Here is a 123286-nt window from a genome sequence, read left to right on the forward strand (position 1 = left end):
ACCTGTGCCCGTTTCCTGCGAGCATCTTTCATTCATGAAGTCAGTCGTAGGAAGCAATGCCACAGAATTCAATAGGATTTACGCCCAGCTAATGGTGTGTATATATGTATGCAGGCCGAGGACCTTTTCCAATCGAATGAAGTTTACTTCTCTAAGCCACACTTAAAAGTTATAATCGCACATTCTTCTTTTCCTTCTGCCTATTTATATAGACGGGGAGAAGGCCCTCTACCCGTAACAGCCATTTTTTCCTTCTGATTGGCTACTCCGTCAAGTAGCTTGTCGCGGATTGGTCTGCGCCTTCCTGTTTGAGCTTTGCTACTTCCTTTTTAAAGATATTTTCGCTTTAGCAGAAAGCAAGCAGGCTGGGGAGAGTGTGACATCTCCGGTTCTTTTGAAGGTTCTGGGCGCGCCAGGTAGGTCTGCGTTAAGTCGGGATTCTTCTCGCAAGGGGGCTCTGCACGCCTCCCTCCAAGACCTTTCACGGGTTGCATCTTATAAAACCTGGAAATCCCGCTACTCGATCGCCGGGCGATCGTTTCTTTTCCTGCCAGGATCGCTAAGCTCGTTATTTGTCAGATGGGCTGTTGCAAGTGAGGGGCCAGGGTGCAGACGGTTGTGCGGTGGTCGACACTGTGCGGGTGTTTTGCCCTGGATTTGTAGCCTGGGCTGAAAAAAAAAATGCTGGCTGTGGAGAAGAAGTCTCTTTTCCACGCTCGAGTTGAGACGCCTCCCTGTGCCAAGCAAGACAGAAGGGGATCCCTTTGCCGGGATTTTTCCGCTCTTGGTTGAGAAGTCGCCAGGTTGTGTCCGATTCTTCTTGCATGGATCATACCCTGCCCTCCTCCACTGTCGCCTGAAATTTGCCCAAATGTATGTCCATTGCTTTGATGAGATCTGACGCATTCTTTACCAGCCCCTTCTCCTGTTGCCTTCAACCTCAGAGTCTTCCAGTGAGCCTCTCCTGTCATTTAAGTGGCCAAAGTATTTGAGCTTCAGCTTCAGTATTTAATTCTTCCAAAGGATAGCGAAGGTTGATTTCCTTTAGGATTGACTGATTTCATCTTCTTGGAGTCCAAAGGAAACTGGAGACTCTTCTCCAACCCCGTAATTTACTTCTTTGGCGTTCATCCTTTTTGGTACAAATCTCATAGCGGTACATTACTACTGGGAAAAACCATAGCTTTGATTATAGGTACCTTTGTCAACAAAGTGATATCTGTTTTTTAAAAGGCTGTTTGACATAGCTTTTCTCCCAAGGAGCAAGCTATTTTTTTTAATTTCATGGCTGTAGTCGCAGTCAGAATGATCTTGGAACCCAAGAAAATAAAACAATTTTTACTTGCGTATTTGAAATACCGTATTTATCGGCGTATAACACGCACTTTTTCCCCCTGAAAATAGGGGGCAAATGATGTATGCGTGTTATACGCCGATGTCCAGGGAGCGGAATCCTCTTTAAGGGATCCCGTTCCCAATAGTGCCTAGCGGCGGCGCAGCGTCGTGACGTGATGTCAGCGCTGCGCCCGCCGCATATTTTTTTCCTGAAATTTCCCTCTTAAAGGGAATGCGTGTTATAAGCCTGTGCGTGTTATACGCCGATAAATACGGTAACTGGGTCAAATCAAAATTTGGGTGGTGATTATGGTTGCAGCATCTTTGGGGTCATGTGATTATTTGTGACCTTTCTGGCCAGCAGTGTCAATAGAGGAAGCCGGATTTGCTTAAAGAATGCATGGTTCACTTAACAACCAGGACAGAAAAATTCATAAAATTAAGCTGGACTCAGCTTAAGTCCAGCTTAATTTTAGCAATTGTCCCACTTACTGTCATGAGAGGAAAGTCTGTAACTTGGTCCTTATGGCAGAGACTAATATCATATGGTATTCATTGCAGGAACAAGCCTTACATCAACATCTGAGACAATGCTCCGTTCAAAGTGGCCACACCATTTTGGAGTTGCTGCACATGTGCAGGGGGAGGGGGGTGCATGGGGTCACAGATGGGTGTTGGGTGATGGGATTCATGCTGAAAGAGGAGCCAGGAAGGCAAGCCAGCTGCAGTCAGTTCAGAAGCCATCCAGGCCTGAAGAGTACTTGCTGGAGCCAGCCAGGAGCAACCAGGCACAGAAGGGGTGTGTGTGCCGAGTCTGTATAGCCAGCTGGCTAGCAGAAGCCAGTATTGCTGGCTAGAAACCATTTAACTTGTTCACCACGGGCCAAGTTGAGACCAGTACAGACACTCATTCTGCTCACAGTGTGGCCTCTTTTTCTGGCTTGGTTTGGAACTGTGACATCTGTATACAAGCAACAGTGCATTCCACTGTTTAAATGTGTAGTATATATTAAATTAATTTAAATTAAATTAAAAATTGAAAAGGTTTGTATAGTACATGAAGCAAACTTCCTGGCTGGATCAATATGACATAAGTATAACACAGTTTTGCTTCTGTATGATTGTTGAGAAGCCAGCCTTCTTGAATCCTTTCCTCTAGTACTGATGTGTAAAACCAAACATTTTGATGAACTACAGTTTATATAAACCCTGAATCAAGCATAGTCTGGGCTACAGTTGTGTTCTTGGGATGTATTCGAAGTTGCATATAAACCTGAAACTCACAGAGCATGCTTTAATTTATTCGACTTTCATTAACACAGCATGTAGCTTACGACCATGTTCTTATAACTTTGATTTGGATACATCTTTACCTCATGGTAAGTAAGGTTTGCCCTTGGTCAGCTGAGAATAACATTAAATTGATTGGATTTTTAATAGTTATTTTTCCTGTATCTTTACTTCTCTTATATTAATAAGAATTTTCAGGGTTGATTTGCTACCGAGTCCTTCGTCTTATTTCCAAATAGGCCAATTCTGGGAACAAATGGTGAGTAGTGGTAACATATGCCGATACACACACAACAGTGGTTAACAATGAAAGAGAAGGAGGATTTTTATATGGATTTGTATTAGTGTGGTGTGGCATTATAGGAAAGGAGGAAATGTGCTTTCAGATAATCTGAGTAATTTGCATTTAGATAATGCAGTTTCTTAACTAATTGAAAATTTTACTGATTGCATAGAAGAATAAATAAGACCTGCAGTTAATACATAATTGGGCATTTGATTCCACAGGATGAGTCAGTGGTGCAAACTGCAACAGCTGGATTCTAAATTCTTGGAACATGTGCATCAGCTCTATGATGATAACTTTCCCATGGAGATCAGGCAATACTTGGCACAGTGGCTAGAAAACCAAGATTGGTAAGGGGCTTAATTTGTGTGAGCTATCCAAAAAAAATAAAAATAAAGGCTTTGATTCCAAGCAGGAGTAGGATGCAGTCAGCAGTCATGAGAAGTTAAATTATTTCTCTGAAAACTAATGGAACTTTGCTGAGGAAGTAAATTCCATTGGATTAGGTAGCCTCATACTGTATTTTGTATTCTTAAACCAAATATTGTAAATGAAGAAATGGGAAGCTACGTCCTCAGTCTCATAACAGCACATAACAAATATTCTGAACCATGTGCATGTTGAGGAAAGTGCTTAGCATAAGCAACTGATATAAAGTATAAATCTGCATTTTGTTTCACTCTAGAACTCTGATGTATAGAGCAGCATATTTAAAATAAATCATATTTAATCACATTGCAATTCCACCTTAACCCTTGGACTCTTTTATGGCGTGTCAGGTACTTTAGAGTTTGACTTGAGTTACAGTTTGTGCATGTAATTCCTATTCAGAGGCAAATCTCCAAATTCATAACTTGACAATGCATATACAATACAATATGCAATATAGCCAGGGGTGGGATTCAAATTTTGTAACAACTGGTTGTGTGGGCGTAGCTAAGTTGGTGGACGTGGCTTGGTCATGTTATTGTCTGGGCGTGGCCAGCTCAATATCATTCACATCAAGACACGCATCTCCTCACTTGGCCTCTCATGACTGTGGGGATGCTGCAACAGTTGTAAGTGTGAAAAATGGTCATAAGCCACTTTTTTCAGTGCCATTGTAACTTTGAATGGTCACTCCACACAAGCAAAGTACCGGTAAAGGAGGGGAAAATAACTCCAGAGACATTCCTGAGACAGGAAGTCTGGTCCTGCCAAGAATGTAATAAGGGTTAACGGAGAAGAAATTTCTGTAAGCAACACCAGAATGTTTCCTTCCTGCCTTCCTTACAGGATTAGGCCAGTAATTTCTTCTAACAACCGGTTCTCCCAACTGCTTAGGATGTTAACCGTTCTAGGGAATAGGTGCAAACTGGTAGAATCCCACTCCTGAATATAGCGATAATAATAGCAAAAAAGGACATGCAACTGAATTGGAAATACTGCCCTTGTCCATCATGCTACTCTATTGCTGTTCAATCAGCTGGGTTCTATTATTAGCAGAGCAGTCTGTATTGTTCAGGTGTATTTGCTATGGGTTCCCCTGCCAGATGTAGGGTACTTTAGGGACTATTGGAAAGTTGGGTCGGTTTTTGACTGCTAATCTAAGCAGAAGGGGAAAGAAAAATAAATTGGGGTTTGTGCAATGTAAAGAGATAGAAGATATGTTAATGCTATTTGCATGCTTCATCTTCTAGGGACCATGCCGCTGAAGATTTTTCAATGGCTACGTTGCTCTTCCAGAATCTTCTGTCACAGCTGGATGATCAATATAGCCGTTTTACCCAGGAGAACAATTTTTTATTGCAACACAACATCAGAAGGAGTAAACGAAACCTCCATGTCAGTGTACAACAGCATTTTCTAATTTGCCTTTGTGAAAACATCTTACAATAATTATGTTGATAATGTGTGGATTATTTCTATAGTATAATGAAAGGAACCTTTAAAAAATAATTGCTGTGCCATCCTAAGCAGAATATAACAATGAGCCCATGAATGAGTCCTTCCCTTCCCTTCCCACACTCAGTTCTTGTTAGCTATGTTCCCATTGTAGCTACTATCTTTTATCTTCTATCATTTTTTTCCTAGAAGAAGAAAGGGAACATGTGTAGCTTATAACTTTCATTGTAGTTGTAAGCTGCTGAGTCTTCAGTGTTTTATTTTTTTATGTCATTTTTGCTTGACATCTTTTGCAGTGTAGCTTCTAATAACCATACCTTCATATGTTATACATGCATATCTTATTATTATGAAGAAGAAAATTCCACCTGGATTGGCTGGACGGTGGCTTTTGTCTCTATTTTTTTTTCCTGGTGTGATGGACACATTCCTTTTTCAGCCTTAAATTTGAGGAGCTCCTTTTTAATCAATGGAGTAACAGAAAGCATTCTTTAGTATACAGCAGTTGTATATCAAGTATCATTTCTGAGATTGAAGGATATCTTAGCTTAGAAGTGAAAAAACGAGGATATTACCGTAGGATTTACAAATACAGTATATGATTTGTAATTGAATTCTGACTCCCAATACTTTAATGGAAATAAATAACCGAGAGTGTAGAATAGAGACCTGCTTTCACAGTAGTCTATGGTAGTGACCATATTGAAAAAAATACTGAAAATCCCTCACTGTATATTTCATGCTATAATCCAGAATACTTTTGTGGAAGAACCCATGTATATGGCCGTGATGATCTCCAAATGTCTCCAAGAAGAAAGGAACATCCTGAAAATTGCAGAGTCCACAAATCAGGTGAGTTATCCTTTGTGTGCTTGGAAAACAGCATCCTGTTTGATCATTGTGCAGCCTCATGTACTTCAGTTTCAAATTTTAACATGTCTACTAAACTTAGCATTTTCTCAGAATGGAAAGCAACGAACTAACCCAAGAAATATTCATGAAATATTCCTGCTGTGGAGAATGATTTTCCTTACTAGGGAGGGGGGATTCTACATCATGATACATTTAATTCTTGATTTTTTTTTCCCATTTCAAATTCCAGATGCAAACGGACAGTGTGCAAAATACGGCAACGCTGGGCAAAGTGAAAGAGTTGGATGCAAAAGTCACAAATGTGAAGAATCGTGTCATAGTACGTTAAAAGAGTTGCCACTTCTTTTTTTTTTTTTGCCATATCATAACCCAAAGGGGAACGCATTGTTGTTTCAAATGCACAGATTAGGGAATGTGCAAAGAGAAGCTACATTCGAGAAGGATTGAATGGCTGTCTGGGAACAATGGACAGTGTTTAATCTCCCAACGATATTATCAAAATCTTGCTATTGTCACATGACAAAACTTGTTGAATAGTCATATTTTTAGCACCAGTTGATTGTGAGACACGCATAGAGGTAGGACAGGGACACATGTAACATAGCCTTCTCCAGCCTGATGAACTTAGTTGATGTCTATTACAAGGTAGCATTTCCCAGAGATCTTGAATTTAAATCTATTCAAGTCTCAGTGTGATCAGTGGTTGATATTTAGACAGCAGCAGGTTTCCATTTCTGACTATTCCAGTGAATATTCTGGTTTAACTGGAACAAAGGACCCTTTGGTTCATATTATTACTCTGCTAAGCCTGAAGATTCACTGGTCCCTTGCTTTGGTCATATTTTTTGACTGAACCTATTTTAAGACTTTGTCATAAGATAAAACGGGAGCAAAGGCCTATCTTGATAACTGTAGTGAAATGAATCATTGAAGTCATTACATTTCTTTTCATGAATACCACCATTTTCCATTAAGTGATTCTAAATGTCTGATGAGCTTATTTGTTTTGTAGGAAATCGAGCAAATGATAAAAAATCTCGAGGATGTTCAAGATGAATATGATTTCAAATTTAAAACCTTTCAGGTCAGAGGTGAGGAGTCAGTTTCTAGCCTTTTTAATGAAATCTGTTGTTTCCTATGTTAGACATTGTTCCCTGACAATGAAATCATGTCCAGTTGAAGCTCAGTTGAAGTCTTAATCTGTTAAACATTTGTTACAGACTTGATTTCCATTTTGTGAATGTCCAGATCTGACATCAAGATCTGCTGCTTGTGCTCATATTACTCCAAATCATCCAACCCTCACTTGGTTTTCCTCCACATCCACTTGTGCTGGATTGCAACTCCCATCCTCTCCCAGCTGTATGTTACCTGGGGATAGATTGACCGAAGTAGACTTGAAATGAACTCCCAACATTGAGCTTAGAACAAAACCACTCAAAACAATCCAGTTTGGAGTGTTCTACCTTCAACTGGAATGAAACTTGAATTGTTCTTAATATTCTTTCATAGAGAATTCCAAGCAAGCTTTTCATTTATTTTCCATCCTGCAAAATCTCGGCTCACATCATAATCAGGATGGGAGACATTCTATCTAATCCTTGTTCTAGCTTGTCAGAATCCATTGGACCTTGCCTTTTGCTGCTAATTTTAGGCCTTGGTTCTTTATTGTTTGGAATACCATATTCTAGATCAGTGGTTGCCAACTGGTGGTCCACGGCCCACAAGAAATTTTTGGTGGTCCGCAGAGAAATGTCACCCCCAAGCAATTAATGCAGGCTGTGCGGGAACATAAGGCTTGTGTCGCTTGCATTGCAAACAACGCAAGGTACTGATGGGAGGGTGGAAAGGGCAGCGGGGGGAACTTGCCCCACGCATCTCGCCCGACTACCGGGCTGCTTCTTTCCACTTCTTTCTTCTTCTGCTTTTGGTTGCATGCAAGGAAAGCAGCAAAAGTCTTTCTTTCTCTCCCCCAAACTCCCCCAGAAATGAGTCTTTGGGACCTTGCAAGGCATCCTGCTCCAAGAGACTGTGCCAGCAAAGACTCATTTCTGGGGGAGTTTGGGGGAACTGGAAGCTGCAGGCAGAGACCCTGGGAAAATTCCAAAAAAAAGTCTGTAGGAAAATCTGTCACCCCATTTTCCTACCGATCAATTGTTCTTTATTTGGGATTGCAGGATACCATCTCCCTCCCTCTCCCCCCCCCCCCGAGAATGGAGCTGAAAAGCAGGTTAATGAAGGAATGTGGCTCCCTTGGAGGGTGTGTGTGTGTGTGTGTGACCTCTGTGTCTATGTGTGTGTGTGTGTGAGAGAGAGAGAACATCACCGTCAGCCCTCCGAGGTTAGATCGGATCTCTCTTCCTCTCCCACCAACATCAGCAAGCCACCATCAGTCAAAATTCATATTAGTGGTCCGTGGGATTTAAAATTATGGATTTGGTGGTCCCTGAAGTCCAAAAGGATGGCGACCCTTGTTCTAGATCATGGGTGTCAAACACAAGGATGTGGTCAGATCCGGCCTGCCTGGCCATCCTGGAAACAATAAGAGGCTGGCCTGTGTCGCTTTGGCACATCCCATTCCAGCGAGCAGCAGCGGAGTTGCTACCCAGGAGCTGCCAGGAGTAGACACCCCTGATGTTGCACATCCTTCACTGGGGCTGCTCGGCGGGGAGAGCTGAGACCCCACCCTCTGAGGCATCAGCTCCAGAGCACTTTTGGGCTGCCTGACCAACACAGCTCCTTCAGACAGATCCCCCAAGGCTGCGGTCCCTTCACTGGACTGAAGGCAGCCTTCTGTCTTGCAGTCTCCCACCAGACTTATGTTCCGAGCTGAGGGTTGCAGCCAAATTCCTTGCTCGGCCGGTGTTCCCAGAAGCTTGGGGGTAGTGGGGCTTCCCTCTGCAAGACTGGGTGAGTTGTTGGTGCTGCCCAAACTGGTGCCCAGGGCTCAAAGGCCCTCTTCCTCCAGCCTAGGGATAGGTGCCACTTCCTACCCAGCCACCTGCCACGCTTTGGGGATGCCCAGCCTGGTGCGCGTGTTGGGTCTGGTAGTGGGCGGGGAAGCATTGTGCCCTCTCCTGCTTTTTTCTGGGCCTGCTAGTGAAGCACCCCTCTCATGCACCCAGTGCACCTTGGCACCGCTGTAGGCCCGCTGCAGTTGGGTACAGGAGTGGAACATGGTCCACATGCAGGACAAGGGCATGACCCGCAAGGAGACCGAGGTGATGACCAGTGATGACCTACTCTCCAGCCAGAGACCAAAACATACAGTGGGTTGGAGTAAGCGCCTCCAGCGGTCTTCATCATGTTCCTCCCCCCTGCCTCTGCTTGTTGCTTGGACAGCCAGCCCGGTGGTGGCAGCAGGCTCTGGAACTGAGGGGTTGGCAGGCTGCATCTACAGCCGGAAACCATCACCTTGCACACAAAAGGCAGCAAGGGCATGGTGCCCAGTAGATTTCTGGCTATAGCTTCCCCGCTCCCTGCCTTGCCTTATCTCATCCTGCGGGATGAGCCTTCCACCCCCACCCACCGGAGACCCCTGGATTCCCTCCCCAATCCTGCCCAGGCACCACAGGCACCAGCCACATGAGTGACGTCATGCTCCTTTCCCCAGCCCCCATTGGACAACCACAATATTGATCTGGCCCTCAATGAAATTGAGTTTGACACCCCTGTTCTAGATCCTCTTGTGAAGAAGATCACATGTCTGGGAATTGCAAATCATCAGTATCTGAAGTGCTGCAAATTGCCTATCCTTGGGCTAGATTTAAGTATATTTCTCCCCTTATGCTTTGCTTTTGTACATTCCTAGTGCCTTGTCCTTTGGCTTGGTAGCCTTATAAGTAGTCCTTGACTTTCGACCATTTATTTAGTGACTGTTAAAAGTTATAATGATGCCAAAAAGTGACTTGCAGCCAGTCCTTGCAATTAATTACCCATCACAGCATCCCTGCAGTCATCCCTTGGCAACCAGCTGACATGACAATTGTAGCATCCTGTGATCACATGATCATCATTTGCGATCTTGCCCCGCCAGCTTCCAACAAGCAAAGGCGAACAACAGGTGAAGCTGGCAGGGAAGGTTACAAGTTGTGATTACACCTTGTCTTGCCTAAAGATGGTGGCAAAAAAAAGGTAAAAATGTGTGCGGTCATGTGACACCTCACTCCCTTTATACCAGAGAGGATATTGTTTGATATTGTTTATTGTTTATCCTTTCTTTTTACTTTTCCTTTCTGCAATTTTAAATATGAAAGACATATAAAGTTCTGGCATGATCTCTTTTGCAGAATGTGAACCCAACAACATGACCCAGGATGACTATAAAAAAGAAAAAGTGCAGCTCCACACCATGAATTTGCAGCTTCACAGTAAAAGACAGGTGATGCAGCTGGTTGTTTCTTTGGAGAGCTGTGGTTGTTCATTGGTGTAAATAGCAGGCACTTTTTCTGTTTCCCCTCCCTTTAAAGGCTTTGAAGAACCGATGGTTGGAGTCCAAAGTGTTTGTGAGATGTATCTTAGTTGGAGGATAAGACCAGGGAAATTCTAATTCATCATGAGCTTTGGACATTACTGAGTGCCTTTAAACAGTCACTGCCTCTCAGTTCAACCTAAGCATTATTGGGAAAATACGATCTTAGAGGATGTAGTACTATGATTGTCACCTTCAACTCAAGGGAAAAGAAAACATACACACAACAAAATTCACTTAGAGGTGGATGCCACAGTGTAACAGGGTTCTTTTTGAATGGAAGATTAGCTTTACAAGGCAGGCAATTGGCACTGATAAACAAGCCGGTGGAGTCCTTTCTTATTATTACAGTGAGGGCTTTTATCACAAGTTTTTACAATATAATTTGGTGTTCACCTGATAGCTTTTCTCTTAGGTTTCACTCCTAGAGACTCCCTGTAGTTCTCCTGCTAGCTATTTGGTTTCCGTCCCCTTTCATCCCAACTCTCTCCCCCTCTTCTGTGTTTTAACAAGAGAGCAGGTAAAAAGGATGGGCTGGAATTTTATGGTCATGCATTGGTTTGATCTTCTGCTCAGTAGAAGATCTGATTCTCCATGGAGGAAAAAATCTGAGTCTTCTGCCCAATCCTTCCCCAGGGACAGCCACGTCTCCTCCCCTTCTTGGGTGGAGTTTTTACCCCTCTGGGTCTTCACTTTCCTTTTTGAAGCTACCTGTGAATCTTTTTTTCTCCTTTTCCAACCAGGAACCAAAAACTGCTCCTCACACTTAAATTCTCTCTCCATCTTAATTCTGTAGCCACTTGATTCACTCCATGCAATCCTCTTGTCTCATTCCAGTTTTTAATCAGGCCAACAAACAGCATGCCCCCCAGCAACTGAGGAGGTAGGTGTCCCCCTAGGGATCTGGTCCCCAAGACTTATAGAGCAGGCTTGACTACTGGAACTGCTGTCTTCGCATCTCACCACAGCAGCCCTGGCTAGCTGCAAAGTTGGTTCATCAGGCCTTGTGATAGCACAGCTGCCACTCAAAGCCAGCATTGAGCAGCTTCTCCCCTTGTGCTCACTCACATCAGCAAAACAACACCTACATCAGGCCACTAAAATCCATATGCCACAGTTGTGCAATATGCCATCATTGCTGTTCTCCAGTTTAGTGTAGGGCAGTGGTTGTCAACCTTTTCTTCACCATGGACCCCCTGTAAATACCTTTTGTGGCCACGGACCGCAGCCAAGGACCCCCAAGACTTAACTCAAGGTTTAAATCATAACATTTCTTCAAACCTTCTCAGACATCCCCTGTGATAACAATGCACACACGCACACACAGGGTTAGCAGACCAGAGGTTGAGAACTACTGGTATAGAGGGTAAGTTGTCCTTGACTGAGATAAGCCAAATCAAAGCAACACATGAAAAAACAGGGCTTAAGTCCAAAACAAGCAGAAGGTAATGTGAAAGCAGTTCAAGCTTTTCAGCTCCCTAATTCATTTGCACATAGGGACAGGGGCAATAAAGTTCAATCAGATTTACAATATTCTATTAGCTACAGCTAGTAATTTAAAAAGTAGTTTAGCCTTGTGGCATTGATTTCTTGCTTTGCTCTCCATGGTAGGGTTGACAAATAGAAATTTAACAGTCATTCATTTAGGTTTCCCTCTGACTTTCATTCCTGCCTTGTTTATTGATGTCACTGTACTATCCACTGATGCTTTTGGCTGCCATAGCTTTTTAAAAAATTGAAAGGTTCCTTACTTTGTAGGTTGACCACTAGTTCCTCTTATTTATTTGTTAGCTATGTATTCCACAGTTCAGTCGAGAACTTAGAAGATATATTGTACATGGTGCTTCTTCCTTGTGTTATTTCTACACAACAGTCCTATCAAGTAGGGTGTGGAGTGTTGAATCTGCATCCTGCCCTTTGGATGCAGTTATTGCAACATATGTCCCTTGGCTAAAGACTAGAACATCTTCCTGTATTCCGGAAAATTCCCACTGTGCATCACGTGAATGTTAGAACTCTTTTTTAAAATTGAATTTTCAAATGGATCTTGCCAAGATTGCTCTTAATAGTAGAGTAATAACTTGAATGTGTTTCTTACTGGATTCTCTCTAGGATGTGCTACACTTGATATCCTCTTCGTTGCCTGTGATTGAAAATACCCAAAATGCTCTGATAACAGAAGAGCTGGTTGAATGGAAGCATCGACAACAGATGGCTTGTATTGGCGGCCCACCCAACGCCTGTCTAGATCAGCTTCAAAACTGGTAGGTCTCTGAAGCATGGCAAGTACAATCAGGAATTTTCTGAATTAATTCATCCAGAAAGGAAACGTACCTGAAAATTTTCACAGACAACTATCCGTTCTGAAAGCTAATACCTTCCTGAAGGGTTGGAATTCTGCTATTCCTCTCTTCTTGTCATGTTTGTGAGTTTTCCACATTTTTAAAATATGTGGGTTACATTCTTCTGTTGATGAAATGCACTGTGTTGACTGTGCCATTTGAGAATTATGACACTTGGATTCCAACAGACCTCCAATGCTACCAGGTCTAATAACTTTTCAGCAAATGTTCCAACAGTTGCATTTCTGCAGGTGGACAAATTTCTTAAGTGACTCATGTCCCTAAAAAGTGGACATTAGTAATGGTTGGAAGACTTGGGAAATACTACTGATTTAGAAGTGGAATCCAGGGTCCAAACAGTTGTATATGGATTCAAGCATACCAAGAATGCTCTGAGTCACATGTCTTAAGAGCCTTGTAAAGTTACATGTTGGCCCTAAACAGTTAAAGACTGCTGGTTCCTGCGCTTGTTACCCCAAGGAGAAATGTAGCAATCTTCACATACAATCATTGTAATGATAGGTTTACCTCGGTGGCTGAGAGCCTTCAGCAGATTCTTCAGCAGATTAAAAAATTGGAGGAGCTGGAACAGAAATTCACCTATGAAGGTGATCCCATTACCCAACAGAAGAAAGGGCTGTATGAGCGGACATGGAGTCTCTTCAAGCAGCTCATTCAAAGGTATTTTTTTCTTGTGTTAGGTGGGTCAGAATGGGCATTTCCTTGTTTAGAAAGGCATATTTCACCTTCCCATCCAAGCTGAAGAATATGTCCCTTTCTCTTATCTAGCTGATTAAATTATTTGGTTGAAATGTGAGCAGTCACATTATTCCCAAAAGATCTGAACTCTCCAGTGAAATAATTTTTGTTTGAAATTGTACAGTTTTTAAATTAGATTTGTTTGTGTTTGGATCAAATTTAAAAGAAATTGAAAGGTGTCTCCTGCTGACTGATTTCCTTGAAAACTGCAGAGAGTCTTCAAAATCTCAGAAGGCTAGAAGAAAAATGCCAAAGAGTTGTGATGGGATGGATCAGGCTTCTCCAACCTAGACAAAAATTTGTGGATTGGGAAGATTTGTTTATAGGAGGGATACTCAATAGGCCGTGGCCTATTCGCAAATGGGCCTCAGGCCTGCACACATGCCCAGCCCAACTCATGCGAGTGGTGGGCTGGCACACATGCGCACGCAGTTCAACTTGGCAGTTGAGCTGCTTGTGCAAGTGTGCCAATATCATTCATGAGAGTCAAGCTGCGTGCACCTGCAGGCTAGCCCCTGCTTATGTGGGCCCAGTTCCCCTCTCCCCCCTCCCAAAGCTAGGTCACCAGGCTGCAAAGGTTGAGGTCAGCTGGTTTAGAGAACCATGGAAATGTATTAAAAGAACAATTTTAAATTATATTTTTATTTTTAACTATTTAGAGATTGTTCTTTATAAATTTTGTTCCTAGCATGCTAGATGTTTGTTCCATATAAATAACTTGAAAAGAAAACCTAAAGCCTCTTTTTTAATGTTCACAATTACATTATAAAAGATTGAGGATCTGTTCATTTTTGGCATAATATTCTATTCCCCTTTTGAAACAATTCAATGGTACTTTTTTTTCTCTATCCAGCTCCTTTGTTGTAGAAAGACAGCCTTGCATGCCTACGCATCCTCAGAGACCATTGGTTCTGAAGACTGGAGTACAATTTACAGTAAAGTTGAGGTAATTCATTTTATACCTGATGTGATTCATGTATGGTGTTTTTTTAAAATAACTTTAAAGGAAGTGATTAATTCCAAACTAAAGTAAAAGGGAAGACTCCCTCAAGTCAAGTTTGATCCGTGCAAGTTTACCAAAATGGTTTGTTACTGCTTTCTTTCAGAATATTTTATGATTTCCTAATTTAGCCAATTAGGAAGAAAAAATATGCTGCATCTTAACATTCTGAAGAAAAAATGTTTCTCAGTAGAATATCATTTTAAATAAAATTGCCAATATTTTAGGGCATGTTAACATTTACTTAGATGTAGATTTTGCTGCAGACCTGATTCTGCATTCTGCTGTTTCTTCTATTGAAGATAGAGAAGTACTCAAGTTCTGGTTCTTAGACTCATTTCATGATTGGTTCCACACCTCAAGCAGAGATGGGTAATAGATCTTAACTTGGAATCACAAAGGCTGGATTTTACAAAACACATGAGCAAAATGAAACATACTGTGACTTAGTATGATATGTGAACCTTATCCATGTCACAGGACACAATTCTTTAACTATATAGCAATTGTCTTCCATATGTTTTTAGTTAGATGCATGTAGGATTGCGTTGAGTGAATTTGCATGCAGAGCTCTTACCCAGGCTGGCTCAAACTAGGATTGGCTCCTGCAATGATCTCATAAGTAAAATATTAGGCTGGTGTGCACATTATGGTTTTTCAACTCAGTGGTGCCTCCTCTGATGACAGGTGTTTCTTTTAATCTTGAGGGGTTCTGGGTGCTCTCTGAGCTTTCTTGTTATCTTGCAGATGTATCAGTGCTAGTTGATGTTACCTAGTTTGGGTAATGAAATATCTGCAAGAAAACAAGCAAGCTCAGGGAGCATCAAGGATCCCTCATGTCAACCCTGAGCTACTAATATTCTCCTTTATTAAGTTTTTAGTCTTGTAAAAATTTGAGCAGCAGAGGAGGGGCAGCCCTCCTTGTAATCTTCACCACCTGTTAACAAACAAACAATCAAACAAAAAAGAATAATTTCTGTTTACTGTGATCTTCCAAGAATCAAAGAATCTTCTGTTACAAAGATACAAATTAGACCTTGGGCATAAGGAAAATGCTTTTCTTGAAGGGCTTAAGGAAGATCATCAAGACGCCCCCCCCCCAAAAAAAAATCATTTTTTTCTTTATTCTTACTTTTGTGTTGCTTGAACTTCCAGATTGCTGGTGAAGCTCCAAGAGCTGAATTACAAATTGAAAGTGCAAGTTCAGTTTGATAAGTAAGTGACCCGTTGCCACCATTCAGATGAATGATCCCTGATCTTGATTTCCACACTTTCCACACTTTTACTTTTGCCCTACTTTCTACACTCATCTTGCAACCTTTGTCTGGCATGATTTCCATTTCTTCCAGTTGTACAGTTTTTATGTATTTTGCTCTAGTATCTAAAATTTCTGATTAACTGCTTTCGTTGGTTACTCATCAAAGTTAATTACTATTAATTTATTTTTAAACAAGAGAATCAGAAAAAAATCTTGAATATAAGGATTTGTAATGCGCTTTGAGTTCATCCAATAGAGTTCTCCAAGCTTTCTGGGTTGGTGACCTGGAGGGGGGAAAGAGGGGAGAGGCGCATGTGTGGGCAGGGGCATGTGCAGACGTGCAAGTGTCTACAGCATTCGTAATGAGGCTCGTGCAAGTGGGGCCACAGGTGCCCGTGACAAGGTTTGTGCGAATGGGGCTGTGAACACCAGCAATGAGGTTCATGTGAGTGGGGCCGCAAATACCTGCAACGCTCATAGTGACGCTTAAGTGTGCATTGGCTGGCTGCTTACATGGCCCCAGTGGCCATTAGGCCACTGCCCGCAGGTTGGTGACCCTTGATCTAGTACTTTCCCTGCTCAGTTAAAAAATTCAGTACTATAGCATTCTTAACAGATGGCCCTCCAGCCTGTTTAAACACATCCATTTAGGAAGGATCTATTTATCTATTAACAGCTCTTAACCTTTTTCCTGATGTCCCATAAAAATGTTATTTCCTATTGTTTAAATGAAAATAAAATACTTTGCTGCTGACAGCTACGGTGCCATGATGACTCCATTACTTTGAAGAAAAATGCCTTTATATATGCTATGTGACTTGGAAACTACAACAGGAATAGCATTTCATCCATCAATGTTACAATTATAGCTACAGACCCTGCGACTCTCATTCTGATTGTAGTGAGCTAAGGAACAAAAAATGCAACCCAGAATAAGTAGAAGGTTCAGTCAAATGTCAGTCAAATAGCCTTTACCTTTACTTCATCTGTCAAAATATATCTGTTCACAGACTACAAATAATTCTTGTTAACAACTACTTGTTCAGCAATTGTTCAAAGTTATATGAAGGAGGGGTACTTAATGACCAGTTCTCATAGTTGCATCCGTTGTAGCATCTTGCAATCACACAATGACCATTTGCAACCTCCTAGGTCAACTTTTTATAAGCAAAGTCAATGCAGAAGGAGGCAGGAGGTCACAAATGGCAGGAGGCCATCTCATGATGAGATGCTGCTACTGGGCAGGATTTGCCTCATTGCACAACTGCACAGCAACTGGGACTGCTATTACAAATTGGTCAGGTTATGTAACGCTGCAGCTTACAAATGCTTTACTTAACAACCCTGGCCATAATTAGCATTGGTAAGTGGGACTACTTGTGCTCCATGTGTAAGTTTTATTTTGAAAATAAATAATTAGATAATTCATTTTGGGTGCTTTAACAGAGATGCAGTCTCTAAATGGAAACTCCACCCGCTCAAACCAGCATATCATAAAAATGGCTACCCTGTCATTCATCTCAAATTTTAAACCGTCTTGAAAAAGAGAGTCTGCAGATTTTCTGGGTCATTAAGAACTATACTTGGGGCAACAAGTTCCGTAATGTTGGGGAACTCACAGAAAACCCCATTCTCTGTCCCATTTCCATTCCACCTTGCAATGCTAGGGTCTTAAGGAAGCTCTTGAGCTTCTTTAGAATGGGCAAAATCCTTTGGCGTAACTCCATTCTAGGTTGGAGAATATATAAATACTTGGGCCATAAATACCAGGCCCGTTTATTATTTGCATTAATAGCAATTCATGAGTTTATTTAAAAGTAACCACACTCAGTACTGGATGCCAAATGTTTCAAAAATGACCTTTGTAGAAGTGAAAGAGGCTCCAGCTTCACAATAGGCTTTTAAGTGAAAATGATGTGAGAATAGGCTTACAGAAAACACTTACCAATTGCAGATTTCTCAGTGTCCTTAATCTGAGCAGTTGATTGTGACAGGAAAAGGGGGGAGATTTTTCCAAGTTACATAGAGATAACTTGATAAAAAGTTTAATGGAACGATTTTTGGAGAATGCTGAATTGTAATTGTGAAATCCTATAGAACAATGGCTGCCTTGTCACTTCATAAGCTGACCTTTTAAAATTTTATTTTGCAGAGACGTCAGTGAGAAAGTCACAGTGAAAGGGTACGTTCAATCAAGTTTGTGCCTGTTCTTGCATTTTTTGTAAAATAACAAATAAGGTTATATCATTTGTTTTCACTTGTCTCATTTGTAGGTTTAGAAAATTCAACATCTTGGGGACAAATACCAAAGTATTGAACCTGGAAGAGTCAAACGGGAGCCTATCAGCAGAATTTAGACACTTGGTGAGGTGTTTGTGGTATCTCTGTGATTTGATATACTGAAGTTGCTTTGGCTCCTTGTTAGTTATCTTTTTGCACTTGATGTTGATTTTTTATAGAGCTTTTTATACCTTTTGAAGCTTATCCCAATCTTGTAGACTCCAGATAGCACTGAGCAGAGTAATAATACAAATATAGTGAAAAACCGCAACAAGAAATAAAAACCGTAATAAAAAAAGCATACCCTACCATGAACTCAATTAAATAGTCAACTCCAGTTGAAAGCACTTTATCCTAGTGATCTCTGACTGAGACAAGGATGTCAGTTTATGCTACAAATGGTTCTCTGACTATGTTTCCCATTCATGAGGACATGGGGGAGAAGTTCATGATTTAAGATTTTGGTTCTCCAGTAAGAACTATTTCATGCAGTCTCATATAACTTTGAATAGGGTTGACAGTTCTTCTTTCTTTGAATAGACTCCAAGATTCTTTCAAGTTCTTTCTGCACTTTTGTCATTCTTCCTTTTGTCTTGCTTTAGTTTTAGTACTTTTTACCACTTTGTAGAATTGGACCCAGAGTGTGATGACCCAGAGTGTAACACAAACGTAACAAAATCTGAAACGTCAATAAATGTCCTTTAATGCCTCCAACTTGGCCCCATTGTTCAATAATACTCAGTTGGAGATAAAACATACTCAAAAATAGTCTTCAAAAGAAAGCAATATAGTCTGAATTTAATGAGCAGATAGAGGTGAAAATAAAACCAAACAAACTACAATGATGAAATTTCCACAGCGGAACAGGAGAGGTATTTACCAAATTCAAGCAGATAACAAAGCACAGTCTGTTGGAAGGATGCCAACCAAGATAACTTCAGACCAAAATAATGGCAACCTGTGTTTTAACAGTCTCTTTTATATACTCGTCTCCCCAGCTGTAACTGATGAGGATCATTGCAAACCTCTCTCGCAAACCAAGTTGTTGCCTTCTCCATTCCTCCCTGCGTGTCCTAGGATGCAGAGGGGATGGGCCTGGTCCTTCCTCTGACTGCCCAGCCAGCCTCAGCCCTTCCCCAGCCTCCTCCACAACCTCCCGGAGCCACACCTCCACTCCCTGTGAGCTGTTCCTCCTCTACCTCAGAGTCCTACTCTACCAAGGGAATGACACAAAGTGACTATTTTACAATGGAGCCCAGCTTCCTTGAACAGAAATCTAATAATGGGAATTAATTTGGTTCATTAGTCATTGTTGTGGAATCATATCAACTCCTGTATTATAATGGGGAGGAGGAGTAATATTGGAAATGTTTTACTTTTTAAAGTAATCATGTATATTATATTCAAAAATTTTACAATATGATTCTCTTAGCAATTTATCAGTTATTGAAGATTTGCAGTTTTTTTTTAAGTACTCTGTCAAACCTTTAGGAAACAGGTATTGCCTGGTGTCTGAAATGCATAGTATTTATCTTTAAATCATTCTCTAAATGAAAGTTTCTTTCATTTTTTTTGATAACTTAAAATTTGTTATAGTTTAGAGATAGGCTAAAATAAAACCAAAAGTCTATAAGGGTAGATTATTGTGGCATAGGCACAGCTAATCAAATTGCTCACATTTTCTATATTGTGACTTTAAAAATATTTATATATATATATCTCCATCTCACTTTTATGTGGCTTGAGGCAGTTTACAATAGAACACAATATACATAATAGAAAACAAAGATAAAAACACATAGCCAAGCATGATCTAATCTTTCAGGTTTAATCCATACCCAGGGCTGAACACATTGATTCCTTAAGATGAAGTGCAATCTTTTTGAAAATAATCTGATTTATTAATATTATCTGCCAGTTCAAATAGTGAGAGTGTGAGTTGCTGTCAAGATATACTTCACACTTTTCTTTCTGCAGTTTAAAAGGTTTGAAAATCAAAATCTCCACAATACACTTCTATAATACTAATAATCAATAGGATCATCTCCAGTTCAATTTTCTGCTAGAAGCTTCTTGGTGAATCTCAGTCTGGCAGGTTTATAGGGGAATTGTTAAAAGTTGCCTATATAGTTGGGGAATGGTTTTGTGTGAGATATTCCTATAAGAAGAAATGGAGCCATAACATATGAAAAATAGTGAAAGGGGCTACATTGAGCAAGAAACTTTTAAACCATACATCAAAAAATGTTGACAGGTATATGGTTTAACCCAATTTTCTTCTTTTGTAGCAATTAAAAGAGCAAAAGAATGTTTCAAGATCTAATGAGGTAAGGAAAATATGCCTTAGCACTTTAGTTTTGTTTATTTTATTTTGTCAAGCAATTATTAGACAACAGGTAGAAGTACAATAAGGTACAAGTATAATACATAAGTATAATAAGTGAATCTGTATAGCTTATTTGAAAACTCCTAAATCAGAACGCTGTAAAGTTGCCAAGTTTAGGCTTCCACGCTGCAGAAACAAACACCAATAACTTCATCACTAATTGTGTAATAGCAACAGATACACCAGTTCTTGCCTTTCAACTTTTCACATAGAACAGGGTTCTCCAAGACTTGTGGACATCAACTCCCAATTTCTCAGCCAGTCATACTGACTGGAGAATTCTGAAAGATTGGGAGTGCAGAATAAGGATTTATTCTTACCCGTTTTGAACCTGCAACTAGGTTAGAACAGGAGCAATCAGCGATGAGGTTTGCAGGAATTCTGAGGTCCATCTCAGGAAGGAAACACAAAATTGTAGTACTCCAGATGGCAGAGGGTGAAATTGATAGGTGGAATTCTCGTCTGAATTAGGGCAACCCAAAATTTAATGTAGATAAAAATTCTTAGCCAATTTGGAATTGGGATTCCTTTTTATCCCATTTTAAAAGTCATTCAAATTTCTTTAAAGGGAACCTTGCATTAGTATCAAACTCACTCGTTTAGGATCAATTTGGTTCTTCCTCACTTTCTTTGGTACCAAATACATCAAATGAAAGGGATTTCCCTGTAATGACCCCACATGCAATAAATTTTAACAAAGTAACAAATTAATGACTCCCCATAGGTGATAGAATGTCTTGTTACTTGAAATTGATTTGGTGCTATCATAGCTAGCTCTTAAAGAAAGCCCTAAAAGTCTACTTATTGGCCCATGTTCCCTCTTAATAAGTCTCATCCTTCTTTCTAAGTTCCATATTATAACTGCTGCTTTAATAGTTTAGAAGGGGTTGTTTAATTTCTGTAATTAATTTCAATTGGGATTGCATTTTTTCTCTTTTTATAGATATTTATAGAAGATGTGCTGCAATATTTGAAAGAATAAAATATGAGGCTGTCAGATAGCTAGTTAGTTAAGTACGTTAAACTAAAGTTCCTCTCTTATTTTTTAAGGGTCCTCTCATTGTAACTGAAGAACTCCATTCCCTCTGTTTTGAGACAAAATTGGAACAGAATGGCCATATAATTGAACTGGAAGTAAGTAGATTAAAAAAATAAAGGCATAGGGTAGCATATCATTAACTTCATTTCAGAAGAAGTCGATAATCTTTTGGTGGCTAAGGGCCACACTTAACATTTGAAGGAAGATCGAAGATCACAAAGTAAGGATGGTCATTTCACTTGTAGGTGACACATCTTTAATAGAATTGTTTTAGGATTATTACAACTTTTATTAGTTTCTAAGCTCAAAATACCCGGAAAAATGTGCTACCAATTTTCAACAGTCTTAGTCAAAGAGTTTCCAAGGGCTGACAAATGCAATGTGCAGGCTTTAGGGCCACAGGTTTGTTCATTTGTTCAATTTGTATAAGTTGCCCATCTCACATTTGTGTCTGTGGGTGGCTCATACAGTAAAAATGAAAATGAACACAATTAAAACAATTTTTAATTTAAAAATGTAATTAAAACTGTCATCTTTCTCACCTCTCATCTTTCCTACTACCTTCTCCTATTGGTATATTATGATTTATCAATTGTTGTTTTGTATCTTATGATTGGATCTTACGATTTATGATCCATGACTTATCACTTGGTTGTTTGTATGCACCGGAAACAAAGTCCTTGTGTGTCCAATCACACTAGGCCAATAATTCTATTCTAAAAATCACTAAAGCATAATATAATCTCCAGGAGAGGGCAATCAATCTTTAAAAACAGTGTTGTAACCATTTCATGGGCTGCATTCCACTATCAGACCCCCAGGCACCATAGCAAACCCATCATAAGACCCTTCCAAAAACCAATAGGATGTAGCCAGTCTGACCTCAGAGGCTGAGTGCCACAGCAGGAAAAGTTGCCCTCCTGGATCTGCAGTGTCTCAATAACATTCCTTGTCAGACAGCACCCCAATAACATGTCTCTTGTGTTGGACTCAGTGGGAGAGGTAAATGTAACTGAGGAGATGTGATCCTCATCTGACCCAGCCCCATGCTGGGTAGGGCTTTATACGTCATTTCCAAACAATCCTTTCCACAAAGGTAGTCTAAAAAAATTTATTCCTTTAATGTTGCTCGCAAACATTGGGAATTACCCAGTGAATATTCATGGGTAAAAAGCACCAAAATGTTTGCTGCAGTGTACCATTGGATGCAATATATTGGAGGCTGTTTTATTACTGGAAGTGATGGTGTGCATGTCAGTGTCACCATACAAATGACAGGAGAAGTTATTTTGTCAAATGTCCTAATGTAAATGGTGCCAATTAATGATCATGTTTGTGAGATGGTGTCGTGATACCTCAAAAGCAATTAGATGGTTACTCTTTGTTCACTTGGCTGCTTGCATTCATTGTCTGTTTCTCTGAATTGATAAATGGAAACTGAAGTGATAGTGGCTATAATCACTGCTTCTCCACTGCAGTTGGTGTAGTCGGTGATGCTGATACAAGTCTTAAGTAAAATTAAGAAAAGTTTGACGTGGTGATTTAGGAAAAACGATCCTCAGTCATTAAAGCAGCCTTACACCTAAAATCAGACTGTCCTTGCTTGGCTTACTGCATCGATTGGTGTAGGATGTTTTGGAGCTAAAGCCCAAAGCTCTGTTTCTTCTTTGGGGCTAGACCACAGGTGTTTAATGTGACCTTCTAATTAGTTTTCATTATTTCATTACCCTATTCTTCGTAGCTGTTGCTCAGATCTTTGGATGATCCAAAGATCTGTGTTTTGCTTAAATCCTGAATCACTCTAATGATTAAATGATACCGCTGTATATTGTGAAGTTAATAATCTGATGTCAAACTTATGCCATTCAGTTCTGTTGGTTTAGGGCAGGGGTGTCAAACTTAAGGCTCGTGGGCTGGATCCGGGCCACGGGGTGCTTAGATCTGGCCCACAGGGCCACCCTGGAAACAGGGAAAGATTGGCTCGTGGTGCCTCTGCCAGGGAAAACAGAATTTGGGTGAGCCACCTGTGGTTCCCCCAGGCTCTGCTTTTAGCTGCAATGGCCTCCTGCAGCCTTCTGCCAGCAAAAACGGAGCTCAGGGCCACCCCTGAGCTCCATTTTCACTGGCAGAGGATTTCAGGAGGCCATTGCACCAAAAAACGAGGCTGGATGCCCATCCTAGCCATGGCCACCCCATCCCGCCCCCCAGGTCAAACACAACCCTGATGTAGCCAGCCCTCAATGAAATTGAGTTTCACACCACTGATTTAGACCCGTAACTCTCATCTTCCCTGCATGGCAGAGGAGGATGGAATTAAAAGCCTAATACTTGGAGAAGGCTGGATTGAAGCTTTGGCTGGATTCACAATTTACATACACGGATTATAAAATGGTCTTGCATTCCTAACTTATTTAAAACTACTTAAAAAGCCATGACCATGTGATATGTGAACCTAGCTTCATTTTTTTCTGCCTTTAGGTAAAATTCACCATCGATGAATATTTGCTTAACTTGTCTCTGTCCTTTTCCCTTTCTAGACCACTTCCCTTCCAATTGTTGTGATCTCAAACGTCAGCCAATTACCAAGTGGATGGGCTTCCATTTTATGGTACAATATGCTGACGGACGAACCCAAGGTAACTTAAGAAGCACCTTTTCTAAGATTGAAATTGCTAAGAATCACTGCATTCAGACTGGCTGCTTTTAAAGTCTCCATCATAAACGCTTTTACAAAGAATTTAGTCTTGTTGAACATAACAGAATTTATGACATTGTACTAGAAGCATTTTATATCGTAAAACTGCTTTAATCTTTGGTAGAAAAAGATGCATTCTCTAATCAGATCAAATAAGTGCACTATTGCTGTGATTGCTTTTTTCTGTTCACTCAAAAAAATCCAGCTTATTACATTCATCTGTTTATTACAAAATTGATGTTTATATGGCTTTTGGAGGAGATATTGAAAAATGTCTTGATTTATAATGATATAGGTAAAAATGGTTGTTTTCTGGAAGAGGGGAGATAGCATACCTATTCCTATCAAATCATTTATAATTCCAAAATTTGGAATATTCCAAAATATTCCAGTTTTTTTTTTAAAAGCCAACAAAAATATTCTGGTTTTCTGTTTGAGGAAAAAAGAAAGAAAATTAATACAATAACCTTCAAATCTTTGATACTGTTTAATAAGAGTGGACTTTTCTGATTTTGTGATTGAGTACAAGGAATTACAGACATTTCTACTGATTTCTCCCCCCCCCCCCCAAGTAAAATACAACTGCCTGATTACTGAGTGTTAGTATCTGATTTTAGGCTTGTTAATACTGCTTGCTTTGGCATCATGGATTGGTTTAGACCAGCGGTCCACACCCAACCGTTCCAACTCTGTGGACCCGTGGGGGGGAAGGGGATGGTTCTGCACAAGTGGTATGCATGCTCACGGCTTTCACAAATTGAGTTTTGTGCACTTGCCACCTTGCCCGTCGATTACATGGCCCAGTTCCCTTGGTTTAAACTTGAATGGCCAACATACTCCTTAGTTTTTTTTATGCAATCTTAGATTGGTTTTTTGCCAAGTTAACAGTGCTTCTTGTAGCATCTGAGTGCCAGCATTTTGGGTGGCAAAACTTCCTACTTAAACATCAAATCTCAGGCAGTTGCAAGCACCCCTGTGTGGTAGTTAGAGTGCCCTTTGTCTATCTGTTGTTGTTTTTTCAAATGATGGAAGTTAAAAACCAGAGATATTGGAGATTGTCAGTTCGGAGTGCCTCACAGAATTTCAGAGCAGGATGGTGCTGATGTAGATTCAGATCCCATCTCATTCCTGAAGCTCATTGAGTGACTTTCAAGTGTCCCCATTTATTTGTTATTCCTTTAAAGTCTTATATATCTAGCTTACTCTTCATTCGTATCTGGTCAGTTCAAAGCATTTTGCTTCAAAACATTACAAACATAAAACTTATCAGCATCTGTTAAAGGCGCCTCATTTAAGCGAGTAACTGTCTTTCCAAAAGACATTCCTAAAAAGTAGCTTCTGGAGGGTTATGGGTAAACAGGTGGGATAGGTCTTTCTTGGGCCCAGACACAGCTACCTTCTCCTTGCCCTGCTATGAAGCATAAGCTCAGTAGACAATCTGTCAACTGTGCCTCACAGAAATGCAGGAGATGTCATCTGAGCTACTTGAAAGAAAGGTGGGGGATATTTGCTTTATATATCCAAATCTGCTTCCATTTTAGAATTTGTCCTTCTTCCTTAATCCACCATGTGCAAGATGGTCACAACTTTCTGAAGTGCTGAGCTGGCAGTTTTCTTCTGTCACAAAAAGGGGACTCAGTTCAGATCAGCTGGACATGATCGGGGAGAAGTTGCTTCGTAAGTGGCATAATAAATCCTCTGTAGGGTGAAAACTGGAAGGTCTCAAATCATCATTTCCAGAAGCCCTCTGAATCTTCACACTGCCTCTGGTTTTAGCGTTAGTGCTTGATTGTTCCTGCTGCCACCACCTATCTTTCAGTTAGCCTCTCATCTTTTGTCTATTTTTGAGTGATTAAAAGAGCAAAATGCAAAAGACAAAAATAATTTCAGTAGTGGAACCTCTTGGCTATATAGCATAGAGCAGGGGTGTCAAACTCAAGACCCATGGGCCGAATCCAGCCCATGGGGTGTTTAGGCCCACGGGGCTGCCCTGGAAACAGCGAAGGGCCAGCCCATGGTGTATCTGCCAGCAAAAACTGAGCTTGGGAGGGTGACGTGCGGCCCATGAGTGACATTGAGCTGGCTACGCCTACCCTGACACTCCACCCCCTGAAATCAAACAACCCTGATGTAACCCTCAATGAAATTGAGTTTGACACCCCTGAATAGAGGCGTGATAATGAGAGATTTTAGCTCTGCCTGATTTCTAAAAATGTGGTTTTAATTTTATTTAATTTTTTTGGATGGAGAATGTGTAGATCTCCTTTTAGGATAATAACAAAACAAAACACATAAACCAGGGGAATGCTGAAGTGAAGATTCCAAATTTATGAAACATATATTTTAAAATCCAATTCCGTACCTCCTTCAAAATCAGTCATGAACTAATAATTGTGCACTAATAATTGAACAGATGTGTTATGGCTTTTGGGTATTGGATAGTCCAACACATTTGGATGGGAACAAGTTAAGGAAAGCAGTCTTTAAGCTGCATGTTCCTCAGACTTTTTCTGGATGGTGATACTTAAAATTCAAAATACAATTTTTGCATGTGATTTAATCATAGCATTGTGTTCTACGTTAGTACAATATAAATGCATAAATGTTAGTAACCTGATAGAAATGCCTTGGTTTTTTTCTTTTTCTTTTAGCAAATGGATGTACTCCAGATGGCCTTATTTCATGGGCAAGATTCTGCAAGGTACGAGTCACTGTTCCTCAGCTAATGCTATGGAGATCAATGTAACTTAATATACAGCATTGCTCGTTGGATTTTCTTCCTACTATAAAAGAGTTCATCTGAATTATTCTTGGTTCTGGCTGAATCATGACTGGGATAAGACCAAAAAATGTTCTGAAATAGTTTGGAGCGGTTACGTTCATCAATGTAGACATGATCATAGGCTGCTCCAGTTCATGTACAGTGCAGTAGCCTCTCTGATGAACTTTCCTTTAGGCGTCATGTGATGTATAGATCCACCCATTATGGTTTAGTTCAACAGTAGGAAATGGGACCCTGACTCTGGAACAACTTAATGAACAAAGCTGAAATTGGGAGGAACACCCACCATAATTCACAGTCCTTACAAGCATCCATACCACCTTGAGCTGATCGGAGATGGGAATCTAATACTATCTGGAGGAGCCCTGGTTTTCCAGCTCTTCCATTGGGACTACTAAACTGTCTTCCATACTGGTGGTTTCTTGCCATGGAAGACGATACCTAGAACAGAAGTTGATCTCCAATGTGGCAAATAGATGTTTCCCATGCTATGTTAATAAAGTCTTTACTGTTTGAGGATTTATCAGGAGAAAGAAACCTTGCACAGGAGGTATCTCTTGCAAACAGTAAACAAAGAATAGGAAAGCTTTTTAGCTCCTAGATGCACTGTTTTTTTGTGGGGCGAATGGCAGTTTAATTCAATGAAGATGTTATCTGAGTAACAAAAAGTCTACAGAAAAACAACCAAATTCAGAGAGCACCAAGGACTCCACAGCCTAATTCTAGGAAGCAGAGTTTGAAAAAGGGAAGGTCAGGAACTACGGAATAATGGAGGCCTTGAAGCTGCAACTTATCCACTCTAATCATTTAGACACTCCTATTTTAAATATTCAGAAAAATGAGTGCAGCAAACACCAAGCAAGTGACAAGAAGTGAAACTTAAATTAAAACCTAACGCCCTTGAGACGATGCAAGATCAGTTTGCAGTTTTTACCACCTCAGCTTTTTGTCTGTTCTTGATTTCAGGAAAACCTGAATGATAAAAATTTCACCTTTTGGCTGTGGATTGAAGGGATCCTTGAATTGATTAGGAAACACTTGCTCTTCCTCTGGAACGATGGGTAAGCATCTTTTGCTCAGGGCCCAAATAGAAAAATCAGACAAGTCTGGAATGATTTCAGTTGGACCTCACAACATATTGAAGTCTAATAATATTGACAGTCAGTAATAAAAAAGAAAATGACTCCTTTGGACTCCATTAACTTTAGAACCCTAAAAGGAAGAATCCTGTAGTGTGTGAACGGAACCTGTTTTTCTTTTCTTCTGCACAATGAGATTTCTTTCTCTTTCCTAGCATCTCTCTCTCCCCCCGGCTTAGCTTTGAAAATCTGTTTTTCAGACTTGAGGCTCCACAGCAGATTTAGAGAGCATTTGCAGTACTGTGGCAGGAAAGGGAAAATTTCTTCTGCTTTCTTTCCCTTAATAGAAACTGCATCGCTAATGGCAACTTACCAGGTTGTTCCATACTTTGAACCTGTACAGTTTCAATGTGTGATGCTATGATAGTGCTAAAGAAAGAGCATTGTTCCCATGCCTGCTGCGTGTAAAAAGGCTTAAGAAGAAACGGAGAAGCGATATGGGAGTTTCACACTAATCTGGGAAGGATTATAAAGTTAACATCACCATGAAAGAACCATTATAGTCTTTTTCCACTGTTCTTTTAAAGTGCTTCTAGATTTCTGCAGTGACTAAAAAGTCCATTTTGTAATGAGGTTAACAGCACTTTTTCTCTATTATGAAACCCACAAGTGCAGCCAAATGCTTTTTTTAATGGCGCAGCATAAAATCGATTGACAGAATGTAGGCAGCTGCCTGAAGGAAAAGTAAATTATTTTACTCAGCATTAATTTTGTAGTTTCCAGTATCAAGGTTAGTTAGAATGAAATAGCATTGTTACAGGTAAGTCCTCAAGTTACAATCACAATTCAAACAGTCACTAAATGAACTGTTGTAAGTTGAGGACTACCTGAACATGAACCCAGGACATTGCAGCTGTCATAAATGTGAGTCAGTTGTCAAGCGTATGAATGCCATTCATGGGGGTGGCAACGATCACGTGTGGAAAATGGTCATAAGTCACTTTTCTGTGCCGTTGCGACTTTGAACAGTCACCAAGCAAATTATTGTAAGTCGAGGACTATCTGGAGTCCCTTTGCTGGAATTCTTCTGATTTCCCTTTAAGAACCAAAATTCTTTTGTGTACGTGGGGAGAGGGACTTTCTCACAGCCTTCTAGTGAGGGGGCTGTTTTTTCCCCTCAGGGACAAGGGCTGGGGGGGGCCTGCTACTGGGGATCATGCAGATAACAGTCCTTGAATATTTAAGCTCCCGCTTCCTCGTTTTGGTGGAAAGACTCTGGAAGATCCTAGTTCTGTGCTTAAAAAGCAGTGCCCCTCCTTTGATACAAATGTTCTTTCCCCGTGTTGCAGGCACATCATGGGCTTTGTCAGCAAGGAGCAAGAGCGCATCCTGCTTAAGGAAATGGAGACAGGAACGTTTCTTTTGAGGTTCAGTGAAAGTAGTCGAGAAGGAGCGATCACTTTCACCTGGGTGGAAGGGCCAGCAAACGGTAAGCAAAACTTGGAAGAAAGGCTTTGTGTTGTGACGAGCCTACTGATCCTCTTTATGCTGGGAGCTCTGGTGCTTTTAGGAAAGGAGATTCTGTACCTTTGATTTGGAAAAAAATCATAGTTTTAACAAGCCCAGGCCTGGTTTCTCCCAGTAAGTTAAATCCTTATTAATTTCCACAATTCCATGAAATAAGAACCCAGTTGCCTTCGTTTAATAAAATCTCATATTATACAGTATATAGGGGAATAATGCAATAGCATTCTCTTTATCTACTCAAGGTTGATGAGTGGATTTTCTTTCTATAAAATTAAGAGATAATTAAATTTGGTGTCTTTCTTCTTTCCCTCTCCCCTGATCTCCCTCTTATATATAATTTATTATACTCATACATACAAATCAATCAAATAAGTATTGAGTCAGGCCAGGGCCCGTGAGCTCTCTAGAGTGACTGGCAGAGGCCATGACAGGAGCTCAACTTTCGTCCAACAGTACAGGCAGGGATGCTGTCCTGGCCTACTTTGTGTCAACAAGAAGAGCAGGAGCACTAAGGAGAGCCCAGCCTTGCTTTTTTAGCAAGAGTTAGATGGACATTCAAACACATTCAGACTAACAAACTGTTTTACGTGTCACTATGACAATTTGAGTTCCAGAAGCCCCTCAACAGAAGATAGTGGATTAGGTTTAAAAAAAAAAAAAAAGTAGCAAGGACCACCTCACAATTTTTACTGAAGGAAAAATAGAAGTAAAGCGACCAAAGGAAAAGCAGCAGATTAAAATCCACAGAGCTACCTAATTAATCTTGTCATTTGAATGAAAATACTACTAGGTCCAGAGACTTCCCTAATAGAATATTGTATAGGAGGGAAATCTGTAACAATCCCAAATGCAGTCCTCAACGTATGCTTGCGCATGTAAGCAGCATACATTCAAAATTATTTTCAATTCATGGTTGCCTGAATTGCATAAATATATGTTTAAGCAATGTTTGAGATTGCAATGAAATGCTTAGGTCCACAGGGTGAAGTGTTGGGGATCTCAGAGCTTCTTTGTCAGAAGTCCTCTTGGTCTTCACACTGGCCTCACCTCCTGCATTGAAGTACCAACTTTGTTGTTCCTCCTACTGCCACTTCTGGATGCACTTACTAGGAGATTGAGAACCCTGGTTATAGGAAAAGAGTTTAGACCGATACCCGTGGTATCTTTCTGGCCATTAAAAAGTGAAAGTGCAGAAGTTTAAGTTATTCCCTGGTTCTATAGCAGTGAGGTTTGGTGAGTAAGTTTCAGCATTTCTTCTACCTTTTTGACCACATCTCTCAGAACATAAAATAAATACAATTTTCTCTTAAAAAAATAAATGCTTAAATATTAACATGCAAACAATTCAGTGCATAAGGATATAAGTATACTGGTATTCTGCTCAGATCTCATTAACAAACAAATGGCAAATTAAAAAGAAAATACAATTTATGTGGACAGGCCACAAGATGGCAGTGGTCTGCTACAGATGAATTCTCTCTGAAAGAATTTCAAAAAAGTTGCTGGAGAGGATTCATATTATTACTAAAGAGATTATAAAGTGTAAATCAGGAACTAGAGGGAACCATGGTAATTCTATAATTTTCCCTGCTTCCATCCATAGACCTTTTAGCAACTTCTATACAATAAGGGGGAAATATAGCATGGAGAGGAAAAAAAAACTTCCATTGCTCCAATTCTGGCAAAGTTTTTGATAAATTTCTACACTATTAAGCTTCTGTTAAAGGTAGCCTCAAATAAATCAATGAAAAATATTGAACTGAAGAAGCTTCTTGGATGAGAAGTGAAACATCTAAAAAGAAAAAACAAGGAAGTCCAGTTGCCTCTTCAAAGAAGCACCTTTGGGACAATTGAAAAATATGTTTGCTGTATATTGAAAAACTTGTAACATTTATCTTCTCCTGTTTCCTTCCCCCCCCCACCATCCCACTTTGCCCCAGATCCATCCTTCCACTCTGTGGAGCCCTATACAAAAAAGGAACTCTCTGCCGTCAGCCTGCCGGATATCATTCGCAATTACAAAGTGATGGCGGCTGAAAATTTCCCCGAGAACCCACTGAAGTACCTGTATCCATGCACTCTCAAAGACAACGCATTCGGAAAATACTACTCCAGACCCAAAGATTGTGAGTAGTTTTCTCTCTACAACTTGCCTTTTTCACAAGGATAACATTCTCATGTTCAGATGTGCAGGCTTGTGTGCCTCAATTTTTGCATGCCCTCGGAAACGACGTTAGGAATCTCAGCTTTCCCTGCTTCTATCCCTGAATCCGACAATAGTTCTTTGGAATTTAGACATGGGGGTGGGCAAAGGAGTAAGATGGGTGCCGTATGAAACATGCCACTGACTTTCATTTGTAAGCATTGCTTGCACACAAGCTGCTTCCGGTTTTGTTTTTCAAAAGTTGGCTTGGCTCATGTCTACATTGATAACAATTTGAAAGATGTTTACCTCATGACCAGAATTCTTTCTATTAAGCCTTTCCCCCCCTTTTTGCACTCATCTAAATTGACACAAATGTAAGTTGGGAGAGATGTCTAGACCAGTGTTTCTCAATCATTTTGCATTGGTGCCACCTCCACAGATATGGGACAGTAAGAGGTCCATTTTCTGGTGTCAACAAGACACTATTTTCAGTATAATACACATTGCCTATCTGCTGGTCCCTTGGCACTTGATGTACACACACACACACACTCACACACACACACACAGACGTTACATGTTTTTCACAATGGCCCCTTGCAATATCGAATGGTCATATGGCCCCCAGTTGAGAACTTCTGGTCTAGACATTAGCTTGGTCTGGATATTTTCTGTTTTCCAGATGCAAAAATAAACTTTTTATGTGCTTCTTTCTAGCTTCGGAACCCATGGATGTGGTTTCTGGAGGCAAAGGATATATCAGAACTGAACTAATCTCTGTATCTGAAGTGTGAGTTGCCAAGAAGAGAACAGAGTACACTTTGAAAATACTGGGGTGTCACCTTTAGCACTGGCCAATATCACACTGTGACAAAATAGAAACGTTCTTCCCAAGATTGCTCAGGTGCTATGGTCGTGCACCTTCAGCGTGGCCTCTGGAAACCAGCATAGCTGAACGGTGGTCTTGGTTTTATGCTTGTACTGAATCTGGAAGCTAAGATTGGATCCCTTTCCCTTCCCCCCTACCACCAGCATCAATAAACAAGTTTGCAGGGCAGGACACGACTTCTGCTTGCCCACACTTTGTTCTTGCATCACATGTCGAAATAAAGTTGTGGATTTTGGTTAATGATATAATGTGCCTCTTTGGTTTTTAATAGAGTGTTTATTGGGGGTGGCGGGGGGGGGGGGTAACAGACTTCCTCAGTTTATTGGGGATGTCTGAGTGTGTGATAAAGTTGGCAGCAGTATTATAAACTTTTGGCTGGATTGAGGGGAGGATGAAGAGAAGGAATTGAAATGGCAAAGTGTTGTCCCAGGTCAGGGTTTTTTAAGAGGGGAGGAGGATGGTAAGCAGAGCATTCACCATGAAAAGGCTGGCTGGTTGCTTTCAGTCGTCCTTTCTTCTTTCCACTCCTGCTTGACTGCTGCATGCTGTTCTCCCATGTCAGGTCTCTATTCTGCTTTCCCCCACCCCCCAATTCAGTTGTTGGCTTTATGTTTCTTTTGTGCTGCATCATCCCTGGCTCTTTGCAACGTCCTCTTTACAGCAACCAAACAAAACCCTTCCCTTCCTGAAAGTATTTTTAAATCCTTCCTTAGATTTTAAATGTATTGACAGGGCTGATGTGCAACGCTTACGTATTTGTACCTTGTCCAGTTTGTATGTAATGGTCATAACATTGTTGTAAGTTGGTTTTCTATTCATAAAGATCCTTAAAACCATTGGCCCGCAAATAAACCTGACTAGTATATAAGTAGTCCTCAACTTAAGACCACAATTGAGATGAAAATTTACATTACTGAGAAATATGTTAAGTGAGTTTTGCCCCATTTTATGCCTTTTCTTGCCACATTTGTTAAGTGAATCGCTGCAAGTTATTAAAGTTAGCAACACACTTGTTAAGTGAACCTGGCTTCCCCATTGACTTTGCAAAAGGGGATCCCCAGGACGGAAACAGTCGGAAATATGAACCAGTTGCCAAGCATCCAAATGTAAATCTCACGATCACGTGGATGCTGAGACATGTTCATAAGTGTGGGAAATGGTCTGAAGTCATCACGCTTTTCCTGTGCCGTTGTAACTTTGAACAGCCACTAAATGAACTGTTAAGTCGAGGACTACCTATACAGGAAATAGTTCCTCTTTGTGTCGTGTGCATCATCTGTGGATTTTGGGGAGTGGAAGAAAAGATACAGCTCTTTACAGGTCATGGATGATCTTGTGGCTGTAGGTGGGCAGAGAGATTTCAATTAAGAATGTTCCTTAAATTCCACCTCCTCTAAATCTGCCAGGAAACCAAAAGGAAATGTAATCTATCAAATTTGCATAGGATTTTAACTGGTTTAGAGAGAAAAGGTTAGTTTTCCAATTTGGGAAGGGGTTGTATGAATAATCTATAGTAGGCAATGTTTTAGAAAAAAGGAATCTTTTGCTATGTGACAGTGAAGAAAAACTCTAAACAGGTGCATTGAATCACGTTTAATATGTTTACTTTTCCGCTCTAATGCAATCCCATGTCATGTGCAGGTTTAGTAGTGCGGGGTCTTTAAGCTAGCAGGGAGAAGTTCTATCCCAAATGTAGCAACCTAAATCCAGCTGTCTTCACCTGCATGTTTTGTCCATGATGGGCTTTGGGGATAAAATATTCACAAACATAACATTTCTCTCTTTTTTTAAAATTAAATTGGTCAAAATAGCAGTGATACCCCTGAAATAAAGGTACTTGTCCTTGCTGCCTCTTTGCTGAATTTATTTGAGAATCCTAAAGCACAAGTTCTGTGTTGCCTCAAGCAGGAAATGCATGTGTGCCTGCCCTGCTCCCTTAATTGAAGTTTAATAGATTTCAATATAAACTTGGGCTGATGTCAACTAACAGGCTGTACAGGCTGCTGGCTCAAAGCAAGCCATTTGTGTTTCAGTGTGGCAAGAGGGCTCTGTGATTGAATTAAGAATGGTTTGTAGGCGATAGTGACGGCTATCTGCAGGCTAAGCCTAGAAATAGTGATGTGGAGACAATTGTTGTGCCAGGACTAATGGATCAGGTCCCAATTCATTAGAAACTGATTGTTTTTGTCCTTTGCTATCCTTCAGCCACCCTTCCAGACTGCCTGGCCCCGAGGCCCTTCTGCCTATGTCCCCGGAAGAATTTGATCAGGTAGTGCAAGAGGTAACTTCTGCAGAAATTATGGTGAGTAAATGACAATTGCTTTGTGGTCTAATAATGCATTAAGCTGCTTTTGTAACAAGTCTGTCATCTCCAGCCAAGAGATATATAGGCACTTATAGCTATCCTTGATAAGTAGTACAGTCTATGATAAAGGTATGTCCTCCTTGCTACCAGGCAATTGATGAATTCTGCAGGCAGTTTCAGCCATCTCTTCCTTCCATTTTGGGCCTTTCACCTGACGTCAAAATTACAACAGCCCTGCTTGCATGTTAAATGCACTTGTGACCTAAATTATCCTGAAAGGGTTTTTTAAATCTTGCTTGCAACGCTTATTGCATGGAGTGGTGAGATTTTAACCTGGTAGCTCATCTTATGTTTTCTCTCTTACAGATGTGTACGGACTGTACACCATGAACCCTGGCTAGGCCTGCTGGCATAAAGTCTTGAGTGTGTCCTCTTTACGTGCAGTTCCCAGAACCCACAGGAGTCTCATCATTTTTAGTCTCTTAGGCTCTATACCTTGTAGTGTTGAGTACTTTGGTTTTTACTGCAAGAGCGGCTTGAACCTTCCGAAATGCTTACTTGCTACTAAAAATATTTATCTAGTAATCCTGTACGTAGCTGTTTTCATGGTGTTGTGTTCAATAATATTTCCAGGTTTTATATATAAGGTTGCTTAGGTTCAGTTTGACCCATGTGTGAAAAGCTACAGGTCTCAGACTCTTAGGATTATCTTTTTATCTTGGGGTAGATGCTTCGAAATTAGTGCTGCCACACCACTAGTCGGTCAGTACGTTCCAACAACTTCTGCTGCCCTTCTGATGAATAAAAGGTAAATATGAATTAATTTCTATAACATAGTTTCCTTGTGAGACTGCAATAATTTCAACCTTCTGCCCCCGTTCCTCTCCAGCGTTAAAGTCTAAGGTAACATTCCTTTTTACAGTAACTCAGATACTGCAAATAATTACAGTTTACAAAAATGCATGTGCTTCTTTTGGCAGATCATAAGACAGTGATCAGTGATCTCAGGAGAAAGACTGGTCAAGTTACTAGCTCCCTAGAAATATTAAAAGAGAACAGCAAAACTTGAAATCTCTGAAATTGCACAGAAAGTCCGACGTGTGCAAAGAATAGAGTTCAGAGAATAAGGGTTCTCACATACACAAAAAATAATTATGATTTTAAAGACAAAGTCTAATCAGAGCAATTACCTGTTCCTTGGAGTACCCTGAATTCTGAAGCAAAGTGCATGAAGCAAAGTGTCCCTGAATCTTTTTGGCCTCGTCAGATACTTTTAACCACATATTGAATTTGTCAGGTGGTAAGCTTAACTTACTTTTCCGAGTCTAGGCACCCCAACAACTGCTTCCCATCTTCCTGTTCTTCCAGAAATTGGCAAAAGCAATCCAAGTAAACACCACTGGTGTTTGTTATCGTATTAAATTGCATGCAATGTGATCTTTGTTATTGAGGGAAAGAAGGTTCTTCACACAAATGTCATCAGAGTGCTAGGAAATTCAAGACAGGGTACATTTTGTGTCATATTGCCTGTAATGATCATAGCTATTGTTAAGTAATTAATAAAGTGAATTTATTGCAGTCTTCTATGGACTTTTTTCATCCTGGTCCCACTTAACAGCAACTAGGTGTGTATTACTCCCTTCAATATTTACCAAATGCTTCTTTAGACAAACAAACATTGCCCCCTTATATATTGAGAACAAAAGGGTAGACTTAACTAGGTTTTAGGGCAATGGCACCACAATGGACAACCTTACAACATAGTACGCTTCCACAGAATGCAGACTGGATGTGAGAGAGAAAAAATATCCAAGCTTACTACCTTTATTTATTTAACTTTATTTTATTTGGCCTGTTTATTATTCTTAAAATGCAATGCATTTGGATTTGTAATCCTGAAAATAAATCTTACCTTCAGAATGGTTACACTGAAATTTAAGTCATAGGAAAATGGCGACAAGCAAAGAATACATTCATCATGGTTTATTCCCTATAATAAAGCCAAATGTCAAGCCAAATCAGTCAGTTGCTCATCAGGTCAGTAAAGTCACTGATAATCCTGCCCTGAAGCTAAAAATGGTGCCAGTGCACTGCAACACAAACATAAACACACTCGCACACACAAATGAGATAGTAGAATAAGGTGGCTGTAGTACTAATAAAGCTCACTTTTAGATGGAATAAATAAAAATGTTTAAAATTCACTGTTGCATTATTTTTGAATGAAACCATGGGAGGCAAAAGCAAAACTGAACTGAAGATAATGTAAATCCACATATAAATAAACTAACTCAGGAGCTACAAAGACTTATGAAATACAACACATAAGAAAGAAAAGCTATACTATAGTTGCAAGAGATTGGTAGGTACTAAATAAGGTTTGGGGGTTTTTTGTAATGGCTAAGGGAAAAAATATAAACTGTTGGGTAATATGGCCATTTTTTTATGTGTTGGTTATTTTCTTCAGCATTTTTATTTGGTTTTAAAGCAAAAATAAAACAAAGTAAAACACAACGTTGACTGGTGAACATATATTCTAGCACTTTTAAGATGGGGCTGTGTGTCTGGAGCAACATTCCCTACTTTGCACAATATATACAACGTTTTTTAAAAATAACTAGTATGTGCTATAGGAGATATGAATTAATGAGTTTTCCATAATGGCATCTGGGATATGAGGGCTGGCTAATGTTCTGCTCTAGAGAAAAACTGGTCAGCTGCAAGTGAACTTTCTAGAGGTTAATCCAACAGGGTCAATACGGCCAAACTTTTAACTGAAAGGACAAATGTGAGGGAATAGTGACGCTGTGAATGAAATGGTAGGGCAAAGGGGGCAAAAACAATGACCTTGTGATGCCTTCTTTAAAAATCATCTTAGCATAAATGAGTTTTAGCATATTCACAATATCCAGTTTAGCATGTATACATACAGCTTATGACCAAATCAAATGCGTTAGGATCGCATTGTTTTGCCTTAGGTCACAGTTCACAATGGGGAAAACTTTCAACCAGTTGAAACAGGGACGGGGGGAAGCAGGACAAAGAATCTACAGGTGCAGTATTCTCTACTTACATTCTCCTACGTTGTTTGGTCAAATAAACCTTGGAAGAGATTCCCTGATAAAAACACTTGGAACAAGAGTTAAGCCTAGGCAGCATCCATCAGTCCATATGTAAGAAATTACATGATATAAGCGAGTATGGTGGGAAAGCATTTTGAGTGCTTTATGTTCCAAGATGCCAGGTTGGATCCACAAGAGCCACAAATCTCAAAATCTAGCAAGACAACAACTATCTTGGCTCAGGTATACTCGCAGACAGCTTTCTTAAAAGTATCCATGTTTTCACAGCAAGCAGGACAAAAAAGCTTCATGAGTATGACCATGGAGTAAAGCTTCGTGGAGATCTCCCTCCCGCCCCACAAAAAAACCCTATGCGTATAGTCAACAATAATTTCTATCACTTGCACATAGCACAAGATAATATTGCTCACATGAATAGTTGGGGTTTTTTCTGAAAAAAAAAACTTGTCTTTTGTGTGCAACAAAGAAAGCTGCTGTAACATTGGAACAAAGCAGTACTCTGAAAAATATACATCACTATCCAGCAAAAACATTCACTCTTCATAATCATTTTCCACAATTAAATAGATCATTAACTTTGAATCTCAGTCAGAAGAATGTTATAGTAAGCCATCCAGGTTTTTCTGTACAGTTTGGTTTTCTTTTCCATTATTAGAGTTGTCTGGAGGGGTGTACTGAACTTGATATTCTTGAAGAATTTTGAATACATCATGATGTCCAAAGTGCAAAGCTTCATCCATAGGTGTATTGTTCCATCTGGAAGAAAATTTAATAAGAAGTGGTAGGAGTGTTAAAGGCATCTCAATCTCTAACAGGCTCTAAATTAACATGATGATGTATTTATACAAAGATTTCCATCCTCCGCTTGTAATGAACACACACCTCTCTGTTTAGCTGCTAAAATGAATGCTGCCTATATAGAAAACCCCTTCCTGAAAAGTGGGCTCCCAAAACAGCATTTCAGCTGAGCCTGTCCCCTTGCATATTAGAAACTGACTGAAGTTAACGCTGTTTGATAGGTTTCTTTACAATAGACCTCTTAAAATCTGATGATTCAGCTCCTTCCTTCAATGAAGCACTATGTACTCACTTGGCCAAGCCAGTCTTGGATAGCTTAATCAGGATAAATCATACTTGTTTTGTGTTACTACCAAGAATCCTGTCTTCATCTTCAGTCTGAATGCATGTCAAGTCCTATTTTAATGTGATGGAAGGAGAAGCAAACATCCTAGGTGTACTATAAGACTGTGATAAAGCAGTGGTTAGAATGCAGTACTGCAGGCTACTTCTGCTGACTGCTGGCTGCCTGTAATTTAGCAGTTCAAATCTCACCAGGCTCAAGGTTGACTCAGCCTTTCATCTTTCCAAGGTGGGTAAAATGAGGACCCAGATTGTTGGAGGCAATAATATGATTCTGTAAATCGCTTAGAGAGGACTAAAGCACTGTGAAGTTGTATATAAGTCTAAATGCTATTGCTATTATCAAACAGTCTAGGTTGAAGCAAACCGGAGCAATTTTATGTGAGGCTGTAGCAAATACAACTTTGCAGGCAACTGCAATGTCTTCCTAAGCTTTCCTAAGCAAGCAACTTCTTACAATGGGATGATTATATAGACACAATGGTAACAGCAAAGAACAACTTTTTTTCTGCCCTACAGACAAAGCGCAGGCTTTAACATGAGCTTTGTTTGTTGTTTGTTTGGATTCCTCTGAATCTTATTCTACTGTCTATTGGTCTTCCTGCTTTATGGTCCTGGAAAATCAAAGAACCCATTTGACTTAGCAAGCAATGAAAGCACTCAGAGGTACTCCAAAATTAAAGTGTATGATTGGCAGCCAGCCTCGAGTTTATCTTTCGCCATTCGTGGTGAATGGTGCATTTTGCCATAATACCAACAATATCCTCCCTATCTTCACAACTTTGCTTTCAGTGGAGTCCCCCTTATCACCGCACCTCTCATAGTGGAATATTTGGAAAATACAAACATGGATAGATAGCTGAAGTCTTATCTTTGTATTAATCCAAATATAGCTAAAAACAGTTTAATCCAATACCTTCATCATCACTTCTTGACCAAATGCAATCTAGACCAAACTCTTGAACTCAGAGAGATGTATCTTCCTTCCTTACCATCTTCTTAATGTTCTGGCTTTATTAAGCATTCTAGCCTTGTTATCAAAAGTAGCCTGCCTGTCTCATGACCACTAGGGAAACTTCCATATTTTGAATTTTTTGTTTAGAATAGAGACAGGAAGAATATTCTTAAATAGTAAATGGCAATTGAGTTTAAAATGGAAGCTTCTTAAAATACCTTGCCTTTCTAGGAAAATTATGGTATATAATTTGGAAGCAGGCATTTAAGAAATAGCTTGTGTTCATGGCTAAATAGAGAGAGACAGACAGAGAAAAAAAAGTGAACTGCACCAGGCCTGAACATCCCACTTTACAATTCCCACCACAGAATATTTTTTGTTCCATTCAAAGTGGTGTTCTATCACCAACAGAAGTCTTAATATAACTTAATATTCTAAGATCTCCAAGTTTGTTCATTTTAACTCTATTTGCCAAATGAATTGATGCTAGACGAGACTATTCCGTCTGCAGCAATCCTGAAAAGCCATAAAACTAAAGGAGAAATTCAAATTAAAGTTAATGATTACTTTTTGTAAACCAAGAATGGTGTAAGTACACATACACATCTCAGGAATGTTAACTGTGGGGCATTCCAACTCAACATTTCATTTAGGTGAACTTAAATCCAGTGAACCCAGGCGGTTAAGACTTGCCTCCTGTACTCAATAAAAATGGGGTAACTGCGTTAATTTGCAAGGAGAAGTAAGTATGCTAACAAACTATTAATATTCTGGGGCATGTTTATTTAAGATCTACTATATTATCTGAGGGAACCAGTCACTCTCACTCAGACCTAGGAAGAGGGCAGTGGTAAACCACTTTTGAGATCTTGCCAGGAAAACTGCAGGGACTTATCTGGGAAGCCAACACAGGTCCACATATGCACATGCTGTATGTTATTTTACTATTGCCTTGATCCCTTGATCTCTCCCACCCAAAGGACTTTATGTTTAGCTCTACAAAGAAGCCTAAGGCTTATTCCATTTCCACATCTTGACACAGAAGATTTAATTGATGGCTAGGCTAACTTAAAGGAGCAGATGGTGCATTACACTTTGTGGAAAATATCAGATTTTTAGGGTATGAATTTCTTGCAGCATATTGTTTACGAATCCAGTAATATGCATCACTTTTAACAAAGTTAATTAATTCTCTACTATATTTTTCATGCAGATGCTCACCTGTCTTTGGGAAAAGGATTCACTTTGCAAGCTTCCAGCAAAAATTTAACTACCTCTACATGACCTAAAATACAAAAAGAGATAAGTGTATAAACTCCTTATATTCCCCATACCAAATGCAACAGCTAGTTTAGATATTATTCATGGTCCAACCTTCTGCAGCTGCTACGTGCAATGCTGTTCGAGAATCATAGTCTCTTTGTTCCATATCCATACCCGACAAGGCAAATCTGAAAAAATGGAAGGAGGAAAACCTGATCACAAATAACATAGAGTTAAACGAACAGCCGCCCCTAAACATTTGGCCCAGTGAACACATCAGGATTGTTTAAAGCTGGTTGCCATGGGATGGAGCACTTGCCAATTAGGAAAAGTATTGCGATGTTGGCAGGGACAGCAGCTAAACCAAAAATGTCAGGTGGGCACAAGATACCAAGAAAACCGGTTTCCACTTGCCCCATGGTGGGGACTGCATTGTAGTATGATCCTCAGACACAATATTTGGACCATTGTTCAATCCTGATTAAAACTGGAAGTCTTCTTCACTCTTACGTTATGCTAGGACTCCAGAATTAGAATGATGCTTAACTGTGTTTGAGCTGGAGTAGAGGAAAATTGAAGAACTGCATCAAGCACTGAATTAAGTTTAGCTCTTCAGTGTAGTTCTCTCTTATGCTTTCTTTTCCCATCCCATTGCGTCTATCATCTATCTACAAATTATCCTTTTTTCAAGGTCTCCTTTTGCTATCAAATCCTCTTTTTCTTTAACTAATAATGGCTTATCCAGCCATCAGACAGCCATATATAGTAAGACAGCTTAAAGGCATTTATTCTATTTGGAACTCAGCAAAATCTGAGGACCTTGGGCAGACTGAGTTCACCATAAGTTTCCAAGTATTCCAGAGCAACCAACCAATCACTTTTTATTTATTTCAATCACTGGATTAAATCAACCAATCATTTTTTTATTTATTTCCATCATAAGACAGAGGAAGCCCAATCAATTAAGGTTCTAAAATAAAGGCAGAACAACCAGATTATTTTTACCATGGCCCATTTCCGTAGTTTTTCTTCTGATCTGACTGTTCTGCTCCTCAAATGTCCCACTTCACATTTCCAACTTCCAGCACCCTTGACATATATTTTGAGTGGATTTTCCCCACTAGACAAACAGGCTATGGACAGCAGGTAGCAATATTTAAATTACCTTAGCAGGTTTGAGATAATATGGTATGTGGAAATGACCTTAGGAGAAAGGGGGAAGAGTCATAGCCAGAGTATGGCCAGACAAGAGGCAGCTTAGCATGTAAAAGGAATGTGGGCATGGCAAACATCTCAGAAGAGACCCTCCCTAGTTTCTTGGGCTGTAAAAATGGGGGTAGAAGAGAGAGATGTATTTTGAGACTTGCAGGATTCTGTTAATGTAACCTTGCAATGAAGTAAAATTAGTCCATCTGGTTGTGTTTTCTGTCTAGACTAAAGCTGACAGGATTCCTCCAAAGCAAGGCAGATCAATTCCAGACAGTGCTTGAATGGAAATTGCTCCGGGCAATTTGAACAATTTGATTGGGAAGGAAATTAAAATGCCCCCAAAATGCAAACAACTTTTGTACCGCTGCCAAGAAAAATCATGTATGTGTGTGTATGTGCATGTGTGTGTACGTGCGCTGTTAGCAATAGTCAAGCTTGACTTGGGGAATCTTTCTGTCTTCACAGTGGAGGAAAGGTTTTGGGGGAACAGATTGCGTGGATTCTCCATGGGAAGAAAGGGGGTGGGGAGGAAAAGGGGTTCCTTTAATTCTGGGTCAAAAGATCCCTTTGATCCCATGTTTATTTTGTCAAGTGCACATGCATGTATGAATTGAGAAAGCCTGATACATACACACAGAATCACAGCAGACACACTTTTCATTCAAGTGTAACCATCTCAAGCAAACATTTCCTTCTAAGATTGACTTTACCTTCTAAGGGCAGATACGTCTCCTGTATATGCAGCAAACAAAAGATTTATTACAGACTTCACCTGAAAGAAAGGAAAGAAAAAAATATTTACAAGTTATTGGCAGAGGGCGAAAATGTGTGGGTGATAATGTCATCCTTAAAAGTTTGTGACTTACATACTTAACATTAAAAGGTGTGTCATTTTGCTGTCATTTTATTTGTTACAGAGACTTCCAGTGTTGGGGTAGGGGTTTGGGGTAGGCTTTTTTTTAGCAGGGAGGATTTGAAAGGAGGTACTGTATAATTATTGTGATAAATGCCTAAAACCGTTCTGTCTACCTGATTAGGCCTTAAGGCCTTAAGGCCAATTTAAGGTTATAGATATTCTACTATTGTTTCCAGACAGGATATAAACTTTAGATCTAGAGTTGTTGTTGTTTTTTGATGAAAAATGATCTACTTAACTTTGGCCATTTTGTGCTTCAGAACAATTTTAGGGTCTCTATTAAGACAATATTTTTCCTTTCACAAAATAAAGTATTTTATGCAAGTAAAGCTCCCCACCCTCAGCAGCTACTCCTGTTCCTAGATAACATCCAGCAATGGCCTGGGCATTAAAAAAAGAACATAACATGCTGAATCACCACATATCTTTAAATGATCTTGTGAGAGTTCATTAACTAGTCTGAGAGCTTACATAAGCTTGTGAAAATCAGTAGAGACCTTTGCTCCTGGTGAGAGATTTAAAAGCCCCATGCAGTATCAAGGTTGGACAAATGGTCTTGTACAACTTCTTTGCTAGGTCAGAAACATCTGGTTTATTTGTGTTTTTTTTTAATCTCACCTTTTATTCTTTTAAAAAATAACTCAAGGAAAATGAACATACCTAATCGTCCTCCCTCGATGTTTCTCACAACAACCCTGTGAGGTAGATTGGGTTGACAGAGAGTGAGTGGTCCAAAGTCACCAGTCGGCTCTCATGTCTAAGTTGGGACTAAAACTCGTGGTCTCCTGCTTTTTCTCCTTCCCTTTTGTGAAGCCTTGTCCTTAATGCCAGATCACTCTCTGCTTCTCTTTGCACAGACAAAGGGACAGTCCCCTTCTCCGTGTACAAGGAGACATGAAGCCACTTAGACTGAGGAGTTTCAGAATGAAAAAGACCAATTGTTCTGTGATTGATCTCACCTCCATTATTATATATTTAATAGTCTACTGTGGTTGTCAAAGAAACTCCAGTAGTTTCCAAGAAAATCATGATCATGCAAATAAACACTATCTATTTGCTTAAATGTCTATGGAGATTCTCAGTCATACAGGTTATGGTTCTCCCAAAGGTGCTTTGTCAAGGGGCAACTGGACTTTCTGTTTTCTCTTTGGAGGCATTTCACTTCTCATCCAAGAAGCTTCTTCAGCTGAATAAGCTTCTTGGATGAGAAGTGAAAAAGCACCTTTGGGACATCTATTTACTTACAACTATTGTATCTGCCCCAATGTGAAGACAAGAAAGGCTGAAAGGAATTCTGTCCCAGATTTCCTTTTGATGAGTTGGTTTTGGAGCCGGGTTTTTTTCTGGCATTTCAACAAAATGCTACACATATTGCTGTCAAATTGCCAGTTGTTATGGCCTGCATTCTGTTCCTATCATAAACCATTTGTAGCTCCTAAACAGCTCAGTTCTTTGTCTTATACCTCATATACTGAAGAATTTGCAACCACGAATGAGATCCAAGGATGTGGGAAATTACAGTCCCTACCGAAGTCAGATGTATTTGTAAATATGATTCAAAATGTGGTTTATTTATTTGCATGGATGATAAAACAGTCCTTGACCATTTTCTTTAGATACCCAAAGTCAATGAGAAATTAGTAGAGGCATATGAGATAACAATACATTCACAAAGGTTTAGTGTTTCCCAGAAAGCGAGTTAATTAAAATAATCTTGGTCCAGTATTTCAACCTTTTCTAAACTTCTGGAATAGCAACACAATAGCTTCTTCACTTGCATTGCTCAGAGAACAGAAGCTATAAAAATTGGAGTTTCTATTTAACATGAATCTTACAGGAATCATCTCATCTAGGACATTTATAAAATAATGAACAAATCCATAAGGAAGAAATTCAAACCAACCCACAATACTAAAAGTGCTATAAAAGGAGGCAGGTTTTGAATATTATTATTTGAAAAATCTGGATTAGACCAAGAATTAATATTAATAAGTTCAGCTGAAATGGTACTCAGAAATGCATTTATCTCTCAAAATTAAAATAGGTACACACGCAGAATTGATTGGCTATTTAAAACAAAACAGGCTACTTAAATTTGAATAGAATAGAATAGAATAGAATAGAATAGAATAGAATAGAATAGAATAGAATAGAATAGAATAGAATACTTTATTGGCCAAGTGTGATTGGACACACAAGGAATTTGTCTTGGTGCAAATGGTCTCAGTGTACATAAAAGAAAAGATACATTCGTCAAGAATCATAAGGTACAACACTTAATGAATCACAGGGTGCAATAAGCAATCAAATCATACTAGGAAACAGTCAATATAAATCATAAGGATACAAGCGACAAAGTTACAGTCATACAGTCACAAGTGGGAGGGGATGGGTGATAAGGAGTGATGAGAAGATTAATAGTAATAGTAGTGCAGACTTTGCAAATAGTTGGATAGTGTTGAAGGAATTATTTGTTTAGCAGAGTGATGGCGTTTGGGAAAAAACTATCCTTGCATCTAGTTGTTCTGGTGTGCAGTGCTCTATAGTGTTGTTTTGAGGGTAGGACTTGAAACAGTTTATATCCAGGATATGAGGGGTCTGTAAATATTTTCACAGCCCTCTTTGGACTCATGCAGTATACAGGTCCTCGATTGAAGGCAGGTGGGTAGTAATTGTTTTTTCTGCAGTCCTAATTATCCTCTGAAGTCTGTGTCTGTCCTGTTGGGTTGCAGAACCAAAACAGACAGTTAAACAGGTACAGATGACTAATTCAATAGTTCCTCTGTAGAATTGTATCAGCAGCTCCTTGGACAGTTTGAGCTTTCTGAGTTGGCGCAGAAGGAACATTCTTTGTTGTGCTTTCTTGATGACTTTTTGATGTTAGGTGTCCATTTTAGGTCTTGTGATATGATAGAACCTAGAAATGTGAAAGTCTCTACTGTTGATACTGTGTTATCTAGTATTGTAAGAGGTAGTAGTATGGGAGGGTTTCTCCTAAAGTCTACCATCTTTTCTACGGTTTTGAGTGTGTTCAGTTCCAGATTGTTCCGGTTACACTACAAGGAAAGTTGTATAATCTCTTGTCTGTATGCAGATTCGTCATTGTCTCGAATGAGACCAATAACTGTTGTATCATCTACAAACTTCATTATTTTAACATATTAATCCTTTGAGATGCAGTCATTGGTATATAGTCGTGATGGTGAACCTATGGCATGCATGCTGGAAGTGGCACACAGAGCCATTACTGCTGGCACACGAGCAGTCGCCCAGAAAAGGTTTACTGCGCATGCACATGTGATTGTCGGATATCTGCCACACAGGAGCAGGGGCACAGGGCACGCAGAAGATACTCACGCATGCACAGAAGCATGTGGCGTGCGTGGGGGGTCACGCATGCATGCGCAGAATGCCCAGCGTGGGTTGCGTGGGTTGCATGTGCATGTGCAGAAGCGTAGAAGTGCAGGTTGCGTGCATGCGCAGGAGGCATGGGGGGGCTGCACGCATTGCCTTCTGGGTGATGGCATGAGAGCACAAGCAGGCAAGCGCGCCCGCTATTATCAGCACGGGAGCTCAAAAAGATTAGCCACCACTGGTAAAAAGAGATGAGAAGTTAAGAAAGCATACAGCCTTGGGGGGGGGGGAGGGCTGTGCTAATTGTACAGGTATCAAATGTGATTTTGTCTAACTTCACCTGCTGCTTCCTGTTTATGATCCACTTACAAGGTTCAGGCACAGCTAGCTGGTTTAGTTTAGTTAGAAGAATGTCTGGAATGATGGTATTGAATTCTGAACTGAAGTCTACAAAGAGGACCCTTGCGTAGGTATTTGGAGATTCAAGGTGTTGTAGGATGTAGTGCAGAGCCATATTAAGAGCATCATGTCGATCTATTTGCTCGATATGCAAACTGCATGGGATCTAACAGCGGATCTGTGATGGTTTTCAGGTGGGACAGCACTAGCCTTTCAAAGGTTTTCATAAGTACAGATGTTGCAGCAACTGGTCTATATAAACTTTTTGCAAGGGAATAAGAAAAAAAGGAGTTCAAAAAGTTATGGAAAGTAACATATTAAATAAGAAATTGAGACAGTTATTGAAGCATGATATACAAAGCCAATTATCAATCAGCAAGTTTATTTTCTTGCTTTTTCAATGTATCTCTTCTTAATATCGTTATGATATAGTTACTGCACAATTTTTTTAAAAAAAATTAATGGATGTTATAAAGTGATAGAGTTTATACTATAGGCGGTTACAAAAATATTTTAAATAAAACTGAATTAAATAAATAAGGCAGACTACATTGATCCAAGAAAACACTAGTTCTTCCTGTTACTTTCTTCCAAGAAGCTGCTCAAAAATTCTCAAATGAATACAGTGGTACCTTGGTAGTCATTGTTAATTGGTTCCTGGAGGCATGGCAAGTACTAAACAAACCACACAACTTAATACATGACCTTTTGTTTCAGCCGAAAAGGGTAGCAAGTCATGAGGCAGCCCACACTGACAAGTTTTTTTTTACTTGTCAATTGCTTACAAGATAATAGGTATAAGTAAAAACATAGTTATGAATACATGGATACATATAAGAAAAATTAAAAAAATATAAAAGAAACAATAGGACAGGGACGGTGGGCACGTTGGTATGCTTATGCACACCCCCCCTACAGACCTCTTAGGAAAGGGGTGAGATCAATAGTAGACAGTCTAAGGTTAAAGTTTTGGGGGTTTGGACAAAAAACCACTGAGTATTCCAGACATTGACCACTCTGTTGCTGAAGTCGTATTTCCTGCAATCAAGTTTGGTGCGATTAACCTTGAGTTTGTATCTATTGTTTGCTCTAGTATTGTTATGGTTGAAACTGAAGCATTCATTGACAGGTAGGACATTGCAATGTATGATTTTATATACTATACTTAAATCGGACCCGAAGGCGGCATAGTTCTAGGTTTTCTAGGTCTAGAATGTCAAGTCTAGTGGCATAAGGTATTCTGCAACGAGCAGAGGAGTGGAGAATTCTTCTTGTGAAATATTTCTGGACTTTCTCAACTATGTTAATATCAGATACGTAATGTGGGTTCCAGACTGATGAGCTGTATTTGAATATTGGTCTAGCAAATGTTTTGTATGCTCTAGTTATTAGTGTAATATTACCAGAAAAAAAGCTGCGTAAGATTAGGTTAACAACTCTTAACACCTTTTTGGCTATGTAGTTACAGTGGGCTCTAGCACTTAGGTCATTTGAGATAAGTACTCCAAGATCCTTGACAGAGTTTGGATCTTCAACAAGGTCTTGACTATTCAGCCTGTATTTTATTTTCTGATTTTTTTTGCCAATATGTAGGACAGAGCATTTATTTGTTGAGATTTGAAGTTGCCATTTGTTTGACCATTCTGATACATAGTCAAGATCTTTTTGAAGGGTAGCAGTATTGTCTGTGGTGTTGAATAGCTTTACATCATCAGCGAAGAGAACGCAGTTGCTCTTGATATGATTACAGAAGTCATTTATGTAGAATATGAAAAGAGTTGGTCCTAGAACACTGCCTTGGGGGACACCACTGTTGACAGGTACAGAATTTGATAGGACGCTCCCAATTTTGATCATTTGTTGTCTGTTTGACAGGAATGCTTCTCTACTGGAATGCTCCAGTAATGCAGGTGTCCAGAGATACCATAAGATTTTAGTTTTAGGAGTAGTTTGTCGTGTACCACTAAATAAAAAGGCTTTACAGAAGTCTATGTAGATTGCGTTTATTGCTTTGCCCTGATTGAGTTGTGTAGTCCATATGTTTTTGCAGTGTAAGAGTTGCAGATTACAGGATAGTTTTTTTCTGAAACCAAATTGTTTATTAGAGAGTAGGTTGTTTGTTTCTAAGTGGAGGATGATGGTTTGGTTAATAATTGATTCCATGAGTTTACAGGTGACGCAGCATAGAGATTGGTCTGTAATTTTCAACTAGGCTGGGGTCTTCCCTTTTTGAAGATGGGGATGACCATGGCTTGTGACCATAGTTTTGGCAAGGAGCTGGTCCTGAAAGATTTTTCAAAGATTATGCTTAGAGGGTTGGCTATGGCAGTGGGTAGCTTTTTAAAGAAGTAGGCACGTATTCTGTCCAGTCCAATAGATAAAGATGGTTTTAGATTGCACAGTGCTTTTTCAACAATGTCTTCTGTAAAATCGATATGTATTAAATCGTTGTAGTTGTCTGTGGCTCGACTAGGAAATACTGGGCATGATCCATTGCTGTTTACAAATACTGAGCCAAAGAATGTGTTAAAGAGATTGGCTTTAATAGTGTCATTGTTGCAATCTTTACCATTAGGTCCTTTCAGGGGTGGGTTGACCTTGAGTCTTTTAGTTTGTTGTTTATAAAATTGTAGAAAACGCAGGTGGAATTGGTGTGTAGAAGGTTTTCTTCTTGTTTAATGTGATAATTGGTGCATTCAGTTTTTATCTGGTGGCATAAATTTTTGTATCGGCTTTTGAAGTTGGCAACGTGACCAGATTTGTTTTTCCGCAAAAGGGATTTCTTTTTGGATTGAAGCTTCCTTATTGTTTTGCGTAATTTGTTTTTTCTGGTTTTGGGAGTTGTTAATGGTACATATATTTTGATGACTCTTTTGACTTCAAGTAAAAATATGTTGTAATGGTCTTCTACAGTATTGCATCCAGAGAATAGAAATTGCCAATCAAGGGATGAGAGATCGTTGTTTATAAGATCATAATTGCCTTTTTTGAAGTTATAATTGGGGGTTCTGACATTGTGATGATTTTTGGGTGGACGTATGTTGAGACAAAAGTCAATCATGTTGTGGTCACTGTTGGAAAAGGGTTCTTTAATTTGTATTCCGTAAATTGAATTCAACCTATTGCAGAAGATGAGATCGAGGCAGTTGTTAAGTCTAGTGTTGTTGGTTACTAGTTGTTCTAGTCCCAGATTTGTTACTGCATTGTAGAAGGTTGCATGTGTGGGTTCAGTTGTACATTTGTTAAGGGTCCAGTTAATATGAGGTAGATTGAAGTCACCAAGAAAGATAAAAGCGTGTGGGCAGGATGCTGCCCATGTTAGTAGTGTATTTAGCTTGTTTGCATATTCGATGTCATAATCAGGGGCTCTGTAACATAGTAAGAACCAAAACGTGATATTTAAGGACATGATATTTAAGGAATAGCAAGCTCCTGGGTCACTTGGATGTTTTTTAGATGTAGGGACTTTTTATAGAAGATAGTAACACCACCTCCTCTACGGATTTCACAATCTGATTGGTAAACATGATAGTCTATTACTGTGGTAATGGAATCAGGGAGAGATGCGTTGAGCCATGTTTCTCAGACAAATATAATGTCGAATTTAGCCGTATTTAGTAAGAGGAGAAATTCAGGTATTTTATTTACAAGGCTTCTTGCATTGAGTAGCTTGCATTTAAGGCCAGTTGTGGTTGGAATAGCGGTAGTTGGGGCGTGCATGCCTAGTTTTGAGTGAAGTTGGATTGGATGGGGTGGGTGTGGGTGCGGAGTTGTGGGTTGTGTGACTTTCTGAAGTTCTACCTTGCCTGTCAAGTACCAAACAAATGACACGTACCGGGACAAAATTTTCATGTCAAAATGAGTCCAGTAGAAAATCTGATGAATTTTAAAGCAGTTGAGTATGAAGGTATGACTGTAATTTCTAATGTGGTCAGCTAGTCTTCATACTGTCCTTAAAACACAAACTTCCCTGTTGGTTCAAAACCGAATTATCCCTTTCTTTGCCCCAACATGAAACTCTACGCAGATAAAAAGAAATCCCTAGAATGAATTTGTCTTGCTTAAAGCTGAATTACTTTTCTAACGATTTAATGTCTGCCATCACAGACATTTAACCTTTGCTTTGCTTTCTTGCCAACTCCTCTTTTGGCTCTTAGAAAATGTTCCAGTCCTTTAGATTTCAGATTAAACACAGAAACTAGATTTTCCATTTCATCACTCTGTCAAATGAAGGGAAGCAGAACCAATAAATGTGTGATTAGAGGGATTTATACTTATCTCACAGACTGGCGTAGCATTCACCAGAATTTTCCTGACACAAAGGAATCCTAATCCATGCCAAATACTTAATACTTATTAATAAGAAAGTGTGTTGTTCCTGAAGAGTATCCATTCGTTCTCTAAAAGTTTATAATTTGTCCCAATTAACTAAATTCATTGAGCAAGAACATACTGTGGTTTCAGGCGGGGGCACCTTTGGGAATTCTGAAAGAATCTGGTGGCTGTGATTCCAAAATGGCTGCTGTGAGCAGCTTTACCTATTCACAAACGTTGGAATGTAAGTGTAGTGAATCACACCGCCACTTATCAGAAGGCAAACTAGCTCCTTAGCCACACAAGTGGGAAGAGGCTTTTGCAAGGAGAAAGTCGAACAGTGAAGATGATGACCATGCAGTTAAAGTTCTGACCCTGTTTAACATATGTAGCATGCACAATATATATAAAAAAGAGGCAGGGTTTCAATTGTGGGGTTTCAACTGCTTTTCTGGTTTTGTTGACTCCTTCACAGATGCTTATGAGCCATGTCTGTGAGTTCCAGAAGCAACACAGTGTGAAGTGTTTTGTTTTGCAGACTCCAATTTCCTTTTTTTTAAAGTATAAAAAAATCTCTTTTGGAAACTAAAGCCAAGCAGGACAAGAGAACAGGGTTTTCTTACCCCTGTCTGTTGTATGCTGCACACCTTTAACTTTCTTCCAGGTAGAGCTGGGAAAATAGGGACTGGCTCTAACTAAAACAGTGGCCTTTTTAAAAGAGGTCACTTTCACAAAACCAACCTTGATTTCAGTGGCATATGAAGCCCACAGCCCAATTCATAAGCTTTCAAGTGATCTAATGATCACTAAAGGAACTCCGTTGGCAGCAAGTAACCAAAAGTAGAAAATGCTTCAACAGCTGATGCCCTCTCAAGGACTTTGCACCTATTATTAACAGGAGATGCCTTCCATAATCCAGCTCAAAGTGGGATTAATTCAGCTATACAAAGAATAGATCCTATCCTTTTTGAGATGAATGTGTTTCCTGTGGAGTTGGACCAAACGGTCGGCTATGAATATTCCACATTTGTAATTAAGTCTCTCCATCCCATAGTGAATAAAGGCAATCCCCAAGTATTCTAGGATATTAACTGGACTTCCATTTGTCAGAAATGGTGTAGGGTCTCCGCTTGGGCGGGGAGGGGGGTTGAACCTACAAGGTCCCTTCCAACTCTGATTATCTGTTATCTGTTATCTGTTAATGAGCAATACCATACCTATTTGGGGTTTCTTTAAAAAAAAGAGGGAAATAATTTATCTCCCAGTGCATTTAATAGCCTGGATTAAATGTCATCCATGCTTGGAGTCAGAATAGCTAAAAAAACTTGCTAGCCTAACATTCAGCTTCTTCATGCGTGGATTTGTTTGCAATGCTACAAGGATTGGAAGAACAAAACAGGAAAACCTTTGCTGCCTGTTCATTGAAAACCAATGACTTCATCCAAAAGGCTTTTGGGGTCTATTTTTTTCCTCCATTGTTTCAAAGGGCTGTCTAAAACAGGGATTTGCACACACTATCTCTTCATTCCTGGCTGTTTAGTTGGGGAAGCTGAATGAATGCTAAACCAGGAACAGCTCCCGAGTCCTTTCAAGTGGTCTGGTGGGATTCTGACATTCTGCTGGCCTGGGCACATCTATTCAGAGGTTCTCAATAAGGGCTGTGAGTCTGATTCTCCCCTCAGTTTCCCTACAAATGTGCTAGATATCACTTTAAAATGCTGGGGGAAGGACACACTTTTATTTCTCATTGCTGGCTGCACTATTGAGGAGGAAATATTTTGGAAGCGGACATTCAGAATGTATTGGAAATTATCTAGGTTTTTATAATTAGTTGGAAATTACTTGTAAGTTTGTCTAGTATTTATCTGTGCATTCACAGTCAGAAAAGGATAAAAAGTTATTTAGCTCACTGTGGTTTTAATAAAGATTTGAAAACAAAACCAGTTGAAGAGATGCAATAAAATCAGTCACAGTAGATTATAGAGCTATTTCTGGCCTTCAGTCCAATAAGATTAATGAAAGTAGAGCAGAATTTTTGGAAGCCAAGAATATCAGGAAGATGAGATTGCAATACTTTAGATTTCTAAATCTCTTGAACATCCTGCTAGTTATTAAGGCCAGAAGATAGTAACGTTTTTCTTGCTCATTCCAAACTTCTCTTGAGAACTGATGAACTACTGATGATGAAAGGATGAAGTTCGTATGTTTTAGAGGGACAAGAGCCTATTTAATCATGTAAAGAAGCTCCATCCTTATATTTGTCTGCCTCATTGGTTAGAATGAAAGCTGTTAATATTACATACTTCAAGAACCATATCATAGGAATTAATAGCCTATAATACTTGCGACTTCTGCATAGGTCACTCTTAAAACTTTGATCCAAGTGACTAGAGAAGTTCCTATCTTATCCATATATACGATGGAAGAAGGCAAGGTGGTGACAGGTGAATATTTCTGGTGGCGGTTCCTCTTCTTCAGAATGGCTTATCCCCAAAGGCTGGCTTCTTAAGAGGCTCTTTGGAGTTTCCAAGTAAAACCTGGGCCATTAATAGTGATACAGTGCTGCCCTGTTATTGTTAATGTGATCCTGATTATATATACCCATAATCATCAAGGGGAACAAGTCAGGCTGAATTTCAAGGATATCAATAACAATTGCCACTATTGATGCAGAATGTCTCCACCCAGAAATAACTAGAGTCATGTCCACATGGGAACTATGGAAAAATATTCTTGATTTTAATATCCAACAAGGGATCTCTCAATCAGCTGTGAATCTCCCTCCCCCTTTTATTTTATTGGCTGACTTCTTACTGATTTACCAAGTTCAGAAGGAATGCACGCACTCTTTCAAAATCAAAAGAAGCTGAAGCAGATTGCTGCAAAAACTAAGTTCTACCCTGAATGTCATTTTCTTAAGCTTTCCTAATGAATTTGTCTTCTATAAAAAAAGCTCTCATTTTTCACTTAACTTGCTCTCTACCTTGTCCAGATTTTCTTGTCCATCTAAAACAAGCCTGCACATGTAAAGACAAAAAAGGACATCATGACAAATTAAAAATAACTGTGGGTCACAAAGAATGGAGCACTGATCAGATGTTTAAAAGGTAGTGGTGCTATAGCAGCAAAGGAGCTGGCAGTGTTGTGATGAGGCCTGGAGGAATTGGCAGTTTTTCAAGGTAGTAAATCCTTCTTGATACTGCTGATGATTGACAGCAGTGGATTTATTTTTTTAAAGAGCACTAGTATGCTACACAAAGCTTCTTGGCAGGCCATGGCCTGTTATTTGGACAGACCTCATCTGGAGCTTTGACTATTGAAGTCTAAGATCTCTATGGTTAGACTTTGGATTATGTTGCCTTGTATATGGCTAATTGCAACTATTAAATAATATATCATTATTGGATTGCAATGAATGCCTTTAACTTCACATATTCTTCAACACATTGCATTAACATAGTTTCACTTTTGGTCTTTCTTAGTAAGAAATTATGTTTTAGAGTCTAAAATATCTGGTCCCAACAAAAGTGGTCATATATTGTGCATATTATATGCAAGTTGCCATGGTTGCTGTGTTTGTCTTCTGAGAAAACATTCCCTGAACACAAGGGAGTCCACTATTCAATTTGAATGGGTTCTTGTATATTCTTGTGGTTTTATCTCCCAATATTGCAATCTTTATTGTCTTAACTATCCATGATGATGATGTTATCCATTCAATTGTGTCTGACACTTGGTGATTCTATGGGCCAGATATCTCCACATCGTCTAATCTTGCATTGCTTTAACTATCCGTGTTGCCAGTATTAATTCTTTTTAGCACATAGAATCTTACATGTTTGGTCAGCCACAGAAGTAGCAATTACAAATGATAATATCAGCCAAACCATTGCTTGCCCTTGCTCCCAAAACAAACCAAAGCTACTGTAAACATATTGTATCTCCAACAACAACTGCAGATTTCAAATGTCCCATTATTTAAACAGCATGTTAAAAAGAGTATTTATGTCATCTGTCTTCTCAATCTATTAGAAATACAACTCTCACTGTTGTGGAGGTTTAGACAAAAGCATTTAAATATTTACCAGTGAAATATCAGGTAGAAGTGCAGGCAGGACAGCTACAGTAAAATTGCCATGTGGATGATTGTTTAAAGGATTTGCTACACTATTGTTTCTAAGCACCCTTTCTGACCTGTGTTAAAGATGGCCCTGTGAGCTTCAGGAGCTGGAACAGCAAGATTTACAAAAAGATTGCAGGTGGAGAAAGAATCACCATGCATTTAGTTGAGGTGCAATAAAAGGTTTTTGAAGTATATTCTATTAGAGTAGGGATTTCCCCTTTTTTTCAGTTTATCAATCCCTTCATGAAGTTTCAGATTGTTCATCAACCCCCAAACATTTATATGAAAATAATTTAATAAGTAGTTTAATAGTGCCACCAATAACAATGACATTAATTGACTCCTTGTATTTCCAAAATTGACCATTTGGGGGGATCTCACATTACAATGTGCAGCACAAAGCTTTTTTCTCTGTGTTTTACTTCCAGAGCCTTATGGTCTGTGAGCTGGTGCAGACTGTGATCTAACTAACTGGTGAGTCTGTTTGGATGCCACCAAATGAATTTAATTCAAGGGCTTCCCCTCAACTCTTGTATAGTTGCACTAGATTCAAATTTGGTGAGGTAAGGACAGAGCAGTATTTTTTATTATACTTTTCCTGTAGGGCTGCTATCTGACTTGTAGTTTCTTACTAGGGAATTATTACAGATGTATTGGGTAATATCATAAAAACCTCTCTAAGAGAAAGCAAGAGAAGGTATACTTGAGGCAATTGTTAGTTCTCTTCCATAGCACTTACATTGGATATTTCAGAGCCAGGAAATGATAAACTAATGTCTAAACATCTAAACATCCATGGCTAGGTAAAGTGACAAGAGGGTTAGTCTTGTAAACTGTGAGCAGCGCTGGAAAAGGCAGATTATCTTGATCCGTTTCAAGCTGACTTTATGGGTTTCAGGACTGAAGTATCCTTGGCTGACCTGATGGATTTTCTGACTGAGTATCTACAGAGAAGTTGGTAACTCTGATTTTCTCAACAGCTTTCAATGTCATTGACTATGCTATCCTTCCAGTCTACCTGAATTTCAAAATAAGAGGAGGTATTGCCTTTTGAGTGGTTCCATTTCTATCTTTCAGGGTGGAGTTTGTTTTAAACAGGCACTAAGATGTTGTCCCTCAGCACTTAATTTTGCCTCAAATGATACTTAAGTTTCTACAAGAAAATCATGAGATTAGTCAGGGTGTTATCAATATGCAGATGAAAACCCAATCTGTCATGTGCCTTCCTGAATACCTACTTATCTGAAGTCACTAATGGAGGGGATGAAATTGGAATTAGATTCAGAGATGCTCCCTGGAAAGCCAGAGTTGCAGAAAGGTATGATGTATTCCTTTTCTTAAAACCCGGTTGCTATAGAATGGTCTCTTGAAGAACTCTTAAAATCTTAAAAGTGCTGTGTTGCCTATCAAACCATTTGTGATGAAATAAATGGCAGATTATCTTTAAAACCTATAAAGCTTGGACCCAGGCTACTTCAATGCTTCTTCCCATATCACCTCCTCCCTCCTTGGGAATTATTGTTCTTTATCCAAAAGTAGGTACATCTTTTAGTCAAGCTGTTAGCTTACAAAGGATGTGACAAATGTAGTATTTCTCTAGGACAGAATCTTGGATGCAATTTTTAAAAAGAAAATCTTTAGTTCATTACCCAAGATATATATAGGTAATCCTCACTTAACAACTGCCTTGTTAAAATTTATAATGGCACTGAAAAACTAATTTTACAACTGGTCCTCATACTTATTGCCATTGTAGTGCCTCCAGTCACATTATTGAGATTTGGGTGCTTGCAGCCAGTGGACATTTACAATTTTCATAGTGTCCTGTGAGCACAAGACTACCATTTGCATTCTTCACAGCCAGCTTCCAACAAGCAGTCAATGGAAAAGCTGGCAGTAAAATGGCAAGTCACACTCATGTGATGTCTTGCTCAATGACCACATCGCTTAGCAATGGAGTTGCCTGTCCCAAATGTGGTTGTTAAATGAAGGGTATCTGTAAATGCCTTTCTCTTTTTTACTAAATACAAGTTTATTACAGGTTCAAAGATGCTAAAATCATTTCAAAAGATTTAAGCAGTACATTATCATAGCATAGCTCTAACACAGTTAAGTAACTAATCTAATATGAAGGACCATCAGAACAAGTGCGTGAGAATAAGAATGAGCTTTCCTTTGCAGATTCCTGAAATAGCTCTTGTAACTTCTTTTCCTTAATCCGATCATTCACTTAAACATATCTGTTTCACATTTGACAGATGGTCACAAAGAGATAACCTGAAATGATTACTTCCTGATGAGCAAAAATGACAAAGCATGTCATTTTTTGTCTATATTTATATCAAGGTATATGTTCTTCAAGTCAATATACATTTCTAAGCATCTCTTCATGGCTTTTTTTTTTTACAACCATTAGTTTCTGCAGATGTGCCCAGAAATACATAGTAAACTTACGTTTGATAATCTCCATCCTTGTGATGTTTAGGAAATGGTTAAAAACCCAGTTGTTCTCCTAGGCCTCGTGTTAGAATAGGTTATGAGGGTGTGGGGTCTTTTTCATTCTTTATTATATCTTAATTCAATTCAGTTTATTGCAGTCATAGACCAGAGACCAGAACAAATAGTGAATATTCAATTAAAAATTATAGGATGAAATAACAAATAACAGATTAAATCTATGATAAAATTATTATATTTGTTTAACAGACCAGTGGACTATTTTTCTGGTCAGCCAGATTCTTTTTTATTGTATCTCTGAATGTCCTTTTTATTTGCAACCCACCCAGAGTTTTCAACACCTTAATTGGCCTCTAAGTCTGGAAATAAATTACAATAAAATATGGAAATATTTTATATTTATCATCCCTCCATTAATTTCACTAGTGTGATATTGTTAGATGTGAGGCAAAGAAATATAAGATGCTTTCTCTCTTATAGCCACCGAAATCTTTTTTGCATTTCACATACAGTAAATGAATAAATGCTAAGATTATATGTATTTGTTTTACGAATATTGTCTATCAGTTAAGGTTCGCCATTCCCTTCTCTCCCACCCTTGGATCACACTGCCTGCTGTTTGAGATTATCTGAGGAGGTTTCCCTGTATTAGTTCATCTCCCACGTTAGGGGTGAGACTCCTTTTTTAACTATGAATTTATGTAACATATGCTTTAACAAGTTGAGGATGTGGGTGTCCAGTGCGCTAAAAATGTCAAGAGGACATCTACAGTGTGTGTTTAAAAAATGGGTGGAGCTTCAATTGCACTATAGTGGCCACCATCTTGATTTTTTGATCATACTGTCTGTTTGAAGGTTTTGTCTTTTAAAAGGGCAAGAACAGACTTTTTAAAAACACGTCCTTAATTTGTTTCCATTAGTTTTAATACATCTTATTTTACTTTTTTTCATTTTACTGTATATTATAGATATCCCAGTTGCCAGTGTTTTAATAAACTTAATGTTCAGTGAGTGTTTACGTGTGAATTTGCACAATTAACTATGACTTATGCCATAGTTCAAATAATGTCATTGAACAAAAAGTCTTAATGCATGCATACTTGTTCAAAGCTTTTTCTTCTGCAGACATTTTTATTTCCTCTGTGAACATCTTCAGGAAAAGCTTATCTCTTGAACAGGTCAGCAGGATCGCTCCAGAGCACTCAAGTGCTGATCAGTTTCAATTTTTATATGCCTAAAAAAATGCTCTGAAGAATTACTCCATGTAAATATGACAAAATATCCTGAAAATAACGTATGTAAATGAGCAATATATATTATGTTTTTATATAGGTCTGCAGCACAAGAACAAGTGTCCCTTTAGCTCAGGGGTAGTCAACCTTTTTATACCTACTGCCTATTTTTGTATCTCTGTTAGTAGTAAAATTTTCTAACTGCACATCGGTTCCAGAGTAATGGTGATTTATAAAGTAGGGGACAAAACCCCTACCTCCCACCATGAAAGCTGGAACGCCCACTAGTGGGCGGTAGGGACCAGGTTGACTACCACTGCTTTAGCTGAAGGGAAAATACATAATTATTTGTGGTACCAAATAGGATAATTAGTTTCTTTCACATTACTGGGAGGTGAAGTAAGACAGTTGTTGACTATTAAACATACTGACAAAGGCAAAGCTATTAGTTTACATATGGTTGTAGTTTTAAATTTTATGGAAATCTGGAAGGATAGCTGTGATTTAAAATATCTCCATATAAAAAGACAAAAAAAATCTACCAAACCTCTTAAATCAAAACCAGGAATTTAAGAAATTATGTAAGGAAACTAAGATCAAAGATAGTACATGAAGAATACATGGTGACACTGCAAACATTCACTGTAACTCTGTTTGGAAAACAAGTTTAGTCCAGTTTATAATGGCCAGCTATGTTATAAATCAAGTGCTATTTCCTGACATAATTAGTCTACAGCTTGGAACCTAGAAAAATTATTTACAAGTCTGTATGTGTAATTAGGATTCAGCAGGGGATTGATCAAACCCAGTTCATTCTTAACATAGAAACCCAACTATGTCAATTTTGTGATGAGCAAGTTAAGTCCATTGCCTCAATTTAGCTTGCAAATATTTTTATACCTGCCATCTCATACTAAGATCAGAGATCCTCTCATGACTCCAGGAGTGTTTGTTTTATACATGTGTGAATATTTGAGAGAGGGGAGAATGAATTTCCTAACAGAAATCTACCTACTTGCAGTTCAAAACTATTTCATGAAAATGCAATAACTAAGCATATATATTATCATCACACATATAACTAAATGATAATTATTGGGAAGAAAAATGTTCTCTTAAAGCACTTTCTAAGAAATCTCATAACTCTGACTCCAATCCACAATGCATTTCTCCAATTGAAGAAGCTACTTGGATGAGAAGCGAAATGCTTCAAAGAAAAATACCAAGAAAGTCCAGTTGCCTTTTGAAGATCACCTCTGGATTTCCCTATAATTATTTAAATGGTTTTCTGCTTTCAATTAATGTTGGTTCATTTCTTCAGCAGCTGAATTTGTGTACCGTGTTTGCCTCTGTATTTAAAATCCACCTAATTCTAAATAATACAGAAATGAATTGTTTGGTAAACATAAATGCCTGATGGCAAGTGATCGCATTAATCAATGTGAAACTACTAAGGTGAATATAAAAAGTTAATTCAATTTTTGAGACCACATAAAGGAATACAATTTCATTAGCCAGAAGATATTTACGGTTGTCTATACTAGAATTTTGACAAGGATAAATGTAAAATCAAATCAAAAGAACAGCTAGAGATAGAAGAATATACCTCACAATTGTTTTCTTATGTACAGTAATTAGAAAGATTTAAAGTAGATAAAATAACTTTTGGTTTTGAATATTATAAGACTGAATTCAAAACAGAAATGTGTACAAACAATGAACGTTATTGATAAAATGCATAAACTTCTATTAAACTTTGGATCAGAAAAAGAACAAATGAAAGAATGTATGATAAAATGGGCTAAACCAGGTATGCCCAATCCATGGCCTGCATGTGGTCCCGAACAACTAGTAATGCAGCACAAGAAAATAAAAAATATTTAAAAAGAAAGGAAGTTTGTTATTTACATACACTGCTCAAAAAAATAAAGGGAACACAAAAATAAGACATCCTAGATCTGAATGAATGCAATATTCTTATTAAATACTTTGTTCATTACATAGTTGAACGTGCTGACAACAAAATCACACAAAAATTATCAATAGAAATCAAATTTAGCAACCCATGGAGGTCTGGATTTGGAGTTACACTCAAAATTGAAGTGGAAAAAAACACTGTTACAGGCTGATCCAACTTTGATGTAATGTCCTTAAAACAAGTCAAAATGAGGCTCAGTAGTGTGTGTAGCCTCCACATGCCTGTATGACCTCCCTACAACGCCTGGGCATGCTCCTGATGAGGTGGCGGTTGGTCTCCTGAGGGATCTCCTCCCACACCTGGACTAAAGCATCCCCCAACTCCTGGACAGTCTGTGGTACAACGTGGCGTTGGTGGGATGGAGAGAGACATGATGTCCCAGATGTGCTCAATTGGATTCAGGTCTGGGGAATGGGCGGGCCAGTCCATAGCATCAATGCCTTCATCTTGCAGGAACTGCTGACACACTCCAGCCACATGAGGTCTAGCATTGTCGTGCATTAGGAGGAACCCAGGGCCAACCGCACCAGCATATGGTCTCACAAGGGGTCTGCGGATCTCATCTCGGTACCTAATGGCAGTCAGGCTACCTCTGGTGAACATATGGAGGGCTGTGCGGCCCCCTAAAGAAATGCCACCCCACACCATTACTGACCCACTGCCAAACCAGTCATGCTGGAGGATGTTGCAGGCAGAATGTTCTCCATGGCGTCTCCAGACCCTGTAACATCTGTCACGTGCTCAGTGTAAACCTGCTTTCATCTGTGAAGAGCACAGGGTGCCAGTGGCAAATATGCCAATCTTGGTGTTCTCTGGCAGATGCCAAACGTCCTGCACGGTGTTGGGCTGTAAGCACAACCCCCACCTGTGGACATCGGGCACTCATACCACCCTCATGGAGTCCGTTTCTGACTGTTTGAGCAGCCACATGCACATTTGTGGCCCGCTGGAGGTTATTTTGCAGGGCTCTGGCAGTGCTCCTCCTGTCCCTCCTTGCACAAAGGCGGAGGTAGCGGTCCTGATGCTGGGTTGTTGCCCTCCTACGGCCTCCTCCACGTCTCCTGATGGACTGGCCTGTCTCCTGGTAGCGCTTCCATGCTCTGGACACTACGCTGACAGACACAGTAAACCTTCTTGCCACAGCTTGCATTGATGTGCCATCCTGGATGAGCTGTACTACCTGAGCCACTTGTGTAGGTTGTAGACTCCGTCTCATGATACCACTAGAGTGAAAGCACCATCAGCATTCAAAAGTGACCAAACCATCAGCCAGAAAGCATAGGAACTGAGAAGTGGTCTGTGGTCACCACCTGCAGAACCACTCCTTTATTGGGGATGTCTTACTAACTGCCTCTGCTTTCCACCTGTTGTCTATTCCATTTGCACAACAGCATGTGAAACTGATTGTCAATCAGTGCTGCTACCTAAGTGGACAGTTTGATTTCACAGTAGTGTGACTGACTTGGAGTTACATTGTGTTGTTTAAGTGTTCCCTTTTTTTTTGAGCTGCGTACATTAACTAGATTGCATATTTTATTTGTAACCCAAAACTATTCCTATTCATTAAATGTGGCCTGGGCAAGCCAAAAGGTTGGACAACTAAACGCTAAACATTTTGGTTCTAATACACAAATGGAACAATGGGAGAATATGTGTCTTAAAGAGAATTTTTATAAAATGATGTATTGTTGATAAATGTTACTGGAAAAAATGTATAGAATGTATAAAGGTACTATGAATTTATGCTGGAAATGTAAATATAAGAAGGGATGTTTTATGCTGTGCAAAAAAGCTACAAAATTTTGGACTCAATTATATGTATTAAATACAGAAGGTTAATATGCAATTGAAATGAGGAGTTTTTCTTTTGAGACCAATTGATTAATATCTAAGAAAAAACATGGGAGTCTGTATTTTATATATGACAACTGCAGCAAGATTATTATATTCACGAAGGTGGAAAGAGTCAATTTTACCCACAACGGAGGAATGGATGGTGAAAATGATGGAACTTGCCGAGGTGGCCAAATTGATAGTTTTAATTAGAGACAAAATATTGTCTAAGTTTAATGGTGACTGGAAACTCCTTACTTTTCTGTTTTGTGTAAAACAGAAAAATGAAATTATGATATGGTTTTTTATAATTAGAAAAAGATAATTATAGAAAAATGTAATAGAATAAGATGTTAATTTAAATTTATAACTGCTATAAAAGAAAATCATAAAATTCTTTCTTTTTCTGCACTTTTGTCATTGTCTTTTTCTCTTCCTTTATTCTATACATCAGCTCTTGTTAATTTTTATCTTTTTTTCTAAAAAAAAATTAATAAAGATATCCAGAGATATACTGTATATTGCTGTTGGCAATTTAAGACAGAATAGAGATATAGCTGTTGGTAATAAAAGCAAGAATCAAATTAATGTAGCAGCATGTACCTTAAACACTTAGAAATATATTGGGCAAGCAATATGACCATTCACATATCTCTACTGAAATAAGTGAAATGTCTAACTAAATGTGAACTATTAGATTTAACAATTTGTGTTGCAAGAATCTGTAATTCCCCAAGGGGAACAAACAAAACAAATGGACTTACTTTAGTTGAAAGTTGTCTTAAAATATGACAGAATTGTTCAAGTTAACAAACACATTTAATGGGCACTAAAGATATATGATAAATTATCCCCAAATATAATTCCATTAATTTCTTATTCAAAAATGATTTTGTACTGTGTACTGTACTTTTTGTGTCTTGAGAACTCAATGCAATGATCGTGGTACTAAGAATATGCAAATTATTTGTATTTAAAAAGTTGCCTAATTCAAACACGTATCTATGATGCTGATTAAACATGCTAAGCAGGGCTTTACATACCACTTTTAATTTGCAATTTGCTGACTACTTAGAAGAGTATTATATATATATATATATATATATATATATATATATATATATATATATATATATATATATATATATATATATATGAATGAAAATTCTTTGGATTTTTACAGATGTCATCTCCAGGGGTAAATGTCAATATAAAAAATATGCTGCAAGCATTGTCTAGTTTAATGTTAAATATGTATCTAGTAATTAAGTCAATATCCTTGATATCATATGATTTAAAGTTAGTTCAGGCTAATTCTTCCTACTTTAGTCTTCAATAAGAATATTGTTATTAAAAATTAAATATTGTGATCCATGAGTTGTCTCTTAAATAAAGTAGCAATAATGGAAAACCATAGGAAGGAAAGAAAACACCTGACAAATATCTGTGATACACACCCAACATTTTCCAAGCAGCAGCTATTCTTGCTATATGTATAAGGACAGACATCCAGCATATGGAAGCAATATGTATTTCTGTCTATGGAATTCTGCACTGCATATCAGTGTTGCTGATCTAGTAGATTATATCCTGCTCCTTTACCTCAATCTCTTGGCATACAATCAGTACCTAATGAATCCTGTTGCACTTGGCACAGCATAAATAATTAAAGCAACAATGACCTACTCAGTACAAAAGCTTAAGAAATATTCATTTGTTTATCATAACTAAATTTTCTTGGGGGAAAGAGAGTTCTAGAGTTTTATATCCCCTTTTCTGTTCACTTGTGTCCAATTTTTGGAGACTGTCTGGATAAATTGCTGTAGTCTTCTTGGCAAAGTATTTTTTCAGAAGGGATTTTCCATTGTCTCCTAGGGCTGAGAAAATGACTGGCCCGAAGTATCCCAAGTGGCTTTGTGCTTAACATAGGACTAGAATTTACTGTCTCCCAATTTCTACCCTGATGCTTTAACCATTACACCATACTGGATCTTTTTCTGTGCTTATAACATTTCATAAATACCTTCTCGTTGTAACAAATAACTAATTCAAGAAAGCAAAGTAACAAATAATTAAACTAATATAGAGTAAATTCAAGTATTTATTGAAATAAAGAGAGTAATATCACAAAATACTCTGTGTCATAACTGATATTGCCTTCTTAATTATAAACTGCATAGAAGTTCCTGAACAAGGGAGTAGAGGATTGTAATCTCAATGTCATGTATGAATCAAGACATAAAAAAGATAAGTTGTAGTTGCTACAAGGTGTTTACATTACCTTCTTTTCATCCATCACCACCCCATTTTTTTCTAGACCTTGTATTTGCCAAAGAGAAAGTAAACCACAATTAATAGACAAAGCTATGAGGCAGCTGTAAAAAGTACAATATTTCATTCAGAAAATGTGTCATATTCAAATTTTACTGCAATTACATTGACCTATTAGAGTAGTTTCAAAGATATGTAAGCATCGGCAAATCTCTGTATTTTGTCCTAAGATTATGAATCAAAAGCATCAAACTGTATCTATACACTAAAATGCATAGACAAACAAAATATTAAAAAAGAGTTACAAAGGGAAACAAACTCACTGCCAAAAAGAGAAAACCAGCTACTGGAAACTGCTTGGTTAAAAACAAAAGAAACTTATCCACGAGAGAATAGCTCTTACCTATTTATGCAAATGCCTGTGATCAATTATACTTTACAAAGATAGTCTAAAGCTTGTGCATTTGGTCTCAGAAATGTATGAATTAAGATCAAAATATAGGTTTAAAGTATTCAATGAATACCTGTATGCAAGGCATTTTTACTTAAGTATCGTGATAGTATGAGTGTGTGTGTGTGTGTGTGTGTGTGTGTAAATATATGCTTATCTAATCCTCTGCAAGAATATTTTTCTCTGCCTGGACAAGCTACGCTTCAAACAGTCGGCCCTTGCCCAGGAAACAGCAGCAGTAGTGGGAATGGGGAGTTTTGCACCTCGCAAGAGCATCCTGTGCTATAGGCTCAAACAAATGTGTTTTCAAGTCACCCTCCAAAGCTAATGGAAGGTGGCAAGATAAGAAAGGCAGCAGGCATTGCCAAAAGAAAAACAAAAATCAGTTCAATTTATATAAAACACCCTAAACCTATAATGTATTCAAACAGTAAGTGGGCCTTTATCTTTACCCATTTTCATTCAAAATCATTACAAGATCGCTTTTCATTCTCAGAAACAAATTATGACTTAGATTGCATACGAAAAAGAACAAAAATGCAAAATAATCTGCTTAAAATAAAAATTTATTATAATACAAAGTATATGGGCTCAAAATACATAAATAACATAAAATTTAAATGAAAAATGGGAACATATAACAAATCATTTAAACTAAGGAAAAAATCATAGAAAGATGATCAAACAAAGTTTAAATACATTGTATATTTTAATGAAACATTAAGTATGTCAAAAGGCAGAGTGGTGAATACAAGATAAATGTTTGAATATGAAGAACTGATTCTGCTATGAACACACATGCACTAACTGTACTAATTACAGATTAAACACAATAATATTCTGTCAATTTTGGGGGCCTTGCCCTTAATGTTGATTTCTCCTGGAATGTAGTCATTTTTCTGGTGGATATAATTTAGAAGACTCTAAACTGAAATATGTAAAATCTTTCAAATTTGAACTCCTCTGAATTCAAAACACCCCATATCAAGTTTGAAATAACTGTTTTAATAGTTTAGGAAGTCTTTCAAGCTTAAAATGGAGTACATTAACTTTAAACTCACAGGTTTTCTCATTTCAAAAAAACAGAACTTATTTTTTATCACCATTCTCATCACTGGTCACTTTTAGCCAGGTCATCTATGGTAAGCACTATGAGGACAGAGTTTTAGTAACATCAGATGACCCAATCATTTGCCCATCTTAGTCCAATGTAATGTCCACATTTTATTAATTCTTGACTGGTTTTTTTGCTTTTTAAAATTCCCTCTTTATGGTTAATTTTTTCCTGGTTTTGGCCTAGGACCATAAACAACATTTTGATACTTTGATGCTAAGCATACTTCACCCCTACAATTACCATGCCGTTTAAAACAAGGACTCGTAAATTATTTTACCATAACCAAAATACAAAAGCAACAAATTAAAAATTTTATGGGAGCAGTACTACAGTATGTCAGTATAAGCTTGATTCTGCTTGAAAACATTTTTCTGCAAAAATCACACTAGTACACCACTCAAAACCAACCAATCAGATCAGCTTCATCTTTATCACTCTGTTTGGATCACTTGCAATCCAATAACATGATAATCTGGACACTGCAGTCATTATAATATAGATACTTTTCTAAAAATACAAGTTGTAGAGATTGATAAATCAAAACTTCTTTAAACATAACTTAGCACTGCAGTTTTGTTTCCTATATTCCTCAGTGCTTCAAGAGCACATTCTAGTGCTTGTAGTGACCAAACTTTCCTCATGTAGATCAAATTTCCAGATGACATAAAATGGCCACCACCCAAGATGAGAGGAGATTGCAAAATCTGGACAGGCTGGGCTGAAATGAACAAAATACTCTTCAATAGTGAAAAATGTAGGTTATTATATTTGGGGAATAAAAATGCAGAGCACATATACACAATGGGGGATTCATGGCTTGGAAAAACCCATCAAAAAGGGCTTAGTCATGGTATCTGAAAACAGGATGGATGAGAGACAACAGTGTATCACAGTTGTTACTGTAGCTCTGGGTATGTTAGAAGAAGCATTGTACCCAAGGCATATGACATCCTTATTCTCCTCTACTCTGCCACGGTACGAACCCAATCTGACTACTGTGCACAAATCAGGGCATCGTATTTCCAGGATACTGAGAGGTTCAAACATGTTAAGAGGAGAACAAAAAGTAACAATGCAAGGAATGGAGGGCATTCCTATTAGGGCAGACTCAAGAAAGAGATTGCTTTAGGGAAGACGGTCCACTGCCACAAAAATCAGGACTAGGTAGAAGTTGCATTTCCAATTGTTATTTAAATGTAAGGGAAAAATTCCTGAAAATAAAATTTGTACAAAAATGGAACAGTTTGCCTATATGAACTCTTAGTCAGACAGCTCTCTCTCTCAAGAATCTTGGAACTGCACACGGCAGAGACCTGAACTACAGGATCTTTCTCATCCCTTCCAAATCTATCATGCTATGAATAGAAAAACTTTGCTACTTCCAAGTTACTGGTTTACAATTCCCGCAAACAAAGGCAGCACTGCTCATTGTAAGGGATGCTGAAGTTATAATTCAGAAACACCTAAAGGGTTCACAGATTCCCCATTCCTGGCTTAGAACATGCTAATATTATTTTCCTTCCTAAAAATTTTCTGAGATATTTAGTAGTCTAATTAAGAAAAAGCCACCAATACCATAGCCATGTTGATTTTTTAAAGCCAATAATAATATTGAGCTTGAGTAACAAGTTTTCATTTGTAGAAGAAAATATCGTTGAATAAAATCAGAAAATATAGAAAGAACCTGACATGAGACTAGATAACACTTATTATATGAGTATATTGAATATTTACTCATATCAAGACTGTTGGTCTATGTAACATAGCATGGCAAGTGACAAGCCAGCTGATCCACTCTGTCCTGGCCAAATGCATCAATATTCAGTTGATGCAACAACAACAAAAAAACCAATCCCTGCATTTGTGGGAAAATGCTGAGAAGTGGGGAAAAACTCTTTTCTAGCCTATTGAATTTATGATTCTTCCCTCAAATTGTGCTGAAATTAAAGTTTGACACAGTAATTCATTTTTTGCTTGGCTGACAGAGGAAATCCTTCAACAGCACAATAAGTTTCTAACACAGAAGCAACTGTATTAAATTTCTGCCCCTTGAAGAGATGAACAGCATAAATAAATAGAGTTTTTTGGCAGTGGCTCCTGAGCATATCCTTACCTCATCTACAGTTGGGCACTAATTTTCTAGGGTTGTAGGCTACTGAAATCACAAATGACTGAGTAGTGGAAACTAGCTTTGTACCTGATTTTTGATGCCTAAACAAATCAAACAATCGTTCTTTTCAGAGGCTGAAGGCTCAATAAAAGTACATATTTCTAACGCACTACTATAAGAAATCAATCTCCTACAAAGAAATAGTTTAATATATATAAAATATTATATAAATATGTTTTAGCTTAGAAAAGTAAAAGGGGTGTAAAAATAAAGAGGGTATAAAAACCATTGAGATAAAATTTTATTCTTCCTTTTTATAATATCAGAAACCAAGATCACCAATCAAACAAGGAAGTGATTCCTCACAGAGCACTTGTATCATGAAATTTGTTTCTTAAGATATAGGTATGGTCTATATTGTTACGGTTTTAAAAATAAATTAGAAACAATCATGAAGAATGAGGTTATCAGCTGGATGCTAGACCTAATGGCTATACACTACCTTCTATATCAGAAGTAGAATGACTTACAATATCAACTGCTGCTGAAAAAGAGCAAAAGGATGCTAAGTGGCCATTGAAAAAGCAGAATCCTAGAATTAGAATTTTTGTCTAATCCAACATGACTTTCTTACATTATGTAGTAACATACTGATATTTTTACACAAGCTTAAAAAAGTTTACCAATATGCTTTATATAAAAATTGTGAATTCTTTTCTCAGTATTGCCAAACAGTACATGAACAGTTAACTTCATTTACATTTGGTTACACTGAAATTAACTGAATTTAATTGGAATAAATGGGATCAAGTTTTTACACTGTTCATGAAAAAGAGAAAAGGTAATTTTTAGAATATATTAACAATAAAAAGAAATATCTACTTAGGATCCAGGACTTAAATTTTCCTATATCTTTGGCTCTCATGTTCTTGGTTAACAATTATGCTGATTGCATCTTGATTGCATTGCAAGATTTCTCACATTTACAGCACTCCTTAAAATTCCCATTTTACAATTCATTCTTTAAGTATGACACAAGTTTTAAATAGCACACATTCAGTTTTGTTTCAAATTGCTTTGTGGAAAAAGATTATTAAAGCAATTAGTATAAAATTATTGATATAACAATTTGGGGTGTCTCAAGCATATTTACAACCCACTGAAATAAAAACAATAAATCTAAAATCTAGACAATAAATCTAAAATCTGTAATCTAGACAAACTGGAGTGTGGTTAAAAATGAAATCAAACTCTCTGAAACTAGAGCCCAGTGCACTAGTTTTGTTCTCCCAGGCCTTCCATTCTATACACTACAGTTGTGGAGATGTCCTCGTTTGATTCGGGTGACACTTTTTTCCACACAGTCTCTTTTAATGCAAGTTCGTGCTGAAGACTTTCATAGTCCAGTGGTCCAAAGGAATGCTAATTGTTTAAGCAACATATAGTATGTATTAAGTTACCAATGAAATAAAACAATCATTATTTTTATTTATCAATTAGCACTTGCTGGTTCTCTCATCCTGACATTATTATGCCACAAACATTTTAATTTCAAACCACAGTAAATAATTTATTTAATTTGGTGAAAGGGAAGAAAGACTCCTTTAACCCACTTCATTCATAACAGGATGCTGATTACATTAATTAGCCATATAGCAACTTTCATATTAAAGAAGAATTCCTGAGGTTCTATTCATTACAGAGTTGCTAACAGCACTCATACAATCCAGCTTCTCCCAGTTTAATTCAAGTCAGACAATTCAAACTGCTTTGGCAATAATTATTTATGCCAAAGCTTTATCAAGTAGAGAAATGAGTAAAGAATTGAAACATGTTAATTATACAAGGCTAAAATTCTAAGCTTCAATCTTTTTCCCAGCTTGATCCAAGGGGTAAAACATAAAAATTGTCTACGAACTTACACATTCTACAGCGCAAATGGAATTCCAAAGTCCTAAATAATGACTACCGCTGGTATTTTGAATGGTATTAATGCCATTAAAAAACACAGATTTCTTCTCAATGAGGATCAGAGCCACGGTCAGAACAGTAAGTGAACGACATGTTTGAAAGTTAATACAAAGCTCTGTATCTCAGGCAGTACAATTTTTAAAAAATGTTGACAAAGAAGCCTTTTGGCCACAAGCAAGAGATTACCCACTGCTACTCTGAGATTCAAGAACAGTACTGGAGATATTTTCTCACTAATATGTGGATCAAATGTGTTACCAAAATAAGAAATATACATTTTTATTTTTCTTGTAAGATCAAAATCTTTAACAAAAAACTTTGTTCCATAATTTTTATGAAGTGAAAATATATTGCTAAATATGGTAGCTTTGCATCATGGCATTTTATCTAGGATGATTTTAAGTCTACCTAGAAAGGATTCATGAACTGTTCTCAGATTTGTTGGAGGATAGTTTAAATATATTATGGTCAAATATGTTATATAACAACAATGATTTCTCTAAACTAAACTAAGTTTCAGTCAATTGCCACATTAGTACTAGACAAGTAGTCTTCAACTTACTCTTGAAGTTATGGCAGACCTCCCCAGATCCTACTTATAACCAGGTTTCAAAGTTGCAACACAATTGCATTTTGGCTGTTTGGCAACTGGCCCACACTTACAGCCATGTGCAGTCATATGACCACAATTTCTGATTTTTGCCAGAAACACATTTGCTTCCAGTTTCCAGCAAAAAAAAAAGTCAATTGGATAGAATTGATTCACTTAACAGCTGTAGCATCTGCTTAATGACTTTTTCGTGGCAGTTGTTATTTACTTAACAACTGCCACGAAAAAGGTTGTAAAATTGGGTGCAGTCACACCATAGGTTCTTTAATGACTGGTATGACTTACAACTATAATTCTGGCTCAATCATAGTTTGTAAGTCAATGACTACCTGTAAGTAAGCAAACCAGTAAAAACCAGTGAATAATGTAATATAGTTTTATAATATATAATATTTTAATATAATAATATTATAATAATATAATATAATATAATAATATAATATATAATGTAATATAGCATTTAATAGTTAGTTCTAGATATGCCAGATGTGGCCTGAATTGTATCGGAACACTCACATATCAGAATATTGATGTAATACATGTCATTGATCAATCCTATTTGGACTTTGCTATGCATAATGTACATGTTATAAATACTTTCAACTTACTCGTTGATCACCACCTTCCCTCCGAGGATCAAGCTTCTTTGCAAAATGCCTCAGGTTATCATAATTATGAAAGTTGCACAAAGAAACCAGTTCCTGCAATAGTAAAAACATCATTGTGTTATATTTATAATAATGTATACCATCAAGAGCTGTGGTGGCGCAGTGGTTAAAATGCAACACTGCAGGCTACTTCTGCTGATTGCTGGCTGCCTGCAATTCCATACTTCTAAGGTCAGTAAAATGAGGACCCAGATTGTTGGGGCAATATGCTGGCTCTGTAAACCATTTAGAGAGAACATTGTGAAGCGGTATTTAAGTCTAAATGCTATTGCTATGTTATTGCTATCCTAATTTACAACTGACTCTTTCATTCAACTATACTCTGATATTACTGATTATACATAACTTTAAGTAAAGTCCTTTGTCAAGATGAATGTTAAGCCTTTTATAAATTTAGGGGAGCCAAAAGAAAAAAAATATTTTTTAATATTTCTTCTCAATCAGGACTGAAAAGAAATGCATGCATTTTGTCAATTCTTCCATTTTCAAAATACACCTTTTTATCTTTGCTTAGTGTGTATCCATCCTTTTGCTTTAAAAATCTTCCATCTTTATTGATTCTAACAATAAAGACATAAGCATTTCTGCTCAAGAAAAATGCAAATTTTCCTACCTTTACTGAGATAGGTGTAAATGTTAATGATCATTGCATTTGTGCTACAGACTAGTAACAATTCAAGTAAGAAGACCTGCTCACATGACAAAAGTGTATCCCCTTAACGCTGTTGCCCATCTTGTCTAGCGGAGGTGACCAGCACATCATGCCCATAACGTTAGGAACAACCAAGAGAATGCCACCAGCAACTCCAGATTTTGCAGGAAGACCCACCTAAATGAATGCACAATTTAAACCATTAATATATAGTTATCAATATTTAGACAGCAATCACTGAAAATCCATATTATCCGTCAAGGTAGTTTTCCAAAATTTATCAATTAGCGTACATTTACATCCCAGGAATTATTCAGTTGATACCTTAAAATACTTTTGTTTTTCTGGATTCATTTCTGTCATTTGAGTTTTAAGTAGCCTATATGACACAGAATTCCTTTTACCACCCATGGTCAATTTCTAATTGCCATTATCACTGGTTTTAATAAGAAGTTAATTCTTTTTTTTTTTTAAGAGCTAAACATTTTTATAACAGATCCCTCAAAACAAGCACTTACATGGAAAGCAAACTGCCCCGAGAAGTCATACATGCCACATGAATGCATCAAACTTAAAGTGTTTCGAACTGCTTCAGGACTTAGGACTCTCTCACCAGTGATGGGGCAAAACCCGCCATTGGCAAGAGTGGCTGCCATGACACTAGCAGATTCACAAGTCACTTCTATGGAGCACAGCTTAGGAAAAATGAAAAGAAAAAGAAAACATTGATCAACCTATGCAAACAGAAGGTTATATAATTAAATGGATGAAAGGCCTATCTTACAAAAGGGAGCCTGAACCCTTAAAGAGCCTATTATCCTATGAACAATACAGCATGCAAAGATAGACTTTCCAGATTAGGAAATAAAGGCCTATTTGGGTGAGCATGAAGTGGGAATCTGATGTTAGCAACGTTTTTTTAATGAAAACATGGTACAAGATTAATTCATAAAACAACTGGGTAAGATTTAAAAAAAACTTGTTCTCTAATCAGTGCAATAGTGAAGCTTGTTCTGATGAAGACTGACATTTTTAAAAGAAACATTTAAAAACTACACAATCCTGTTACTACAGAAATGAACAGTACAAACAATCATGTGACAGAACCAGGACAATTTATATTATTTACTTATATTATTTATATTATTATTTAGTGTGTAAAATTTAAAGCTACCTTATATTTAACTTAATGAGTGGGGGGGGGGAATATCATATTTTAATCAATAACAAGATTAGTAATAAGAAAGAATGTTTTAGTTAACCTAACCAATGTGAAAGCACTAAGGATATGGATAACTATTTCTTCTCTGAATAGTACTACTGAAGCAGTAGGAAAATTACACATAAAGCGCTTTTATATTTAGCAGAAATCCCCCAATTCCCCAAAACTCTGCTTAATACAATACTGTGTAAAACCTCAAGGTTACTGAACCAAGGAACTAACCATATTACAGTAAACAAGGATGGATTTGGAAAATAACAGATAAAGATAAAATGAGACAAGATAAAATGAGTAATTATATGTACTTCTCTTTTCTTGGTATATATGTTATTCTCCTTTGTTGGTATAGTTTAATAAAAGTAACACCCCGGGCTAAGCTGAGGTCACGACATGTATAAAGTGACTTCTCAGGAAGAGCCAGGGGTTCAGAATTTGCCATTCTAATGGTCTGAACCTTGTGCACAAATAAAAACGGTTGTATTCTCCAACCTTTCGTGGTCTTGTGTCCTGATTTGGAAGCAAGATTTCCTGCTACACTACAAAACTGGCTGCAAAACGTATTACATTCTCACTACAAAAATATATAATTCTTAGGTCAAGGATTGCAATCAACTCTTAATTTGCACTAAGATCAGAGAATGAGAAATGCTGATTTATTAAAACATATTCAATCAGAATATCATTTAGTTAACATACTTACCCCAAACAAAGGATTGGATCCTCTGTTGTGTAAATATTTATATAAATAACATTTTAACCTATAATTCTATATATTTCTTTTTTCTTCTTCAAGGATAACAAATATTCTAGAGATTAATTAGCTACCTGGAAATAGAAGTCCAATATGCCAACCATATCCGTGCCCTCTGGAAAACACTTGGAAATAATAGAATATTTTAGTACATCATGATACAGTAAAAAAAAAGTTATCATATATAAACTAAAACTGATAAAGAAGATGAAAATAATCTTATTTCTGAAAATTCAGTTGAGGATTATCTAAAAAAAGAAGAATTATTTAGAAATAAAATAAGACTTCCAGTTATTTAAGTCTACCTTTCTGTGAAAATTTGAAGGAAAATATTTTAGCTCTATTACAGAACCATCAAACAACGTGTACTTCTGACAAGTAGTTTCGTAAAAGATTATTACATGCTTTTTGGCCAGAGAAGTGGGAGTGGATTATAATATGAAGATACTCATTTCTTTTACATCTTTGTCCCATTCTTTTTTCCTCTGTCATTAAAACCAGACGGAGAAGGAAGTAAGATGAATAAGATGATCTCTCCCCCCAACACACACACATTACTTCTTGGTAATCCAAATGGGAATAAAACATCTAATGAGAACGTAATGTCATTGTGTTAACTTTAAAGTAATATTACATTAGCTACTATTACTATGAGTAATGTTACAAGGATTTCAGTAATGATCTTTGTGAAGCTAATCAGAATATACATCTTTTGTTTCATGCATGCATATTAACAAGCATAACCCACAGATTTCTCTTTGTAGATATGACAAGTTACTTGCTTGCAATTGTGATTTTTTTAAAAAAAGGTCATCTATTTAATTGTTTACTTAGGTTTGCATCCGATTCAGGTTATGATTCCTGCACTTCTCCTCATAGTCACCAAAACCAGGATAGTTGGGTAGATTTGCCAGAGAATGCTGATACTTTGGATGCAAGCTCTCTTGGAGGAATATCCAAACCAAGAGTTATTTGCTGATGCAGAGAGAGACACAATTTATGCCCATATGAAAGGGAAAGCTTGCTCCCTCAGCACCGACATTTATAAAGAGGTTGCTAAAGATCATAATGCTGAATATAGAGAACATGCAACCAGATGCAAAAACAATGCAGATCCAGAAAGATTGGGAAATAAATTGGTTGAAAACAAACTGAAGGATTCAGTGCAAGCCATGTTAAGTAACATATATGCAAGATATACACATCAAATGTCTCTGTTCCACATGAGGCTTTGTACAGGTGCCATTAATTCATTTGTGTAAATCACAGAGACCAAAATGGAAAGATAACACCATCACTGCATTCTTATGATATCAATATTGTATTTACCTTTATTGTCATGATGAAGAAATAAAATGTTATTTGTAGTTTGTTCAATTGACATTACATACATTTAAGGAAGCGGAATATATATAACTAAAAAGCATACCTTTTTCTCTTTCAAATAATAGCCTATTGCAAAGTTTCTGTCTCCACTCTCTCTTTCAGACTGGAATCTAAGGGAGAAAAAGAAACAGAAATGGATATCAAACCACTAAATACTTATTAACAATACTATTAGTGAGATATTTGCTTTTTAAAATTGTTGTTAACTCTAGCAACAACTATGAAGTTTGGGAAGGCACATACTATTGTTGTGTGGAAATTACATTAAAAAGAACAGATTAATGTTGTTGCATATTAGAAGCCTCAATGCAAAGCATTAGCTATTCAGTATTAAACTAAACAATTTTTGTAAATTAAGTTTTGTGAATTAACTACTTGAGAATACAATAGAACTTATTTAGATGTTAAGTGAAACATAGGAATGCAATATAAGACAGAAAGTTAACCATCACCACTCCAATAGACAGAAACTACACAGCAAATTCATACTGCAGTGTTACAAGCTGAATTGTTACAGAAAAGCATGCCTTGTGGTGCTTCTTGAACAATCTTTTGAGGGAAAGAAAAAACTTACTACTTTCTCTCTACAGGGGGCCACAATTATTTGAAGGGGGCAACAGCGATGAGGCAAAATTGATGTTTTTAGCAAAACCAAACCTGTAGAAGAGAAATAATTTCTCTTTCTCCTCTATTTTCAACTCTTAATGGAGGAAAGGAACAAGATTTTTTTCTTCCCTTTTCCCTTGGTTTTTTGAAGAAACAGTGTCATAAGGTGCAGGACTTGTCAGCACTGAAGTCTCAAAATGGCCTCAGTCAGGCAGCTTCAGGGTTACTTGGAACCCTGACACTTCTACAGAAATCTAGCATAAAGGAAAAATTTATCCTATGCCCAAAGTCTTAGCTGAAGCAAAGATTTGACTAATAAAATAAAATATGTACAGCATTAATATTAACTATTGCTCGTCGTGTCAAAATTAATCTAGGAAACATACTTACGTGGCATTACTGAAACCAACATATTCGTTTCCAGCCATTTTATTCATGAACTGCATCACCTAAGGAAAGCAGGATTTTTTTTTCAAAATGTACCAAAAAGCACTTAGTAGTAAGTATTCAGTGCAAATAACTGATTTAGGTTTAGATATTAAGCAATGTTGTCATTCTGTAAGAACAAATATATTCCACAAGAAAGAATGAAGACATTTTCTGCTTTAATATAAATTACTATTTACTGTGATGTCTAAAATAAAATTCTTGTTAGTTTAAATTAGAAATTAATATTTTTATCTTAATTTAAGATAAAACACTACATACATTTTTAGTCTAGTTGAAATTCAATGACATTCTGCTTTTAGTTTAAAACTGGAGAGCAAATGTTTCTAAATTTCACAGAAGAGAAAAAACACTTGTAAAAATCAGTGAAGCTTTCCTCCAGGGTTGCTACATTATAGTTTATAAATATAAAGTATATTAAATATAATGTGTTTTAAATATAAAGCAGACAATTAAATTGTTCCTTACAATCAAATTGGAGTCCAATTCCAATTCAAGCAACTTTTGAGTTCAGTTAATAAAAAGGTGTGAAGTTAAAATATGGGGCACAGCAACGCTATTTGGTAACACTTAAAATTAGAGAAAATAACAATTGTAACAATTAAAAGATTTGCTTACATAGTCAAACTTTTCAGCATTATTTGCTCCTTGCTGAAAGGAAAGAAGACACATTTACAAAGTTTATTAATACAAGGGAACTGTAATTATAGATTAATTTGTTTCATTGTTACCTAAATGCTATTATGTATTATTAGACTAGAGTTTTATTTGTTAGTCTATATACCTATGGTAGAGTTAGATTACTGAATTGTTATACAAAGCATTACAATACTTTAACATTGCCTGTTAAAAACATTACCAATGTAAAACAATAGAGCTGAACTTAGTTTTATTTGGAATGTAATCAGTGACTCCATTAATTTTCCATGATTTTTTTAAATTTTATTGTTGAATTACAAGTTATTTGTAATTAATACTATTAATACTGTTTTGTGGAGGTAGCTTTTAAATGCTAGGTAGAACTAATAAGTCAACTGCATTAAAATAAAGATTGGTTATGATTAAATATGCTGATAGGAGCATCTGCATGTGCAGATTTAAATAAATAAACCTCCCATTAGTATCTTTATATTTTCAATTCAAAGAATTGTGTTAAGAAAACATAACAAATTGATTATTGCTATAGTAAATGTGTACAGTTTAAAATTGTGTGTACATAGGCATGCTTGTGTATTAATGAACCTTGACTGAAGCAAAGAGTCTGCATAAAATATATGCTGGGAGGGAGCAAGCCTTTAACAGAAAATGGGAAAGGCTTAAATGCCTAAACTGAGGTCAGAGTATCAAAATCTTTTATATTTGTATCTGGGTAATGAAAAGGATACTCCTTCAAGTAAAAATATACCCTAAAGAGCATGTGCAATTTTTTTTCTACATTTGGTATTTTAATTTCAGAAACATTTAGGTTTCCAGATCCAAAATTTCAAAAATAAGTTATATGAAATCATAGCTAAAAGGTTCTGTAGAGATGAGACTGAACAAGGTAGATATGGGGTTTTTAAAAATGAGATTACAATAACACAGCAAATCAACTTCGTTGATTATTGCAAGAATATTCTGGCAGTTTTTTCTGTATCCCTAACATTTAAGCTGCTAGACATTTAAAAAAGTATTTACTGGAATTATCATTTTTTTAAAGCAGACAAATTCAGATTTAAAGGCCTCAAGCTAAACAATCCATGAAACATTACTTTCACCATGTTAGTTTAAGGGGGGGAAAAACCTTGAAGCCTGTATGTACCAGCATTCTACTCAATGAAATGTATAAAGCCAGCCTCATTTCCCATTCTACAGTGGATTAGGACCTTGCAGACAATCCGTGAAGCCACAAGCACCAGCTCATCTAGTGATGTACAGTCATTCACGTATGCTCACCAGCTGAAAGAATACCATACTATTGTGTCAACATCAATCAAATTAAAATGCTGATACCCATAGAGTCAAAGGCTATTTAATATGCTAAAAGATTATGCAATGTGTTGAAAAGCATTAGAAAAACAAACTTTTTTTTTTTAAAAAAAGGGTAACTCCAAATCTGTTCAATGAAAAATAATTAAAAGAAGAAATTACCAACTTCATTGAACTGTTGCAGTTGTCAAAATATTCCATAGATCCTAATGCTGTAAAATATGTAACAACATTTAAACCACAAAAACCTTTTAAATGCACAGTGAATGTTGCTTGGGACAGTGGGAGGGGACGGCATTAGTTATGGGATGCTATACTGATCATTGTTGCATTGTTAAAACAGTTAAACTGAAACAAGTTTTGCATTTCTCCCCTATATCTGACAAAAGGAGAAAGATGCTTAATGCAAGACCTCATTCTCTCCCCACCCCTCAAAAAAACAAAACAAAAAACAAAAAAAACCCAACCCAAGAACAATAAAACCCAAAGCCTTCATTATTTTGAAACCATTAGCAGAATCAATAAACCAAGCAAGAGTCTGAGCATATAAGCAAAGCAAACTTATTTCAGCATTTATCATATTTAGAATTTTCTTGGCTTTAAACTCCAGAGTATTTTGACTTCCAAGAAAACAGTATATTTTCACAATTCCAATAATAGAAGTATGAATAAGCATATTTAAACATTAAAATACTGGATTTTTTCCAATAACACCTAAACTCCATGATCTTAACAATGTCATTTCATTTGATCATGACACATTTTTCTTTAAGGAAAACAAATAAAAGTAAAGTCAGCATTAAAACAAGATACCAAATATTGCAACAGTTATTTTCGCACATCCCCACCTTAACAATATGGAAAATACGTCTTCAGTTTGAAGATGGAATATGAGAAAGAATAAAAGCAACTTTTATTTTGGAAGGGCTATTTTTCCAATCTGTGGAGATTTACTTATAAAATTACAAGCAATTAATCTGTCTACAAATGTTCCATGCAATATTTAACTTCACAAACATAATATATACATATATACACTTATAGTGTGCATGCTTGCATGTATATTTATGTGTATATGCACACTATTGTGTATATACAAAATATAAGCCTCGGAACACAAAATATTTTAAGACTGTAACAATCCAATGACACATCACACATGCATATTTTATATAATTATACACATGTCAATATTAAATCAGTAGGGATATTTTATATATACCAAAATTCTACCAGCATGCAAACAGAACTTAAAAATAATAAAATAATTATATATATGTTTCAATTTTAAGATACTAGGTCAGTCGTATAGAGATATACCAAACATCAAATTATATTAAGATTTATGCTTAGTACTGCTGATTTAAGCAGGTCACATGATTTATTTGTGGATTTTCTAAATTGTCAACTTATTTCTGAAGAGTTACTTATTCAACAAACTAGTTTTATTATAGTAAAATAGTATATATCCTACCCTATCTGTATTTTAAAACACCACTCTAATAAAAAGGCATATTGGAGTTATATGGTAGTATTTCAGTATCAGAAGACAGTATATATACTGGAGCTTTCTGCAGAAATGACACCAACATTTTATCATATTCTGTATAAGGTGACCTATATTCACCTTATTTGGTTGGAACATTTAAAGCATAGAAATAATCCTCAAATCCAATTAAAATGTTTTTGTAGCTATGGACTAGAACATTTCATTAACACAGGACTACACTGTCTAATTTTTGTACTGTATTTCATTTTTAATACTGTACTTCTTTGTACGTGCATTTAACATGTAGGTGTCTGACTTTAAGTTGAATATCACTTCAGCTATGGATCTGTTTCCTGTTGTTTCTAAATTATTATTTATGATTTGCTATATTTGAACCATGAGTTGTTCAATGAAGCACTGCTTTAAAACCCCATGTCGTCTTATATAATTTATATCATTCTAGTTGATTCAATTCTATACAGATGTATTAATATCTATATAAGAAAACAAAGGGCTGTCCTGTAGAGTAAAGCAATAATCCCTTTATTGGTTGCAAGAAAGATGAAAAAGTAATATATTTTAAAGGGAGGCTATACATTAATTCGGTATATCAAATATTATTATTAACATAATTTTGAGACAAAAATTCTAAAAATGGCAAACCCACTTCCTTATTATCACAAGAAAGCTATATAGACAGGTATATGGAGTCACCATATTTTAAGACTTCACTGAAAGTGCTGAAATTTTCTTCTTTAATGGCATCATATATTCCGTGATTTTTATAGTGTACTTTGTCATATAATACTTGAATATCATTGCAGAACATGGCAATAAATTGTTTTTCTGTCACCATATTTCAGACACTTTGGTTTAATCATCAGTTCTTCCACAATCTCACTTAGAAAGTGTTATAATTAACAACAGTGATTTATCTCCAACTGCTGTTTTTAATTACAGTATTTATGTTTAAAGCTAGTGTTTATTTCACATTCATTTAAGCTGTATATATCTAGAAATAACACAGTGGATTCACCGAGAGCACAGAGCTGATTCCACGTATGAATTAAGAGGTGAACATCATAGAAAAATATTTTTGTTCCATAGTACTGTATGGTACCATGAAAACTTGAATTTTTTGAGAGACTAAGAGCAAAAGAAGTTGACCTGAGCACAGCCAAACTTCTATCAATAGAGCTTTGCCTCTTGATCAGAAGTTCTGGGATTTTATTTTATTTTTTAAAAAAAAAACAGATTATATGGCTTTCTAAGGTTTTGCCCATGTGGCAAAGGGGTTATTGAAATGGTTAAACTATAATACTTTACCTGTTTTATCCTGGTACATAATCAGAGTTGATAACCCCACATTTAAGCTATTTCCTGCTTAAATGGTTCATTCCCAAAAAATATTAAAAATTCTTCTTTTGGATAATTCTGTTGCCCTAAATGTAGCTAAATTCTACTATCTCATATGTAAAATGTATAGATGACCGACTGATAAGCTCAGTTGATTTTACATCTTGTTCTTTTTTATATGCAATCTGCTTTTTTAACTATTGAATTTTATTTTGTACTTTGACCACAAGAAGCATATTTTACAGGTTCCACAGACTGAAAAAAAAACTAAAAAGTCCTGTTCAAATTATATTCTGAGATGGGCATAACTATATGGCCATAACATATTTCCTAAGAAGCCAAAAATAAAAATATTAAATATTCTCAACTTTGTTTATCTAGTAACACAGATAAAGAAAAAAAAACAATGATATGCCAAATATACCAGTGTTGGTTGTCGCTTTTAAAGTCATTCATGACTTGGGACCACATTATCCACGGGACCATTTTTTCCCAGGTGTTTCTTTCCAGCAGAATGGGCATATTTTGGGTACCATTGGCCGGGAAATGATAATTAGCAGGACCAGAAGATGAGCCCTTCCTGCCACAGCACCTGCACTATGGAAAATCTCCCGGCAGAGATTACAATGGCCCCAACCCTGCTGGCTTATCTATAAGGCCCTAAAAGCCTAATTCTATGCCCAAGTCTGGGGGCCAGAGCATACAAAGGATCCCATCTTTTGGTTGTGTTAACAATGGTCAATTGTGATATTTCTCTTGGCTGCTATGCATTTTAATTTTGTATTTATGACAGGAATTCTTTTAAGAACGATCACCACCCAGAGCCACTTGTTTAGATGATGGGTGGCACAAATTGAATGAATGAATAAATTTATAAATCTATCAATCTCAATTAAAACAGAATTGCAAGGCCAAATCAAAGGAAGGATTCATCCCGAAATGTTATGTAATGTACTCTTAATGCTAGTTAAGATGGCATTCCTTGCAAATATTTGTTTTGTAATTTCACTGAGCAGAAATTCTTAAGAGTAATACTTTTTTCTGCCTCACAAGTATTCATCTTCTCTGGACCACCTCATATTGTTTTGTTAACAAATGTCACAAGGAATGTGAGGCTGCGTATACATTTAAACTTTGGGATTCAAATGCCAATTTAAAAGCTATGGTATGTTCTGTTGTTGAGCTCTTTTATTATCCAGAAAGCTTTATTGACTAAAACCATGTATTACCATAACTAACAAATAAATGATACAGAGCATGCACAACACTAAAAGAATAAGAACATCTTTCCAGATTAAAATCAAAGGCACATCTAAGTAATCTCTATAGTATTTACAAACAAACCTTCTAGTCATGTCACTATTGCACAGTCATCCGGATGTTTAGACTTATTATGGTATTTTTGCCCACCTATTAAGTCCTTCTCATGGATTCAGGATTAGGCAAATGTTTAATAATATTAAAGATATTATTGTAGGATGTTATTCCAACTAAAGCTGACTTTTGCAATTGTGATTTTGTCAATGCCAACATTATTATGATTGGTTGCACAGCCAGTCAGATGATTAGACTGGATTTGGCATATTATTATTTTATCCCACTTTTATCTAATCTTATATAGATGCATCCATAAATTAGACTAGATCTCACATTACAGAGCTGGTTAATTTTTTATTTGTTATTGGCTGCAAGGAAGGGGGCAGCACAATTTTCACTGATACTATAGCACATAGGAAAAGAGGGACTTTTATGTCTGTCTCAGTTACAATCCTAAACGAAACAATGCTATTGGCACCAATGGGACCTCCTCCACATGCTAACTGCAGTTGGTATTTTTGGTCAAATTGCATTGGGGAAAAAAGGTTTCTGCTTCAGCCTTAATGAGAAATTTAATACCACTATCCTGGTGATATCATTCCCCACTTATAATATTCACTGAAAGACTGCCAGCCAGCTAGTTGGCAAGCTGCCAGGAAGAAATCTTAAACTCCCTTTTGTAGAATAGTAGCAGGAAATATGTAAGGGAGAAGCTGTGTCTCTTCATGTAAGCCCCACTTTAACAGACAAGGAAAATATTATAGAACAGTGGGGGTAACTCATGGCTCTCCATTTCCTATTAGCCTTGGTCACCATGGAAGTTGATGAAAGCATAATCCAAAAGTGAGAAACAACAAGATTCCTCACCCATGCTCAATATAACTTATTTTTATTTTGACTTTAATGATGCTATGGAATACAAATAAAAGAGCCACAGATAGGTGAATATGATTTAGCTATTCACATAGTCTTTGTATAACTATTTGAATTGTAATCCAAAATAAGTGCAATTAAACAGGCCTTGCTTTGCTATTTTCAAATATCAGTTGACTGAAAAAGCTATCATGAAATAAAAATAAGTTGCACTAATTATGGTAAGAATTATCAAATATTTGTGCACACATAAGAATTTCATCTGTACTTGTGACATAGCTAACTCACAGATTTCTTGCAAATCTGTGAATGAAGGAGATATTCCAACTTTCTAATGATAAGAATGAAATAAAATATGAAAAGCAGAAGATATAAATAATAGCAGACATTCCTGCTAAAAAACATTAATACCTTTATCCTAAAATTACCCTAAAATTTATCCCACTGCTTGCAGGGAAAGAGAAGAGGGGAAGTCTTTGCTTTCTGGCATAGGTTCACTTCACCAAAATTCTGTTTGCATATATAACCATAATTTCAGTGTGAGGAAGGAAATGGTTCCATATGCAGATGGCAGTAAATGGATTCTATACATGACCATTCTTTTACAAATAATTAATTTCAATTGGTAGGGGAATTTTATTTTGTTCTGTCCTGATCTAGACCTTGTTTTGGAATAAGGCTTTAGGAAGGGAGGGTCACACAAAATGGACCGTAGGTTGTTACAATGAGAAAACAGGGTATTGCACAGAATTTATGGATGTATATGTGTGCACATATACATACAGAGTCTACTCTTTCTTTTGGGAAGGATTGTTATAAATTCAGAATTGCCTTTCTTCCAGGTAAATTACTGAATTTCTAGGATTTAACCTTCAATTAAAGATGCAAAATGCACATAAATGTTGATTTGTCCAGTAATGACAAATGCTTTCAGCTAATTAATTAAAAAGAGAATATTTACAAAAGTGTTTTCTATGAAAATGGACAACTAGGTTCTATAACTTTGTAAGGCTGTTAAAATGTCACACACTTTACAGCACTTCAAAATATATCTAATTTATGAGAGTAAGATTTAAATAAACTTAAGGGAAAGATTAGAAACTTTAATTTTAATATAATTTCTTGAATTTTCCAATTCATAAAACTACTTTATAAAATAGCTTCCCAGAAGATGGAACACATAAATGTCTTACAATCACTATAAACAAATAATGATGCAATATGGAGGTTTATGTCTGCTAGACATGCAGAGACTACATGCAAAGTTTCAATGCACTGACTTGTAACCCTGTTGCTGTGTTTTTATATTACGACTACATGCAGTACAAAGAAAAACTGCAATATACTCTAATGGCCTGAAACCTAAAGTGGATTTTTCCTGCCAATAAAGTATGTATTTGATTGGCAATTCATTAATTTTAATAAAATGAATTTCCAAACATGTGTGCACTTCATACGATATTGGGTTACTATATAAAAGGCTATTGTGAGAACAAGAAATGCACTGAACTGTCTGATGAACTACCTACCACTTATTTTAAAATCTTACTGCCAAGCTGAATTTTAAGTTATTTAAACCTCCAGGAAAAAAAAATAAGCATGAATAAATTTACCTGTCGAATTTAAGGCCATTTTCCTTCACCTACAGCTATTAAAGATAAATGTTTAAAGCAGGAATTTTTTACACAGAAGCAGAAAACCACGAGCCAAAAATAAAATAGCCTTTCATAATTAAAGCTATAAGGATATGATATAATCAAATATTTAAAATCTCCATTTTGATTTCTCTATTACAAAATTAAGGAGAAGGGACAATGTTCTTTAAAACTCTTTCTGAGATATCATATATATATATATACATACACACACACACACACACACACACACACATATATATATATATACACATACACACACACACACTTTTAAAGATTAACAATAACCTGCAATTCAAAGTATATATTCTTTAATTAATCTGTCTAAAAATACTACACTGTTAATTATTAAGCCAAATGTTTTAAAAATATTTTTTTCTAAGGAAAAGAATTATTACTTCTAAAAGTAACAATATTTAATATTAAAGAAGCGCCAAGGGATTTAACTTTATATCTCATGAGTGTATAAATTGAAATATAAAATGAATTATTTTATGAAAAAATAGTTCTTTCAATGGAAGCATAACTCTAACTCATTTATAAAATAAATTTACCAAAACACGAAACTCCATATTAAAATTTCTAAAAGATTCAATTTGTAACTTTATCAAGTGAGCAGTGTTCTTTATTTAAAAATTCCCAAGTTTGTCTAATATAATATTTTCACATCAAAATATTTCATTCCACAATCTAGTAAGATATATTTATATTCATTTTTTCAAAGAAAGAAACTTTTATCAAACCCAGTTTCAAAAGCAGCTTGGGATTTTCTTAAAGTGTTTCAAACTAAAAGGGAAGGAGGTGGGGAAAGAGAAAGAGAAACATACCAGCAACATTCCCCCTTAAACATTATCTTGCTCCGTATCCCAAAACTCCTTTTTGAATTTGGGGAGCAACAGGCAGCTGAAAAACAAGCACTGAAAACAATTTCAGAAGCACACAAGTGTTAATGACTACATGCTTCTATGGTCTGCAAGAAGCAATACAGGAAAAATTCCCGTGTCTATATGTAATCTAATTCTGCTTATAATTTCTTATAAACTATTTACAGTGCAACTGTCAGAAATATTCACTGTACATATTTTACCTTGATCAAAGAGGTGATCACAATTGCTCCAGCATTCACCATAGGATTATGAGGTTTGTCTGTAAAATAATAAAAAAGGATCTAATCACAGAAATGTATCTTCCAATAAATGAAATAAACAAAGCTTCTACACAAATTAGTCATACTATTCACAGCTATCTTTCTCATAGTAAGCTGATGCCATGTATTCCATCTAATTAAGATGATGAATCCTGATATTTTCTTTCTTTGCCTTTTAATACTAACCTGATTTTCAATATCACATGAACTTCTGCCTATTCTTTACATCATCCTTCAGTTTTATTCTATCATTTATATTACTATATATTCAATCCCAAAATGAAATAGCAACTATAATTGTTCATAATGATTAGTTGGACAATTTCAATCCAATTCAGGATTTGATAAATATTTCCAAATCATACATTTTTATCCTTTTAATTTTGTCATTTGGTTAAAATAAGAGAGATTGTTATTAAACTCAGGTCATGGTAAAGGTAACCTAAATCAGGGGTTCCCAACCCCTGGTCTGTGGACCGGCACTGGTCCACAGCATGCCAGAATCCAGACCACACAAACAAATGAAGCCCTATCTGCGGGATGCAGTAGTACATGAAACCACACCAACTCCATTCCACAGAAAAGCCTCTCTCTGCAGAACCAGTCCCTGGTGCCCCAAAGGTTTGGGGTCACTAACCTAAATCATCGCCACATACTATCCCATATTTTACTAAGTTTTTTTTTTTTACTCCCCAGATATACATTTTCTTACAGATACACTTCAATTTAATAATGCTTCACCTTTAAACAAATAAATATCTGCATTTTTTTTTCTCCATTACATTAGGCACTTCCATGTGATTATGAAAACACATATGGTCAGGCCTCTATAGCCTCATTTAAAAGATGAAACCAGAGAGTCTGGCAATTCTGACCATCAAATTTCTATTAGCGTGAGGACCCAGATTGTTGGGGGTTATATACTGACAGTGTAAACTGCTTAGAGAGGGCTGTAAAGCACTGTAAAGTGGTATAGAAGTCTAAGTGCTATTGCTATTCATCATCTGAAATCAACAATGAAAATTTGCGGTTTGAAAACTCAATAGATTTTCTGATTTATCTTTTACACAAAAGATAAATCAGTCCAAATAAGGTGGGAAGGCTGTTGAATAAGAAGCCATCTGTACTGTCTCTGGCTTTTGTAGAAGCTGTGCTCCCTCAGAAAGAGCAGATGATGGTCATCGCCAGGACTTTTGTGTAACGTTGGCTGGTGTGCCAACTACACAGTACAAGATACCCCTGCTAACTTTTGATTAGATTACTACAATATGCTCTTCATGAGTCTACTCTTGACGACCACCTGGAAATGGCAGCTCACCCAGAATGGGATGGGATGGGATGGGATGGGATGGGATGGGATGGAATAGGATAGGATAGGATAGGATAGGATAGAATAGAATAGAATAGAATAGAATAGAATAGAATAGAATAGAATAGAATAGAATAGAATAGAATAGAATTCTATATTGGCCAAGTGTGATTGGACACACAAGGAATTTTTGTTGGCGCATATGGTCTCAGTGTACATAAAAGAAAAGATACATTGAGTCAAGAATCACAAGGTATAACACTTAATAGTCATAGGGTACAATAGGGTACATAGGGTACAATAAGCAATCAAATCATACTAGGAAACAGTCAATATAAATCGTAAGGATACAAACTACAAAGTTACAGTTATAGTCACAAGTGGGAAGGGATAGGTGATAAGGAATGATGAGAAGATTAACAGTAATAGTAATGCAGACTTTGTAAATAGTTGGACAGTGTTGAGAGAATTATTTGTTTAGCAGAGTGATGGCGTTCAGAAAAAAATCTGTTCTTGTGTCTAGTTGTTCTGGTGAGCAGTGCTCTATAGTGTTGTTTTGAGGGTAGGAGTTGAAACAGTTTATGTTCAGGATGTGAGGAGTCTGTAGATATTTTCACAGTCCTCGTTTTTGACTCGTGCAGTATACAGGTCCTCGATTGAAGGCAGATTGGTAGTCATTGTTTTTTCTGCAGTCCTAATTACTCTCTGAATCCGTGTCTGTCTTGTTGGTTTGCAGAACCAAACCAGACAGTTATACAGGTACTGATGACTGACTCAATAATTCCTCTGTAGAATGCAGTGGCATGAACACTCACTTGTTAGTCATAGAACTGCCACATCAGAACTCTGCTGCAGGAACTGCACTGGTGACCAGTAGATTTCCAAATGTAATCCAAAGTGCTATCACTACTTATATACATTCAAGATCAAGGGAAGTACTAATACCACTCTATAAAGCCTTAGTAAGACCACAGCTAGAGTACTGCATCCAATTTTGGTCACCACATTATAAAAAAGATATTGAGACTCTAGAAAAAGTACAGAGAAGAGCAACCAGGATGATTAGGGGACCGGAGGCTAAAACATACAACAAACGGTTGCAGAAACTGGGCTTGGCTAGTCTAGTAAAGAGAAGGACCAAGGGAGACATGATAGCGGTCTTCCAATATTTGAGGGGCTGCCACAGGGAGAAAGGGGTTAAGCTATTTTCTAAAGTGCCTGTAGGCCAGACAAGGAATAATGGATGGAAAGTGAACAAGGAGAGATTTAACCTGGAAATAAGGAGAAACGTTCTAACAGTGAGAATAATCAACCAATGGAACAGCTTGCCCTCGGAAGTTGTGGGAGCGCCATCACTTGTGACTTTCAAGAAGAGATTGGACTGCCATTTGTCAGAAATGGTGTAGGGTCTCCTGCTTGGGCGGGGAGTTGGACTAGATGACCTACAAGGTCCCTTCCAACTCTGATTATCTGCATTGGTATATGTGGCTGAGGGTATCTTGGGAATTAATAGTTCTCCCAATTGTTTCTGCCTGTCTCTACCCAGTCAACTAGGGAATGTCTGCTGAGGAACAGTTAAGGTATAATGTGAAGGGGTTTTATTGTACCAATTAGTCACGATTCTGTATGCAAAAAACAGTTCCTATTGACCTAGAACACAATATCAAGTACAAAACTTACTGTTTTCTAGTTTTCCTATAAAAATGCTGGTAATCAGCAGTTAAGATGAGAGCACATACAAAATGGGTTCTAGGATGTTTGAAAAAAAATATCAAAGGGTTTAAAAATATCTAAAAGGTTTTCGATTGCGGGGAAATTGTATTTCAGCTGCTTTCAAGATTGTGCTCTTGATCGGTATTTTGAAAACTAAGGTGACATTTTGATATAGAAATACCAGTATATTTTATTTAACATTGGTCAATAAAAGCGTATGCATGCTAGTCCAAATGAAATTATGAGCTAGCATATGGCAGTAATTTTTAGACATAACATTTGAGGCATATGTCTTTTGGAACAGACTGCAAACCTTTGCACACATGGAATCTTGCCAAGGGTGTCACTGTATCCTAGCTTTCAAAAGCTTAGTTAGTTATATGAAGCTAATGGTTTGGAACTTGGAGAACTTCTTTATATTCAACAGCTAATGATACCCTTAAAATAGGTATGGGGTAAAGGAAAAAAAATAGAACTAGCAAATATCTGCCAAGAATATATACAGTGTTACAAAAAAAAAAAGAAGAAGTGTCAGATTCTTTTTACAATAATGGATATCTTTGGAAGCTAATTCATGAATATTTACTATGTTCAATTAAATCTATACATCCCATATTTCAAGCTACAGGAAAACTCTCTCACACAAAAAAGAAAAAGTCATCAGGAAAGGAAGAAAACACATTCCCCATCCATCTTTTGAAATACTGTGTTGTCAAAACTGTAACCAATTAATCTGAATGAGAACTGAAATGGACCATTTAGGCCACCGAGTCCAAACCCTTGGTGGGTTCTGGAATTTATGTTAAACATTTCTGATAGAAATACATTTAGCTTCTAGCTGAACACATCCAGCAAAGGAGAACTGACTACTTCTCTGGATTTTAGATTCCACTAGTACCTGCTCAGTAACTGTTCTTACTATTCAATATTTTTTCTAGCATTCAGTCAGAATCTGCCCTCCTATAACCTGTAGCCATGTTCAGGTTACAATGTGTCTTTGACCTTCTTTTGCGCAGCATCCTTCCAGCTATTTTAAAATGTTGTCACTTCCTCAAGCCTTCTCTGCTAATTGTTAAGCATTCCCCATTGCTTCAATTTTTTTTATAGGACTTTTTTTTTAGTCCCACAATTATCCTTTATGGTTCTTCCTGAACCTGTTTCAATTTGTTAAATTCTTCTTAAGGTGTAAAGATACCAGAGATATTTGGATAAGATACCAGACTAGAAACCAAGAGACTGTGAAGTTTAGTCCCACTTTTGGCAAAACCAATCAGGTGATCTTGGGCCGATCAATCTCTTTCAGCCCTAGTTAGCAGGCAACGGCAAACCACTTCTGAAATTTCACCAAGAAAACTGCAGAGACTTGTCCTGGTAATGACCAGAAGTTAACATTGACTTGTAAGGCACAAAATAATAGTTTAATGTGTGATGTCCAGACAGTGGTGGGATTCAAATTTTTTTACTACTGGTTCTGTGGGCGTGGCTTGGTGGGCGTGGCAGGGAAGGATACTGTAAAATCTCCAGTCAGAGGTGGTATTTGCCAGTTCTCGGAACTACTCAAAATTTCCGCTACAGGTTCTCCAGAACTGGTCACAATCTGCTGAATACCACCTCTGTGTCCAAACCTACTAACCTTCTCTGTCACACAAATCTATTTCAGTAGATAACATATTACAAAATGATAATTGCATACATAACTTACCATCTTCATTGAGGAACAGTTTGTTGAATCTTAATCCACTAGGTTCTTTACCAACATATCTGTGTACATAATCAGTGCCAAGATCATTAACAGCAATAGCATACTTCAAAGGCTTTACACAGGACTGAAGACAAAATGGGACTTTGGTATCTCCAATAGAATGCCTGTAAAATAAATACTATTTTATTTATTGCATTCATCACACTTTTCCTGACAAATAAAAAAAAATGTATATCTTAAGGAAAAGGCTTTGGGAAAAGATTTTATTATGAACCACTACTATACAAAAAAGATCACCTAAGAGTCTACTTCATCTTTTATATGGTAACAAACACATTCTACCATATTAAAAATAAAGAAAACCCCCTACGCAAATCTTGAACAGTTATTTGAGAGACTTGCAATACTCAGAGTAAACATAAGCAAATAGGTTTAGAAATAAATAAGTTATCTTCTTAATATTAAATAGCTACAAAAACTAAATGTTCAAAGAATTAATATAACTATCATATGGAAATATTTCAACATCCAAAGTATTTGGATGGTATAAACAGAAAGGCAGGGTATACATTCAGTAATAAAACAAAACAAAAAAATAAAAAGTTAGTAAACAGATTAAGGAATTTGCATCATTCAATGGAAGTATGCATAGTACAGAGAAAGAAACATTATTGTCATTATTTTTTATCATATTATCAGAAACTATGGTCATTCAATGAAGCTGAACAGTAATTTACTTTTAGCCAATAAATGTAAAATATTTTATATATATATATGATTTATTCCAGTACAGTATGAAATTTCTCTCATAAGATACAGTATTTACTTTATGAGAGAGATCAGACAATTCCATGGAAAATCTCAGTGACCACTAATTATGCTTTCAATAGTTACCAGTTATTTATTTGTTTGCTTGTTTAATTCAACTTGCACCATATCCAGAGAGGAAGTTGGCTGTTTATATTTACTAAGCACGCATGTAAATATTATATGGAGCAGCAAACATCAAACACATTTTAAATAAATTGTGTAAATAAAATCAAATATAAGCAAATGACAATTTGTATAATTAAAACCATAGAAAAAAGTGTATTTCTTTGTCCCAATTGTATGAATTATCTGCTAAAACTAAAAAGTTTGTACTATTTCAAATCTTTATAGAAACAAAGCTTTGTGGTTTCAAAATGGTTGTTCAAGAATTGCATAATATATGTTGAATTGCACAACACTGAGCATTTATATTAGATTCATGTTAATTCCTATTTTAATTTCTCCTTTAAACATCAAATATTTGATGCCCTATTCATTTTCAAGACCTGTTCTGATGAGCCAAGATAACATGCTTAAAGCCTGTGAATCAGGTCATATCTAAAAATATTAAGTGGACAAGATACATTTTCATTTCTCATAGCTCATGGGAATCTGTCACAACTCTTTATTAACAATAAAGTACTTTCTAATACTATTGTATCTTCTATGTTTTAGAATAACATTTTCCAAAGATAATTATTTGCAGCAATCCATTTCTTGTCCAAAACTGGATTTTACCTTGTGAAAATGTAACTTTATGCTTTCTAGCCTTGGAGAAACAGGCCATGTCAATAAAATTCAGTAATATCTATAATATCACTAAATCAAGAAGGGGATCATGGCAAAAAGTTAAACAGTTTTGCATGACCCCCAGGAATGGATTATAAAACTCTAATTTATATTAACATTGTAACATAGCATAGGTAATTAAATTAGGATTATTCAACGCACAAAAAGCCTGCAATGAAGTTATCAACAGTGATGTTGTTTTGAGGAACAGAGGTTGTAAAACGATCGCTTCAAAAAAGGAACTCTCAACTTCTAGAACATCATCCTATTTTCTACTAAAAATTGGAATGCCCAAGGCTGAACCAAAAATCCTATCTTTTCTCTAGTACCATAAGAAACATACATCATGGATTATGCAGAACTATCTTATATTTGTAATTTAACCCCACAAAGTGTGTCTCTGCTTCTGTTTCTGAAATACTGAAATTATTTCACCAATTCAGATATTTAAGCTACAATACCTCTGCCCATCGACTGTGCAAACAGATACTGCCCATAAGTCAGGACTGAATTTAGCCAGTTGTGGGATATAGTCCGCAACCTACACAAAACAAGACCAATATAAAATAATTAGTAGAGCTACAAATAATGAATACACGAAACCCAGCTAGTAAAAAGCTAGTAAAATAATAAAAGGCACAAACACTTATCTAACCTCTCCCCCAAACTATCCCAGTTTTTTAAAACAGGATCTACCAAACAAACAAACAAAAAATAAGTTCACTATAGTTTTGTTCTTGTTCACTTTATATGAAAAATGATAAAGTTCATAGAAATCATTTTTAAGAATTCACTCAAGGTTAGCTGCACTTTTTCTTTCATAAATATATAAATGAATAATCTGCCAATGGTCAAATCTCTAGTGTCTCTATTATCAGCCCAACTGGGTGTACCACTCTAGGACTAGTTTTACTGTACACATCACACTAAGCCATAATGTTGTTAAGATACTGGCACTGTCAATATTTGATCCCAACTAGTATGTTTTATAAAGCATAATTTATATATAATTTAAAAATATTTAACATTATGTGAATAGTCCAAAATAGCTTCATAAAAATGTAGCATGCTAATTCCAAACCATTCTAAATATGCATTATCAGGTGCAGAGTTATCATGCAGACAGAAGTTTGCATAATTTCTTTTCTAATCACTTTTGGAAATTGCTTGAAATCTAGCTATTAGATACTTTTGGGTCATCAGGTTTTATGCCATGGGTGAATTTCCTTCAAACCTTAGTGAAATAAGTTTTAAATATAAATTTAAGGACTTATTTTATTTTTCTATAATAAACAGCAAAAAGGATACTTAAAATTTTGATTTGAAAATTACAAATAGACTAAGAGTCCATATAAATTTGAAATAGGATTTTGAAATTAATTATAAAGAATCCTTTTCTTGGGATACTGGTTTTATTTTGAATTATTTAAAAAACATAGTAAGATAAGGCTTTAAAAATTGCATACCAAATGAAATTGGGAGGATTTAATTAAACAATTAAAAAACTAACTAAAGAATTAATTAGTTAAAGAACAAGAATCAAACTTGACTAATATGGAATGAAGCAAATATTTTAACTATGGACATATTGAACAATGGACTAGAAATTAATCTTAAGAGTGTCTGCCTCGATAGTGTTTAAAAATGCTATAGAAGAGAAACGTGTATTATCTGACACAATTGAAATTGATGTGAAGGTATATTTTAAAATGATAGGCTACATGAATGACTTAAAAATGATTTTAGAAAAGAATCTAGCTGATGTCTTAATAATTAAATATTATTATGATATAAAAATAACAAACCAGAGAGTGACTGGGATAAAAAAAAGAAATCAGGATCTATGTCATTATTTGAATGGACTAAAATTGTTAGAAGTAAAATGAAAGAATAGAAAATTGATTTATTAGATCTAAACTAAAATGGATGTGTTGTTATCTTAATGGACTTTTGCTAACATAAGGACTGAAATCACAAAGTTATATGGATTTGTCAATAGAGGAGGGAAGGGAAGAAGACAATTTATTGTATTTTAAAAGAAGGTAAAAAGTTACTACCGTAGGTTTACACTTGTGATGAATAGGAAAGTAATTTTTTTCTTTATTATATTCTTATTTTTTCTTTCTTTTCTATTTTTTCTTTCTTTTCTATTTTTTCTTTCTTTTCTATTTTTTCTTTTCTTTGTCTTCTTTTTTGCATCTTCCATTTCTTTTTATTATTTTTTAGTTTACACTAGTTTTTAATTATTGTAATTTGCAAAGTTTAATAAAATTACTATATAATAAAAATATTTTAATAAGAAGGGTATTATACCAAATGATTAATGTAATCTGTTTTTTTTTCAGATGATAGCATCTTACATAAAATTATGACAGTTCTTTTATGCAAGTATAAAAATATTCTAGAGACAGAATACTTGCTGCCAGAAATGACAGATAGAAGGGAAAAATACCATTCCCTAACTGGTTAGAATTAAAAATCCAACACATCACAAAAACTAAATTACTGTGTTAAATATTCCAATATTCTATTTGATTTGCTTTAATTATAACATGCATACATAAGGAAAACAACAAAAAATGATTGAGGGGGGAGGGGAAATAATACCTCTGTGCTACATTTTCTTAGATGTCCCAGATACAGGAGATATGCATAGATATTTAAATTTCCAATTTAAAAAAAACCATGGAACTTACTTACTATATATTTTCACTTGCATATGCTACATGAAAAGAAATTGGGGAAAACAAAAATCTGTTCAATCTATGCTTATTAATATCAATTGCTGGGAAACACAAAGTAAATGTACAAGTGTACTGATACCCATTTTGTGGGACTCTCTGACAAATCACCTCTTTATAAATATATAAAATATATATAAATGGGAAATTTACCATTTTTTAAAAATGGACATTCCAACTGTATTTTTTTAAAAAAAGAAAATAGCAGTAGCCTAACTCATGGCTGGGCAACTTCTTAGCCTGCCTGCATACTACAGAAAGCTTTGGACAGATGACAACAGAATATTTTTGACCTGTTTTTCCTTTGTTTTGGGGAACTAGCAGGTTGTGAAAAATAGGGAATGTTTTATCTCACAGAAGTCTATCACTAACTTATTCAGATAGTCCTCACTTACTGAAAGTTGTGAAGTGAAATACCACATGACTGTACTGATTAACACCATCAATCCTAGATGCAGTTATTAAGTGAATCACTGTGGGTCCTTAAGCATAATGTCACTTGAACATGACTTGCAACTTCCTGCTGGCTTCCCCATTGACTTTGCTTTTGGAAGCCAGCTCTGAAAGAAGCAAAGAGTGATTATGGGATATTGCATGCATTAGCTGCCAAGTGCCCGAATCACAATCACATAACCATCAGGACATTAGAATGACAACAACTCTAATAAACATTTGTAATTCTCTTTTTTCAGTACTGCCATAAACTTGAACAGAAGCTGAATGAGCATTTGGTAAGTGAAGACTATTTGTACTTAAAACCATCCTTCAGTACCCAGATCAATGAAAATCACACAGAGAACATTCTATATCTTTCCACCAAGATTGGTGGCATGATCTCAGGATGATTTGAAGGATACAAACAACCATGAAATGCAGCTGGCCATCTCTATATTGCCACCAATTATTTTTAATAAGACACTTACCTTCCCTCCTGACTGTTTTTTAGCATTTTCATATAATTCATCAATGTGAGAGGCAAATGACATAAAGTCAGGAATGACAAATTTTCGCCTGAAAGCCTGAGTTAATAACACAATGTTGCTTTGGACACATCTGTGGGAAAAAAATATTATCACATGAGTGAAAATACCGTGCCTTTCACTGCAGAGATAATAAAAGTGCTTCTGATATCTAAAGAATAGTATTGTATCCAAATATATTATTTACTGAAGGTAATACATCAACTACTGACATAATGGATACTTTTGGTCTCCTCTGTGCTCTTCCTCTTTCCGTGAAATCAGATGTTGGGGAATTGCATATTGAAAAGTATTTCTGAGCAGTGCTCAGTTACATTATTTCATAGTAGCCTCATTATTCCATGCTATAATAAGCTGTAGCAAATCAATTAAGGCATTTACTTTTTAAAGAGATCTTTATCTAGCATGACACCGTCTGATGTTGTCTGAAGTGTCAATCTTAACATATCCATGCATTCTTTCAGTCTCGGATCTGCTGTTCGTAAACCTGTAGATTTTAAAGCCTGTAAAATAAAAAAGGAGTTACAGATATTTCTTCTTCTGAACACTAATTCACATAACATCGGTTCTGATTCCCATCTGATCTTCTTTTCCAATAGACTGCAATAGACAGTTCACAGACATTTGTTTTCAGTGTTTTGTTTTAAAATACATATAGCTGCACTCCGTAAATGTGAGTAAAATGATAATGCAGCCTTCTTTAAAACTTAAAATTTCTGTTACACTCACTTTTAGTAATCTTCCCATAACCTGATCATTACCAAACCTGTATGTTTTCAAAAATAAAAAGATATATGGCTAATTTACTTAGCACATAATTTATTAGAAATAGGATTAAAAAAACTTACTGTGATGAACTTATGAACTGGTATTTTTTCTTGTCCTTCTGCAATAGTATAGAAGAGCAAATCTTCCAAGCTAGGCAACAAACCTCCTTTACTAAGGAGAAAACACAGATTTGGGGAGAAATCAGGTATTAGTTGGTCACAATCTTAAATCAATGCAATTCTTTAAAATATACTCCTATGAAAATCTATTCTTAATTAAATCTTACAGTAAAACCTAGTTTCATATATACACACACACACAATGAAATATAAATCCTATAAAAAATATTTCTGAGCAGTGCTCATTTACATTATTTCATACTAATGAAAGTTTCACATACACATAGAATGTCATTAATTATTATCATTTAAGCACTGTATTTGTTCCTCCATGGACATTTTTATTTATTTTTCCTATCAAAATAGGACACAAGTAATCGTGTATGCCAATAGAACAAAACTTTACTATATAGTAAGTTTCCAATTAATACACAACAATCTTTCAATCAGTGCCTCCTTGCTAGATAACTAAAAAAATACAACTAAACAATAGCAGTTTTCTTCTTGGTCTCTTAATATTTCTTAATTTTTAATTTTGTGTGTGTGTGTGAGAGAGAGAGGGGGGGAGAGAGGGAGAGAGAGAGAGAGATTTAGATATACTTTTAAGAAATGTGCATGTTTAAAAATGTTCAAACATTAAGGCTTAGTTCAACTTCTTAAATAGTTTTTAAATAATTTTATAGATTATATATCATTGACATCTGTTGCAGTTAAATCAACCAGATTAGCCCAGTATTTAGCTATGGCACTGAACTAGCTGATACAAAAAGCAAGGCAAACATTCAATTTACTTACAGAAAATACCTCAAATGGACTATTCTTAGATAAAGCTTATCAGTTTAAACTGCAATATAAGCTTTTTCTCCCTCTACTTCACAGCTCAATAATGTTATGTAATATTTGTTTAGCCTAAGAGCAGCGTTTTAGCATCATTAAATACTTAGAAAAATACATATTCAGCATAACCAAAAAGAACTAAGACAGAAAGTGGACATGGCGTTGTCACCATTATCTTTACTACATGGAAGTGAGTGTTTATTCACTGCAAAGTCTGTACTGAAAAAATAAAGAGAGAAGCTCATTTGAAGCCATAAGACACGGCAAGTCACTTTGATACAACAAAGATAATATTGGCCTTCAAACATCTATTATAAGGCCATAAACTGACTTTTAAAGAAATTATGAATCTCAGTTCTGAATGAAGTTTGTGACCTAACATATTATATTAAAACCAAGTTCCAAAATAGCAAATTTGACTTATATTAAGAAATAACATTGCTTAAGCAAGCTGAGAGCATTTGAAGTATGGCATTATCTAGAAAAGAAGTAACAAGTGTGTGCCTTATGACAAGACTGCCACAGAAGATTGATTAAACTATAATGAGATAGTGAGATCTGTAAATAAGCTGTCAAGGTTAGCCAAAAGCAAAGACTACAAAATTCTGGAACTATACAGTATGCACATTTGGAAAAGACTCTGATGTTGGAAAAGATTGATGGCAAAGAGAGAAGGGGATAGCTGAGGATGAAATGGTTAGATAATGTCATTGCTACAGTGAACACGAACTTGGGCAAACTCCAAGAGACAGCGGAGGACAAAGTCTCGGATACTATGGTCTGTTGGGCCGCAAAGAGTCAAATACAACTTAGCAACTGAACAACATGCACATTGAGTGCTTTTAGACAATTGCATTGGCTCATAAATACATTGGGGATTCTAAGGAGATATCGGGCTCAAAATGCTACATAGGAAAGTAACCTTATTAATGTTTTAATAAAGTACACATCAAATCAAATATTTATTACAGTTATAGACCAGCATATACACTGCAATTAATGTCTTTTCTCACTGTATACGCCTCTCCCTTCCCATCTTCTTTGGTTTTACTAATGGCAGCAACAACTGAGTAACTTTAACTTCTCTTACTTTGTTTCCTCCATTCCATGTTACTCTTACCCACATTTCTATAATATTTCTGCAAAACCAAATGAAAATGCACTCATTCTCTTTTCCCCTTGTCATTATGGAGGACAAAGGCAAGAAACAAAGTAGCAAACCTTAGTGTGGAATAACACAAATGTTAATTTATCTTTTTTCACTTTTCTTACTGCTACAATTGTTACCCACTTCCAGTTGCCTACTGGACAAAGTAAAAAAAAAAAAATCAATATAGCATTATGGGAAATAGAAAAAGAATGTTGCAGTGGCTGCATAAAAAAGCACATATCCACAGAGGTGTGATAGCTGCATGATGATAATGAAAGAATAACAGCTAAGTTTTAGAAAAATATGCAACATTCTGAATACATTCAATTTGGAGAGGAAAAAATGACATTAGGTGACATAGAAGGATGGGTTTGGATGAGACAAAAGGATGAAATGAATGAAAACTCAATGAAGCCAATTGGAAACTCCCAAGTATTATTAGCATGGGGGTTATAAAATATGTTGCAACAATCCTGGGAATGGCTGGTGACCTGAAGACAGTCCCGTTGGCTTGTTAACATCCTAGCCTTGAATGTTTAACCTGATTTAAATTTACTTCTAAGTTTTAATTTGTTTTTAATTCTGTTTTAAGATATGCTTTTATTTATGTATTTATATTAGTTTTATTGTGCTGTTATAAATCACCCAGAGGGACTTAGGTGAGGTGGGTAGTGTAGAAATTTAATAAATAAATAAATGTCACTGTTTATGATAAAAGAATTAGGATTAGTGAATTACAGAAATGAGTTTGTAATGTGGGATAGATAATTATTTAGGAAAAAGTGTATTTTTTTCAGAAAAAATGAAAAATACAAAAGAAAAAAATGTATTGGAAGATGAATTCATTTTTTTATAGAACAAGTAGAAACAGGATGCAATGAATATATAAAAATAACTGGACCAACATAAAAATAATTCAATGAAGGGAGCCACTTAAGTGGGTGGAATTACATTAATGAAAAATATGTAAATGGATACTTGGTAGACTGACAAACTGCAAGGAATGATTGTTAAGAAACAAAATGCATACAAAAGAATGATTACTGCAAAAATGTGGTGGGCTTTCATTATAAAATTAATTATTTGAGATGAAACTAAAATGAAGGAATACTAAAAGGATTACTGTAGAAATTTTTATTGGAATTGTAATGATTCATCAAATAATGCAATTGAAAGAACCCTGAATCATATTCAATACTAAAGAACATGCAAACATAGAAGCCAGCTTTTTTTTCTTTCGCTAATTTAGCATTTTTAATGCAATCTCCCTTCCTAATCCCACCTGATGGTAAGCAAGTAGGGTTGCTGGTGGTGGTATTATATTTAAACTTTAGAATAATTTTTATGGGAATATTTTAGCTGTTTACTGTATCTATGTACAATTTCATGCAAAATACTTGCAGTAAACATGCTGAATAAATTTCTAGCACCATAAAAATTGCTAGATTGCAAAATTTATGACATAGCTTATTCTAATGTAAATGTCAATCCAGGCAAATTCTGAAACTTGCTAAAGTGAAACCACAATCCAACAGATCATTTGAAAGAAAGGGACAGCTGTTCAAGCAATATGTTCATTAAATCTAGAGATGGAAATATGACAGGAAAATATGTGTGATTGGGAAGAAGAAGAAAGATACTTTTTTTTCATTGTTACTTGAGTCAAATGAAATAAATGGAAGGTATCAGACTTTAGCCTTTATAAAACAGCATGGAGATAGCAGAACATGTGAACAAAGAAAACACTAAAGGACAATTCAGAATCTTTTTCCTCTCTCCCATCTCTGCCTTCAGGAGGAAGAAGATGATCAGTAGCACAGGGTTACATAGAAGAAAAAAACATGAATGCACAGACAGAACCATGCATTGCAAATTTGATCCATTGTATATAAAATCCATTAAATTGGGCCTTTGTGCATACAAAAGTGTGAAAAAAAAGAAAAATGGAAGTGTAAAAGGATCTTTTCTAGAGAACTTGTGAATGAGAGATCCACAAACCACAGCAAAGATTATTGTTATATGCATGCTGCCACTGTGGAATATAATAGAACCAACACTAAAGGATACAGTAGAAAGTAGGCACAACAATTACATCTATCTTGATATGGAAAAGGAAACTAGGGAGCTGACCGACATTGAAAAGCTTCTACCGGTACTATTAAATTCTATTGAAATTTGTCAGTTTCTAAAAGTGTACTTTTTCAAAAAAAATAGTATCAATATATGGATATATTAAACTGGAAAATTTCAAAATTCATTTCCCCTCCAAAATCATTGTAATAGAAATATCTGTACATCTAAAACACAATTCTTGACGAATGCATTTTAAATGCAAATAAAATGCTCTCGGGAAAAAGGAAAATACAGCAAACTAGTTGTCAGTCAGCCGTCATCTAAACCAGCAGTCTAACCTTTGCAGCTTGGCACACTGGTGTGGGGAAGAGAGGAACAGGTACGTGCGAGCAGCAGGCCGGCACGCGCATGGATGCACTTGGGCCGGCACATACACACATGCAGTTCAATTCACACGAACAGCGGACTGGCCTGCACACACATGCAGTTCAATTTGTGCAAGTTCAGCTGTGTGTGCGTGTGCACACACACCAGCCTGCCATTCATGCAAGTTGAGTTGCACATATGCATGCTGGCACGCTGCTCGTGCAGCCCAATTGCAACTAGGCCACGGCCTGGTAGTGGGCTGTGGCCTGGTGACCCCTAATCCAAACAGTATTTGGGAAGACTCTAGAGCAGATCATTATCAATAGAGCATATAAATAAATAAAAGGAGTCATCATGAATCTTATCTGACAAATCTTGTTTCAATGTTTGACTAGCTAATTTTCTTAACACGTGGATAATGTACTATAGAGTAGTATATCTGTACTTCAATAAAAATGCCATTTATCTGTCAGCTTAATAGAATGATAGCTCAGTCAATTTGCAGCTGGTTCAGATCATACTCAAAAATGCTCACCAGTAGTTTTTTTTGTGCATTGGAGAGTAGTATCAATATTCTTTAATATTTTTCTTACACATAGGGGAATGCTTATCAAATTTACCATACAGCACAAAACTAGATAAGAAACTGAATGTATTAGAAGGCAGAAACAACATTCAAAATAATCTTGACAAGTCAGAGAAACCAGCTGAATTAAATTTAATGAATACGCATTCCAAGTTTTTCATTTAGTAACAAAAAGAAATACACAGGTATAAGATGAGAAATATAGGACAGTCACAGTACTTGTGAAAAGTACTCAGATTAATATTTGTTTATAAACTTGGCAGTGTGATGTGATTGTAAAAAGGTAAATGCTAGTTTAGACACACCTACAAACATACAAGTTAAAAACTGCAGAATTAATCATTATACTTTATTCTGGTTTGACTAGTCCCCAACTTAAACACTGTGTGGGCACAACACCTTAAGGAGGAGTTAGAAGAAGACAACAAAGATTATTAGGGGGCTAGAAACAAAGTCCTACAAAGACGGATTAAAGAAGCTGGGAATATTTAGCCTTGACAAAAGGCAACTGGGTGTGGGAGGATACAGAAGATACTGTAGCATTCTTTCATTGCAGCGTTCTTTCCTACAGCATTCTTTCATTGCACAGCATAGGAAAAAGGATTTAAGACACAAGAAGGCAGATTGCAACCATTGTTTTGGAGGGGGAAGCAACCCTAACAAGAGGACTTTGACAATAGAACCAACTACTCAAAGAAATAGGGGAAGTGTCTATAGAGATTCTCAGTAATCCAGGTCACGGTTGTCCCCTTTGCTTTTTCAAGAGGCAACTGGACTTTCTGAGTCATTTCTTTGATGACTTTTCACTTCTCATCTAAGTAGCTTCCTCATCTTCTTGGGTGAGAAATGAAACGTCTTCAAAGAAAACCAGAAAGTCCAGTTGCCTCTTGAAAAAGCACCTTTGGGACAAGTAGGCAACTTCCAGCTTTCATGGCAATCTAGTTACTTGCTTTCTTTATCCCACTCTGATTCGGTGGATGGAGTTACTCATATAAATAGCTGAATAGTAAATTATTTATTCTGAAAACACTTACAGGTGACTTTAAATAACATTTATGTAATATTTTAGCTATCTGCCTCATAAAATGAAGAGGATGGCTCTCTCTCTAAATCATCTCAAGGCAAGTGATTCTCTCGAGAAAATGGAGTGGGGCGGGGGAGATGGATTACCCCAGATGGACAAGAAGAGCTAAAGACTCCTTCTTCTACCACTCCTCCAAGCTCCAATAGAGTGGATAAAAAAATTGCATTAATTGCAATGTATTGCTTTCCCAGTAACAACAATTAACTAACTTTGAATGAATATTGAAACGACAGTCTATTTCCAAACAACAGTAAATTTGAAACTTTAAAGACTGACGTATATGGAATCCATGGTAATTTTAAAATAATAAATGCTCCAGCTCTTACATTTGATAAAGCATTTTACTTTTCCTGTAACCAGAATTAAGAGCTTAGAAGACCTTCATTTTACTTTACAAACTGAACCACTTAAAGTACAGTACATGGGCAACTGACCAGAAATAATTTAAAAATTAACTTATTTCAAACTGCTTAGTGGCAGAAGGTTTTGTTAAACTATAAGGAATAATACATTCAGGAAGTCTTTTCATTGCAAGTTGATTTTAAATTTGAAATAATGGATACTTACAGATTAAAATCAAGCAGCAACCCTTCACAGGCACGTATCTATATGGATGGGTATATTAAATTATTGAAGTCCAGTATCATATGCCATTTTTACAACTTTTAAGAAAGCTATCAAACTGAAAATACTACAGATTCAAAATCATGATATATATAGACCTTACTTTTTCTCTAATAATCAATGCTAATATAGGGGCATTTCTATTCTATATAATTCTTCCCAGGGTTGGAAAGGGCAAAGTGGAGAGCAATAACCCTAGCCTAATTAGACATTCAAAACAGTTATAGTTTTCTTTTAACCTTAGCACAATTAGACTGAGCACTTTTTGGACATTTAGCTTCTTTCAGTTTAAACCTATATTCACCCTTTTTTCTCTATGTGAACTTACTCTTTAGTAAGCTTATTACGGTTCCAGGCATCTTTAACCCTGGGAAAGTAGCCTTTGAAAAATATTTTGCCTACAAGAAGGCACAGTACTTATAATAGTCTCTATGTAGCTTTTTCAGGTTTTTAAAAATAGACAAATGTGCAACAAGTTGTAAAAATTACAGTCTGATATAAGGTTGCAAGAAACAACTTTTTCTGTGACCTAAGAACTGAACTGCTGAATACTGAATTAGTGACATTCAATATTATATTTAAGAATGTTAAAAAGTTGATTAAAAATCCCAGTCAAATCATATATATAAAAGTGAAATACCATTCACGCATCATCACAAAATCTCCAGAACTGTAAAGCCTACAAACTTGAAATTTGGCACATATATTCTTCTTGTCTTCTAGGTGCTCACTAAGAGCATTAGTATTTCATATATTATTATTAATATGCTCTGATGCTAAGGAGTTCTATAGCTCCTTTTCACCTGAAAAGAAATCTGTTCCAAATGCAAAACACAATCACAGGAGTTTCAGTTTTAGTTTCACAGCAGCAACCAGTTTTAGTCTAGCTTAGGCACGCCCAAACTCCTTGCTGTCTCCTCCTTGCTCACACTGCAAATACTGTTTCAGTTTCCATGTTTCAGTTTCCAAACAGCCCTCAACTCTCTCACACACTGACAGGACGCTAGCCAGATGAACACTGATGGATGCTGGTAGGCAGAGGCACAATTTTCCCTGTATCTTCCTCCCAAAAAACTAAGCCTGATCACATAGTTTCATAGCGAAGCACGGGTATAGAACAGAACTCTTTATTGGCAAAGTGTGATTGGACACACAAGGAATTTGTCTTGGTGCATATGCTCTCAATGTACATAAAAAGAAAAGATACATTCATCAAGAGTCAAGAATCACAAGGTACAACACTTAATAATAGTCATAAATCATATCATACTAGGAAACAGTCAATTAAAATCACTGGGCAAGCAACAAGGTTACAGTCATAGTCATAAGTGGGAGGAGATGGGTGAAAGGAAGGATGGGTGGATTAATAGTAATAGTAATGCAGACTTAGTAAATAGTTTGACAGTGTTGAGGGAATTATTTGTTTAGCAGAGTGATGGTGTTCAGGAAAAAACTGTCCTTGTGTCTGGTTGTTCTGGTGTGCAGTACTCTATAGCGTCATTTTGATGGTAGGAATTGAAACAGAGGGGTCTCTAAATATTTTAACAGCCCACTTTGGACTCGTGCAATATACAGATCCTCGATGAAAGGCAGGTTGGTAGTAATTGTTTGTTTCTGCAACTCTAATTATTTGTTGAAGTCTGTGTCTATCTTGTTTGGTTGCAGAACCAAACCAGACAGTTATAGAGATGCAGATGACAGACTCCATAATTCCTCTATAGAACTGTATCAGCAGCTCCTTGGGCAATTTGAGCTTTTTGAGTTGGTGCAGAAAGAACATTCTTTGTTGTGCTTTTTTATGACTTTTTGATGTTAGGTGTCCATTTTAGGTCTTGTGATATGATAGAACTTAGAAATTTAAAGGTCTCTACTGTTGATACTGTGTTATCTAGTATTGTAAGAAATGGTAGTATGGGAGGGTTTCTCCTAAAGTCTACCACTATTTCTATGGTTTTGAGTGTGTTCAGTTCCAGATTGTTCCGGTCATACCACGAGGCAAGTTGTACAACCTCCTGTCTGTATGCAAATTCATTGTTGTCTCGAATGAGACCAATCACTGTTGTGTCATCTGCAAACTTAAGTATTTTAACAGAGGGATTGATTGAGTTGCAGTCATTGGTATATTGGGAGAAGTGGGGAAAGCACATAGCTTTGAAGGGGCCTTCTGTTAATTGTACAGGTATCAGATGTGATTCTGCCTAGCTTCATCTGCTGTATAGAGCTAGTAGTACATAGTTTTCATAAACTAGGACTTTTTATGGCAACTTTTGCTCACTAGATTTCTAATTTTTATCTTCACCCAGTAGATTTATCTCTATATTTATCAACTTAGATTGGGACCTGACAATTATACCTCTTGCCTCCTGATTTTCTTCTATTAGTGACTCTAAAAATATTAAGGTGAGGTGACACACATTAATGGATATAAATAACCCTTATTTGCCGATGATATTATGGTTATTCTGAATATTCTTCATGCCATTAGCAAAGCTTATGTTATACAGTAGGGGTGTCAAATACTGACTCTATAAACCGCTCTGAGAGGGCTGTAAAGCACTATAAAGCAGTATATTAATTTGAGTGCTATTGCTATTATCTATTACAGGTGTCCCCAAACTTGGCAACTTTAAGACTTGTGGACTTCAACTCCCAGAATTTTCCAGCTAGCATAGCATAGCTGGCTGGAGAATTCTGGGAGTTGAAGTCCATAAATCTTAAAGTTGCCAAGTTTAGAGACCTCTGATCTATTAGATACTCAGAATAGACAGATATAGTAGTGCTTAAAAATTGTTAACCCTTTTGAATTTTCAATATTTCTGCATAAATATAATCTAAAATGTCCTTTCCATACAAGTTCTGAAACTAGATAAAGAGAATCCTATCCAACAAATGAGTCAGAAACATTATATTGATTTATTTATTGAAGAAAATGTTTTAAAGTTACATTTAAAGGTTAGAAAAATAATCTTTGCTGGTGTGCCCCCTCTTGGGCAGCAATAACTACAACTAAACATTTTAATAATGATTGATCAGGCCTGTCCATAGGAAATTTAGTCTGTTCCTTTAACTGAACAACCTTAACTCAGGAATGTTGGTTTGTTTCTTCACATGAACTGCCTACTTCAAGTCCTTCTACACTTTCATAGCATAAGGTCAGGAGTTTGACTTGGCCAATTCAAAATATTAACTTTCTTCTTAAGCACTGATCACTCCTTCGTTGTACGACTTGTGTATTTTGTATTGTCGTCTTGCATCATGATCCACTTTCTGTTGAGTATACGCTCACAGACAAATAGCCTAACACTTTCTAGTAAAATTGGCTGGGACAATTTAGAATTCATAGTTCCCCTGATGATGGCAAAGCCACCCTGGGACAAAGGCAGCAAAGCAGGCCCAAACCATGACACCAGCACCATGTTTCACAGATGGCATAAAGTTCTTATGCTGGAGTGCAGTGTTTGTGTTTCACCAAACTACTTGCATTTTTTCTTCAAAAGCCAAAAAAAAAAGACCATGAAATTTGTTCCTAGTACAGAGTGGGTTTTATTCTCATTTTACATTCTAATGGCTTGGCCTATCAGTGTTGCTGGAAGTGGTCTTGATGACTCTTTGGTTAGGCTGCTTACTGTTGGCTTGTTTGACAGTTCCTTGTTTGGGGTACTGTTTGCTTCTTGATTGTTGGTCTAACATTAATCTTGGTGTTAATCTCTGCTTATCTGGGTTTTGATTCTTACTTAATTTGGATAATGAAATGTCTGTAAGAAAATGACCAAGCTCAGAGAGCCCTAAAGGTAAAGGTTCCCCTTACACTTATGTGCTAGTCATTTCCGGCTCTAGGGGGCGGCACTCATCTCTGTTACAAAGCCGAAGAGCCAGTGCTGTCTGAAGATGTCTCCATGGTTATATGGAAGATGGCTTGATGTTTTTATGTTTTGTTTGTCTATATTTGTCTTAAAAACCAATAAAAATTTAAAAGAAAAAAATATGAAGATGTCTCCGTGGTCATTTGGCCGGCATGACTAAATGCTGAAGGTGCACGGAATGCTGTTACCTTCCTGCCAAAGTGGTCCCTATTTTTTTACTTGCATTTTTACATGCTTTCAAACTGCTAGTTTGGCAGAAGTAAGGGACTCCTCATTTCAACCCTGAGCTACAAATATTCTCCTCTATCGGTATGCTAAGGTCTATTGAATATTCTTTGACAATATGAGGTTGCCTTATGATTGAGTGGTAAAACACTTCTGAAATTTTAGGGCTAATGCCAGCCTCGAAAATGGCCAACACATCTGGTCATTAATTGCTTACTAGGTATACTTTCATCCAAAATGCCATGAAAAACTGATATTGTGGAATAACCCAAATCTGAAAATAGGAGGGAAAATATTTTATTGGAAAGCTTGGACCAAACAATAAAACAATACTCTCAATCAGTTGATTACTCAATCAGTTGATTACTAATGAGTTGTGTTTTGAATATAATTTCTTTACAAGATTTGCTGAGCAATATATATAACTGAAATGTATTAAACAGAATGGCCTGGCTGCTTTAGCAGCAGCAAGGTACTAACAAGTTTAAAATGTTTAAGAGATACAGCACTTGAACAGAAACTAACAATCTAATTTTATAAGCAATTAAAAAGTAAAAGTAAAGGTTCTATTAGTTTTATATTTGAATTATGGAATAAAGAACTAGAATATCCAGGATTTTAATTACCAAATCAAAGACCATAATTCCTTAATCCTTATGATATTCCCAAAACTGCAGGCAAATCATTTTCTATCATTAATTTCACTGAAGTAATTGAGTCTACAACTTCTTCCCCACTGCCCTCAGATATAACATTGCTCATTGATTTGCCTGAAAACCATTTTAAAGATGACTCATAAAAAATACCTATAGCAGCTACAATCGTAATTCAATAGATTCACTGAAAGTAGTAAAAACAATTTTGCTTTTAAATTTAAAACTGTATTACCTAAAACAATTCTGATCAATACACAAGTATTCATGTTGTCAATTGTCAGTGGTTTTATATGAAGGGACAAATAATTAAAATGCACATTTCTCTGTTCAGAAACATTGACTGAAATAAACTGCTTTCCTGGGAAGAAAAATTGAAAACTTCTGAACACTTTTAACATGACTATTCACCTTCTGTAAATGAGATTGTTAATAAAAGAGTAATTCAACTAGAAAATTTTTAAAAGCTACATTCAATATTTCAGATACAATCCTTCACAACTATTTAATTGTACCATAGATTTTAATTCTTAGATATAAATGCTGGGCAGGAAAATTCTAAAAACCTCCACCAACATAGTATTTTAGGTGAACATTTCTTGAATTCCCTTTTACACACTGCATGGCAGAAATGTTTCCCCCCTCCCCAGATCTCACTTCATAAATATGTACCAAAAAAGGAAATTGTACTCATTTAATAAACTGCAGAATTTCTACCTACACTTTCAATGAAATAAGTGAAAACTGAAAATAGTAGAACCCTTTCACAGGCCTGTTTCATGGATCAGTTTATGACCCTTAACTGAAAGACATAAAATCTCTAAGTAAGTCACATTTCGAATATACATTCTCACATAAATAGCAGCATTTAATTTTAAAAATGAAAGCTAGCAAGATTAAAGCATTGCTGACACTTTCCCAAACTCTAATTTCACTGCCCAGTAACTTAAGAAATAAATTAACTGGAATTATCCAGTGATTAAGTAAAACCCACCCAAATCAGTGCTCAGATGGTCCTTCCAATTGTCATTTTTCTGCAATGATGCCCAAAGCACCACTGAGTCATGTTCCCCCCCACACACATGCATATAATTTTACTCTGAATAGAGAATGAAATCTCTATTGGGTGACCTTAATCTCCAGGAAAATTGATGCATCAAAGTATATGGAGATTCTCAATCATCCAGGTCATAGTTGCTTTTTTTCAGGAGGCAACTAGACTTTCGGGTCTTCCTTTGAAGCTCCTTCAGCCGTGACTGGATTGGGAGATCCTTCCATTCCCCACCATCCAGTCAGAGCTGAAGGAAGCTTCTTGGATGAGAAAAGAAACGTCTTCAAAGGAAAACCAGAAAGTCCACTTGCCTCTTGAGAAAAAAACACACCTTTGGGACAAAACGCATCAAAGGAAGGAGGGGATGGCAAAGAAACTCCCACCCACTCCGCGTGGCCAGGGAGGGTTGTCGTGGCAACCTCCCAGTCCCATCTTCAGCTCTGCCTTCCTGGAAATGCACCCCGCATGTGGGGTAGCCCTGTCCTGTCATTTACCCAGCAGCATCCTGTCACATGTGAAGAGGAGGAAGCGCCAGCACCAGCAGGCATGCGCCCACTACTAGCCGGCAGCCGGAGCAGCATCCTTCCTTCTGTCTCCCATGGGCTGGCCCTCGGTCCCGCCAACGGCCCCGGCCCGCCCCTCGCTACCGCCACTCACTTTTCCCCCAAGCTGCCTGCTTCCTTGCTTGCGGCTGCGTTGTGGCTGTTCTGGCCGAGGGCCGAGGCGGGCATCTCGGCGGACGTCGTGGGTGCCGGCGGTTGCTGGGCCGGAGGGCCCTTGCCAGCCTGCTCCAGGATGCCCTCGGACTTGGTGCACAAGGAGCGGGCGGCGGCGGCGGCAGCAGCCCCGGGCATGAACCGCAAAGGCAAGCGGCCACCGGCCACGCCGGGCCAAGCGGGATGGAGCCACCTCAGCGCCGAGCGACGGCAACAGCTGAGCCCGCCGGTGCCGGTCTGGCTGAGCCATAGCAGGTCCCTCAGCAGCGCAGGGCTGCGGAGCCGCATCATGATAGCCCTTTGGTCTTCTCCGCCTTTCCCGGCGCTCTCACAGTTTCGGCGGCGAAGAAGGGAAGTGCCTCAGCCGCCGCCAGTCGACCGCGCTTTGCTCTCACACCCCACAGACTCCGCCTCAAGACCCACCCCATTGGGCGGTGGCGGCTGTAACCGTCGGGCGCTTTCGAAGGCGATTGGCTATACGGCATGTTCTTTAAGAGAAGCATTTTTTTTCTTCCCCCCCCCTCCCTCCCCCTCGCCCATCCCAGAGAGTGGAAGATGTGGCGCACTTGGAGCTGGGCCTGCTGAGCGAGGGGAGGGGGAGCGAGAGCGGAGCCAAGGGAAGCGTCCCGCGAATTTGGGTCTGCTCTTTGCTCCTACTGATCCCGTCAGAGGGCTAGTGCTAGGGAGTTACTGATTTAATTGCATACTCTGAAGAGGTGGCAAGGAATACCTGATAAAGTTACATTCAATCTAAAACAAGGAACAATGGTACACGATAAACTTTCTGGGTCATCATTTCACTGGGGATATGTCTATGGAGATTCTCAGTCATCCAGGTCAGGGTTGTCCCAAAGGTTCTTTTTTTCAAGAGGCAGCTGGACTTTCTGTTTTTTGTTTTTTTTAAAAAATGTTTTGCTTCTCATCCAAGAAGCTTCTTCAGCTCCAACTGGATAGTGGAGAATGGAAGGATTTATACTCCTTGTAGACACTAGTCATTTGCATTCACTGGGAATAGGAGAAAGTGGGGGGAAAGTACAGTATTACCTGAAGAAGTATTTCAGAGAAAGGCCAGTAAGAGCTTCAGGGGTGACGAGGAAAATACCTGACCCCTGCTGTCCCTGATGCTGTGCATTCCTTTCCCTTCTTGATTACCATGATAAGTAATTGTGCCTATTTATCGCTGTGAAAGCTCTGGAAAAGCTTGTGGCGCCTTGGAGACTTAGATTTATTATGACATCAGCTTTTCTACAATCCACGAAAGCTGATGCCCTGATAAATTAGTCATTAAGAGGCCACCTGAGACTTTCTCCCTGCAGACTGCCTTCCATAACCCTAATTTTCAGTTGCAGGTTAACTCCTGCTATTGAGTCATAAAAGTGAGCTGATTGGGGATAATGGAATTGTACTGCAAAATGTTCTGGAGAGCATCAGCTTGGGGAAAAATTGTGACAGAGCAAAGTGATGGTCGAAGTCCTCATTATTTTTAAAAAAAAGCCTAAAGAGAAGACTCCCACCAGCTTGTTAGAAAGAAATCTACCAAGAAAGTCAGTCAGTCCAGCAGAATTGACCAGCAGGAGAACTGCAGGCAGACAGACATACTAGAAGACACTTGCACCATCCAACTGCAGAGTCAAATTACTATTATAGCAACTGGTTAATGTCTCCTGATTAAAGTCTTCATAAATTTTAAGTCCTTATAAAGTCGCTATATCCTATAAAGGATAAGAGCAAAATTGGGGCCTATTAGCCAATATTGCTCAAAAGTGTAATATTGCATATTATGAGGTACTGGGTTGAAGAAGGTAATACTTACAACACTTTATTCCCTCTCTTTTTGGCTGAAACTCCTCCCTCCCTTTTTGATGATGAGATTTTGGCTGGAATGGAAACAATCATTTAGAAGCAGAATACAAATGTTAGATTTCACCTTTTTAATATATATACAGGTAGATAAATAGATATAGATAAATTCTGGAGCAAAGTTTATTAAAATTTGCAGACATAAGGTGTGTTAAAATATTCCATTGCATAAATGGAGAGGATTCTCAGAGAAGAGGTTAAGGCAAATTGAAAATAAGCGTGACCTCAGTCACATGATGATTTGTCATCTGGTGTAGAAAGTCAGGGAAATGACCTTGAGGGAAATTGGCAAGAAATATATCAACCAGGAGGACTGAAACATTTTTTAAAGTTAGAATTCAAAGACACTTAGGCAGGTATCTCTTTGTTTGACAGGATATAAGAGAGAAAAACAGATTTGCAGTAGACTGTATTCTGTTATTACAGCTTATCTCATTAAGGTGTGGTTTGAATCTTCCTGCAGAGTTAATTTTCTGATGTGGTTTACTGAGTAGAACTGATATTTCTCAAGATGTCATGGCATTAGAACAGTTAACGTTTTTCTGCAGATGTTAATCTGAGCACATATTACATATATAGCACTTTCTATTTCTAATTTCAAATGTGTTATAGAATGAACAGCTGTAATGTCACCCTACAGTTACCATGGTTACAGTTTGGCTTTCAAAGTGCTGCCACCTGCTGGGGAGAAGGAGAAACTATTGATAAGTTGCACTATATAATAACACTGAGGATTCATAATCATTGACAACAATAATTATTGATAACATTCAGCAATTATCAGTTCAACATTTTTTAAAAAACCCAAAGCTACTTGCTAGGGAAAGTCAGGGAGAAGTTTATGTTGGAATTTCTATAGAAAAGACCAAATATAAATTTTGAGCATATCATATGCTAAGAAAGCTGGCAGGCTAGGTTTGACACCCAAGTACCAAGTGATGGGTAAGTTCCCATCCTCGTTGCAGCTAGCAGTTTGAAAGCATACAAATGCAGTAGATAAATAGGTATCATTTTGGTGGGAAGATAACAAGACTCCATGACCTCATGTTGGCCATGTGACCATGGAAATGTCTTTGGACAGCAGTGGCTCAATGGCTTTGAAACAGATATGAGCACTGCCCCCTATAGTCAGCAATAACTAGTGGAGTAAAATCTGCAGGGACTCCATGTGCTAAGTGCCATTGACTGATTTATTTAAGTAATTGCTAGGGCCATCTGTTTCACAACAATGATTGTGGATGGCATACAAAGATTAAAATCCCAACAATTACAAAGTGATAGTTTATCAGCAGATTGCCAACAGATTCATTTTGTAAAAAATGTATATGATATAAATCATAAAAGATGCAATGAGGGTATTTCCTTAATCAGGCAAAAGTCAAGAATGGATTCTGAAAATTAGACTGCAAAATTCAGATAAATCTTTATTCTTTAATTGCTTCAACGTGTGGCATTATGTAGTAATGTTTTTAAAGTTGCCTGAATTTTTTTTATTTTTGAATATTTCTTTTTTAAATCATCACACCAGTAATCTTCTGTAAAATAATTTACCATTCTGTAAAATAATTTACCATAATTTATAATTTTTCATACATACCCCTACACACATACATACATACACACACACATATATACATACACACACACACACACACACACACACACACACACACATATATATATATATATATATATATATATATATATACATACATACATACATATATACATACATACATACATACATACATACATAGTCATTTGCATTCACTGGGAATAGGAGAAAGTGGGGGGAAAATATTCTTAAGTTTTCGTGGGTACTTACATGTATGATATTCAGCTTTGTTCAGGTATTTTTCCACGTCATTATAGTTGTGCTTTTAAAGTTGTAGCAACGTTTTGACAGAATCTCATCTGCCATCATCAGGCTTCTGTATTGTGTTCGTCTGGGAGTCAGACTTTCACAGCCATTTCAGTTTTAAATTTGGGGATAGCCTACTGCTGTGCCAGAATGGTTTTTTCTTCATCCTGATTGGTTGGGAGTCTTGGTCTGTGTTTATTGGTCTTGGAGTTTGCTATGTTCTGCTTGATTGGTGTTTCTAATATCTTCTGTCTATTTTGTGGCTTTTTTTGTCTTGATTGGCTGGCAACATTGTGTTCCTGGATTGGAGGCTTTTAGTGCGGCTTGGCTCCGATGTAAATGGACGGCTATCATTTATTAGGAATCTAGCTTTCATCTGGGTGCCTGGTTGGGGTGTGTTTGAGCTGGGGGTATCAGGGGGGATCTGTTTGTGCCCAGATGTTTGCCTGGCTTGTGGTGTGGAGATTTTTTTGTTTGTGAGTGCAGGCTTCCAAATAATTGACAGTCTGGTGGAATCATCTCTTCTATTCATGCTTTCAGGGCTTTTTTCTATATCTATGGCTTCTCTGATAATTCTGTGGCTGGGGTTTTCTATAGTGGCTAGGGTTTTGGTGCCATTGAAGTCAATTCTATGACCTGTTTCTTTCATGTATTGGACTAGTGAGGAAGTGTGTTCCAGCTTTTTACTGCATTTTTGTGTTCATCCAGGTGGGTACGTATTCTTCTATTGGTCTGTCCAATGTATGTGGCAGGGCATGATGCACAGGGGACTTTATGCCTTGGTTTTCCACATCAGTTTTATCTTTGGGGTTTCTTAGGATGGCTGCTATTTTTCTGCAAAATCACCAGCTTGATCCACAAAAACACACTGAGACATAATGGAGACCTAGAAGATGAACAGACCTATGGAACAGCTGTTCTGCCCTACATAAGAGGTACTACAGGCAAAATCAGTAAGATACTACACAGGCATCACATCAAGACTGCCTTCAAAACAGACAGAAAAAAACATTCTGGCACAAGCAGTAGGCTAGCCCCAAATTTAAAGCTGAAATGGCTGTGAAAGTCTGACTCACAGATGAACACAATACAGAAGCCTGATGATGGCAAATGGGATAAAAGCACAACTATAATGACGTGGGAAAATACCTGAACAAAGCTGAATACCATACATATAAATACCCGCGAAAACTTAAGAAAACATATACATACATACATACATACATACATACATATAAAATTTGTGGTTGCGGAATAGCCATTTTCCCTATAGGGGCTTGGCCTTATAATACAGCAGTAAGAATGTGACAGGAAATGTATTGATCATGTAGAACTTTAATCCAGCAAATTTCTTCTTATCTGTTACAAAATAGGCAGTGCTGTTAGGAAAAACATAATCTTCATTTAATTAGTATTAACAGAATGTTACTGAGGAATATTGCATATATAAAATATTATAACATGAAATAAATAATGCTCTTTAGCACAGATTATTGTTTGTTAAGAAGAAAACACTTGCACTTTATACTCACCGCATCAGTAGATCACATAGTCATGGAAGAATAAGCACATGTTCCAGTCCCTTGAGCATTGTTTACATTAGCTTTGTGCACCTACAGCAGATGAAGCTTTAATACAAATATAATGTGCTACATCAGGTAGGTTAATGTTTAATTAAATGTCATGTATGTCCCTATTGAACTTCCTTTTTGCTAGAAAGAAGTTGAGCCCTTTTACATAAATAGAAAAACTATTATCAGTCATGATAGCTATTTTATTTAGGACTCATATTGGTCCAAGACTTAAAACGCGTTGGCCACTGCTCCAGATGAGTGGCTATAATCTCCAAAGTATAATCAGGACAGAAGAATAATGGGAAAAAAAACCAATGCAATTAAATGGTATGAAGCAGAAATATCAGGGAGAAAATAGAAGATGCCACTAGCAGAAGCCCAGATTGCAAATTTTCTGGATCATCCAAGTTTCTCAAAGGGAGGCACCTGCTGCAAAATAAGCTCCAGCCATTCTAAGAAAATTTTAGAAGACATAGTAGCTTCTGCCAAAGTTCCAACCTAGTAACACAGGGTAGGGCAAGTAAGCAGGGGAATCTGGTCAGGAAGAGGACAATGACAATGTATGTGTTTATCTTTAAATATGGGAAACCAGCAGGGGCAGGAGGAGGAGGAGGAATTCCTGATGGTTTTCCATTTGTCATCCATTCCCCCACAACCTTCACTGGCAATCTTGACCTCTCTTTATAGACAGCTAGATTCTAGAAGCTGCATCTGAACTTGGATGTGCCAACTGGCACATGGGCAGGACAAAAAGAAAAGAGGCGCCCCCAGAGGATTCAGTCATTGCCCATCTGACAGTCCACCTTAGAGGAAAGAGGGTGAGATTGTATATGTAAAGTAGATTTCTATTCTGCTCAGTATGGAAATGGCTCAACCATTTCTAAGATACAATTACTACCCTCTGTTGAGGCAAATGCAGGGGTGAGATTCTACCAGTTTGCACCTATTCACTAGAACCGGTTGTTAACATTCTAAGAAGTTCGGAGAACTAGTTGTTAGAATAAATTACTGGCCTAATCCTGTAAGGAAGGCAGGAAGGAAACATTTTGGTGTTGCTTACAGAAACTGCCTTTCCGTTAACCCTTATTACATTCTTGGCAGGACTAGACTTCCTGTCTCAGGAACTTTTCTGGAGTTTTTTTTCCCCCTCCTTTGCTGGTACTTTGCTTGTGTGGAGTGACCATTCGAAGTTACAATGGCACTGAAAAGAGAGTTATGACCACTTTTCACACCTCCGACTTTTGCAGCATCCCCACAGTCATGAGAGGCCAGGCGAGGAGATGCGTACCTCAACGTGAGTGATATTGAGTCGGCCACACCCAGCCAGTCACATGACCACCAGGCCATGTCCACCAACTAAGCCACGCCCACAGAACCGGTTGTTAAAAAATTTGAATCCCACCCCTGGGCAAATGTATAAAATCCATGACTTTCTGTCTGTTGCACCATCTTGGTCTCTATTCAACTGGTCACAATTCTACTTTATGTGGATCCCCTATATGTTAACAAGACCCTCAGGCTTTAATATCTATAGCGTAATTCCACATTGCATATAAATTATGAATTGTACGTTTATCCTTCATTCTAAGTTGGTCCTATTTTTTTCTCTCATAAGGAGTTCCTGAATAGAAAAAAATTGCAATACAAGGTAATATTCCTTAAGGCTGCACTCCTTTTGCATATTCAGCATCACTATACTAGCATCCAATAATATTTAAGTAAGTCCACCAGCCAGCAACTAAGGAACCTATCATAGAAATAAGGAATAACCTCTGATCCATCAACTGAATTCTACGGGATCAAAAGCTTTTGGACAATGCAAGGAGTTTTTCTAACAGGAAAGATTTTGTAGATCCAATCCATAGATCAGCCCAAGCAATCCAAATTTCAAATTGAGTTTCATTTTGCTTTGGCAGTGGAAGAAAATCAATCTATTAGTGGAAAATGTATCTGGAAGAAAAGTAGTAGATGCTTTTCTGGCATAGTCAATAATAATACACAAAAATATAAATCTTCTCATCAGATGCATTTGATGAATCTTCAGAAAGTTGCAGAAACTAGTAACTAACTTGAAACGGGTATACAAATTTCTATTTTACTATTTTAAGCAGTCTGCCTCATATTCAGTGTAGAACATACTGTAGCTCTCAGAACATATGAATCTATCAGTCAAATCGAATTTTTCAAGGTAGCTTTTGACAGTAAATGATTGGATATATTAAAATAATACTTGAGGTTGTTTTTAACTCCATATGGTGAAAACTATACACCCATAGAGAAAGACACTTACACACCGTACTGGTACTAATTACAATTATCTGACAGGATTATTCCAGTTCTTCTGGGAATAGTTCCTTTCAACAGATTCCTCAGAGGAAAGAGAACAGAAGTCTCAACAGTAACCATGGCAATTTTAACCTCGAAAACATATCAGAAGCAAACATTTGGAAAGGTAATCTGATAATCAGACTGAAATAGGATATATGAAGGACGGAACGAGGAGTCCTTCTGCAAAAGAGCGTATAAAAAGCGCAAATACTATACATCCACAATAAAAGTCTAATGACATTTCAACAGGAATAGTAATAGCAATAGCACTGAAACTTCATCCTGCTTTGCAGCTCTCTAAGCAGTTTACAGAGTCAGCATATTTCCCCCAACATTCTGGGTACACATTTTACCGACCTTGGAAGGATGGAAAGCTGAGTCAATCTTGAGTTGTTGAGGCTTGAACTGCCAAATTGCTGGCAGTTGGCAATCAGCAGAATAGCTCTGGTACATACCACACAACAAGGCAAATTTAAACATTTGGAAGATGCATTCTTGGAAAACAGCCATGAGGCACATAAGAAATAACTGATGAAATGACTTAAGCGGATCCTTCAATGTCCAATGTAAAGTACACATATTGAGATTGTGGAATGGTCAAGAAAACAAATGGAAGGAAAGGGATAATGCACACTAAATGTTTTCTATAACTTTTTAACTTATGCATTTAAGACATTGTTTCATCTTTTAACATCTTTATTCTGGAGAAATTATCTTTAAAATTTGGTAAAGGCTTAAATTAGAAAAAGATTTTGACAAAAACAAAAACAAATTGTATCATTAGACATTGCCTTCAGGTTATGATTTGCCAGTGGAGGCAGTTCATCAATTCAGATACAACCACATAACAAAGACAGCTGCTTATTCCATGCATGCTTATTTCTGAGAAGCCATAGAGTTAGAGTTCTTCTGAAATATATCTTTCAATGTGCTGTGAGCAAAGACATAATAGTCTGCATTCAAAAAGCCCAAAATACTTTAACCTCATTTTTACTAGTTTTTCAATTCTATTTTTCCACCATTTTTTCATTCGTGGTATGTGATAATTGTTATACATGATCCAGTGAATAATTTTGGGAACTATGTTACGTTGTTGTTTATAATCAATTTGTATGGTCTTCTTGCATGAGAGGAGTATATGATCTAATGTTTCTCCTGCTTCTTTGCACAGTCTACATTTTGAATCATTTGATAAATTTTCATCAATATTTCATACAGTTCAGTCGATTTCAAAAGGCAGCTGTACTCAGAACAGCTTACATCCTACGAGGATACTTCTAACACCATCAAACATCAACACCTGCCTATCCCAGGTAGGTGAGAAGAACCTTGGGAAGGACTCAATAGGTAGATAAAAATGCCAAATCCAGTATAAATATCTGGTTGACTGTACAACAAACCATATTATTGCTATATTTATTAATACATAAATAAAAATATAGAAGTATAACCCTTATTCCCTATGCCATTATTTATTTGTTCAATCCTGGGTAATGAACTTTTTCTAAATCATTCTCTCTGTGGATGTAGTCTGAACTAACACATTTGTTTTATTACTTCAATTACAATTAAGAATTTTCTTCATGTCCATAATCATATTCAGTTCTTTGGCTTTCCAGTTATTTTTAAGCAATCTTATTGTTGAAATCTTGTTGCTTACAAGACAGTTGTTTCAATGGAAAAAAATCACTCTTGAATAATATTTATGGACACATAAATAATTGCCATATTAACTTGTCTGTGAAAACTTTGCTAGAGTTTGACAGGTTGGTCAAAGACCCATGTTCTAAGTTAGATCAGTGGTTCTCGAGGGAATGCATACTACAGCTGGGATTAAAAAGTACCTTAGGTGGGTCACAGTGTAAGTCATTAAACTTTAACATAACTTTCTAAATTGTAACTATAATAATAGATTGCCCGTAAACTTATAAATGTCTTAGAAAAAGTGAGCTTTCTGCTTTTATCACACTGTTATAACCCGGGCAAAGGGAAGAAGAACAATCAGTGATTAATTTTCTGTTTCTGGCTTTGGGATAAAGATGGATAATTAGTTCTACTGGCTTGGCTGAGTATGTTTCAAACTGAAGCCCCACCAATCAAACCATGGTGCAGCTGATCTTCTTTCCTTAACTCATTTTTATGGCAAGAAAAGGAACAGTGAAATTGGTAGGTCATGACTTCTTCCTACACCCCACAAAGAGCCATAACATTTTCATAATAAACAACTTGTCTGGAAACATCTTGGGTATTTTTTCTTCAAGTGCACTTTTAATTGAACAATTTTTACTGGATGTATGCTAGTAGTCACCATGAATTACGTAGTTATTTGGGCTAAGATAATGCCATTTTAGTTGGGGACAAATCAGTGAAAGATATGTTTTACATTTTTAAGCAAGGGAATTGGTTTGATCCTGCCCAGGCTAATAAATAAGAATAGCTTCAAGCCCCATGGGGAGGCAAAAGACCTGAATATTTTGTATTAGCCAATAGTGCTAAGTTACTACAGCTGTCTAATTTCATTTGACTTGGAAAACTAAGATTATGCTGGGCTTTTTCCTCCTTAGGTTCAGCAATCTTGATGATATCACCAGCCAATAAGGAGTTAAAATCTGTGGGTCCATCTTTCCTATAAGGAAGCTCCAGTCCTTGGAAGAATACTTTAACTAAGCTTATTCTATTACTTCCAACATTGCAAAACTCTAAAAATATTAACAGATATGAGAAAAAGCAAACAAACACTAATCATGATCCCGAGTACATCCTATCCAATGAAATCTCTTTGAGAAAGTATTGAACAGTGATGACAGGTAACTCTTGTAGCAACACTTCCGCACACGAGACAGTCACACAGTCCATTCATTGGGAAAGTTCTCGTTTAACATTGACAAATTTATCTTATCTACTTGACCTTCCCTGATACCCTGTACTCCTAGACTGATTTAAATGTATATATAAAAGTAGATTAAATCTGGTAAGCTAACATTGTTTCTAGATGAATTAGCCGACAAAATGCCGCTGTATGCAAACAAAGCATGCAAAGTAATCTTTTGACACTCCTTTCAAAGCTCTCATTTTGCCTTAAAATTTGCTGACGTGACTATATAGCTATAATATTTAATAGTAAATAAATATTCTGCTTAAAGCCATCAAGAAAATTACTGGTGCATGGCTTCATTTCAGAATAATGTAAACCAATGAAACTTAGGGCAGAATGCTCATTTTAAGTCAAGGGGGATAAACCTGTTGCCTTCCATACACTGGTGTTCCTCATCATTAGCCATGGTGACTTCAGTGCAGTTCAGAAACATCTGAAGGTCACAGGTTGCCTATATGTAAAATACAAATATTAAGTTGTTTTATATTGCATTTCAATTTTGCACTTTTGTGCCAAGCAGAGAATTTGGTTCATTGGACATCACTTTCCCCAAGGCCTAGTACAGTGGTGGCTAAACTTTTTGGCACCAATTGCCAAAATGGAAGCGTGCATGTGTGCTGGAAACCAAAAGAGCAATGGGTGACAGCAAGCATGCCCAGAGAGATGGCTCTGGGTGCCACTTCCGGCATGCATGGCATAGGTTCACCATCATGGGCCTAGTAGGATACCATTCAGCACAGGACAGCTTTACGGGATTTGGATTGACTCCTGACTTAACAGAAAAGCAAGCTGTTCTTTACTCCAGTGTTAGTATTAAAATATGTTCTTTAACTATTAACTGCCCTTTTTCTTCCAGAGGTTTTAAGAAGTTTGGTGGCATATATTGTTCTCCTTCCCTACTACAACCCTGTAAGGTTGAAGATGAAAAGTTGACCCAAGGAATTTCATAGCTAAGTAAAGATTTGTATGAAGATTTTCACAATGACACCAATATACACAATGTCACATATATGTATTACTAAGCTGGTAAGCTCTGGCAGTCTTTTTCCTAACTGTGTGGCTGTCTACACAAATATAATAGTATTCCTTGTGATTAGAATATATTAATCCCTTAATCAAAATGTTTCAAACAATTTCAAGTCTCTGCCAGAATGTTTCAGTAATAATGGCAATACAGTTTCTTGATCTCTTTACAAAACTGATGAAAAAGTACTGTTTTTTTTTTTAAGAGAGATGCTTGGCACTGATATCTTTTTTCAAATTATTGAATTTCATTGGCTTTTTGGCATACTTAGTTTCCTATCCAAACTGTCTTTGGTTAGTAACTCATTTTCTCCCCATCTCTCTCTCCCTTATCGATACTTCCTCAACTGTGGCAATATTCCAGCAAATTACAATAGTGCTGCGGATGTATTTTCTTGCTGCAAAGGAAGTACATGGTGCGTACGGGAAAGATATATTATTGTACAGTTTCCACCAACTGATTGTGCTAGCTTGCAGCTGATTATTTCCTAGCCAGAAAAAAATATAACTGGTTATCAACAGGATAAAACAAATGTAGTTATTGAGCAGAGAAAGTTTCATAATCTGAAAAGAAAGAATCCCTTCTATTAAAAATCAGGATGGGTCTGGGTCTGTGTTCTTGGCATGTGTCAGCTTGTTTGGTTTTGGGGTCCGGGT

The 123286-nt window shown here is 36.9% G+C and overlaps 2 protein-coding genes and 1 long non-coding RNA gene across 5 annotated transcripts; 2 read left to right on the forward strand and 1 right to left on the reverse strand.

Moving 5' to 3' along the window:
* Window positions 1-304: 304 nt before the first annotated feature.
* STAT1 (signal transducer and activator of transcription 1) lies at window positions 305-36204 on the forward strand. 2 transcript variants are annotated; one of them, XM_026696888.2, is made up of 24 exons: window positions 307-416; window positions 3133-3261; window positions 4591-4735; window positions 5549-5647; window positions 5898-5987; window positions 6681-6759; window positions 9958-10049; window positions 12252-12403; window positions 13004-13162; window positions 14094-14186; window positions 15396-15455; window positions 17651-17680; window positions 17772-17862; window positions 20067-20105; window positions 21215-21298; window positions 23741-23839; window positions 25440-25575; window positions 26550-26599; window positions 27647-27741; window positions 29109-29248; window positions 31227-31412; window positions 32150-32222; window positions 34527-34623; window positions 34993-36204. In XM_026696888.2, the coding sequence occupies exons 2-24, from the start codon at window positions 3134-3136 to the stop codon at window positions 35014-35016; spliced, it is 2241 nt and encodes a 746-aa protein (XP_026552673.1). In that variant the 5' UTR covers window positions 307-416; window position 3133; the 3' UTR covers window positions 35017-36204. The 2 variants fall into 2 exon arrangements, with proteins under 2 accessions (XP_087775912.1, XP_026552673.1); XM_087919786.1 differs by lacking the exon at window positions 3133-3261 and having other exon boundaries at window positions 305-416.
* Window positions 36205-36445: 241 nt separating this feature from the next.
* On the reverse strand, window positions 36446-111536 carry GLS (glutaminase). Of its 2 annotated transcripts, XM_026696889.2 has the most exons (18): window positions 111050-111536; window positions 97842-97932; window positions 97375-97496; window positions 96937-97066; window positions 93734-93813; window positions 91674-91837; window positions 86890-86948; window positions 77763-77795; window positions 77088-77146; window positions 76135-76201; window positions 74780-74830; window positions 73251-73427; window positions 72778-72909; window positions 72021-72113; window positions 42987-43048; window positions 41179-41255; window positions 41026-41089; window positions 36446-38465 (listed from the first exon to the last, which is right to left on the reverse strand). In XM_026696889.2, the coding sequence occupies exons 1-18, from the start codon at window positions 111397-111399 to the stop codon at window positions 38309-38311; spliced, it is 1968 nt and encodes a 655-aa protein (XP_026552674.1). In that variant the 5' UTR covers window positions 111400-111536; the 3' UTR covers window positions 36446-38308. The 2 variants fall into 2 exon arrangements, with proteins under 2 accessions (XP_026552674.1, XP_026552675.1); XM_026696890.2 differs by lacking the exons at window positions 36446-38465; window positions 41026-41089; window positions 41179-41255; window positions 42987-43048 and adding an exon at window positions 69117-70253.
* LOC148127942 (uncharacterized) lies at window positions 81598-81834 on the forward strand. The gene is made up of 2 exons (XR_015740711.1): window positions 81598-81707; window positions 81747-81834. It is a non-coding gene; the product is annotated as an uncharacterized LOC148127942 (long non-coding RNA).
* Window positions 111537-123286: the final 11750 nt, after the last annotated feature.

The sequence above is a fragment of the Pseudonaja textilis genome, chromosome 1 (assembly GCF_049901715.1).
Source record: "Pseudonaja textilis isolate UNSWEBS1 chromosome 1, rPseTex1.2, whole genome shotgun sequence".
In the NCBI taxonomy this organism is placed as follows: domain Eukaryota; kingdom Metazoa; phylum Chordata; class Lepidosauria; order Squamata; family Elapidae; genus Pseudonaja; species Pseudonaja textilis.

Excerpts from the sequence above, each read along its gene's own strand:
- STAT1 (XM_026696888.2), top strand. The coding sequence starts at position 3,134 with ATGAGTCAGTGGTGCAAACTGCAACAGCTGGATTCTAAATTCTTGGAA. Across the intron at positions 10,050-12,251 it reads AGCTTCACAGTAAAAGACAG|GATGTGCTACACTTGATATC; the intron begins GTGATGCAGCTG and ends GATTCTCTCTAG. Across the intron at positions 31,413-32,149 it reads CTACTCCAGACCCAAAGATT|CTTCGGAACCCATGGATGTG; the intron begins GTGAGTAGTTTT and ends GCTTCTTTCTAG.
- GLS (XM_026696889.2), bottom strand. The coding sequence starts at position 111,399 with ATGATGCGGCTCCGCAGCCCTGCGCTGCTGAGGGACCTGCTATGGCTC. Across the intron at positions 97,497-97,841 it reads CAGTTCATAAGTTCATCACA|GCTTTAAAATCTACAGGTTT; the intron begins GTAAGTTTTTTT and ends TTTATTTTACAG. Across the intron at positions 97,067-97,374 it reads GATAAAGATCTCTTTAAAAA|ATGTGTCCAAAGCAACATTG; the intron begins GTAAATGCCTTA and ends TTTTTCCCACAG.